The sequence below is a fragment of the Bombina bombina genome, chromosome 10 (genome assembly GCF_027579735.1).
Source record: "Bombina bombina isolate aBomBom1 chromosome 10, aBomBom1.pri, whole genome shotgun sequence".
In the NCBI taxonomy this organism is placed as follows: domain Eukaryota; kingdom Metazoa; phylum Chordata; class Amphibia; order Anura; family Bombinatoridae; genus Bombina; species Bombina bombina.
The window spans coordinates 173,881,316-174,025,494 of NC_069508.1; the positions used below are offsets into that span (position 1 = coordinate 173,881,316).

Consider the following 144,179-nt stretch of genomic DNA (forward strand, 5'->3'; position numbering starts at 1 on the left):
GTTAAAGGGACACTGAACCCACATTCTTTATTTTGTGATTCAGATAGAACAGGCAATTTTAAGCATCTTTCTAATTTACTCCTATTATCAATTATTCTTCATTCTCTTGCTATCTTTATTTGGAAAAAAAGGCATCTAAGCTAAGGAGCCAGCCAATTTTTGGTTCAGAACCACGGACAGCAATTGTTTATTGGTGGGTGAATTTATCCACCAATCAGCAAGAACAACCCAGGTTGTTCACCAAAAATGGGCCGGCATCTAAACTTACATTCTTGCTTTTCAAATAAAGCTACCAAGAGAATGAAGAAAATTTGATAATAGGAGTAAATTAGAAAGTTGCTTAAAATTGCATGCTCTATCTGAATCACGAATGAAAAAAAATTTGGGTTCAGTGTCCCTCTAAGGGATTTCTGTGTGTGCCTTCAGACTCGCCGGAAACAGGAGATAAGAAGCAGCGGTCTTAAGACCGCTGCTCCTTAACTCGTCCACCACCTCAGACAGGAATCAGCCCAATCGAATATGATTGGGTTAATTAACACCCCCTGCTAGCGGCCAACTGGCCACAATTTTTTGTTGGTGGCGGCATTGTACAAGCAGTTCACTAGAACTGCTTGTGCAATGTTAAATACCAACAGCGTATGCTGTCGGCATTTAGCGATGTCCGGCGGACATGATTCGCTACAGCGAATCATGTCTGCCCACCATTGGATAATTCAGCCCCTAGGGACGTATAAAAGATCACATTTTCTATTGGACCAACAACAAAATCATGCATTATATATATACAAGTACTTAGTTCCATACTGCTGTCTGGCTGTATATTCTCCATAGCTTACAATGGTTCTCATCAGCAAGTAGATGGAGAAGATTTGTAGCGAGATTACAAGCGTGTTTTTATTCTCACTAGCTTTTAGAATGTCCTCTTCATTTTGAATTTTTCAAGCAGGCTTGGCCACAAGTTGATGATCTCACTTGATTTTAAATAAGGATAATACTAAAGCAACTCCACAATTAAATGTTGCTATGGGAGATGCACTTTTATTTGAACCCTAGACATTACAAGTAGCGCACTATATTATTTTTTTTGCTCTCACACTAACTTCACTTAAAGTGAAAATTTATCATGGGCATATTAGCACTACAAGTTGAAAGTAAAAAGTTAGCGCGTGAGCGAAAGACCGAGGTGCACTAACTTCAGGATTTCAGATACCACAACAGCGTTAACTTTTTCTCCCCATAGACTTCTACGGGGGACGCTGTAAACAAAAACTATTAGTTATCATTTTACAATCTACCCCAACACCACATTAGACCAACTGGGCTAAACATGAACTGAGTTAGGAATACTTTACCTTGCATAGAAGAAAATATTCTTTCTATTTTAAATAGATATTTATATATATATATATATATATATATATATATATATATATATATAAAACAAAAATAATATATATATATTTATATACTATATATGTGTGTGTGTGTTTTTTGTAAAATATATATCTATACCTATATATCTATATCAAATTATTTTTTGGGCTATCATGTTCTGATATCTCATTTGGACTGAACTTGAGACCATTTGATAAAGATGCCAGTTAGGCATCGAAACGTCATGGACTTATTATTTTGATGTGATTTTTTATTTTTCAACCAAATACAGAGAGTGCTTTCATTTACGGAGACTGCATTTAACTACATTGACTAGCACCCTGCTAGTTGCTGTTCTTGAGGTGTTTACACACGGAGTGCGTATCCTGATTAAATACATAAAAATAGAAATATCAATTTAAAAATAAAAAATTGCATTTTTTTCTATGTAAAGAGCATAGGAATTTCAAGCAATACTATTAAAAACTCATTAAAAAGTAATAAAAAGGATATTTCATTTTTAAAGGTATTTGACTGAGAAGGACTCAAAAGTGTCTATTCATTATAGACTTTTATTTCCTGGTACACAAAATTAAACTACAGTAAGAAAAGTCATATACAATTGTACAATTCACTCTTTAATCCTCTTCAGGTAAACATGAATCCCGTTCACTGAGCGTAACACTAGCTGCGGGACTTTAAGGGGCTCATTGTTTGGGTCTGGGTGCAACTCAAATCGTTTTAAGGTCAATGCAACAGCTACTTTCATCTCATTCATTGCAAAGTTCTGTCCGATGCAGTTCCTGAAAATAAACAAAATATTTTATTAGTTACCTTTTATATCTGACTGACGTAACCATGGAAACCATGTTCTTAAAGATAAAGTAACATCCAAAAGGATCTCATAGTTAAATGCATTTGGAAGTAAAAATTAAACTTTCCTCATTTAGACGGTGAGTACAATTTTAAAGAATTTTATTTTAATTATCAAGTTTAACTCTTTCTCTGTGTTTCCTTAGTTGAAATTTAGCTCCTTTCCATAAGAGCATACTGAGGTTGGCTCTAGCATGTGTTTATGTATTGAGCACTATTTGGCAGCAGTGTTTGCTACAAAGGTTGTAATAATGTTGTTGTTTTAGTGCTCAAGACTCTAACCTTTTTGAGTATATCTCAGTATACTCTCATGGGAAGAAGCTAAAATTCAATTAAAAAGGATTAAATTAAAGAGGTAAAATTTGACAACACAAGTTAACTGGAAGATTTTTTCATGTCTCATTAAATATCATTGTATCGCTACTTATTGCTGTCTGGTCACTGACTGACTAACCTATAGTTTAGGCACTTGTGAGGCAACTGGAGACTTCGTATTGGCAAGTGCAGAAATAGCCAGAATAATACCTGCTACCTTTCTGAACAGCAGTGAGTAGTTGTAATATTATAGATATACTCTTCCATCATAGAGCTTGGTGGAGTCTTTTACAGATGTGTTTCTCAATCTCAGCCTTTTCAGTAGGAAGTTACTCTTAGACATTTAATATTATTCCTAAATACAGCAATCTGGAAGTGCTATTATTTTATATCTTACAATAATAATCTTTAGTCACATTTAAAATAAATTTCTTAATACACAGGATTCAAACAATGGTTTACATAAAGTTGAAAAAGAAATCATTAAAAACATTCCAAAATATAAAATCACACAAATTTCAGTTCAAAATGAATCATAGGAAATATACAGAATGTACACGAGATCCACAATACCACTCAAAGTTTAATTAAAATCCACACTGATACACTAATAATTGGATGATCCAGCCCCAGAGATATCCAGTGATGTTTTAGGAATAGCCCCATAGTAGGACTGAAACATATACTGTAGATGATTATCCTATTGTGTGAAGGTTCTATTCTGTTTGTGGATTATGCTTTATGATTGTACATAGCTCATATATTAGGGTTGCCATATAGTTGCTTTAAAGAAATCATCTTATGAAAAATATATATGTCAGGGTAACAAAAAAATATTTTTTAACATTTATTATTTTTAACCAACAAAATGGGTTAAAGAAACATTAAAGTACACAGCAGTTCCCTGCATCTCCTGAGTTGTCTTTTGACTATGTGTTTAACCCCTTTGCGGAGATGAAACACATCAACTTGCAGTGTTGCTAATGCTAAAATCAGAGCATGTCATCTTTACATTATAATGTCCATTTAAACATATACGGCTAGATTTAGAGTTCGGCGGTAAAAGGGCTGTTAACGCTCCGCGGGTTTTTTTCTGGCCGCACCATAAATTTAACTCTGGTATCGAGAGTTCAAACAAATGCTGCGTTAGGCTCCAAAAAAGGAGCGTAGAGCATTTTTACCGCAAATACAACTCTCGATACCAGAGTTGCTTACGGACGCGGCCGGCCTCAAAAACGTGCTCGTGCACGATTCTCCCATAGGAAACAATGGGGCTGTTTGAGCTGAAAAAAAACCTAACACCTGCAAAAAAGCAGCGTTCAGCTCCTAACGCAGCCCCATTGTTTCCTATGGGGAAACACTTCCTACGTCTGCACCTAACACTCTAACATGTACCCCGAGTCTAAACACCCCTAGCCTTACACTTATTAACCCCTAATCTGCCGCCCCCGCTATCGCTGACCCCTGCATTACACTTTTAACCCCTAATCTGCCGCTCCGTAAACCGCCGCCACCTACATTATCCCTATGTACCCCTAATCTGCTGCCCTAACATCGCCGACCCCTATGTTATATTTATTAACCCCTAATCTGCCCCCCACAACGTCGCCGACACCTACCTACACTTATTAACCCCTAATCTGCCGACCGGACCTGAGCGCTACTATAATAAAGTTATTAACCCCTAATCCGCCTCACTAACCCTATCATAAATAGTATTAACCCCTAATCTGCCCTCCCTAACATCGCCGACACCTACCTTCAATTATTAACCCCTAATCTGCCGACCGGAGCTCACCGCTATTCTAATAAATGTATTAACCCCTAAAGCTAAGTCTAACCCTAACACTAACACCCCCCTAAGTTAAATATAATTTTTATCTAACGAAATAAATTAACTATTATTAAATAAATGATTCCTATTTAAAGCTAAATACTTACCTGTAAAATAAATCCTAATATAGCTACAATAATATAAATTACATTTATATTATAGCTATTTTAGGATTAATATTTATTTTACAGGTAACTTTGTATTTATTTTAACCAGGTACAATAGCTATTAAATAGTTAAGAACTATTTAATAGTTACCTAGTTAAAATAATTACAAATTTACCTGTAAAATAAATCATAACCTAAGTTATAATTAAACCTAACACTACCCTATCAATAAAATAATTAAATAAACTACCTACAATTACCTACAATTAACCTAACACTACACTATCAATAAATTAATTAAACACAATTGCTACAAATAAATACAATTAAATAAACTATCTAAAGTACAAAAAATAAAAAAGAACTAAGTTACAGAAAATAAAAAAATATTTACAAACATAAGAAAAATATTACAACAATTTTAAACTAATTACACCTACTCTAAGCCCCCTAATAAAATAACAAAGACCCCCAAAATAAAAAATTCCCTACCCTATTCTAAATTTAAAAAGTTACAAGCTCTTTTACCTTACCAGCCCTGAACAGGGCCCTTTGCGGGGCATGCCCCAAGAAGTTCAGCTCTTTTGCCTGTAAAATAAAACATACAATACCCCCCCCCCAACATTACAACCCACCACCCACATACCCCTAATCTAACCCAAACCCCCCTTAAATAAACCTAACACTAAGCCCCTGATGATCTTCCTACCTTGTCTTCACCATGCCAGGTTCACCGATCCGTCCTGGCTCCAAGATCTTCATCCAACCCAAGCGGGGGCTAGACATCCACTGAAGAAGTCCAGAAGAGGGTCCAAAGTCTTCCTCCTATCCGGCAAGAAGAGGACATCCGGACCGGCAAACATCTTCTCCAAGCGGCATCTTCTATGTTCTTCCATCCGATGACGACCGGCTCCATCTTGAAGACCTCCAGCGCGGATCCATCCTCTTCTTCCGACGACTAGACGACGAATGACGGTTCCTTTAAGGGACGTCATCCAAGATGGCGTCCCTCGAATTCCGATTGGCTGATAGGATTCTATCAGCCAATCGGAATTAAGGTAGGAATTTTCTGATTGGCTGATGGAATCAGCCAATCAGAATCAAGTTCAATCCGATTGGCTGATCCAATCAGCCAATCAGATTGAGCTCGCATTCTATTGGCTGTTCCGATCAGCCAATAGAATGCGAGCTCAATCTGATTGGCTGATTGGATCGGCCAATCGGATTGAACTAGATTCTGATTGGCTGATTCCATCAGCCAATCAGAAAATTCCTACCTTAATTCCGATTGGCTGATAGAATCCTATCAGCCAATCGGAATTCGAGGGACGCCATCTTGGATGACGTCCCTTAAAGGAACCGTCATTCGTCGTCTAGTCGTCGGAAGAAGAGGATGGATCCGCGCTGGAGGTCTTCAAGATGGAGCTGGTCGTCATCGGATGGAAGAACATAGAAGATGCCGCTTGGAGAAGATGTTTGCCGGTCCGGATGTCCTCTTCTTGCCGGATAGGAGGAAGACTTTGGACCCTCTTCTGGACTTCTTCAGTGGATGTCTAGCCCCCGCTTGGGTTGGATGAAGATCTTGGAGCCAGGACGGATCGGTGAACCTGGCATGGTGAAGACAAGGTAGGAAGATCATCAGGGGCTTAGTGTTAGGTTTATTTAAGGGGGGTTTGGGTTAGATTAGGGGTATGTGGGTGGTGGGTTGTAATGTTGGGGGGGGGGGTATTGTATGTTTTATTTTACAGGCAAAAGAGCTGAACTTCTTGGGGCATGCCCCGCAAAGGGCCCTGTTCAGGGCTGGTAAGGTAAAAGAGCTTGTAACTTTTTAAATTTAGAATAGGGTAGGGAATTTTTTATTTTGGGGGTCTTTGTTATTTTATTAGGGGGCTTAGAGTAGGTGTAATTAGTTTAAAATTGTTGTAATATTTTTCTTATGTTTGTAAATATTTTTTTATTTTCTGTAACTTAGTTCTTTTTTATTTTTTGTACTTTAGATAGTTTATTTAATTGTATTTATTTGTAGCAATTGTGTTTAATTAATTTATTGATAGTGTAGTGTTAGGTTAATTGTAGGTAATTGTAGGTAGTTTATTTAATTATTTTATTGATAGGGTAGTGTTAGGTTTAATTATAACTTAGGTTATGATTTATTTTACAGGTAAATTTGTAATTATTTTAACTAGGTAACTATTAAATAGTTCTTAACTATTTAATAGCTATTGTACCTGGTTAAAATAAATACAAAGTTACCTGTAAAATAAATATTAATCCTAAAATAGCTATAATATAAATGTAATTTATATTATTGTAGCTATATTAGGATTTATTTTACAGGTAAGTATTTAGCTTTAAATAGGAATCATTTATTTAATAATAGTTAATTTATTTCGTTAGATAAAAATTATATTTAACTTAGGGGGGTGTTAGTGTTAGGGTTAGACTTAGCTTTAGGGGTTAATACATTTATTAGAATAGCGGTGAGCTCCGGTCGGCAGATTAGGGGTTAATAATTGAAGGTAGGTGTCGGCGATGTTAGGGAGGGCAGATTAGGGGTTAATACTATTTATGATAGGGTTAGTGAGGCGGATTAGGGGTTAATAACTTTATTATAGTAGCGCTCAGGTCCGCTCGGCAGATTAGGGGTTAATAAGTGTAGGTAGGTGTCGGCGACGTTGTGGGGGGCAGATTAGGGGTTAATAAATATAACATAGGGGTCGGCGATGTTAGGGGCAGAAGATTAGGGGTACATAGGGATAACGTAGGTGGCGGCGATTTGCGGTCGGAAGATTAGGGGTTAATTATTTTAAGTAGCTTGCGGCGACGTTGTGTGGGGCAAGTTAGGGGTTAATAAATATAATACAGGGGTCGGCGGTGTTAGGGGCAGCAGATTAGGGGTACATAAGTATAACGTAGGTGGCGGTCGGCAGATTAGGGGTTAAAATTTTTAATCGAGTGGCGGCGATGTGGGGGGACCTCGGTTTAGGGGTACATAGGTAGTTTATGGGTGTTAGTGTAGTTTAGGGTACAGTAGTTAAGAGCTTTATAAACCGGCGTTAGCCAGAAAGCTCTTAACTCCTGCTATTTTCAGGCGGCTGGAGTTTTGTCGTTAGAGCTCTAACGCTCACTTCAGAAACGACTCTAAATACCAGCGTTAGAAAGATCCCATTGAAAAGATAGGCTACGCAAATGGCGTAGGGGGATCTGCGGTATGGAAAAGTCGCGGCTGTAAAGTGAGCGTTAGACCCTTTAATCACTGACTCCAAATACCAGCGGGCGCCCAAAACCAGCGTTAGGAGCCTCTAACGCTGGTTTTGACGGCTACCGCCGAACTCTAAATCTAGCCGATAATACGGCTAGATTTAGAGTTCGGCGGTAAAAGGGCTGTTAACGCTCCGCGGGTTTTTTTCTGGCCGCACCATAAATTTAACTCTGGTATCGAGAGTTCAAACAAATGCTGCGTTAGGCTCCAAAAAAGGAGCGTAGAGCATTTTTACCGCAAATGCAACTCTCGATACCAGAGTTGCTTACGGACGCGGCCGGCATCAAAAACGTGCTCGTGCACGATTCTCCCATAGGAAACAATGGGGCTGTTTGAGCTGAAAAAAAACCTAACACCTGCAAAAAAGCAGCGTTCAGCTCCTAACGCAGCCCCATTGTTTCCTATGGGGAAACACCTCCTAAGTCTGCACCTAACACCCTAACATGTACCCCGAGTCTAAACACCCCTAACCTTACACTTATTAACTCCTAATCTGCCGCCCCCGCTATCGCTGACCCCTGCATTACACTTTTAACCCCTAATCTGCCGCTCCGTAAACCGCCGCCACCTACGTTATCCCTATGTACCCCTAATCTGCTGCCCTAACATCGCCGACCCCTATGTTATATTTATTAACCCCTAATCTGCCCCCCACAACGTCGCCGACACCTGCCTACACTTATTAACCCCTAATCTGCCGAGCGGACCTGAGCGCTACTATAATAAAGTTATTAACCCCTAATCCGCCTCACTAACCCTATCATAAATAGTATTAACCCCTAATCTGCCCTCCCTAACATCGCCGACACCTACCTTCAATTATTAACCCCTAATCTGCCGACCGGAGCTCACCGCTATTCTAATAAATGTATTAACCCCTAAAGCTAAGTCTAACCCTAACACTAACACCCCCCTAACTTAAATATAATTTTTATCTAACGAAATAAATTAACTATTATTAAATAAATAATTCCTATTTAAAGCTAAATACTTACCTGTAAAATACATCCTAATATAGCTACAATATAAATTATAATTATATTATAGCTATTTTAGGATTAATATTTATTTTACAGGCAACTTTGTAATTATTTTAACCAGGTACAATAGCTATTAAATAGTTAAGAACTATTTAATAGTTACCTAGTTAAAATAATAACAAATTTACCTGTAAAATAAATCCTAACCTAAGATATAATTAAACCTAACACTACCCTATCAATAAAATAATTAAATAAACTACCTACAATTACCTACAATTAACCTAACACTACACTATCAATAAATTAATTAAACACAATTGCTACAAATAAATAAAATTAAATAAACTATCTAAAGTACAAAAAATAAAAAAGAACTAAGTTACAGAAAATAATAAAATATTTACAAACATAAGAAAAATATTACAACAATTTTAAACTAATTACACCTACTCTAAGCCCCCTAATAAAATAACAAAGCCCCCCAAAATAAAAAATTCCCTACCCTATTCTAAAATACAAATATTACAAGCTCTTTTACCTTACCAGCCCTGAACAGGGCCCTTTGCGGGGCATGCCCCAAGAATTTCAGCTCTTTTGCCTGTAAAAAAAAACATACAATACCCCCCCCCCCAACATTACAACCCACCACCCACATACCCCTAATCTAACCCAAACCCCCCTTAAATAAACCTAACACTACCCCCCTGATGATCTTCCTACCTTGTCTTCACCATGCCAGGTTCACCGATCCGTCCTGGCTCCAAGATCTTCATCCAACCCAAGCGGGGGCTAGACATCCACTGAAGAAGTCCAGAAGAGGGTCCAAAGTCTTCCTCCTATCCGGCAAGAAGAGGACATCCGGACCGGCAAACATCTTCTCCAAGCGGCATCTTCTATGTTCTTCCATCCGATGACGACCGGCTCCATCTTGAAGACCTCCAGCGCGGATCCATCCTCTTCTTCCGACGACTAGACGACGAATGACGGTTCCTTTAAGGGACGTCATCCAAGATGGCGTCCCTCGAATTCCGATTGGCTGATAGGATTCTATCAGCCAATCGGAATTAAGGTAGGAATTTTCTGATTGGCTGATGGAATCAGCCAATCAGAATATAGTTCAATCCGATTGGCTGATCCAATCAGCCAATCAGATTGAGCTCGCATTCTATTGGCTGATCGGAACAGCCAATAGAATGCGAGCTCAATCTGATTGGCTGATTGGATCAGCCAATCGGATTGAACTATATTCTGATTGGCTGATTCCATCAGCCAATCAGAAAATTCCTACCTTAATTCCGATTGGCTGATAGAATCCTATCAGCCAATCGGAATTCGAGGGACGCCATCTTGGATGACGTCCCTTAAAGGAACCGTCATTCGTCGTCTAGTCGTCGGAAGAAGAGGATGGATCCGCGCTGGAGGTCTTCAAGATGGAGCCGGTCGTCATCGGATGGAAGAAGATAGAAGATGCCGCTTGGAGAAGATGTTTGCCGGTCCGGATGTCCTCTTCTTGCCGGATAGGAGGAAGACTTTGGACCCTCTTCTGGACTTCTTCAGTGGATGTCTAGCCCCCGCTTGGGTTGGATGAAGATCTTGGAGCCAGGACGGATCGGTGAACCTGGCATGGTGAAGACAAGGTAGGAAGATCATCAGGGGGGTAGTGTTAGGTTTATTTAAGGGGGGTTTGGGTTAGATTAGGGGTATGTGGGTGGTGGGTTGTAATGTTGGGGGGGGGGTATTGTATGTTTTTTTTTACAGGCAAAAGAGCTGAAATTCTTGGGGCATGCCCCGCAAAGGGCCCTGTTCAGGGCTGGTAAGGTAAAAGAGCTTGTAATATTTGTATTTTAGAATAGGGTAGGGAATTTTTTATTTTGGGGGGCTTTGTTATTTTATTAGGGGGCTTAGAGTAGGTGTAATTAGTTTAAAATTGTTGTAATATTTTTCTTATGTTTGTAAATATTTTATTATTTTCTGTAACTTAGTTCTTTTTTATTTTTTGTACTTTAGATAGTTTATTTAATTTTATTTATTTGTAGCAATTGTGTTTAATTAATTTATTGATAGTGTAGTGTTAGGTTAATTGTAGGTAATTGTAGGTAGTTTATTTAATTATTTTATTGATAGGGTAGTGTTAGGTTTAATTATATCTTAGGTTAGGATTTATTTTACAGGTAAATTTGTAATTATTTTAACTAGGTAACTATTAAATAGTTCTTAACTATTTAATAGCTATTGTACCTAGTTAAAATAATTACAAAGTTGCCTGTAAAATAAATATTAATCCTAAAATAGCTATAATATAATTATAATTTATATTGTAGCTATATTAGGGTTTATTTTACAGGTAAGTATTTAGCTTTAAATAGGAATTATTTATTTAATAAGAGTTAATTTATTTCGTTAGATAAAAATTATATTTAAGTTAGGGGGGTGTTAGTGTTAGGGTTAGACTTAGCTTTAGGGGTTAATACATTTATTAGAATAGCGGTGAGCTCCGGTCCGCAGATTAGGGGTTAATAATTGAAGGTAGGTGTCGGCGATGTTAGGGAGGGCAGATTAGGGGTTAATACTATTTATGATAGGGTTAGTGAGGCGGATTAGGGGTTAATAACTTTATTATAGTAGCGCTCAGGTCCGCTCGGCAGATTAGGGGTTAATAAGTGTAGGTAGGTGTCGGCGACGTTGTGGGGGGCAGATTAGGGGTTAATAAATATAACATAGGGGTCGGCGATGTTAGGGGTAGCAGATTAGGGGTACATAGGGATAACGTAGGTGGCGGCGATTTGCGGTCGGAAGATTAGGGGTTAATTATTTTAAGTAGCTTGCGGCGACGTTGTGGGGGGCAAGTTAGGGGTTAATAGATATAATACAGGGGTCGGCGGTGTTAGGGGCAGCAGATTAGGGGTACATAAGTATAACGTAGGTGGCGGTCGGCAGATTAGGGGTTAAAAATTTTAATCGAGTGGCGGCGATGTGGGGGGACCTCGGTTTAGGGGTACATAGGTAGTTTATGGGTGTTAGTGTACTTTAGGGTACAGTAGTTAAGAGCTTTATAAACCGGCGTTAGCCAGAAAGCTCTTAACTCCTGCTATTTTCAGGCGGCTGGAATCTTGTCGTTAGAGCTCTAACGCTCACTGCAGAAACGACTCTAAATACCGGCGTTAGGAAGATCCCATTGAAAAGATAGGCTACGCAAATGGCGTAGGGGGATCTGCGGTATGGAAAAGTCGCGGCTGTAAAGTGAGCGTTAGACCCTTTAATCACTGACTCCAAATACCAGCGGGCGCCCAAAACCAGCGTTAGGAGCCTCTAACGCTGGTTTTGACGGCTACCGCCGAACTCTAAATCTAGCCGATAGTTAGTTTTCTTAGGAGCCTCAATGGTTAGCCATTGAGACAATTATAGCCAATCATACACACATTTATTTTGTTTTTCTCATTAAGATAACAGGTATTCTGTGTGTCATTTAACAAAAAAAGGAAATGCCGTACCGTGCTCCAGCTGAGAATGGGATAAAGGCATGTGTGTGTCTTTTTGATGTATTCTCAGGTGTAAATCTCTGGGGATCAAAAACCTGAAAAACAAATATAAATTATAATTTTTGTTCATAAAATCTATTTAAAGTCACTAATTACAGTATGACTGAAAGAATTCATCACTAAAGTTGCTAAAAACTGCGCCCCTGAGAAGATTGTTGCTGTATTTAGGCATACACTTTTACATACATACACACACATACATATTTATTCACACACATACATGCACACACACATACATACACAAACACACACACATATGCACAAATACACCTATACACCCATCCATACATACACACACACACCCACACCCATATACACACACACACACACACACACACACATCCACACTCATGCACACACATATACACACATACACACATGCACACCCATACTCACAGACATGCACACATGCACAAACACACACATGCACCCCCATACTTACAGACATACACACACACACATATACACATACACACACACACACATACATAGAGGCATTCACACACACATACACACTCATATACACACACACAAACATACACACACATACACACCCATACTCACACACAAACATACACACATAAACACCCATACTCACAGACATACACACATACACACACATATACACACATACACATGTATGCACACATATACGTACCCAGATCCACACACATACATACACAGACACACACAAACACATACACTCACATACATACACACAGACACACATATACACACGCACACACACATATATACACACACGGATACACACACACACATACACACACTCACACACACAATCTATAGTATGTTTAATCCTTTGGTTGACGGAGCTTCCATGCAATTTTAATTGTTCTGTATTTATAACAAAGTCTCATTGTCCTTCACTTAATTTAAAATACAAATATTTATATGCACGGTTATTAAGTATGCTTATAAGTAATTTGCACTTGGGGATTTACACATATGTTAATTAAAATATAACCCTAACAATAAGGAATTTGTACACACAAGTAAAAACAATGTGCTCAAACCTTTTCTTTCATTAAAATAAACGAGCAGCATAAACATGTTTATTAGCAAGAAGTAGCTATTAACTCATCAACATTAGTAGGAAGTATCTATCAACCAATGATCATTGACTGGAAGTACTGATTAACCATTAAGTATTAGCAGGAAGTATTATGTGTATTAATAGGACATACCCAACTAATGTAGATGTATTAGTTTCAATTGACATTATTATTTACATCCATTCTTTTTTATTTATTTCCCCTGCAAGCTCAGCTCAATTTTTATGGGTATTGTGCTAAAGACAAAAATCGGCTACTTCATATACAAAAATGAGCCTAAAATAACAATTTATTATACATTTTATATACTGCTGCTGTTATAACAAGTCATTAGAAACACATTAAAGGGAAAACAATTTTACAGTACACAATCCCTTTAAATAGTTTGCTTTCCTGTGAATGATAAAACATTATTTGAGTACAATGTTCATTTAAGTAAAAGAATCTGCATTCAAATACATTAGCCAGACAACATCAATATAGTAACTTCCAACACTTCCAGGGGGTTGGGGGTGAGGGGTATTGTGTGCAGTGACCCCATGGTGTTGGATAGACAGAGTTGTGGGAATGGGCTGCATGTGTGCTGTGAGTGTGCTATGGGCAGGGTTTGGAGCGGTCACAATGTAAGTGAAATGAGTGCTACCCCTATCAATTTGCCCTGATAGGGGGAGGTGTATAAGGGACAGCGGGAAGACTTTCCAGCTGGTGACAATTCTGTTCTGCACCGCTCCCCATCAGGGCAAATGTCCTGGTTTCTATGGAATTATCTAGCAATAAACACTGCACATCTGACTCTGTGCACCCTGTCTATGATACACCCCTCCCATTGCCTTCATGTAACCCCTCCCAGTGACCACACTTTACCCATCCCAGTGCCCACATGTAACCCCTCCCAGTGCCTACATGTCAACCCTCCCAGTGCCCACACATTACCCATCCCAGTGCCCGCATATTACCCATCCTAGTGCCTGCATGTTACCCCTCCCAGTGACCACACATTACCCATCCCAGTGCCCACATGTAACCCCCCAGTGCCTACATGTCAACCCTCCCAGTGCCCACACATTACCCATCCCAGTGCCCACATATTACCCATCCTAGTGCCTGCATGTTACCCCTCCCAGTGACCACACATTACCTATCCCAGTGCCCACATGTAACCCCCCAGTGCCTACATGTCAACCCTCCCAGTGCCCACACATTACCCATCCCAGTGCCCGCATATTACCCATCCTAGTGCCCGCATGTTACCCCTCCCAGAGCCTGCATTTTACCCCTCCCACACATTACCCCACCCACTCCCACACATTACTCTTCCCACTGCCCACAAATTACCCCACCCACTGCCTACATGTAATCCCTCCCACTGTCCAAACATTACACCACCACTGCCCACTATGCCTCCCACTGCCCACACATTACCTCACCACCACCCACACATTAACCTCCACTGCCCACAAGACCCCTCACTTCTTTAACTTCTGTATCCTAGAAAAAACATCCAGAATTTTTTATGTCCCAAATGTATCAATCATATCAATTCATGACCAGCGCTACGGAATTTGGCAGCGCTATACAAATAAATGATAATAATAATGACATACAAGAAACAATTATTGTCAATCATAAATTAATATTGGTGTATCAGTAAGATAGTTGCACTTGTTTAATATATTTGTAATTTCTATATAAACATCATGAACTGAGAATGTACAAAAACTTTAAAACTGGAGAAAATCTGTGTAAGCAACGAAAAACTGTTGCTTGAAAAAAAAGTCAAGGAAAGGTTTCTAAAAAGCAAAGCTAATGAATTAGAAACATCCAAAAACCCTGTGAAAAGGAGATAGAAAAGTATTTTCTGATGGATTATATTGTCAAAAATGATAAATCTGAATTTAAAAACCCCAGGAAAAACATCTACAGAAATCAGGACCGTTCCTTTCATAAGGCAGATCAGACTTTTTTTTCCATAGGACATCCCTCAACTTGCTTATTTGCACTGCAGCAGAGTATAGAAAAAAATATATAAATATTTTTTTAATATCTCTTTTTATTGTGAAGAATAATTGCGTTACCACAAAATATATCATATTGATATCATAACAATACAAAATATACTTTCCAATGGTACATCACATTTCAGAGAAAAAGTTAATGTCAACATATAATCTATTTTGAATACCATGACAATACAAAATGTATTTTCTGATACAACCATTTCAATAAACAAAATATTCATTTAACATTTTATCTGTTTGGAATACCCTAACAAAAACTCAAGTTTTTCTCTTACCTTGAACTTTCACAATGATCTATTTCTCCTACAGTATAATAAAATAAATGAAACCTAACAGGGACAAAAAAGTGCAAAAAAAAAAAAAAAGGGGGGGGGGGAGGGCAGGGAGGGAATCCTGCCTCTTATCCAACACATGGATCTTTATCCTAGTATCAGGATGAGGGAAAAATATTTCTTATGGTTAAGGCTGCATAAGATTGAATTGGATATTTAGGGGGCATAGCAAGATGATTTCCAGCCATTTATCAAGGCTTGAATCTGTTAGGTAGAAGATGTAGGAGTGGTAAATTGTTCAAAAATAATTTGAGAGTAGATTTCTGTAGAATAAGAATACGGCCAATCATTAAAGCAGTATTGATTAGTTTACTTTTTGTATAATAGGCCATGAGCCAAGGGAAAAAATATGGAATGGCTCTAGAGAAATTCTAACATCAAGTGTCATATTAAGCCAGTACATTACCTTTAGCCAGAATTGGTTTATTTTTGGGCAGAACCACATACAATGGAGTAGGTCCGCTGAGGCTCCATTGCATTTAGGGCAATTACTTATTCCACTATCCGCCCATTTAGCTAGTGTTTTAGGCATGATATAAGCATCATTAATTAACTTAATGTGTGACTCTTTCCAGGAGCAGGAAATAGGGGTCTCTTTAACCCATTTAATGCTTGCTTTAATATTCTCTAATGTTATATCTTTAAAGTGCAACCTCCATTTTAATAACATTACATCTAGTGCTAGTTGTCCTTGTTTGGCAAGTAGTATTTTATACATTAATGAAATAGAATGTATACCAAGCCTGTGTACGTTAATATAATCTCCTAGTTTCCCAAATTGACTTATTTCTTGTATTATATATAGATATTCAGTGATGTAATGCCTAAGTTGTAAGTAGGCGTAAAAATTATTATTATTATTATTAAGATTCAAAGGTTCTTATCATATGAGTTCTCTCTAAAAGTTGTACTACATAGATCAGGCCTTTTTGTTCCAAGGACCTAAATATCCCAGTATCTATCCTGGGTAAGAAAAGGGGATTACCTTGAATAGGTAAAAGGGAGGAGAAATTGAAGTTTATATAAAGTGCTGAGCAAAGTTTTTGCCATGCAATGATAATATTACGAAATGCGAATAGATTTTGTACTTTTATTGGGAGTTGGGTTGCAGGACAATGAATAATAGCTTTAGGCGTAAATGGAGAGACTAGACTCTCCTCAATTTGGAGATTTGTAAAATAATTTATTCCGCCATACTCTGATGTTTGAATTAATTTACTTATAGCTAAACCATGTCTTTTCCCATTCCAAATCAATTTAGTGCAGTCCTTATTGAAGTGTTTTATATAAAAGTGGTAAGTTCTGCATAATATAAACTAGTTGGGGAAAAAGAATTGTTTTTATTATCATTATTTTAGCCAACAGTGATATAGGAAATGTGGACCACTTTTGCAATTTCCTGGAAGCATTTATAAAAAAAGGAACATAGTAAAGTTGGTACCATCTATTTGGATCTTTGTGCAAGTTAATCCCCAAGTATTTAATAGTATCTACCTCCTTAAAAGGATGAGATTTAAAGCTATGCTTATTCTGGTAGATCCAAAGAACTTCGTATTTATTTAAGTTAAGTTTATAACCTGAGAATTAACTGAAAAGATCAAAAATATTTAGAGCAATGGGTATATTTTCACTGGTATTTTTAAGGAAGAGAAGGAGATCCTCCACATACAAGTACAATACTATATTCTGGTTCCCTAAATCTATTCCTTTTAGTTCTTCTCTAAGGAAAATTGCTAGAGGTTCTATCACCAAATTAAATAGAAGAGGAGACAGTGGGAATCCTTGTCTCGTTCCTTTATATAAGGAGAACATCAAAGTTAGACTACCATTTACTAAAATAGATGATGTGGGAGAATTGTATATAGAGTTAACAAAGGTAATAAAATTCCCTGAGAATCCAAATTTATTGAGGGAGGTGTATAAGTGGTCCCAGATTACCGAATCATAGGCCTTCTCAGCATCTACTGTTAAGAGGGCAAAGTCTTGTTTTATGTGAGATTTATATTTATGGAACCTATTCCAAAGATCTTCTAGGAGGGTTGTCACCCTGTGGATATTTTTAATTGAGGATCTACCCTCCATAAAGCCTGTTTGGTCCTCATGTATGATTTGATTTAGTCCTACTTCTAGTCTATTTGCAAAATGGAAGCAAGTATTTTATAATCAACATTTAGTAGTGAGATAGGCCTATAAGAACCTGGATCCAAGCAATTCTTATCTTTTTGCAAAATAAGAGTGATAACAGGAGCAGAAAAGTATTTAGACATACTTTGTTTTTTGATAAAATAATAATTAAAAAATATTGGTAGTGGTATCTACAATATCAATTTTCAGAAATTTCTAAAATTCGGAAGAAAATTGATCAGGTCCTGGGGCTTTGTTTAGCTTGGCACAGTCAATTGCATCCAGAACTTCCTCTTTAGAAATAGGGGTATTTAGAGTGTCCATGAAACTGTTAGATAAGGAGGATTCATTTTATTCCAAAATTTATTTTTATTTTCTATACTAACATTTTTTGCCGCATAGATATTTTGATGGTAATCTAGAAAAACCTTCTTAATATTTTTTAGATCCGTAAATCTATCATGCCCATTTATTATAGCTTGTGTTATTTTTCTTCCTAGCTTTGTCAAGCCTAGATAAAAATTGGGCTGATTTACCGAAATGTCCTTTGAATTTTTCGCATTTATTTTAAGTTCTTCCCTGGCAGTTTTTTGTTTAATTAAGAGATCTCTCTCCTGTTTAGCAGTTTGATATCTATCACAGCATATTTGGCTAGGATTGTTTATATATTTTTTGTACATATTACTAACCTGATTTGCCAGCTGAAATTTGCGACCTTTGAACTTTTTTGTGTGTGATCATATAGGACTTAGTCTCCCCTCTAAGGTATGCTTTAGCAGCTTCCCAAAATATTTCTGATTTATCTGTATAGTCTTTATTAAAGAATTGGTAGTGTCTCCATTTATGTAAAAGCAAATTAGTAAACTCACTATTTTTAAATAAAAGTTTGGGGAAGAAAAAATGATGGCAAGTTTCTATGGTGCATGACTTACGTGGAATATCCAGAGAGATAATAGCGTGATCAGAGATAATAATACTCAAGATTTCAGTTTTAATTTCTAGGGTAAGCATTGAACTTGATATTAAAAAAAAAATCAATCCAAGATAAGGCGTTTTAGATTTGCACATATATGCTTTAACGTCTGGGAATTGGATACGCCATAAACCATGCACTTTTAAATACCTGCATATTTGTGAAAATATTTTAGATTTTTGGATTGAGAAGGAGGTATTTTTAGACGAGAGCTTATCCAATACTATTGATGGAGTCAAATTAAAATCACCCCCTATAATTAAATTTTGTCCTATGTATTGAGACAAGCGAGTGATGAGTTTATTCCAAAACTCTATGAGGCCTATTTATCATATGTCTGTCGGACCTGATACGACAGTGCGGGTCAGGTCCGACAGGCATCGCTGAATGCGGAGAGCAATACGCTCTCCGTATTCAGCATTGCACCAGCAGCTCACAAGAGCTGCTGGTGCAACGCCGCCTCCTGCAGACTCGCAGCCAATGGGCAGCCAGCAAGGAGGTGTCAATCAACCCAATTGTACTCGATCGGGTTGTATTGTGACGATTCCTGTCCGCCTCATCAGAGCAGGCGGACAGGGTTATGGGGCAGCGGTCTTTAGACCGCTGCTCCATATCTTGTGTTTCTGGCGAGTCTGAAGACTCGCCAGAAACACTTGCCCACAAGCTCCTTACGGAGCTTGATAAATGGGCCTCTATATCTGTTTGGTTTGGACCATATATATTACAAAAAATATGTTTAAGCCCGTCTATCTTGATTTCTAAAATTAACCATCTATCTTCAACATCCACTTTCTGCTTCAAAATGTTATAAGTAATATTTGTATTAATTATAAAGGCCGCGTCTCTTTTCCTTTTAGAGCATGAAGATGCGATCACTTCTCCTACCCATTTAGTTTTAAGTTTGTCAGTCTCTTCCAGTTTTAAATGAGTTTCTTGTATAATGGCTATGTCTGGATTATATTTACCTAACTGTCTTACTATAAGTTTCCTTTTAATCGGAGATGTAATGCCCCCTACAGTCCAAGAAAAGAAAGACATTTGTTATATTCCCTCATCTTGGCGCCATATCATTATAGTGTATGCATTTGCATAAGAGACAGGAGAGGAAGGGGAGAGGGGGAAAAAAAGGGGGGGAGAGGGAGCAAAACTAAACTAGTAAAATAGTCAGCAGTGCCATTAGGCCCATCTACCTTATCTGGGGTATATACTTAATTTAAACTTTTTTAGGGTAGTGGGATATTTTTATTTTTTAAATATTCTTTTGCATCTCTCTCACTAGTCAAGGTATAATTAACCTCATTATCCTCTATCACAATTTTAGCTGGGTATAGAAGTCTGGCCCTATAGCCTGCTTTTATGAGTTTTGTGCAGAAGGGTGTCATCTCCTTCCTCTTTTGCGCTGTCACTAGAATAATCTTGGAAAAGTAGAATTTTAGCCTCCCCTACTAACACACTGTCTATTTTCCTATACAACCTTAAAACAGTCATTTTGTCTTGGAAGTTAAGGAATCAGATCATTATTGGTCTATTTAAGTTCCTCTCTGAGATGTTTGTTTTTGGGGGCCTATTCTATGAGCCCTTTCAATACCAAAAGCAATATTTTGCTGCTGAACATCCAGAATTTGCGGGAGAGTTTAAGAAGAAGAAAAATGTAATAGATCAGCAAAATCGCTGGTTTCAGGGAGGCCGATAATTTTCAAATTATTTCGTCTAGATCGGTCTTCTAGATCAGAAAGTCTAGTCTGTAGTATTCTAATAATATTGGTCTGTTCAGTGGAGGTCTGTGTATAATTATTAAGGGTATCCTCTACCTCAGATATTAATTGCCTTATCTCTGTAGTGAGATTGGACATTTGTGTTTTCAATAACTCAAATCGCGATAGGAATATTCCTGAAAGCTGTTTAATTAATGGCTGCATTTCTACTCTGGATGATGTGTGTTCGCTAGAAACTTCAGAAGTAGCATCTGATAGGGGATTTTATTTATCCTTTTGTTTGGCAGGCATAGTAGGTGAATTAAATAAAATAGAAGCGATACATCTTTCCATGTGCTCTAATACAGTATTCAATTATTAAATCATTTAGGGGTACATACATAGAGGTGCCGTTAGACATACATTTAGTGTAGTGAAGATTAACCAAAAACGTAGTGAAAAACAATCTCGCAGCAGTGGAGTGGGCTGCATTCAAGTGAATAAACCCTACTCCCTTTCCCCTTCTCCTATTGAGCCCTCTTCAAGGCTTGAGGGAAAGTATAGAATAGACAACTCAAGAAAAACAAAAAGGAAAATAGAAGAGAGAAAAACAACAACAACAAAAACCAGTGTCACAAAAAATAAACCAAGCTGCAAACTGGGATTAAAGAAAATATTCCAGGGACCAATAACTCTGTTTCAAAAGCTCAAGAACTAAATATAAAGTGAGCTTAGAGTAGTAGCCTTCTCTGTAAGCCTCCTCTCATATGGCATCAGATAAAAAAAGCAAAAAACAAACCAAAACAGCAATTTACAACAAACTATAGAGAGTTCTTGATCCTATCTCTTGAGATCAATTAGGAAGAAATAATATAAATGACAAATAGTAGCTTGGAGGAGCTATTGTCACTTATTTAGACTTATATGATGATACTTGTAAGTTTATTCAGGCTTGATATCCCAGAAAGCGTGTATGTATCAAGTTTCTCTTCAGCTTCTTTTAGTAGCTCAATATAGAGCAAACCGTTCTCTTTTAGTAGACGGCTGTTTATAGAGCAGACCGACCTCTTTAATGGACAAATTTAGGACAGATATGTGGCAAGCTAACAGGTAGGAAGTTCTTCCAACAATATTCTTCACAGCTAGTATTAATGCTGCTTACACATCATCATAATAGCGGATTGGAAACGATGAACAACACAGCTTATAGTTCCTTGCTTCCCATGACATCTGCAAATTGCTTGCATTTTCAGCTTGTACACCCCGAGGGGGTTGAAGTCCCACCAGCTCTATTTGGATCACACACTATGGTTGCTGGGCCACCAAGCCCTCTCTGATTTTGCATTTAGCAGGGGCTATGGGCTGGAAGTAGTTTAGCCTTTCTCCTCGAGTTATACTGCTCCACGTCCGTTCCTCCTTGACTTCACTGGGTCAACGGCACTAGCTACAGGTGCCTCTGTGCCGCCAGTGTGGTACTGCAGTGAAGGGAAATCTTAGTATGTCCTTGGACTCTTGTCTGCCGCAATGTAGATTTGCAGCTCTAGCAAAGTAGCCTCTCCTGGCTCAAGCAGGTTTTCTCAGACAGATTTCCAGGTTGGGCAGAGCAATACCCTAGGGAACGTTACCACACCAACAGCGTGTATTGTCCTGCATGAATGGCTGCCCGTGGCAATGCTGGGTTACAACTTGTGACTCTAGCGATGTGAGCCTAACGTGGTTCTTGCAGACTTCATAGTCAGGCCTCAGGTTGAAGCAGGCCGTTATCCTAGGGCGCGTTCCCCTGCCAACAACGGATAGTGACCAGGGAGTTAGATTTTGTAGAGCTCTCTCGGGCACCACGCTTAGCTCAGCCTGTTCTGCTTAGCTCCTCCCACCAGAAGTCCCAATCCCGAAAAAAAATATTTGTAGATTTCTACACTATACACCCAAGAGACTTAGTGACCTTACAACTAAATCCAAATCTTTATTTGTTATTAGGCAGTTTAGGTTGCTGTCTATGGTAATCTGCAATCAAATGGCACCCACATAGCTTAACAAGTCATTGAGTCTGTTTGCAATCATCATACATTACTTTTTTACACACTCATCAATGTTGTTGACATGCTTTTCTACAATATATATATGATTTATGCTGGGGTTCTGTTCCTTTAGTAGCTGTTGCAAAAATAATCTGTGTAAAATGAATCTATTATAAAATGTTAGTCAATGGGAACTCAATGAGTTACGTTCCAGGCCCTTCTCAATATCAACTTAATTAATATTATAATCATAATATTTAAAGCATCAGTGCTTTTAACAATATTATATATAGTGTGCAAACACTGCTGCCATCTAGTTTATAACATTGTAACAAGAATAGATGTAGAACTTCTGCCATATAATGCTTCCGACACGTGGACACTCCTGAGTCATGTCCCTTTAAGTAATATATATGTGGCTCAAGCACACAAATCCCTTGAATTAAACAGCTGATGTATTGTGAGCTACACTAATCCTATTTTTATACGAAATAAAACATTATAACCCACCTCTGGGTCCTCCCATATACTGGAACTTCTGTTCATAGCATAAATGCTCAGGAGAACAACCGCGTCTGTCAGAAATAAACAACAGGGTTATAGCTATTTACTATATAGATCTAACACAATACGAGTTGTTTGGTTAGTAGAAAATATGAAACTCAGGATTAGTGCTTTGTACATGTAATAGAATCTCTCGTTTGCACAACGCTGGAATGTTGTCACACTGGTTGTCAAAGCCCAGTCACTTTTTGTTTGTTTATTGGTCTAAACTGTAAGAACATAACATAGTTATTCATGTTATCAAACTCATTTTATATTTTACTAATGGGGATTGGATAATAGCTCATTTTTATCTTTTCACTCACTATCAAATCAGTCTCTTAAAAGTATTCTATGCAACAAGTAGATTGTGCTAGAATATCTGAAAAAACAGACTTTAGAGGGCGCCAAATCTATTGCTACAACATGTATTTTAACCCCAAACACTAAACCTAATTTTTTTCTTTCATGATTCAGATAGAGCAGCAATTTTAAGTAACTTTCTAATTTTATCCTATTAACAATTTTTCTTCGTTCTCTTGCTATCTTTATTTAAAAATCAGGATTGTAAAGCTTAGGAGCTGGCCCATTTTAGGTTCAGCTCCCTGGATAGCACTTGCTTATTGATGACTACATTTAGCCACCAATAAGAAAGCGTAACGTAGGTTCTGAACCAAAAATGGGCCAGCTCCTAAGCTTTACATTCCTGTTTTTTAAATAAAGATAGCAAGAGAACGTAGAAAATTTGTTAATAGGAGTAAATTAGAAAGTTGCTTAACATTGCTGCTCCGCCTGAAGCATGAAAGAAAATAATTTGAGTTTAGTGTCCCTTTAATGTCCCCAAGTCTATAAAGGAGACAAGAAATGTCACCTTACAACAAAGACCCAGTTCACCAGGGAAACAATTTTAAAATCTTTCTAGTTTATATATCGTCTCCTCTGGATTCCTGATGGATCAGTGTTCAGGACAAATGTACAGTCAACCAGACTGCTCCTTCTATAATATACCGATCATTCAATCACTGCAAACGTATATAAGAAAAAATAAGGGACGCCATAATGTGCAGTTATTGGTAAAATCAGAGGGTAACATCATCAGAGGAGAGAACGGAGCTCAGTGAGCTGAGACACTGTGAGATCTCAACAGGCGATTACTGGCACAATCTGTGCTATTTCACTTGCGCCCATATTTTTTCTTATATGTGTGCAGTATATTGTGCTAGAGGTATTGTCTCATAGAGATACATTTTTCCTAAAAAAAAATTAACACCCCTGTAGTTTTTGTGCAGAAACTTCTCTACAAATGTTTTTTACTTTGTAGCAAGATATTGTTTTGCTAAGATAATATCATGTTAATGAGTACCATTGACTAGTTAATGTATTATCCATAATTAATATATCTTCTATTTAAACATATTTAATTTTGAATTAAAGATGTCACCTTTTGGTAGACTCCTCCCATCACAGAATGTAATTGGTTTGCTAAGCTGACGAGCGACACCTGGTACAGGAGGGTATAACCGTAAACTCTCCTTAATACACATGGTTGTGTAAGGTAACTTCCCCAGGTCTTCCCTAGAGACATAGAAAGGACAAAAAAGATTAAAAGAGTTACCCATATTTGTTAGAGTAGTAGTATGCAGCTTACAGTATATTGGGCAGACTCCAACATTCCATAATAACTCGTTCTTGCAGAACTGTGCTGAAGAATTTTCAAATAAGGACTCTGTATTACATATCATATGGACCCCTGCATTATCTGTAATGCATCAAACCATTGTTTGCTGAATATTTACGTGGAAATGCTGGTGTTATTTCCATTTAAATGAGACAAGAAGATTTTTTAATTTGATTGGTTCAGGCTGAGAGGAGTAATGAATATAGTTTTTAAAGTCATATCCAGTTTTCTCATTTGTCCTGTGAAAACAAAGACTTTGGGCAATTTTGTGAGATTTGGAATGATGCTCTGCTCCTTGTGACAAAAATTATACTTTATAATCTTACCATTCAACTGAATTCCGCTCTCCCATGACCTCCTGGATCTCTTCCCGACATTTCTGTTGATGCTCAGGATATTTAGCCATGCTGTATAGGATCCACGAGATCCCGCTGGCTGTGGTATCATGTCCTTCAAACATAAAAGTGTCCACCTCTGCCCTCAGGTCCTCATCAGACAAACCCTCACCATTTTCATCCTATAAAATGGAATTTATTTATCAGACCCTCATAGCACATTAACTGTATTTTGTATAATGAGAACAATGATACAGAAAATCCTATCAATTGCATAATATGCAATGTTTACTCTGTTGCTTTACTTGAAGAATCCAACAATTAAGTCATATGTACAGATGAGTGAATCATGTTTAAGAGGAATAAATCCTGCCCTTTTAACTGCCCTCCAGGGGTGAAGCTGGCTACCACAAATGTAGGTAGGAATATCTGATGGGTAATCTCTGTCTATCTATCTATCTACCTATATATGTCTGTATTTATCTGTCTGTCTATTTATCTGTCTGCCTATCTATATCCTATCTATCTATCTATCTATCTATCTATCTATCACCTATGTTCATGTAATACTAAACCTTAGGGACTGATTGCTCACTGGTTGAACAGAACCACCATTGTTTATTTGGTGGACAGTGACATCTCCTGTTTATTCCGAGTACAGTACAGGAACACATTTTAATTTTCTTTGTTTCTTTCTTTTCTTGCAATAAATGTACATACTAGGTGAGTGTTGAAAGTTGTATAAATGCATTAACATATTGTTTACTACAATTTATTTAAATTGTCAAACTCTACCCAACACTTATGTGGCCTTATATATAGAAGCCAATCGGAACTTATTAATGAAGGACAAACAGCCACTATCATTTTTTTTAAACAAATTTTGCTTTGTTTTGCAGGATCATCTTTTGCTGAGGCCATTTAGGGCAGGGTTAGGCTTGTGAAGTCTGCAGTGTGGTCTCAGAATTCAATAACTCATCATTTTCAGACAAATTATGGGAAAAGAGAATAAAATTATGAAAGCATTTTGCAAAGATGTTTTTAATATTACAATATCAAAGTATGTAATGATCCTTTTATGTATGCAGTTCTTTTTGGTGCAGCTCCCCTCTCTTGCATGTTACAAATTGCTATGGATAATTTTATGAGTGATTGGTGCTTTTATGTGCAAAAAATCAGCATTGTGCAAACATCTCAAAAGAGCATATGAGTCAGCTCACAACAGCATATGAGACATCTCACAGCAGCATGAGACAGCTGACAGCAGCATATGAGACAAGCAGCATATGAGACAGCTCACAACAGCATATGAGACATCTGACAGCAGCATATGAGACAGCTCACAGCAGCATATAAGACAGCTCACAGCAGCATATGAGACAAGCAGCATATGAGACAGCTCACAACAGCATATGAGACAGCTGACAGCAGCATATGAGACATCTCACAGCAGCATGAGACAGCTGACAGCAGCATATGAGACAAGCAGCATATGAGACAGCTCACAACAGCATATGAGACAGCTGACAGCAGCATATGAGACATCTCACAGCAGCCTGAGACAGCTGACAGCAGCATATGAGACAAGCAGCATATGAGACAGCTCACAACAGCATATGAGACAGCTGACAGCAGCATATGAGACATCTCACAGCAGCATGAGACAGCTGACAGCAGCATATGAGACATCTCACAGCAGCATGAGACAGCTGACAGCAACATATGAGACAGTTCACAACAGCATATGAGACAGCTCACAGCAGCATATGAGACAGCTGACAGCAGCATATGAGACAGCTGACAGCAGTATATGAGACATCTCACAGCAGCATGAGACAGCTGACAGCAGCATATGAGACAGCTGACAGCAGCATATGAGACAGTTCACAACAGCATATGAGACAGCTCACAACAGCATATGAGACAGCTGACAGCAGCATATGAGACAGCTCACAGCAGCATTTGAGACATCTCACAGCAGCATGAGACAGCTGACAGCAGCATATGAGACAGCTGACAGTAGCATATGAGACAGTTCACAACAGCATATGAGACAGCTGACAGCAGCATATGAGACATCTCACAGCAGCATGAGACATCTCACAGCAGCATGAGACAGCGGACAGCAGCATATGAGACAGCTGACAGCAGCATATGAGACAGTTCACAACAGCAAATGAGTCAGCTCACAACAACATATGAGACAGTTCACAGCAGCATTTGAGACATCTCACAACAGTATATGAAACATCTCACAGCATCATATGAGACAGCTGACAGCAGCATATGAGACAGCTAACAGCAGCATATTAGACAGCTCACAACAGCATATGAAACAGCTGAAAGCAGCAAATGAGACAGCTGAAAGCAGCAAATGAGACACCTTACAACAGCATATGAGACAGTTGACAGCAGCATATGAAAAAGCTTGCAACAGCATATGAGACAGCTAACAGCAGCATATGAGACAGCTTACAACAGCATATGAGACAGCTGACTACAGCATATGAGAAGCTGACTACAGCATATGAGACAGCTGACAGCAGCATGAGACAGCTGACAGCAGCATTTGAGACAGCTGACAGCAGCATATGAGACAGCTAACAGCAGCATATGAGACTGCTGACAGCAGCATATGAGACAGCTCACAGCAGCATGAGACAGCTGACAGCAGCATATGAGACATCTCACAACAGCATATGAGAAAGCTGACAGCAGCATATGAGACAGCTCACAGTAGCATATGAGACAGCTGACAGCAGCATATGAGACAGCTCACAGGAGCATGAGACAGCTGACAGCAGCATATGAGACATCTCACAACAGCATATGAGACAGCTGATAGCAGCATATGAGACAGCTAACAGTAGCATATGAGACAGCTCATAGTAGCATATGAGACAGCTGACAACAGCATATGAGACATCTCACAACAGCATATGAGACAGCTGATAGCAGCATATGAGACAGCTGATAGCAGCATATGAGACAGCTCACAGTAGCATATGAGACAGCTCATAGTAGCATATAAAACAGCTCACAGCAGCATATGCGTATGAGACAGCTTACAACAGCACATGAGGCAGTCTATTACATCTCTCCATTCTTTCGGCTAGATTTGGGGTTTTGTCGGTAACGACCCGAAAAACTAACGCCGGCTTTTTTCTGGCCGCACCATAAAAATAACTCTGGTATTGAGAGTCCACATAAAGGCTGCGCTAGGCTCCAAAAAAGGAGCGTAGAGCATTTTTAACGCAGCTTCAACTCTCAATACCAGAGTTGCTTACGCAAGCGGCCAGCCTCAAAAACGTGCTCGTGCACGATTCTCCCATAGGAAACAATGGGGCTATTTGAGCTGAAAAAAAACCTAACACCTGCAAAAAAGCCGCGTTCAGCTCTTAACGCAGCCCCATTGTTTGCTATGGGGAAACACTTCCTACGTCTGCACCTAACACTCTAACATGTACCCCGAGTCTAAACACCCCTAACCTTACACTTATTAACCCCTAATCTGCCGCCCCCGCTATCGCTGACACCTGCATTTTATTTTTAACCCCTAATCTGCCGCTCCGTAAACCGCCGCTACTTACATTATCCCTATGTACCCCTAATCTGCTGCCCCTAACACCGCCGACCCCTATATTATATTTATTAACCCCTAATCTGCCCCCCTCAACGTCGCCTCCACCTGCCTACACTTATTAACCCCTAATCTGCCGAGCAGACCGCACCGCTATTATAATAAAGTTATTAACCCCTAATCCGCCTCACTAACCCTATAATAAATAGTATTAACCCCTAATCTGCCCTCCCTAACATCGCCGACACCTAACTTCAATTATTAACCCCTAATCTGCCGACCGGAGCTCACCGCTATTCTAATAAATGGATTAACCCCTAAAGCTAAGTCTAACCCTAACACTAACACCCCCCTAAATTAAATATAATTTTAATCTAACGAAATTAATTAACTCTTATTAAATAAATTATTCCTATTTAAAGCTAAATACTTACCTGTAAAATAAACCCTAATATAGCTACAATATAAATAATAATTATATTGTAGCTATTTTAGGATTTATATTTATTTTACAGGCAACTTTGTAATTATTTTAACCAGGTACAATAGCTATTAAATAGTTAAGAACTATTTAATAGTTACCTAGTTAAAATAATTACAAAATTACCTGTAAAATAAATCCTAACCTAAGTTACAATTAAACCTAACACTATACTATCATTAAATTAATTAAATAAAATACCTACAATTACCTACAATTAAACCTAACACTACACTATCAATACATTAATTAAACACAATATCTACAAATAACTACAATGAAATAAACTAACTAAAGTACAAAAAATAAAAAATAACTAAGTTACAAAAAATAAAAAAATATCTACAAACATAAGAAAAATATTACAACAATTTTAAACTAATTACACCTACTCTAAGCCCCCTAATAAAACAACAAAGCCCCCCAAAATAAAAAATGCCCTATCCTATTCTAAATTACTAAAGTTAAAAGCTCTTTTACCTTACCAGCCCTGAACAGGGCCCTTTGCGGGGCATGCCCCAAGAAGTTCAGCTCTTTTGCCTGTAAAAAAAAACATACAATACCCCCCCCAACGTTACAACCCACCACCCACATACCCCTAATCTAACCCAAACCCCCCTTAAATAAACCTAACACTAAGCCCCTGAAGATCATCCTACCTTGTCTTCACCTCACCAGGTATCACCGATCCGTCCTGGCTCCAAAATCTTCATCCAACCCAAGCGGGGGTTGGCGATCCATCATCCGGTGGCTGAAGAGGTCCAGAAGAGGCTCCAAAGTCTTCATCCTATCCGGGAAGAAGAGGCGATCCGGACCGGCAACCATCTTGATCCAAGCGGCATCTTCTATCTTCATCCGATGACGACCGGCTCCATCCTGAAGACCTCCACCGCGGACCCATCTTCTTCCGGCGACGTCCAACTGAAGAATGACGGTTCCTTTAAGGGACGTCATCCAAGATGGCGTCCCTCGAATTCTGATTGGCTGATAGGATTCTATCAGCCAATCGGAATTAAGGTAGGAATATTCTGATTGGCTGATGGAATCAGCCAATCAGAATCAAGTTCAATCCGATTGGCTGATCCAATCAGCCAATCAGATTGAGCTTGCATTCAATTGGCTGTTCCGATCAGCCAATAGAATGCGAGCTCAATCTGATTGGCTGATTGGATCAGCCAATCGGATTGAACTTGATTCTGATTGGCTGATTCCATCAGCCAATCAGAATATTCCTACCTTAATTCCGATTGGCTGATAGAATCCTATCAGCCAATCAGAATTCGAGGGACGCCATCTTGGATGACGTCCCTTAAAGGAACCGTCATTCTTCAGTTGGACGTCGCCGGAAGAAGATGGGTCCGCGGTGGAGGTCTTCAGGATGGAGCCGGTCGTCATCGGATGAAAATAGAAGATGCCGCTTGGATCAAGATGGTTGCCGGTCCGGATCGCCTCTTCTTCCCGGATAGGATGAAGACTTTGGAGCCTCTTCTGGACCTCTTCAGCCACCGGATGATGGATCGCCAACCCCCGCTTGGGTTGGATGAAGATTTTGGAGCCAGGACGGATCGGTGATACCTGGTGAGGTGAAGACAAGGTAGGATGATCTTCAGGGGCTTAGTGTTAGGTTTATTTAAGGGGGGTTTGGGTTAGATTAGGGGTATGTGGGTGGTGGGTTGTAATGTTGGGGGGGGTATTGTATGTTTTATTTTTACAGGCAAAAGAGCTGAACTTCTTGGGGCATGCCCCGCAAAGGGCCCTGTTCAGGGCTGGTAAGGTAAAAGAGCTTTTAACTTTAGTAATTTAGAATAGGGTAGGGCATTTTTTATTTTGGGGGGCTTTGTTGTTTTATTAGGGGGCTTAGAGTAGGCGTAATTAGTTTAAAATTGTTGTAATATTTTTCTTATGTTTGTAAATATTTTTTTATTTTTTGTAACTTAGCTAGTTTATTTAATTGTATTTATTTGTAGGAATTTTATTTAATTAATTTATTGATAGTGTAGTGTTAGGTTAATTGTAGGTAATTGTAGGTAGCTTATTTAATTAATTTATTGATAGTGTAGTGTTAGGTTTAATTATAACTTAGGTTAGTATTTATTTTACAGGTAATTTTGTAATTATTTTAACTATTTTAGCTATTAAATAGTTCTTAACTATTTAATAGCTATTGTACCTGGTTAAAATAATTACAAAGTTACATGTAAAATAAATATTAATCCTAAAATAGCTATAATATAATTATAATTTATATTGTAGCTATATTAGGATTTATTTTACAGGTAAGTATTTATCTTTAAATAGGAATAATTTATTTAATAAGAGTTAATTAATTTCGTTAGATGTAAATTATATTTAACTTAGGGGGGTGTTAGGGTTAGGGTTAGACTTAGCTTTAGGGGTTAATACATTTATTAGAGTAGCGGTGAGCTCCAGTCGGCAGATTAGGGGTCAATAATTGAAGTTAGGTGTCGGCGATGTTAGGGAGGGCAGATTAGGGGTTAATACTATTTATTATAGGGTTAGTGATGCGGATTAGGGGTTAATAACTTTATTATAGTAGCGCTCAGGTCCGCTTGGCAGATTAGGGGTTAATAAGTGTAGGCAGGTGGAGGCGAAGTTGTGGGGGGGCAGATTAGGGGTTAATAAATATAATACAGGGGTCGGCGGTGTTAGGGGGAGCAGATTAGGGGTACATAAGGATAACGTAGGTGGCGGTCGGCAGATTAGGGGTTAAAAAAATGTATTCGAGTGTCGGCGATGTGGGGGGACCTCGGTTTAGGGGTACATAGGTAGTTTATGGGTGTTAGTGTACTTTAGAGTACAGTAGTTAAGAGCTTTAGAAACCGGCGTTAGCCCAGAAAGCTCTTAACTACTGACTTTTTTCCTGCGGCTGGAGTTTTGTCGTTAGATGTCTAACGCTCACTTCAGAAACGACTCGAAATACCGGAGTTAGAAAGATCCCATTGAAAAGATAGGATACGCAATTGACGTAAGGGGATCTGCGGTATGGAAAAGTCGCGGCTGAAAAGTGAGCGTTAGACCCTATTTTGAGTGACTCCAAATACCGGAGGTAGCCTAAAACCAGCGTTAGGAGCCTCTAACGCTGGTTTTCACGGCTAACGCCAAACTCCAAATCTAGGTCTTTATGTTTTAGCAGAATAAAATAACATAGGAACTGGTGAAGCTGGAGAGATTTGTTAATGCATTTAGCCCGCTGACTAGTGAATCTATTACCTTTGCACACAACAGAATGTCAAGGAAGTCTAAATGTCTTTTCTGTTGAATTTTTTCCAGCTCTTTCTCATGTTTTAGGGATTCCTTTCTCTGTTTTATTACTTCATCTGTTAAAAACACAATCTGGTTATTTGCATTGACTAAAAACAAATCAATATTTTCCCTTGTAACACAAAGGTTATACAATACCAGGTAACCTCTAAACGCATTCTTACATTTCCATGTGGAATATTTATATTTAATGCACAAACTATGAATTTCCATCCTTTTCAGCAAATAATAAAGACATTTTTACCCTTGTACAAAGTGATGTGTAAGTTGTGTCGGCTGAGCTTACGTCATCTATGGGTGAAATTTCTTTTTTATTTATATTAAGAGTGTGAGCTGGGCAAAGTGCTCTAAGGCAGTGGTTCTCAACCAAAGTGACCTCAAGGCCCGGTAAATTTTAGCTGGACATGTCCAGGGCCCAGTAGTTATTTATATATATATATATATATATATATATATATATATATATATATATATATATATAGATATATATATATATATAATATAGTAGGCAGCAGGGATTTGCCCCATCAGTAACTAAGCAGTTCAGTGTGGGTTTAGTGGGGGCCCTGGAGTGTGGGGGTCCTGCCGAGGGTCTGTCGCTGTGAGGGCCATGGAGTGTCTGGTCTGGTCCTGAAGGTTGGGGGCCCTTTCTTTGGCCCTTAATGTTGGGAGTCCTGGCTCTGGAGGTTGATGGGCCTGTTGTGGTTACATGCAGTTATATAAAAATGAGTGTATACTGTCCCTTTAAGGCAGGGAGGCTACCATGTTCATTTGCATAAATTTGAATACATTTGGGTCAGTGTGAGACGGTTTTCCTGGGGCCTTGATTGGTCTCAGTCTGCCCCTTGTGTGCAGTGGGGTAAGAGTGTGCAGTGGGGGCATGACAGGTCAGGGCCCACCAGCAGGGCTATCAAGGCCCGGTACTGGGCCACAGCCCGGCTGTTGAGAAACCAGGCTCTAAGGGGTATCTTCCGCCTCTTCAGCTTCACAAGTTCCTATGTTATTCTGTGCATTAGCTACACTGATTAATAAAGAAACTGATGACACCGGAGAAGCTATAGAAAATGCTTGGTGAATTGTCCCCAGCTAATATAATGCTGTTTTGTGTGGATAAGTAATTAAAGGGACTAAATAATATGTTGCAATGTGTTAGAGAATTTAATTACTGCACTACTGCTTCTGTATAACGGTGTTTATCTCCTGTGAAGTTGTTAAACACATAGTTAAAGTCAGATCCTGATTAACAAAACACTACTGGAAGCTAGCTGAGCACACCTGGGGAGCCAATTACAAGAGGTATGAGGGTGTAAACACCATTCACCAGCTATCTCCCAGTAGTGCATCACTGCTCCTGAGGATACCTAAGTATGCTTTTCAGTAAACCATACCAATAAAACAAATTGGAATTCCTCTTAAAACTGTATGCTCTGTCTGAACTGCTAACGTTTAATTTTGACTTTTATGTCTCTTTAACTTGATGTTTATTTTTTTTTTACATGAGGTTTGTTTACAGCTCCCTATACTCCTGTCATACTGAAGATAAAGGATGCCTGTGTGGTTATCCACCACTACTGCTACCCTGGATTAGGATGAAGAAAAAGAAGATGATGGCATCTTTTATTAAAGTTAGTTTTTTCTTGATATAAAAAAGTGAAAGTATATTTTCATTGTATACCAGCTTGCAGACATTATGTAACTGATATAACTTCCTGTGATGCTCTCAAATCATGTGACAATCATGTGACTGCTCTTATATCGTTCTTGTCCCTATCCTTTTTTCTGCTCTAAAATCTTTAAATACAACCTCTAGTTGAGTCAACAAGTTAGTCGCCCCCAAAAGAAGATTTAGAAGCTGTTTGGTATTTTCTATATCTGTCACCTGGTGATGCCACAATTTATGTGACAATGTTCAGATAACAAACTCTCGCAGCTTTCACAAATACAAAGGTGAATGCAGTTTACAACATATATAATAGAACAGAGCACACTCATATTAAGAACAGAGTCCATGCATCTCGTACATCTATCACAAAGTCATATAATCATTTACAGAATGTAATGACAGAGAGATTATTTGCACTAAAACTGTTTTCTGTATAAGAGCAATATGCTTACCGGTGTGCTTGTGCGCAACTTTAAGTGCTCTCCGAAAGCGAAACCCATGAGGACTCAGGTAATAGATTAGATCATTATGGTAGGGGAAACAGCGGAACCTGTGATCCACCAGGTATGAGAGTTCGAACACCGCCTTGATGTAGGCATTTTCTCTGTAGAAAGAGAATTATTAGCTATGTGTAAAGTTATAACTTGTATAGTTATGGTCACAGAATTTGTAATATCATATGATATAAAGTGAAAAAATGACGGTAAACTCTCCCCTTTATAAAAACAGACCTGGAATGTTAGTCATATTTTAGATGGAGTTTAATTAATCATTTGTAATGAAGTTGCGCTATAACTTGCTTTTTAATAATTGATATGAAATTAAAAATACGCCGAGCTCCGCCGCCCACTTCAAAAGTCAATTTTTTTTGTGAGATAAAGGTTTGAACTGTTCTCCAATCAGTGATCTCCCCTTAAGGACCCTTTTGTTGTAGCTAGAGCGTTGATTGGACAACAATTCAAACCTTTTACTCACAGAAAAATTGACTTTCAAAGTTGGCGGAGGAGCAAACGGTATTAGAATTGCATACCTATATTAAAAAGTAAGTTATATCGCATCTTCATTACAACTGATGAATTAAACTCTATTTAAAATATCACTTACATTCCAGATCTGATTTTATAAATGGGAGAGTTTTCCATCACTTTAAACGGGTAGAATTACAAGACTTCACAATATAGAAAGAATCAGTTGTTCATTAGAATATTTAATTTACTCCGCCGCCCACTTCAAATGTCAATTTTTTTTGTGAGATAAAGGTTTGAACTGTTCTCCAATCAGTGATCTCCCCTTAAGGACCCTTTTGTTGTAGCTAGAGCATTGATTGGACAACAATTCAAACCTTTTACTCACAGAAAAATTGACTTTCAAAGTTGGCGGAGGAGCAAACGGTATTAGAATTGCATACCTATATTAAAAAGTAAGTTATATCGCATCTTCATTACAACTGATGAATTAAACTCTATTTAAAATATCACTTACATTCCAGATCTGATTTTATAAATGGGAGAGTTTTCCATCACTTTAAACGGGTAGAATTACAAGACTTCACAATATAGAAACAAATATTTAATTTACTGGACTGAAGTTTAATTCTGCTTTCATAAAATCTATAAACTAAAGTTGGCTTTATATCACATTTTCTGAATATTGATATCTGCTTTAGATACCCAATACTCACAGCACCTGTGTAATATCGATACTGAGGGATCATTTATCACCGTCAGATTGAAATTCCTATTTTATTTTCTGGCTACTGACTTGCTATTCTGGCAGTTGCTTTGGTAACTGAAGGCGCATTTCATGATGGTATCGAGAGTCATCAGGCTGACGTGTTCGAAAAGCTCCAATGGCTTCTTATCTTGGATCAAGTTGTCCCACTTATCCTGAAATAGATCAGCCAAAAACAAGATAATTAGCCATATAACTTACTCTTCACCGTCTGACACATCACACTATTTACAGACAGTCCCAAAGCTAAGGATCCCCAATAAGGAAGCCAATAGCATGAGCTGAACATCTCACTAACTAATGTTCAAACCACAACTTCTAGTTTTCTAATGACTCCCTAAGGCCAGTGTAGCACTGTACATGACAGCTTAAAGTGTCATCTCTTGATGGTTATGGAAGACAACATGACTCAGATAGAGAGTACAATTCAATAGAAAGTTCCCATTTACTTCTAATATCAGATTTACCTCTTTCACTTGGTATCCTTTGTTGAAACATAGCTCCTTTACATGAAAGCATACTGAGGTAGCTTCAGGAGTGTGCACATGTTTTGTACACTATATAGCACACAGTAGCCTAAGAAGCATGCATGTGCACTATATAGCATACTGAGGTAGGCTCAGGAGTGTGCAAATATGTTTTACCATAACAGAAAAACACAAGCATACGAAAATAGAGGCAGTTGCAATATACTATACACAAAAAGCAAAGTAACCTGACCAGTATTGGCTGCAGGATTTAATTTGTAAAGTGCAACCACTACTTCCTGCTTACTTCACTCTACCCAGTGAAATTTTCCTTTCCAGCAAGCTCCTTTACTTTCTAAGTAGACAGCTTACAACTTGCAGGGACAGATCTTTGGAGAACCATGCCTGACCCAGCAAAGCTTTTAGAATCAGACTCTTATGCACAAACCTACATAGACATAAGTAAATATATACACACACAAACATGCTTACCAGCATGACATTGGCACAATTTGTCATCAGTTTCACATACGGCTTCAGCACATCGTAATGGAAGCCAGGAGTCAGCAGACGGCGATGCTGGAACCACTTCTGTCCAGATAAAACCAATAACCCTTTACCTAAGGGATATAAATTATATATCTCTCAGAGCAGATCATTGGTAACAATGATATAAATATATAGAGTTTTGTAGGGATCTGTCATATACAGTGGGACATGAGCATGGGGGAAATCATGAGCTTTTTTACAGTGCTAGTTCACGTTGAGGTCCAAATTGGGCAAATACAGTGGGTGTTACAGCTTGTACCCAACCCCTGTACCTTATACACCTTCCCATAGTACATTGTCCTGGAAAAGGACATAGAAGTCAGAACTAAACTTTCATGACTTGGAGAAGACAACTGTAAAAAGCATTAGAATTTACCTGTAGATTACAAGCAATGCAGAATTTAGTTGATAAGCCTACAATGTATTACCAAGGTCAGTCATCAGTATTTATATACAACCAAGTGCCAAGCTGGGTTTTTTTTTTTTTTTTAACAATTAAATGGACACATAAGCAACAATTAAACTTTCATGATTCAGGTAGAGCTTACAATGAAAAAAAACTTTATCTTACTTCATTTATCAAATGTAATTGATTATCTTTGCATCTTTTGTTGAATCTTAGCTCATTTCTATAAGGTTGGTTCAGGAGTGTGCACGTATCTTGCACTATTGCTAAAATATTTATAATAATGTTATATCTACATGTGTCATTAGGGATATAGTAAATATTTGATCAGATGTGGACCCAAAGGCTAATCCCTACTCACTGGATGTAACCCAGGAGGTGACATACTGAGATATTACTTGCAGCTAAAGCATAAAGGCTTGGACGTGTGGGCAGGGACAATATATAACAGCAGCACGGTCAAATCATAATTTATTAAACGTGTCAGGGGTGAACAAAAGGTCATGTAACACTCAAGTTAAACAGAAATAGACATAAACAAACCTAGGATTCGAGATCAATAAAAGGAGAGTAATAAGCAGAGAAAGTGACACTAGACAGACATGAAGATGCTAAACAATATTTGCCAAATGGCCCCCAATCAACCCACATAGCACAGAGAATTACGCTTTCCATGATCCAGAGCTGAGAATGGTTTGGCACTAATGTAACAGTGGGATGAAGTAATGTTGTCATGGTGAAATCCTACTAGAAAAATGCTGGTATGGCCGTTATCTGAATAGTAACCTCTAGCAAACTCAATACGCATGTATGCCAGACTATTTTATATAACCACCTGTTTTTACCTGAGAAGTTTCTCTAATTATCTTAAATTTAAAGGGACACTGAACCCAATTTTTTTTCTTTCGTGATTCAGATAGAGCATGAAACTTTAAGCAACTTTCTAATTTACTCCTATTATCAAATTTTATTTATTCTCTTGGTATCTTTATTTTAAATGCAAGAATGTAAGTTTAGATGCTGGCCCATTTTTGGTGAACAACCTGGGTTGTCCTTGCTGATTGGTGGATACATTTATCCACCAATAAAAAAGTGCTGTCCAGAGTTCTGACCCACTAAAAAGCTTCTTTTTAAAATAAAGATAGCAAGAGAACGAAGAAAAATTGATAATAGGTATAAATTAGAAAGTTGCTTAAAATTGCAGGCTCTATCTGAATCATGCAAGAAAAAATATGGGTTCAGTGTCCCTTTAAACACACATTGTGTACTCCTCTGCATTTTTCTTTCTTTTCTCTAATCTCTGAATTACATGGATTCAGTAACTGTCCTGTTTTGTCACTGGGCAGACAAACTTCCCAAGGGATGCTGCATTTAAGGAACCATCTGTCTGACAGATTAAACATTATTTTAACTTCTGTGAAGATATATGACCTTATATCTGGAAAAAATAAAGTGTATAATATTTTTTTTATTAGCTCAGAGCATCGTTATGTTACTTACCAATCCAAGGAGTTATAAAATAATAGGCAAAATTATCCTTTGGGTCTGAAAGAAATTACAAATAACTGTCAGTTAGTGGGAAATAGCAGTTAATGTAATACACAGAGTAATACTGACTTAGTGGACCTCTGTTTTGTATGAATTTGATAAGGTATGATAGATAACAATTTTGACAAAGAGAACATGCATGCTGGGATATATATCAATATTAGTAAAGATTTATTTTAAAGTTACCGTCTACTTAATGTTTTTATTGTTTAAAAAGATACATAGCACCTTTACTACCCATTGTTATATTAACTTTATAACCTTTAAACCTTTAAATTTTTGTAGCCCTTGAAGGCTGCTTCTTATCTCAGTGCATTTTGACATTTCACAGTTATACAGTGCTAGTTCATGTATGTCATATAGATAATATTGTGCTCACTCCTGTGGAGTTGTTTATGAGTCAGTACTGACTGGCTAACATTAATGTCTGTAAATAGCACTGGTAATCACAGTGGTAAAAAGTATATTAATATAACTGTGTTGGTTATGCAAAACTGGTAAATGGGTAATAAAGGGATTATCTATTTTTTAAAACAATAAAAATATTCTGGTAGACTGTCCCTTTAAACTTTTAAAAATGATTAAAAGGGCACTAAACTGCTGCACACAAGCACATTAACATGGTTACTGTGCCAAGCTGTTGTTGCCCCCCCCCGTTCCTGCATCTGTTATATTGTAACCCCTTACAGCAGCCGGTTAGTGAAGCTCTGTACCTTTATACAGGGAGCCGCCATCTTTGAGCTTAGCTATTCGTGCACCTTGTGAAAGAAGCAGTGTGCATTTCCATAGCGCCGAAGTTCCATTTAATATATATAGTTTTATCATAGTTTAGCGTCCACAATTCAGAGTGACAAAAAAATTTTTATACACAGTTTAAAAGTTAAATAAAATATACTTTAAAAAAAAACCTCAGGAATAATATCGAGCAATATAGCTGGTTCAAAAATGTCCCTGCTCGATATTGTACATATTTGAAGTATTTCTTAACGCACCTTTAGCTTTAGCGCAGTTGGCCTAGCGGACCTTCGGGTTAGTAATCAAGTGAAAGCCAGAAGAGGTTTATGTAGAGCACCCCATAGAAGTCTATAGGGAACGTGAGTTAGCGCTGTCGTGTTATCTGACCTCCAGAAGTTGGCGCACCTGAGACTTTTGCTGGCACGCTAACCTTTTACTTTTGAACTTGTTAATAGAAAGATCAAACATTTATATGTGTATAGATGCATTTCAATTTGAAATAGGTGCATTTTTCTTATATACTTCCATTAGCAAAAATGCTTCTATTAAAAGTTATGAATGTTTTTCTGCAGCATACTCACATATGCTGCGAGGGCCTGTGCACCAGTATTCAAGCTCAGAGAGCTAAAGATGGTGTGTATTGTTTCTGTGAAGGCTTTATTTGTGTCATACAAGCCTGACACTCTGACAAGATGTAGTGTTTAAATACCGGTGCACGTCCCTCACAGGATATGTGTGTATGCCCTGCCCAACAGTAATAACTTTTATTAGAAGCATTTTTGCCAGTGAAGTATACTGCAAAAATGTTTCTATTTCACATTGAAATCCACCTATGCACATTTTAATTTTGACTTTTCTATCCCTTGAAATACAGCTTTTTCTGTAATTTTCTGTCCCTTTAAATGTAAAGTCAAATCTGAACTTAAAGGGACTGTATGGAGCATTATATTTTAAACACTTTTTCAGTGTACTTCTGTTATCAATTTTGCTTAGTTCTCTTGGCATCCTTTGTTAAAGAGCAATGCTAGGTGAGCGGAGGAGCGTGCACGTGTCTTTAACCATCTGGCAGCAGTGTTTGCAACAATGTTTATACATAGAAACTTTTATACATAGTTTCAAACACTGCTGCCATAGACTGCTTAAAGGTACACTGAACCCAATTTTTTTTATTTTGTGATTCAGATAGAGCATGCAATTTTAAGCAACTTTCTAATTTACTCCTATTATCAAATTTTCTTCGTTCTCTTGCTATCTTTATTTGAAAAAGAAGGCATCTAAGCTTTTTTTTTAATCAGAACTGTAAAGGACTTTTTTATTGGTGGATAAATTTATCCACCAATCAGCAAGGACAACCCAGGTTGTTCACCAAAAATCTAAACTTACATTCTTGCATTTTAAATAAAGATACCAAGAGAATGAAGAAAATGTGCTAATAGGAGTAAATTAGAAAGTTGCTTAAAATGTCATGCTCTATCTGAATCACGAAAGAAAAAATTTGGGTTCAGTGTCCCTTTAAAGTGAATGTAAAGTTAACCCTATTTGTTCAGGGCATTGTGTAGAGTTTTAAAAATTAGGCAGAGTTTGTTATCAATTTTTTTATATCTATTTATTTACTCACATTTTAACCTTTTTAAACCTCTGATGATTAGCGCAGCTCTCCCGCGCGCCATATTGTCAAATTGATTGACAGATGACAATACTTAAAACAACTAATCCTTGTTCCCCCCCCCCCCCCTTTGCACAAACGTCACGGCCCAGGGGGAACAATAATTAGTTGTTTTAAGTATCGTCATCTGTCAATCAATTTGACAATATGGCGCGCGGGAGAGCTGCGCTTTGTAAGTAAATAAACAAATATAAAAAAAATGATAACTTAAACTCTGCCTAATTTTTAAAACTCTACCCAATGCCCTGAACAAATAGGGTTAACTTTACATTCACTTTAAGACACGTGCACTCTCCTGAGCTCCTATCAGCCTACCTAGGTTTAGTCTTGAACAAAGGATACCAAAAGAACAAAGCAAATTTAATAATAGACGTACATTGGAAAGATGTTAAATATTGGATGATCTAATTGAATAATGAAAGATTCATTTTGAATTTACTCAAGCAAATACTTTTGCACTAGTACTAGTAGGTAACATGAATATGCTCATTCCTCTTTTATTACTAGATATTGTGTTGATGACTCATAAATATACAAGTCCTGCCCAGACATTTCTAGAGAACTCGTATCTACCTCTCACCCTCCTAGATATGATATGATTAGCTGAAACGTTTATAGCTGTTTTATTCCCTCCCAGCAATAGGAAAATACATAAAGTGCCTCCTTATTTGTAAACAATTCCTCCTAGACTGCTGCTTCAGAGCTATGTAGGCTTCTGATGTTACCACGTCTCACAGCCCTTAAAGGGACACTAAACCCAATTTTTTTCCTTTAATAATTCAGATAGGAAATGTAATTTTAAGCAACTTTCTAATTTACTCTTATTACCAATTTTTCTTCATTTTCTTGGTATCTTTATTTGAAAAAGCAGGAATTTAACGCTCAGGAGCCAGACCATTTTAGGTCCAGCACCCTGGATAGCACTTGTTTATTGGTGGCTACAATAAGCAATCATAACCCAGGTTCTCAACCAAAAATGGTCCGGCTCTTAAGCTTTACATTCCTGCTTTTTAAATAAAGATACCAAGAGAATGAAGAAAATTTGATAATAGGAGTAAATTAGAAAGTTGCTTAAAATTGCCTGCTCTATCTGAATCATGAAAGAAAAACATTTGGGTTTAGTGTCCCTTTAACTCACTAACTAGACCAACTAGGCACAGCACTAGGGTGGGAAATCAAAAGAACAACAGAAATTCAGCTTGGATGACATTTTGTCACTGAATTTATTAAAATATTCAAACCGGTTGCACCTCGGCCATGTTTTCCTGGACACTTATGAGTTATACATGTTGCAGGGTGTGCGGGGAGGAACATGCATAGTGCTGTTCAGTGTCACTATTTGCTTGCTGTCTAAGGTTGACACTCCTGTTCCGTCCTGCACACCCTGCAGCATGTGTAACTTATAAGTGTCCAGGAAAACAAGATGGGGTGGCAACCCTAGTTGCACCCTTGATATTTAGTTTTGTTACCGCCCTAAACTTGACTGGTCTGGAAATAACCTGCTGTAGACTCTTTGGGGCCAAAGTATCAAGCTCCGAATGGCGCTTGATGCCCCTTGTTTAAAGACCGCTGCTCCATAATTTGTCCGCCTGCTCTGTGGTCTCCTTTCTGTGGGCTAGATTACAAGTGTTGCTGTATATATATATTTTTTTGCGTTAGCGAAAACTCTGCTTGTTTTTAATTTTTGAGCTTGCGGGCTTGTGTTCGTATTACAAGTTCCCAAAAAACATAGTTTGCTCTAGCGTTAACCCGAATGGCGCGAAAAAACAAACTCAATGTTCCATGTACGAGTGCATGTATTACCCCATAGAGATCAATAGAGAAAAAAAAGTGGGGAAAAAAACACTTTTTTGTTTCGGAAACCCAGTTAACCACAGCTCTGATATTGCAGAAAGGATTGAAGCATAAAAGGCAATTGCACTAGCACAATCGCGATTTCTCCCCACTTGTAATATCAGCGGTTGAAAAATGCTAGGGGAAACATGATATCTCTAGCGCAAAACCATTTGCACCTCACTTGTACTCTAGTCCTTTGTGTTTATATATGTTTCATTCTCTCGGATCTATGATAATGACAGAATAATTTAAACATGGAATTTAGAAGTAAGCACCTTAAAATTCTGTATCTCCTTTGAAAATATGCATTTTATTTGTTAATAGGTTTTTTCATTATCTTTTCACCCTATATAAATGCAAATTATTTCTTATGTTACCTCTGAGATAATAATTGAAAACAAACATTTTGATGCCCCTTTAGAAATTAAGTAGTACAATTTTTAGTATAGTTGGGGATACAACAAGCAAAATAAGCTATTTAAAATGACAATATAAAGGTAAATTAGCTACTTGTAAACAGTTTAATACACTCCAGCAGGTAAAATAGATTATTGTGAACACATTAAGGGGGTGGGGAATTTTACAGAGCACTGTCCCTTTAAGCTGACTCTCTATGAAATATAAAAGTACAGCAGATAATGTCTGGAGAATAGTATATGACATCACTTACCTTGCCGTGCTATAATAGCTTTGGCATAGTCTGGGTGACATACAATGAGAGAAGCAAAAAAATTTCCCAACCACATGGGGTAGCCGTACTTAAATTTCTCCCCATATCCAGCGACAATATCTAGATCTCTCCCATCTTGTCGGAACTGGGGAGAGGATACAAAATAATTAGCACACAAATGTCCCAGTACCAGCATCATTATAGCATCAGGTATAAGCTACATTTATATTACATTGATTGTACAACATAATTAAACTGATCTTGAGAAAGTTTTACATCTAAACATCTAAAACATAAACTCTAGTTATTGTCACTGAACAATTTGCTTATGCAAATAAAAGGTGAATGGGACAGAAAGGTCTGAGAACTAGAACAGTCAGACAGTGCTGCTCTCACACCTATGGATGTAACATGCACACATATGTATGATGTCATAAGGTCAGAAAACAAATAAACAGTTAAAGTGACAGAAAACCCCAGCATTTTCTTTCATGATCTGTATAGAACATAACAATTTAAACAACTTTCAAATTTTCTTCTACTATCAAATTTGCTTCATTCTCTTGTCATCCTTTGCTGAGGGAACAGCATTGTACTACTGGCAGGTAGCTGAACACATCTAGTTAGCCAATCACAAGAGGCAAATGTATACAGGCACCAATCAGCAGCTAGCTCCCACTAGTGTAGGATATGTGTGTATTCTTTTTCAACAATAGATACCAAGAGAACAAAACACATTTGAAAATAGAAGTTAATTTAAAAGTGTCTTATTCAGATAGAGCATGCAATTTTAAACAACTTTCCAATTTACTTCAATTATCTAATTAGCTTCATTCTTGTGATGTCCTTTGTTGAAAAACATAAAAAAATAGGTTAAATAGCTGCTAGTTTGTGGGTGCACATAGATGCCTTGTGTGATTAACTCACCCATGTGCATTGCTATTTATTCAACAAAGGATACCTAAAGAATGAAGCTAATTAGATAATAGAAGTAAACTGAAATGTTGTTTAAAATTGTATTTTCTATCTAAATCATGAAAGAAAAAATGTGGGTTTTGTGTCCCTTTAAAGGAACAGTCTAGTTAAAATAAAACTTTCATGATTCAGATAGAGCAGCAATTTTAAGGAACTTTCTAATTTACTCCTATTATCAATTTTTCTTCGTTCTCTTGGTATCTTTTTTTGAATGTAAACTTAGGAGACGGCCCATTTTTGGTTTAGCACCTGGGTAGCGCTTGCTGATTGGTGGCTACAATTAGACACCAATCAGAAAGTGCTACCTAGGTTCTGAAGCAAAAATGAGCCGGCTCTTATGCTACATTCTTGCCTTTTCAAATAAAGATACCAAGAGAACGAAGAAAAAATTATAATAGGAGTAAATTAGAAAGTTGCTTAAAATTGCATGCTTTATCTGAATCATGAAAGTTTTATTTTGAGCAGACTGTTCCTTTAATCTTAGATCTATTACATATATGATTATTGTGCATTATATAATGAATTGATAGAAAATCCAGAGCATTGTGATACATCTAATACAACTCACTGTGATCCTGTAACTTTAATATTGAGTTGATTTACAGCTCTGCTCTTTCAAGCAGTGATGTTTATTTTGTTAGAAAATCATTGCTGCCTTATCACAGGACATATAAGATAAGAGCACTGTACTTTAGTGCATTTAGTGCTACAAGAATTTAGGTCAAATTCCAGTTCACATAAACCGCTTCTGCTGTCATGTAGAGAAGAGGAGACCTTATATACCAGGCCCTGGAAGCAAATGTCTGACTCTCCTTGGTATGCCAGACAGTTACCTGTCTGTATGCAACTGTGACCTCCCTTATATGTCAGGCTGTGTACCCCTGTATGTCAGGATGTGACCTCTCCTATAAGTCAGGCTGTGTACCCCTGTATGCCAGGCTGTGTCCTCTGCTATAAGTCAGGTTGTGCACCCCTGTATGCCAGACTGTGGCCTCTAATATTAGTCAGGCTGTGTACCCCTGTATGCCAGGATGTGACCTCTCCTATAAGTCAGGTTGTGCACCCCTGTATGCCAGGCTGTGACCTCTAATATTAGTCAGGTTGTGCACCCCTGTATGTCAGGCTGTGACCTCTGCTATAAGTCAGGTTGTGCACCCCTGTATGCCAGGCTGTGACCTCTAATATTAGTCAGGTTGTGTACCCCTGTATGTCAGGCTGTGACCTCTGCTATAAGTCAGGTTGTGCACCCCTGTATGCCAGGCTGTGACCTCTAATATTAGTCAGGTTGTGCACCCCTGTATGTCAGGCTGTGACCTCTCCTATAAGTCAGGTTGTGCACCCCTGTATGCCAGGCTGTGACCTCTGCTATAAGTCAGGTTGTGCACCCCTGTATGCCAGGCTGTGACCTCTGCTATAAGTTAGGTTGTGCACCCCTGTATGCCAGGCTGTGACCTCTCCTATTAGTCAGGCTGTGTACCCCTGTATGCCAGGCTGTGACCTCTAATATTAGTCAGGCTGTGTACCCCGTATGCCAGGCTGTGACCTCTAATATTAGTCAGGCTGTGTACCCCTGTATGCCAGGCTGTGACCTCTAATATTAGTCAGGCTGTGTACCCCTGTATGCCAGGCTGTGACCTCTAATATTAGTCAGGCTGTGTACCCCTGTATGCCAGGCTGTGAACTCTCCTAATAGTCAGGCTGTGTACCCCTGTATGCCAGGCTGTGAACTCTCCTAATAGTCAGGCTGTGTACCCCTGTATGCCAGGCTGTGACCTCTCCTATTAGTCAAACTGTGTACCCCTCTGAGCCAGGCTGTGACCTCTCATATGTGAGGCTGTGTACCCCTGTATGCCAGGCTGTAAACTCTCCATATGTCAGACTGTGTACCTAAGTGAGCCAGGCTGTGACCTCTTATATTGAGCCAGTCTGTGACCTCTCATATGACAGACTAGTCAGTGTGGGCAGCATGTACCTTATCTGAGGCAAATTGCTGTTGCTATCACAGTATGCTGCAGGTGTTTCTCTATCACAGTATGCTGCAGGTGTTTCTCTATCACAGTATGCTGCAGGTGTTTCTCTATCACAGTATGCTGCAGGTGTTTCTCTATCACAGTATGCTGCAGGTGTTTCTCTATCACAGTATGCTGCAGGTGTTTCTCTATCACAGTATGCTGCAGGTGTTTCTCTATCACAGTATGCTGCAGGTGTTTCTCTATCACTATCTCGCTGCTTCAGGTTTATAATGAGTGTATTGTTTTTATCTACCTAGTATGGTATAATTTCTGGTGTTCTGCCAACAAACTGCAGACACCGACATAAACCTCTGTAATATTACATCACTGAAGCCGAAATGGGTCTTATCCCCAGAACTGGCACCACACAAGAATATAACTCAGAGACATATGGGCATCACATGATGAGGGTAATTTATAGAGATTAATGATGCGCTGAGGGCATAGGGTGGACATTTTGCCCATCAGCTTTGGAACCAAGAGTGATAATCACAAAGCAAATTGGTAACGACAAAGAGCCAGGAACATGTACTGTAGGTAATAGAAGAGACGATAAGAACATTATCAAATAGCCATCAGTTATTCTCTAACGGCTAGATTTGGAGTTTTGTCGGTAACGACCCGAAAAACTAACGCCGGCTTTTTTCTGGCCGCACCATAAAAATAACTCTGGTATTGAGAGTCCACATAAAGGCTGCGTTAGGCTCCAAAAAAGGAGCGTAGAGCATTTTTAACGCAGCTTCAACTCTCAATACCAGAGTTGCTTACGCAAGCGGCCAGCCTAAAAACGTGCTCGTGCACGATTCCCCCATAGGAAACAATGGGGCTGTTTGAGCTGAAAAAAAACCTAACACCTGCAAAAAAGCCGCGTTCAGCTCCTAACGCAGCCCCATTGTTTGCTATGGGGAAACACTTCCTACGTCTGCACCTAACACTCTAACATGTACCCCGAGTCTAAAAAACCCTAACCTTACACTTATTAACCCCTAATCTGCCGCCCCCGCTATCGCTGACACCTGCATTTTATTTTTAACCCCTAATCTGCCGCTCCGTAAACCGCCGCTACTTACATTATCCCTATGTACCCCTAATTTGCTGCCCATAACACCGCCGACCCCTATATTATATTTATTAACCCCTAATCTGCCCCCCTCAACGTCGCCTCCACCTGCCTACACTTATTAACCCCTAATCTGCCGAGCGGACCGCACCGCTATTATAATAAAGTTATTAACCCCTAATCTGCCTCACTAACCCTATAATAAATAGTATTAACCCCTAATCTGCCCTCCCTAACATCGCCGACACCTAACTTCAATTATTAACCCCTAATCTGCCGACCGGAGCTCACCGCTATTCTAATAAATGGATTAACCCCTAAAGCTAAGTCTAACCCTAACACTAACACCCCCCTAAATTAAATATAATTTTAATCTAACGAAATTAATTAACTCTTATTAAATAAATTATAAATATTTAAAGCTAAATACTTACCTGTAAAATAAACCCTAATATAGCTACAATATAAATTATAATTACATTGTAGCTATTTTAGGATTAATATTTATTTTACAGGCAACTTTGTAATTATTTTAACCAGGTACAATAGCTATTAAATAGTTAAGAACTATTTAATAGCTAAAATAGTTAAAATAATTACAAAATTACCTGTAAAATAAATCCTAACCTAAGTTACAATTAAACCTAACACTACACTATCAATAAATTAATTAAATAAACTACCTACAATTACCTACAATTAACCTAACACTACACTATCAATAAATTAATTAAATACAATTCCTACAAATAAATACAATTAAATAAACTAGCTAAAGTACAAAAAATAAAAAAGAACTAAGTTACAAAAAATAAAAAAATATTTACAAACATAAGAAAAATATTACAACAATTTTAAACTAATTACACCTACTCTAAGCCCCCTAATAAAACAACAAAGCCCCCCAAAATAAAAAATGCCCTACCCTATTCTAAATTACTAAAGTTAAAAGCTCTTTTACCTTACCAGCCCTGAACAGGGCCCTTTGCGGGGCATGCCCCAAGAAGTTCAGCTCTTTTGCCTGTAAAAAAACATACAATACCCCCCCAACATTACAACCCACCACCCACATACCCCTAATCTAACCCAAACCCCCCTTAAATAAACCTAACACTAAGCCCCTGAAGATCATCCTACCTTGTCTTCACCATACCAGGTTCACCGATCCGTCCTGGTTCCAAAATCTTCATCCAACCCAAGCGGGGGTTGGCGATCCATCATCCGGTGGCTGAAGAGGTCCAGAAGAGGCTCCAAAGTCTTCATCCTATCCGGGAAGAAGAGGCGATCCGGACCGGCAACCATCTTGATCCAAGCGGCATATTCTATCTTCATCCGATGACGACCGGCTCCATCCTGAAGACCTCCACCGCGGACCCATCTTCTTCCGGCGACGTCCAACTGAAGAATGACGGTTCCTTTAAGGGACGTCATCCAAGATGGCGTCCCTCGAATTCCGATTGGCTGATAGGATTCTATCAGCCAATCGGAATTAAGGTAGGAATATTCTGATTGGCTGATGGAATCAGCCAATCAGAATCAAGTTCAATCCGATTGGCTGATCCAATCAGCCAATCAGATTGAGCTTGCATATTAGGGGTTAATACTATTTATTATAGGGTTAGTGATGCGGATTAGGGGTTAATAACTTTATTATAGTAGCGCTCAGGTCCGCTCGGCAGATTAGGGGTTAATAAGTGTAGGCAGGTGGAGGCGACGTTGAGGGGGGCAGATTAGGGGTTAATAAATATAATATAGGGGTCGGCGGTGTTAGGGGCAGCAGATTAGGGGTACATAAGGATAATGTAGGTGGCGGCGCTTTGCGGTCGGCAGATTAGGGGTTAATAAGTGTAGGCAGATGGAGGCGACGTTGAGGGGGCAGATTAGGGGTTAATAAATATAATACAGGGGTCGACGGTGTTAGGGGGAGCAGATTAGGGGTACATAAGGATAACGTAGGTGGCGGTCGGCAGATTAGGGGTTAATAGAGTGTCGGCGATGTGGGGGGACCTCGGTTTAGGGGTACATAGGTAGTTTATGGGTGTTAGTGTACTTTAGAGTACAGTAGTTAAGAGCTTTATAAACCGGCGTTAGCCCAGAAAGCTCTTAACTACTGACTTTTTTCTGCGGCTGGAGTTTTGTCGTTAGATGTCTAACGCTCACTTCAGAAACGACTCTAAATACCGGAGTTAGAAAGATCCCATTGAAAAGATAGGATACGCAATTTACGTAAGGGGATCTGCGGTATGGAAAAGTCGCGGCTGAAAAGTGAGCGTTAGACCCTATTTTGAGTGACTCCAAATACCGGCGGTAGCCTAAAACCAGCGTTAGGAGCCTCTAACGCTGGTTTTCACGGCTACCGCCAAACTCCAAATCTAGGCCTAAGATTATTGCTTTTATTATAGAACATTGCTGGCAAGTATTTTAAAATAATTTTCAAAAATAAGCAAAATTAATTACATAGCTAAACTGGCTGGAGCAGCAAACTACACCCCCCCCCCCCCCCTTATCAGTGTTTAGACACAGGCATTGTATTTCAACTGAGTTCACAGCTTCTAGGCAGGCTCCAGTAGATAATCACTGTGTACTTCTGAATTCTACAAAAACAACAATAGATATAGATACAGCCATAGAAGGAAATGTGTGGGGGGAGTTAGAGCTTTACAATTCAGAAACTAAAAAGAAAGAGTTAATGGTGGGGCACTGCAGTATACATTTGCAGGTAAAGTAATTAAAGTACCTATTATTTATTATATTTTGTCTCTATCCCAACTTGCTTTACCACATGAAATCTTTGTATGGCTCCTCTGCTTGGTGGGGATGATGGAGCACACTGATTCACTGTTACTGTGTTTACTCCTCTGTGTATTTATATATGTTCAGAAAATGGCTCCAGTCTGGATGATGCTGCTGGTGCCATTTACTGCAAATAACAAAGGCACCAGAGGTTCTGTATGCGCAAATAGGCAGACATGGTGGTTCTCTATATGATGTATTCAGATATTGGGGCATATTTATCAAGCTCCGTATGGAGCTTGATGCCCCATGTTTCTGGCGAGCCTGCAGTACGATTGGGTTGATTGACACCCCCCTGCTGGCGGCCCATTGGCTGTGAGTCTGCAGGCTGCGTTGTTGCACCAGCAGCTCTTGTGAGCTGCTGGTGCAATGCAGAATACGATGAGCGTATTGCTCGCCGTATTCAGCGAGGTCTGGCGGACCTGATCCGCACTGTCGGATCAGGTCCGCCAGACCTTGATAAATAGGGGCCTATAGGTATTGTTGGTATTGTTGTTGACACCCATAAGGGGGGACCCATAAAAATGTTTGCACTGTGATAGACAATAATTATATAATGAATTTCAATGTAGAGAAATTGTGAAGACATAAAACACCTTTTTAGTACAAGAAATGTTATACTCTTGCAATGCATTGCACCTTGTTAGCTGCAGTTATTTATCTATAACCAAACTCTCTCCCCCGCTCGCCTTATTTGTAGGAGCATATCCAGACTTGTTAGTAGCGTAGACTCAGCGAGTCACTGTTATTTTATTAGTAACACACCTTGTTTTTTGCATCTTATCATTTCAGCTGGGGCCAACTGAGGACAGCCATGTAACTAAGGTAGCCACCTTTTCCGGAAAAAAATACTGTTCAAGCTCATTACAGGGAGTGCAGAATTATTAGGCAAATGAGTATTTTGACCACATCATCCTCTTTATGCATGTTGTCTTACTCCAAGCTGTATAGGCTCGAAAGCCTACTACCAATTAAGCATATTAGGTGATGTGCATCTCTGTAATGAGAAGGGGTGTGGTCTAATGACATCAACACCCTATATCAGGTGTGCATAATTATTAGGCAACTTCCTTTCCTTTGGCAAAATGGGTCAAAAGAAGGACTTGACAGGCTCAGAAAAGTCAAAAATAGTGAGATATCTTGCAGAGGGATGCAGCACTCTTAAAATTGCAAAGCTTCTGAAGCGTAATCATCGAACAATCAAGCGTTTCATTCAAAATAGTCAACAGGGTCGCAAGAAGCGTGTGGAAAAACCAAGGCGCAAAATAACTGCCCATGAACTGAGAAAAATCAAGCGTGCAGCTGCCAAGATGCCACTTGCCACCAGTTTGGCCATATTTCAGAGCTGCAACATCACTGGAGTGCCCAAAAGCACAAGGTGTGCAATACTCAGAGACATGGCCAAGGTAAGAAAGGCTGAAAGACGACCACCACTGAACAAGACACACAAGCTGAAACGTCAAGACTGGGCCAAGAAATATCTCAAGACTGATTTTTCTAAGGTTTTATGGACTGATGAAATGAGAGTGAGTCTTGATGGGCCAGATGGATGGGCCCGTGGCTGGATTGGTAAAGGGCAGAGAGCTCCAGTCCGACTCAGACGCCAGCAAGGTGGAGGTGGAGTACTGGTTTGGGCTGGTATCATCAAAGATGAGCTTGTGGGGCCTTTTCGGGTTGAGGATGGAGTCAAGCTCAACTCCCAGTCCTACTGCCAGTTTCTGGAAGACACCTTCTTCAAGCAGTGGTACAGGAAGAAGTCTGCATCCTTCAAGAAAAACATGATTTTCATGCAGGACAATGCTCCATCACACGCGTCCAAGTACTCCACAGCGTGGCTGGCAAGAAAGGGTATAAAAGAAGAAAATCTAATGACATGGCCTCCTTGTTCACCTGATCTGAACCCCATTGAGAACCTGTGGTCCATCATCAAATGTGAGATTTACAAGGAGGGAAAACAGTACACCTCTCTGAGCAGTGTCTAGGAGGCTGTGGTTGCTGCTGCACGCAATGTTGATGGTGAACAGATCAAAACACTGACAGAATCCATGGATGGCAGGCTTTTGAGTGTCCTTGCAAAGAATGGTGGCTATATTGGTCACTGATTTGTTTTTGTTTTGTTTTTGAATGTCAGAAATGTATATTTGTGAATGTTGAGATGTTATATTGGTTTCACTGGTAAAAATAAATAATTGAAATGGGTATATATTTGTTTTTTGTTAAGTTGCCTAATAATTATGCACAGTAATAGTCACCTGCACACACAGATATCCCCCTAAAATAGCTATAACTAAAAACAAACTAAAAACTACTTCCAAAACTATTCTGCTTTGATATTGAGTTTTTTGGGTTCATTGAGAACATGGTTGTTGTTCAATAATAAAATTAATCCTCAAAAATACAACTTGCCTAATAATTCTGCACTCCCTGTAGTATAAATTTGCATAAATAATTATACAGCACGTACTGCCCAGTGTCAGAATTCTGTGTTTCAGTCACAGGTCATGGGTCATCCAGCAGGATAATGACCGGAAAAAACCTCACCTCATATAGCACCAAAGAATGGAGGAAAAGAAAACATTAGACCATTCTGAAGTGTCCGTTTATGAGTCCAGATATGAATCCCATTAAACTGTGGAAAATGCTGAAACTCGCAGTTGGGGAAAGGCACCCATTAAACCAGAGATAACTGCAGCAGTTTGCTCAAGAAGAGTGGCCCAAAATCCCAGTGAAAAGGTTTAGAAATCTTATTCAGAGCTACAGGAAGCGCTTGTTTGCAGTTATTGGAGTCGATTTATCAACCCGTCAGTGCATCTGTTTCACCTGTTTCCGCACAAGGCTTCGGGCTCGCCGGAAACAAGAGTTAAGAAGCAGCGGTCTTAAAACACCTGCTCCTTAACTCATCCGCCACTTCTGAGGTGGCAGACAGCAATCAGCCCAATCGGATACGATCAGCTGGATTGACACCGCCCTGCTAGTGGCCAATTGGTCGCGAATGTGCAGGGGGCGGTATTGCACAAGCATTTTACGAGAAATGCTTGTGCAATGATAAATGCGACAGCGTATGCAGTTCGGCATTTATCGATGTCCGCCCGCACATTGTTAAATCGGCCCCATTATCTCCAAGGGCTGTGCTATATTTGTTTTACTGTTTAAAGTAATAAGTGAAGTCATAAATCAAAAGTGAAATTTTGTTCTATCACATTTTAAATAAAAAAAATGGTGGATACTAAAATTATCGATTTTTACTTAGTTCAGAGAAAATTGTGAGTTTTCCTATTAAAGTAGAAAGGAATTAATGCTACTGGGAGTGATTTAAAATGATCAATTGGTTGTACTTCCTATACACGTTTAATAAGCTTGACCATGATAGCATCTTTATTTCTATATTTAATTTTTATTTTCAACTTAGAAATACCGGCCATGGCCTAGTCTCTATTGAGGTGGTAAAGTTTGGAAACTGATGGTAACATAAAAAATCCTAATAGACTTTAATGGAGATAAATGATTTTAATCACCAGTTTTCAAGCTTTACAACCTTAAAGGGACAGTATACTATAAAATTGTTTTTCCCTCAATGTGTTTCCAATTACTTTTTTTACCAGCTGCAGAGTATAAAATGTATGAGATTTGCTTTTCTAAGGTTTATTAGTGTATATGAATTAGTTGATTTTGTGTTTTGAAGCCACAACCTAATAAAATGGGTTGAGCTTGTAGGTATAATCAGATCTCACTACTTTATCACATTGCGTACATATACATGTGTCTTTATCTTATATCTGTAGGTATAATTAGATCTCATTACTTTATCACATTGTGTATATATACATGTGTCTTTATCTTATATCTGTAGGTATAATCAGATCTCACTACTTTATCACATTGTGTACATATACCTGCTTCGTTATCTTATATCTGTAGGTATAATCAGATCTCATTACTTTATCACATTGTGTACATATACATGTGTCTTTATCTTATATCTGTAGGTATAATCAGATCCCATTACTTTATCACATTGTGTACATATACATGTGTCTTTATCTTATATCTGTAGGTATAATCAGATCTCATTACTTTATTACATTGTGTACATATACCTGCTTCTTTATCTTATATCTGTAGGTATAATCAGATCCCATTACTTTATCACATTGTGTACATATACATGTGTCTTTATCTTATATCTGTAGGTATAATCAGATCTCACTACTTTATCACATTGTGTACATATGCCTGCTTATTTATCTTATATCTGTAGGTATAATCAGATCTCACTACTTTATCACATTGTGTACATATACCTGCTTCTTTATCTTATATCTGTAGGTATAATCAGATCTCATTACTTTATCACATTGTGTACATATACCTGCCTTATCTCTTCATACCCCACTGGGAGGCCAAAAACTTTCAGGATGAGTGGGGATACCACAGGCTAAATAAACCATTTCAAATTACAATATAAGAGTAATGGAAATACTTGTAAACCATTTAATACACTCCAGCAGGTAAAGTGGATCATTGGGAACAAATTAAAGGGGAGAACATTTTTGAGTAAACTGTCCCTTTAATGGAAACTAGGCCCATATCTGAAGTCGCTGTAATCATTCTAGCGATCACGATTACTTTCAACTCATATTACCAGCGGTAAGCCCGACAAGGGTATGTTGAGGAAACTAGGTTGGAACTTATTTAGAAAAAATATTTTATGTTCTGCAAGTGTTTTTGTTTGTTTATTTTTTGAAGGGGAAGACAATAAACCATGAATTGGAGGTAAGTATGAGTAATGGTGAACACTGGGCAAAAAATAATGTGTGTCTATCTATAACTGTAAGCAACAGACAGTTGTATAACTGATACGCAGGTATCACTGTCTGATTGGGACAACTGCATTTAAATATTCTCTTATAGCTGAAACAAAGGAACATTTTGAGGTGAATCTCCCTCTGATGAAATATGTCATTTAAAAAAACTTTGCAATTTCTTTTTTCAGATTTACATCTTTCTCTCTGTATTCTCTGTTGAAACGTGTTCTATTTCTATGAGAGCATACTGAGGTATGTTTAGGAGTGTGCATATGTCTTCAGCTCTATATAGCAGCTGCATATTCAACAACGTTTGTAACAATGTTATACAAATAGCGATCGAACACGTGCACGTTCTTGAGCCTACCTTGGTATGCTCTCAAGGACAGGAACCAAGTTTCAACAAAAGATACTGAGAGAAAGAGGTAAGTGATAAGAAAAGTAAATTGGATTTCATTTTAATGATGCACTCTATTTGAATCATGCAAATTCCACATCCCTTTAAAGGAACATGAAACCCACATTTTTTTCTTTCATGATTTAGAAAGAGAATGCAATTTTAAACTTCTTTCTAATTTACTTCTATTATATAATTTGTTTTATTTTCTTGATATTCTTTGCTGAAAAGCATATCTAGATATGCTCAGTAGCTTCTGATTGGTTGCTGCACATAGAAACCTTGTGTGATTGGCTCACCCATGTGCATTGCTTTTTCTTCAACTAAGGATACCTAAAAAATGAAGCAAAATAAATAATAGAAGTAAATTGTAATGTTGTTTAAATTTGTATTCACTATCTGAATCATGAAAGAAAGATTTGGGGTTTAGTGGCCCTTTAAGTGTGAAGCCATTGAAAGCTGCCTCTTATCTCAGGGCATTCTGACCCTTGTTCCCAGCTCGACTGCACTAGTTTATGTGTGCCATATACATAACATTGTGCTCTAGCCCATGAAGTTATTTAAGAGTCAGCACTATTAGGCTAAAATGCAAGTCTGTCAAAAGAACTGAGATAAGGAGGCAGTCTACAGAGGCTTAGATACAAGGTAATCACAGAGGCATAAAGTATATTAAAGGGACACTGAACCCAAATTCTTTCTTTCATGATTCAGATAGAGCATGCAATTTTTACGAAACTTTCTAATTTACTCCTATTATCAAATTTCCTTCATTCTCTTGGTATCTTTATTTGAAATGCAAGAATATAAGTTTAGATGCCGGCCCATTTTTGGTGAACAACCTGGGTTGTTCTTGCTGATTGGTGGATGAATTCATCCACCAATAAACAAGTGTTGTCCAGGGCCCTGAACTTTCTTTTTCAAATAAAGATAGCAAGAGAATGAAAAAAAAATTGATAATAGGAGTAAATTAGAAAGTTGCTTAAAATTCCATGCACTATCTGAACCACGAAAGAAAACATTTGGGTTCAGTGTCCCTTTAATGGTATTATGGTTAATCTTTTATACAATGTGATTTTCTGTCTATACTGATGGCGAACTAGATGTAACTAATCTTACACTGCTGTTATCTTGAAAAATAAATGAACATTAAAAAATGCTTAAAGGGATATGAGACCCAATGGATAAATTCACCCACCAATAAACAAGTGCTTTCCATGGTTCTGAACCAAAAAATAGCTTAGATGCCTTCTTTTTTAAATAAAGTAAGCAATAGAACGAAGAAAAATTGATAATAGGAGTAAATTAGAAAGTTGCTTAAATTTGCATGCTCTATCTGAATCACGAAAGAAATAAATTGGGTTCAGTGCTCCTTTAATATAACAGTGTTGGTTCTGCAAAACTGGGGAATGGGTAATAAAGGGATTATCTAAATTTGTAAACAATAAAAAATCAAGAGTAGATTGTTCCTTTACATTGTGATTTTGCTGTCCCTTTAATTTCATCCAATTTTGACAACATTATTTGTTAGTTAACAGAAATTTGTTAACCCCTTATGTCCTGTGGGGAACAAAAGTGAAGCTTACATATTAATTTGCTGGCGCAGGAATCAATTAATGACAATGAAATTGCTGGATGCTCTACACCTGTAAATTTGAAGCTTTTATAGCTTTAGAATGGCGCTTCACCTATATATAGATATAGGATAGCTAGGGATGTTTATCAATGGGTCAATAAATGAAATGAAATAAATATAAATACATATGAGTAAAATATCTTAATATTTAATTTCTCAAAACAATACATACATATGCATACTATTAGTATATATAAAAACAATCAAAATAAAATCAGAATAAAAAACATTCATAGATGAATCATTCGTAGGGAGAAAAATTATAAATAACTTTCTAGGTAGACACACAGAGGAGAGGACGTCTCCACCTCCTCAGACAATAAAAAATCTTCAAAGAGCAATGTGTTATACTTGAGAATAGTAGCGTTCCACCTTTATTTAATTGCAAGTCACTTCTTTGCAGTATACTTTACAATGTTGCAAAAAACCTTCAGAGAGCAGTGTGCTATGCTTAAGATTAATGGCACTCCACCTTTACTAAGTTGCAAGTCTCTTTTTTGTTGCAGTGTACTTTGCAATGTTGCAATGTGTATTGCTCGCTCCTTGGTGTTTTTGCCCACCTTTTATCTTAATATAGCTTAGCATTCAAGGAGGTCAAATTTGTTTATCTAAAAATTTCTGCATTCATATGCGTAAGAGTGGTTCATGTGCTTGAAATAAAAGTTAGTAGTTGTTTTAAACAGTTTCTGGTGGCAAGCAAGTAGAAGGGTAGCTTCAAGAAACACTTTAATCGTGGTTCTGTGTACAAAATAGTTGCATTTGGAATATATACACTCTCAGTGCTGTAAAGTTCAGTGCAGGATAGGTAATTACAGGCAGGTATACTTTACCGGTCACCCTTTGTTTGTGATCTCCGGCGTGGATATTGTGGCGTCCTTTTGGCCCTGTATCGACCTGTCGGATAACGCTCTCACCTCTGACCTTGATATAGTAATGTCAGCAATTTTCATCCGCAACGGGTATTGCCACTACGGTCTCTCCAGGTGTCCACTTCGCTGTAGGTGTGCCGGTAACCTGCTTGTATGCTTCTTTCTTTAGATGCCAATAGTGATCATCCAGATTCTGTGTCTCAGAACTCTGCGCAGAGTGTCAGATAAAGTGTAGCCTGCTCGGCTGGTAGCTAATCCGGGTTCTTTCTTTTAGTCGCTCCTTCGAGGATACGTCTACGCGTTTCACCGTAGTGTAGGCTTTATCAAGACTGATCTTTCGAGGAGCTGTTTGTCAGATTTAAATACCCCGCCTTTCATTTTCATTGGTTGGCGGTTTTCTTCGTTGCATGAGTGTGTATAGGGAGTCGTGATTATTCACAGTGTCTCTTATTTTGTTTTGTTGCTACATATCGTCATTCCTTCTTCTGTTTTTGCAGGTGGAGTGTATATTTAAGTTGTACTTAAGCATACAGATATTTAGTAGATTCATAGATGGAGTATATACCCTGGTTGTTACTGTGTATACTTTCTGTATGTCATGCTGTGTCAGACTGTATATACCCTGGTTGTTACTGTGTATACTTTCTGTATGTCATGCTGTGTTTCAGACTGTATATACCTTGTTGTTACTGTGTATACTTTCTGTATGTCATGCTGTGTTTCAGACTGTATATACCTTGTTGTTACTGTGTATACTTTCTGTATGTCATGCTGTGTCAGACTGTATATACCCTGGTTGTTACTGTGTATACTTTCTGTATGCCATGCTGTGTCAGGCTGTATATACCCTAGTTGTTACTGTTTATACTTTCTGTATGTTATGCTGTGTTTCAGACTGTATATACCCTGGTTGTTACAGTGTATACTTTCTGTATGTCATGGTGTGTTTCAGACTGTATATACCCTGGTTGTTACTGTGAATACTTTCTGTATGTCATGCTGTGTCAGGCTGTATATACCCTGGTTGTTACTGTGTATACTTTCTGTATGTCATGCTGTGTCAGACTGTATATACCATGGTTGTTACTGTGTAAACTGTTGGTATACCATGCTGTTTCAGACTGTATGTACCCTGGTTGTTATTGTGTATACTTTCTGTATATCATGCTGTTTCAGACTGTATATACCCTGGCTGTTACTGTGTATACTTTCTGTATATCATGTTGTGTTTCAGACTGTATATACCCTGGTTGTTACTGTGTATTCTTTCTATATGTCATGCTGTGTCAGACTGTATATACCCTGGTTGTTACTGTGTATACTTTCTGTATGTCATGCTGTTTAATACTGCATATACCCTGGTTGTTACTGTACATACTTTCTGTATGTCATGCTGTGTTTAAGACTGTATATACCCTGGTTGTTACTGTGTATACTTTCTGTATGTCATGTTGTGTTTCAGACTGCATATACCCTGATTGTTACTGTGTATACTTTCTGTATGTCATGCTGTGTTTCAGACTGTATTTACCCTGGTTGTTACTGTGTATACTTTCTGTATGTCAAGCTGTGTCAGACTGTATATACCCTGCTTGTTACTGTGTATACTTTCTGTATGTCATGCTGTGTTTCAGACTGTATATACCCTGGTTGCTACTGTGTATACTTTCTGTAAGTCATGCTGTGTTTCAGACTGTATATACCCTGGTTGTTACTGTGTATACTTTCTGTATGTCATGCTGTTTCAGACTGTATATACCCTGGTTGTTACTGTGTATGCTTTTTGTATGTCATGCTGTGTCAGACTGTGTATACACTGGTTCTTACTGTGTATACTTTCTGTATGTTATGATGTGTTTCAGACTGTATATACCCTGGTTGTTACTGTGTATACTTTCTGTATGTCATGCTGTGTTTCAGACTGTATATACCCTGGTTGTTACTGTGTATACTTTCTGTATGGCATGCTGTGTTTCAAACTGTATATACCCTGGTTGTTACTGTGTATACTTTCTGTATATCATGTTGTGTTTCAGACTGTATATACCCTAGTTGTTACTGTGTATACTTTCTGTACGTCATGCTGTTTCAGACTGTATATACCCTGGTTGTTACTGAGTATACTTTCTGTAAGTCATGCTGTGTTTCAGACTGTAAATACCCTGGTTGTTACTGTGTATACTTTCTGTATGTCATGCTGTGTTTCAGATTGTATATACCCTGGTTGTTCCTGTGTATACTTTCTGTATGTCATGCTGTGTTTCAAACTGTATATACCCTGGTTGTTACTGTGTATACTTTCTGTATGTCATGCTGTGTCAGACTGTATATACCCTGGTTGTTACTGTGTATACTTTCTGTATGTCATGCTGTGTTTCAGACTGTATATACCTTGTTGTTACTGTGTATACTTTCTGTATGTCATGCTGTGTTTCAGACTGTATATACCTTGTTGTTACTGTGTATACTTTCTGTATGTCATGCTGTGTCAGACTGTATATACCCTGGTTGTTACTGTGTATGCTTTTTGTATGTCATGCTGTGTCAGACTGTGTATACACTGGTTCTCACTGTGTATACTTTCTGTATGTTATGATGTGTTTCAGACTGTATATACCCTGGTTGTTACTGTGTATACTTTCTGTATGTTATGCTGTGTTTCAGACTGTATATACCCTGGTTGTTACTGTGTATACTTTCTGTATGGCATGCTGTTTCAGACTGTATATACCCTGGTTGTTACTGTGTATACTTTCTGTATATCATGTTGTGTTTCAGACTGTATATACCCCGGTTGTTACTGTGTATACTTTCTGTACGTCATGCTGTTTCAGACTGTATATACCCTGGTTGTTACTGAGTATACTTTCTGTAAGTCATGCTGTGTTTCAGACTGTAAATACCCTGGTTGTTACTGTGTATACTTTCTGTATGTCATGCTGTGTTTCAGATTGTATATACCCTGGTTGTTCCTGTGTATACTTTCTGTATGTCATGCAGTGTTTCAAACTGTATATACCCTGGTTGTTACTGTGTATACTTTCTGTATGTCATGCTGTGTCAGACTGTATATACCCTGGTTGTTACTGTGTATACTTTCTGTATGTCATGCTGTGTTTCAGACTGTATATACCTTGTTGTTACTGTGTATACTTTCTGTATGTCATGCTGTGTTTCAGACTGTATATACCTTGTTGTTACTGTGTATACTTTCTGTATGTCATGCTGTGTCAGACTGTATATACCCTGGTTGTTACTGTGTATACTTTCTGTATGCCATGCTGTGTCAGGCTGTATATACCCTAGTTGTTACTGTTTATACTTTCTGTATGTTATGCTGTGTTTCAGACTGTATATACCCTGGTTGTTACAGTGTATACTTTCTGTATGTCATGGTGTGTTTCAGACTGTATATACCCTGGTTGTTACTGTGAATACTTTCTGTATGTCATGCTGTGTCAGGCTGTATATACCCTGGTTGTTACTGTGTATACTTTCTGTATGTCATGCTGTGTCAGACTGTATATACCATGGTTGTTACTGTGTATACTGTCGGTATACCATGCTGTTTCAGACTGTATGTACCCTGGTTGTTATTGTGTATACTTTCTTTCATGTAATTAGCAAGAGTCCATGAGCTAGTGACGTATGGGATATACATTCCTACCAGGAGGGGCAAAGTTTCCCAAACCTCAAAATGCCTATAAATACACCCCTCACCACACCCACAATTCAGTTTTACAAACTTTGCCTCCGATGGAGGTGGTGAAGTAAGTTTGTGCTAGATTCTACGTTGATATGCGCTCCGCAGCAAGTTGGAGCCCGGTTTTCCTCTCAGCGTGCAGTGAATGTCAGAGGGATGTGAGAAGAGTATTGCCTATTTGAATGCAGTGATCTCCTTCTACGGGGTCTATTTCATAGGTTCTCTGTTATCGGTCGTAGAGATTCATCTCTTACCTCCCTTTTCAGATCGACGATATACTCTTATATATACCATTACCTCTGCTGATTCTCGTTTCAGTACTGGTTTGGCTATCTGCTATATGTAGATGAGTGTCCTGGGGTAAGTAAGTCTTATTTTCTGTGACACTCCAAGCTATGGTTGGGCACTTTGTTTATAAAGTTCTAAATATATGTATTCAAACATTTATTTGCCTTGACTCAGAATGTTCAACTTTCCTTATTTTCAGACAGTCAGTTTCATATTTGGGATAATGCATTTTTTGATTTATTCATTTTTTCTTACCTTCAAAAATTTGACTCTTCCCGGTGGGCTATTAGGCTCGCGGGGGCTGAAAATGCCTCATTTTATTACGTCATTTTTGGCGCAGACTTTTTTGGCGCAAAATTCTATTTCCGTTTCCGGCGTCATACGTGTCGCCGGAAGTTACGTCATTTTTTGACGTTATTTCGCGCCAAAAATGTCGGCGTTCCGGATATGGCGTCATTTTGGCGCCAAAAGCATTTAGGCGCCAAATAATATGGGCGTCGCTTTAGTCTCCTCAATTATTTAAGTCTCATTTTTTATTGCTTCTGGTTGCTAGAGGCTTGTTCTTGGCATTTTTTCCCATTCCTGAAACTGTCATTTAAGGAATTTGATCAATTTTGCTTTATATATATGTTGTTTTTTCTCTTACATATTGCAAGATGTCTCACGTTGCATCTGAGTCAGAAGATACTACAGGAAAATCGCTGTCAAGTGCTGAATCTACCAAAGCTAAGTGCATATGCTGTAAACTTTTGGTAGCCATTTCTCCAGCTGTTGTTTGTATTGATTGTCATGACAAACTTGCTAAAGCAGATAATATTTCCTTTAGTAAAGTACCATTGCCTGTTGCAGTTCCTTCAACATCTAAGGTGCAGAATGTTCCTGATAATATAAGAGATTTTGTTTCTGAATCCATAAAGAAGGCTATGTCTGTTATTTCTCCTTCTAGTAAACGTAAAAAATCTTTTAAAACTTCTCTCCCTACAGATGAATTTTTAAATGAACATCATCATTCTGATTCTGATGACTCCTCTGGTTCAGAGGATTCTGTCTCTGAGGTTGATGCTGATAAATCTTCATATTTATTTAAAATGGAATTTATTCGTTCTTTACTTAAAGAAGTACTAATTGCTTTAGAAATAGAGGATTCTGGTCCTCCTGATACTAATTCTAAACGTTTGGATAAGGTATTTAAAGCTCCTGTGGTTATTCCAGAAGTTTTTCCTGTTCCTAATGCTATTTCTGCAGTAATTTCCAAAGAATGGGATAAATTGGGTAATTCATTTACTCCTTCTAAACGTTTTAAGCATTTATATCCTGTGCCGTCTGACAGATTGGAATTTTGGGACAAAATCCCTAAAGTTGATGGGGCTATTTCTACCCTTGCTAAACGTACTACTATTCCTACGTCAGATGGTACTTCGTTTAAGGATCCTCTAGATAGGAAAATTGAGTCCTTTCTAAGAAAAGCTTATCTGTGTTCAGGTAATCTTCTTAGACCTGCTATATCTTTGGCTGATGTTGCTGCAGCTTCAACTTTTTGGTTGGAAACTTTAGCGCAACAAGTAACACATCGTGATTCTCATGATATTATTATTCTTCTACAGCATGCTAATAATTTTATCTGTGATGCCATTTTTGATATTATCAGAGTTGATGTCAGGTTTATGTCTCTAGCTATTTTAGCTAGAAGAGCTTTATGGCTTAAAACTTGGAATGCTGATATGGCTTCTAAATCAACTTTACTTTCTATTTCTTTCCAGGGTAACAAATTATTTGGTTCTCAGTTGGATTCCATCATTTCAACTGTTACTGGTGGGAAAGGAACTTTTTTACCACAGGATAAAAAATCTAAAGGTAAAAGTAGGGCTAATAATCGTTTTCGTTCCTTTCGTTTCAACAAAGAACAAAAGCCTGATCCTTCATCCTCAGGAGCAGTTTCAGTTTGGAAACCATCTCCAGTCTGGAATAAATCCAAGCCAGCTAGAAAGGCAAAGCCTGCTTCTAAGTCCACATGAAGGTGCGGCCCTCATTCCAGCTCAGCTGGTAGGGGGCAGGTTACGTTTTTTCAAAGAAATTTGGATCAATTCTGTTCACAATCTTTGGATTCAGAACATTGTTTCGGAAGGGTACAGGATTGGTTTCAAGATGAGACCTCCTGCAAAGAGATTTTTTCTTTCCCGTGTCCCAGTAGATCCAGTAAAAGCTCAAGCATTTCTGAAATGTGTTTCAGATCTAGAGTTGACTGGGGTAATTATGCCAGTTCCAGTTCTGGAACAGGGGATGGGGTTTTATTCAAATCTCTTCATTGTACCAAAGAAGGAGAACTCCTTCAGACCAGTTCTGGATCTAAAAATATTGAATCGTTATGTACGAATACCAACGTTCAAAATGGTAACTGTAAGGACTATCTTGCCTTTTGTTCAGCAAGGGAATTATATGTCCACAATAGATTTGCAGGATGCATATCTGCATATTCCGATTCATCCAGATCATTATCAGTTCCTGAGATTCTCTTTTCTGGACAAGCATTACCAGTTTGTGGCTCTGCCGTTTGGCCTAGCTACAGCTCCAAGAATTTTTACAAAGGTTCTCGGTGCCCTTCTGTCTGTAATCAGAGAACAGGGTATTGTGGTATTTCCTTATTTGGACGATATCTTGGTACTTGCTCAGTCTTTACATTTAGCAGAATCTCATACGAATCGACTTGTGTTGTTTCTTCAAGATCATGGTTGGAGGATCAATTTACCAAAAAGTTCTTTGATTCCTCAGACAAGGGTAACCTTTCTGGGTTTCCAGATGGATTCTGTGTCCATGACTCTGTCTTTAACAGACAAGAGACGTCTAAAATTGATTGCAGCTTGTCGAAACCTTCAGTCACAATCATTCCCTTCGGTAGCCTTATGCATGGAAATTCTAGGTCTTATGACTGCTGCATCGGACGCGATCCCCTTTGCTCGTTTTCACATGCGACCTCTTCAGCTCTGTATGCTGAAGCAATGGTGCAAGGATTACACGAAGATATCTCAAACAATATCTTTAAAACCGATTGTTCGACACTCTCTAACATGGTGGACAGATCACCATCGTTTAATTCAGGGGGCTTCTTTTGTGCTTCCGACCTGGACTGTAATTTCAACAGATGCAAGTCTCTCGGGTTGGGGAGCTGTGTGGGGATCTCTGACAGCACAAGGAGTTTGGGAATCTCAGGAGGTGAGATTTCCGATCAATATTTTGGAACTCCGTGCAATTTTCAGAGCTCTTCAGTTTTGGCCTCTTCTGAAGAGAGAATCGTTCATTTGTTTTCAGACAGACAATGTCACAACTGTGGCATACATCAATCATCAAGGAGGGACTCACAGTCCTCTGGCTATGAAAGAAGTATCTCGAATTTTGGTTTGGGCGGAATCCAGCTCCTGTCTAATCTCTGCGGTTCATATCCCAGGTATAGACAATTGGGAAGCGGATTATCTCAGTCGCCAAACGTTGCATCCGGGCGAATGGTCTCTTCACCCAGAGGTATTTCTTCAGATTGTTCAAATGTGGGAACTTCCAGAAATAGATCTGATGGCGTCCCATCTAAACAAGAAATTTCCCAGGTATCTGTCCAGATCCCGGGATCCTCAGGCGGAGGCAGTGGATGCATTATCACTTCCTTGGAAGTATCATCCTGCCTATATCTTTCCGCCTCTAGTTCTTCTTCCAAGAGTAATCTCCAAGATTCTGAAGGAATGCTCGTTTGTTCTGCTGGTAGCTCCGGCATGGCCTCACAGGTTTTGGTATGCGGATCTTGTCCGGATGGCCTCTTGCCAACCGTGGACTCTTCCGTTAAGACCAGACCTTCTGTCACAAGGTCCCTTTTTCCATCAGGATCTGAAATCCTTAAATTTAAAGGTATGGAGATTGAACGCTTGATTCTTGGTCAAAGAGGTTTCTCTGACTCTGTCATTAATACTATGTTACAGGCTCGTAAATCTGTATCTCGAGAGATATATTATAGAGTCTGGAAGACTTATATTTCTTGGTGTCTTTCTCATAATTTTTCTTAGCATTCTTTTAGAATACCGAGAATTTTACAGTTTCTTCAGGATGGTTTAGATAAGGGTTTGTCCGCAAGTTCTTTGAAAGGACAAATCTCTGCTCTTTCAGTTCTTTTTCATAGAAAGATTGCTATTCTTCCTGATATTCATTGTTTTGTACAAGCTTTGGTACGTATAAAACCTGTCATTAAGTCAATTTCTCCTCCTTGGAGTTTGAATTTGGTTCTGGGAGCTCTTCAAGCTTCTCCGTTTGAACCTATGCATTCATTGGACATTAAATTACTTTCTTGGAAAGTTTTGTTCCTTTTGGCCATCTCTTCTGCCAGAAGAGTTTCTGAATTATCTGCTCTTTCTTGTGAGTCTCCTTTTCTGATTTTTCATCAGGATAAGGCGGTGTTGCGAACTTCTTTTGAATTTTTACCTAAAGTTGTGAATTCCAACAACATTAGTAGGGAAATTGTGGTTCCTTCATTATGTCCTAATCCTAAGAATTCTAAGGAGAAATCGTTGCATTCTTTGGATGTTGTTAGAGCTTTGAAATATTATGTTGAAGCTACGAAATCTTTCCGTAAGACTTCTAGTCTATTTGTTATCTTTTCCGGTTCTAGAAAAGGTCAGAAAGCTTCTGCCATTTCTTTGGCATCTTGGTTGAAATCTTTAATTCATCTTGCCTATGTTGAGTCGGGTAAAACTCCGCCTCATAGGATTACAGCTCATTCTACTAGGTCAGTTTCTACTTCCTGGGCGTTTAGGAATGAAGCTTCGGTTGACCAGATCTGCAAAGCAGCAACTTGGTCCTCTTTGCATACTTTTACTAAATTCTACCATTTTGATGTATTTTCTTCTTCTGAAGCAGTTTTTGGTAGAAAAGTACTTCAGGCAGCGGTTTCAGTTTGAATCTTCTGCTTATGTTTTTCGTTAAACTTTATTTTGGGTGTGGATTATTTTCAGCAGGAATTGGCTGTCTTTATTTTATCCCTCCCTCTCTAGTGACTCTTGTGTGGAAAGATCCACATCTTGGGTAGTCATTATCCCATACGTCACTAGCTCATGGACTCTTGCTAATTACATGAAAGAAAACATAATTTATGTAAGAACTTACCTGATAAATTCATTTCTTTCATATTAGCAAGAGTCCATGAGGCCCGCCCTTTTTTTGTGGTGGTTATGATTTTGTATAAAGCACAATTATTCCAATTCCTTATTTTATATGCTTTCGCACTTTTTTTATTACCCCACTTCTTGGCTATTCGTTAAACTGAATTGTGGGTGTGGTGAGGGGTGTATTTATAGGCATTTTGAGGTTTGGGAAACTTTGCCCCTCCTGGTAGGAATGTATATCCCATACGTCACTAGCTCATGGACTCTTGCTAATATGAAAGAAATGAATTTATCAGGTAAGTTCTTACATAAATTATGTTTTCTGTATATCATGCTGTTTCAGACTGTATATACCCTGGCTGTTACTGTGTATACTTTCTGTATATCATGTTGTGTTTCAGACTGTATATACCCTGGTTGTTACTGTGTATTCTTTCTATATGTCATGCTGTGTCAGACTGTATATACCCTGGTTGTTACTGTGTATACTTTCTGTATGTCATGCTGTTTAATACTGCATATACCCTGGTTGTTACTGTACATACTTTCTGTATGTCATGCTGTGTTTAAGACTGTATATACCCTGGTTGTTACTGTGTATACTTTCTGTATGTCATGTTGTGTTTCAGACTGCATATACCCTGATTGTTACTGTGTATACTTTCTGTATGTCATGCTGTGTTTCAGACTGTATTTACCCTGGTTGTTACTGTGTATACTTTCTGTATGTCAAGCTGTGTCAGACTGTATATACCCTGCTTGTTACTGTGTATACTTTCTGTATGTCATGCTGTGTTTCAGACTGTATATACCCTGGTTGCTACTGTGTATACTTTCTGTAAGTCATGCTGTGTTTCAGACTGTATATACCCTGGTTGTTACTGTGTATACTTTCTGTATGTCATGCTGTTTCAGACTGTATATACCCTGGTTGTTACTGTGTATGCTTTTTGTATGTCATGCTGTGTCAGACTGTGTATACACTGGTTCTTACTGTGTATACTTTCTGTATGTTATGATGTGTTTCAGACTGTATATACCCTGGTTGTTAATGTGTATACTTTCTGTATGTCATGCTGTGTTTCAGACTGTATATACCCTGGTTGTTACTGTGTATACTTTCTGTATGGCATGCTGTTTCAGACTGTATATACCCTGGTTGTTACTGTGTATACTTTCTGTATATCATGTTGTGTTTCAGACTGTATATACCCTGGTTGTTACTGTGTATACTTTCTGTACGTCATGCTGTTTCAGACTGTATATACCCTGGTTGTTACTGAGTATACTTTCTGTAAGTCATGCTGTGTTTCAGACTGTAAATACCCTGGTTGTTACTGTGTATACTTTCTGTATGTCATGCTGTGTTTCAGATTGTATATACCCTGGTTGTTCCTGTGTATACTTTCTATATGTCATGCTGTGTTTCAAACTGTATATACCCTGGTTGTTACTGTGTATACTTTCTGTATGTCATGCTGTGTCAGACTGTATATACCCTGGTTGTTACTGTGTATACTTTCTGTATGCCATGCTGTGTCAGGCTGTATATACCCAAGTTGTTACTGTTTATACTTTCTGTATGTTATGCTGTATTTCAGACTGTATATACCCTGGTTGTTACAGTGTATACTTTCTGTATGTCATGGTGTGTTTCAGACTGTATATACCCTGGTTGTTACTGTGAATACTTTCTGTATGTCATGCTGTGTCAGGCTGTATATACCCTGGTTGTTACTGTGTATACTTTCTGTATGTCATGCTGTGTCAGACTGTATATACCATGGTTGTTACTGTGTATACTGTCGGTATACCATGCTGTTTCAGACTGTATGTACCCTGGTTGTTATTGTGTATACTTTCTGTATATCATGCTGTTTCAGACTGTATATACCCTGGCTGTTACTGTGTATACTTTCTGTATATCATGTTGTGTTTCAGACTGTATATACCCTGGTTGTTACTGTGTATTCTTTCTATATGTCATGCTGTGTCAGACTGAATATACCCTGGTTGTTACTGTGTATACTTTCTGTATGTCATGCTGTTTAATACTGTATATACCCTGGTTGTTACTGTACATACTTTCTGTATGTCATGCTGTGTTTAAGACTGTATATACCCTGGTTGTTACTGTGTATACTTTCTGTATGTCATGTTGTGTTTCAGACTGCATATACCCTGATTGTTACTGTGTATACTTTCTGTATGTCATGCTGTGTTTCAGACTGTATTTACCCTGGTTGTTACTGTGTATACTTTCTGTATGTCAAGCTGTGTCAGACTGTATATACCCTGCTTGTTACTGTGTATACTTTCTGTATGTCATGCTGTGTTTCAGACTGTATATACCCTGGTTGCTACTGTATATACTTTCTGTAAGTCATGCTGTGTTTCAGACTGTATATACCCTGGTTGTTACTGTGTATACTTTCTGTATGTCATGCTGTTTCAGACTGTATATACCCTGGTTGTTACTGTGTATGCTTTTTGTATGTCATGCTGTGTCAGACTGTGTATACACTGGTTCTTACTGTGTATACTTTCTGTATGTTATGATGTGTTTCAGACTGTATATACCCTGGTTGTTACTGTGTATACTTTCTGTATGTCATGCTGTGTTTCAGACTGTATATACCCTGGTTGTTACTGTGTATACTTTCTGTATGTCATGCTGTTTCAGACTGTATATACCCTGGTTGTTACTGTGTATACTTTCTGTATATCATGTTGTGTTTCAGACTGTATATACCCTGGTTGTTACTGTGTATACTTTCTGTACGTCATGCTGTTTCAGACTGTATATACCCTGGTTGTTACTGAGTATACTTTCTGTAAGTCATGCTGTGTTTCAGACTGTAAATACCCTGGTTGTTACTGTGTATACTTTCTGTATGTCATGCTGTGTTTCAGATTGTATATACCCTGGTTGTTCCTGTGTATACTTTCTGTATGTCATGCTGTGTTTCAAACTGTATATACCCTGGTTGTTACTGTGTATACTTTCTGTATGTCATGCTGTTTCAGACTGTATATACGCTGGCTGTTACTGTGCATACTTTCTGTATGTCATGCTGTTTCAGACTGTATATACCCTGGTTGTTACTGTGTATGCTTTCTGTATGTCATGCTGTGTTTCAGACTGTATATACCCTAGTTGTTACTGTGTATACTTTCTGTATGTCATGCTGTGTTTCAGACTGTATATACCCTGGTTGTTACTGTTTAAACTTTCTGTATGGTATGCTGTGTTTCAGACTGTATATACCCTGGTTGTTACAGTGTATACTTTCTGTATGTCATAGTGTGTTTCAGACTGTATATACCCTGGTTATTACTGTGAATACTTTCTGTATGTCATGCTGTGTCAGGCTGTATATACCCTGGTTGTTACTGTGTATACTTTCTGTATGTCATGCTGTGTCAGACTGTATATACCATGGTTAATACTGTGTATACTGTCTGTATACCATGCTGTTTCAGACTGTATGTACCCTGGTTGTTATTGTGTATACTTTCTGTATATCATGCTGTTTCAGACTGTATATACCCTGGCTGTTACTGTGTATACTTTCTGTATGTCATGCTGTGTTTCAGACTGTATATACCTTGGTTGCTACTGTATATACTTTCTGTAAGTCATGCTGTGTTTCAGACTGTATATACCCTGGTTGTTACTGTGTATACTTTCTGTATGTCATGCTGTTTCAGACTGTATATACCCTGGTTGTTACTGTGTATGCTTTTTGTATGTCATGCTGTGTCAGACTGTGTATACACTGGTTCTTACTGTGTATACTTTCTGTATGTTATGATGTGTTTCAGACTGTATATACCCTGGTTGTTACTGTGTATACTTTCTGTATGTCATGCTGTGTTTCAGACTGTATATACCCTGGTTGTTACTGTGTATACTTTCTGTATGGCATGCTGTTTCAGACTGTATATACCCTGGTTGTTACTGTGTATACTTTCTGTATATCATGTTGTGTTTCAGACTGTATATACCCTGGTTGTTACTGTGTATACTTTCTGTACGTCATGCTGTTTCAGACTGTATATACCCTGGTTGTTACTGAGTATACTTTCTGTAACTCATGCTGTGTTTCAGACTGTAAATACCCTGGTTGTTACTGTGTATACTTTCTGTATGTCATGCTGTGTTTCAGATTGTATATACCCTGGTTGTTCCTGTGTATACTTTCTGTATGTCATGCTGTGTTTCAAACTGTATATACCCTGGTTGTTACTGTGTATACTTTCTGTATGTCATGCTGTTTCAGACTGTATATACGCTGGCTGTTACTGTGCATACTTTCTGTATGTCATGCTGTTTCAGACTGTATATACCCTGGTTGTTACTGTGTATGCTTTCTGTATGTCATGCTGTGTTTCAGACTGTATATACCCTAGTTGTTACTGTGTATACTTTCTGTATGTCATGCTGTGTTTCAGACTGTATATACCCTGGTTGTTACTGTTTATACTTTCTGTATGTTATGCTGTGTTTCAGACTGTATATACCCTGGTTGTTACAGTGTATACTTTCTGTATGTCATAGTGTGTTTCAGACTGTATATACCCTGGTTATTACTGTGAATACTTTCTGTATGTCATGCTGTGTCAGGCTGTATATACCCTGGTTGTTACTGTGTATACTTTCTGTATGTCATGCTGTGTCAGACTGTATATACCATGGTTAATACTGTGTATACTGTCTGTATACCATGCTGTTTCAGACTGTATGTACCCTGGTTGTTATTGTGTATACTTTCTGTATATCATGCTGTTTCAGACTGTATATACCCTGGCTGTTACTGTGTATACTTTCTGTATATCATGTTGTGTTTCAGACTGTATATACCCTGGTTGTTACTGTGTATTCTTTCTATATGTCATGCTGTGTCAGACTGTATATACCCTGGTTGTTACTGTGTATACTTTCTGTATGTCATGCTGTTTAATACTGTATATACCCTGGTTGTTACTGTACATACTTTCTGTATGTCATTCTGTGTTTAAGACTGTATATACCCTGGTTGTTACTGTGTATACTTTCTGTATGTCATGTTGTGTTTCAGACTGCATATAACCTGGTTGTTACTGTGTATACTTTCTGTATGTCATGCTGTGTTTCAGACTGTATATACCCTGGTTGTTACTGTGTATACTTTCTATATGTCATGCTGTGTTTCAGACTGTATATACCCTGGTTGCTACTGTGTATACTTTCTGTAAGTCATGCTGTGTTTCAGACTTTATATACACTGGTTGTTACTGTGTATACTTTCTGTATGTCATGCTGTTTCAGACTGTATATACCCTGGTTGTTACTGTGTATACTTTCTGTATGCCATGCTGTGTTTCAGACTGTATATACCCTGGTTGTTACTGTGTATACTTTCTGTATGTCATGCTGTGTTCCAAACTGTATATACCCTGGTTGTTACTGTGTATACTTTCTGTATGTCATGCTGTTTCAGACTGTATATACCCTGGTTGTTACTGTGTATGCTTTTTGTATGTCATGCTGTGTCAGACTGTGTATACACTGGTTCTTACTGTGTATACTTTCTGTATGTTATGATGTGTTTCAGACTGTATATACCCTGGTTGTTACTGTGTATACTTTCTGTATGTCATGCTGCGTTTCAGACTGTATATACCCTGGTTGTTACTGTGTATACTTTCTGTATGTCATGCTGTTTCAGACTGTATATACCCTGGTTTTTACTGTGTATACTTTCTGTATGTCATGCTGTTTCAGACTATATATACGCTGGTTGTTACTGTGTATACTTTCTGTATATCATGTTGTGTTTCAGACTGTATATACCCTGGTTGTTACTGTGTATACTTTCTGTACGTCATGCTGTTTCAGACTGTATATACCCTGGTTGTTACTGAGTATACTTTCTGTATGTCATGCTGTTTCAGACTGTATATACCCTGGTTGTTACTGTGTATACTTTCTGTATGTCATGCTGTGTTTCAGACTGTATTTACCCTGGTTGTTACTGTGTATACTTTCTGTATGTCAAGCTGTGTCAGACTGTATATACCCTGGTTGTTACTGTGTATACTTTCTGTATGTCATGCTGTGTTTCAGACTGTATATACCCTGGTTGCTACTGTGTATACTTTCTGTAAGTCATGCTGTGTTTCAGACTTTATATACACTGGTTGTTACTGTGTATACTTTCTGTATGCCATGCTGTTTCAGACTGTATATACCCTGGTTGTTACTGTGTATACTTTCTGTATGCCATGCTGTGTTTCAGACTGTATATACCCTGGTTGTTACTGTGTATACTTTCTGTATGTCATGCTGTGTTCCAAACTTTATATACCCTGGTTGTTACTGTGTATACTTTCTGTATGTCATGCTGTTTCAGACTGTATATACCCTGGTTGTTACTGTGTATGCTTTTTGTATGTCATGCTGTGTCAGACTGTGTATACACTGGTTCTTACTGTGTATACGTTCTGTATGTTATGATGTGTTTCAGACTGTATATACCCTGGTTGTTACTGTGTATACTTTCTGTATGTCATGCTGTGTTTCAGACTGTATATACCCTGGTTGTTACTGTGTATACTTTCTGTATGTCATGCTGTTTCAGACTGTATATACCCTGGTTTTTACTGTGTATACTTTCTGTATGTCATGCTGTTTCAGACTGTATATACGCTGGTTGTTACTTTGTATACTTTCTGTATATCATGTTGTGTTTCAGACTGTATAGACCCTGGTTGTTACTGTGTATACTTTCTGTACGTCATGCTGTTTCAGACTGTATATACCCTGGTTGTTACTGAGTATACTTTCTGTAAGTCATGCTGTGTTTCAGACTGTATATACCCTGGTTGTTACTGTGTATACTTTCTGTATGTCATGCTGTTTTTCAGATTGTATATACCCTGGTTGTTCCTGTGTATACTTTCTGTATGTCATGCTGTGTTTCAAACTGTATATACCCTGGTTGTTACTGTGTATACTTTCTGTATGTCATGCTGTTTCAGACTGTATATACCCTGGCTGTTACTGTGCATACTTTCTGTATGTCATGCTGTTTCAGACTGTATATACCCTGGTTGTTACTGTGTATGCTTTCTGTATGTCATGCTTTGTTTCAGACTGTATATACCCTAGTTGTTACTGTGTATACTTTCTGTATGTCATGCTGTGTTTCAGACTGTATATACCCTGGTTGTTACTGTGTATACTTTCTGTATGTCATGCTGTGTTTCAGATTGTATATACCCTGGTTGCTGCTGTGTATACTTTATGTATATCATGCTGTTTCAGACTGTATATACCCTGGTTGTTACTGTGCATATTTTCTGTATATCATGTTGTGTTTAAGACTGTATATACCCTGGTTGTTACTGTTTATACTTTCTGTATGTAATGCTGTTTCAGATTTTATATACCCTGGTTGTTACTGTGTATACTTTCTGTATGTCATGCTGTTTCAGACTGTATATACCCTGGTTGTTACTGTGTATACTTTCTGTATGTCATGCTGTTTCAGACTGTATATACCCTGGTTGTTACTGTGTATACTTTCTGTATGTCATGCTGTGTTTCAGACTGTATATACCCTGGTTGTTACTGTGTATACTTTCTGTATGTCATGATGTGTTTCAGACTGTATATATCCTGGTTGTTACAGTATATACTTTCTGTATTTCATGCTGTGTTTCAGACTGTATATACCCTGGTTGTTACTGTTTATGTTTTCTGTATGTAATGCTCTTTAATACTGTATATATCCTGGTTGTTACTGTGTATACTTTCTGTATGTCATGTTGTTTCAGACTGTATATATCCTGGTTGTTATTGTGTAAGTTTTCTGTATATCATGCTGTGTTTCAGACTGTATATACCCTGGTTGTTACTGTGTATGTTTTCTGTATGTAATGCTCTTTAACACTGTATATACCCTGGTTGTTACTGTGTATACTTTCTGTATGCCATGCTGTGTTTCAGACTGTATATACCCTGGTTGTTACTGTGTATACTTTCTGTATGCCATGCTGTGTTTAAGACTGTATATACCCTGGTTGTTACTGTGTATACTTTCTGTATGTCATGCTTTGTTTCAAACTGTATATACCCTGGTTGTTACTGTGTATACTTTCTGTATGTCATGCTGTTTCAGACTGTATATACCCTGGTTGTTACTGTGTATACTTTCTGTATGTCATGCTGTTTCAGGCTGTATATACCCTGGTTGTTACTGTGTATGCTTTCTGTATGTCATGCTTTGTTAGACTGTATATACCCTGGTTGTTACTGTGTATACTTTCTGTATGTCATGCTGTTTTTCAGACTGCATATACCCTGGTTGTTACTGTGTATACTTTCTGTATGTCATGATGTGTCTCAGACTGTATGTAACCTGGTTGTTACTGTGTATACTTTCTGTATGTCTTGATGTGTTTCAGACTGTATATACCCTGGTTGTTACTGTGTATACTTTCTGTATGTCATGCTGTTTCAGACTATATATACCTCATTGTTACTTGCTGTATGTCTTGATGTGTTTCAGACTGTATATACCCTGGTTGTTACTGTGTATACTTTCTGTATGTCATGCTGTTTTTAAGACTGCATATACCCTGGTTGTTACTGTGTATACTTTCTGTATGTCATGATGTGTCTCAGACTGTATGTACCCTGGTTGTTACTGTGTATTCTTTCTGTATGTCATGATGTGTCTCAGACTGTATGTACCCTGGTTGTTACTGTGTATACTTTCTGTATGCCATGCTGTGTTTAAGACTGTATATACCCTGGTTGTTACTGTGTATACTTTCTGTATGTCATGCTTTGTTTCAAACTGTATATACCCTGGTTGTTACTGTGTATACTTTCTGTATGTCATGCTGTTTCAGACTGTATATACCCTGGTTGTTATTGTGTATACTTTCTGTATGTCATGCTGTTTCAGGCTGTATATACCCTGGTTGTTACTGTGTATGCTTTCTGTATGTCATGCTTTGTTAGACTGTATATACCCTGGTTGTTACTGTGTATACTTTCTGTATGTCATGCTGTGTTTCAGACTGTGTATACCCTGGTTGTTTATGTGTATACTTTCTGTATGTCATGCTGTGTTTCAGACTGTGTATACCCTGGTTGTTACTGTGTATACTTTCTGTATGTCATGCTGTGTTTCAGACTGTATATACCCTGGTTGTTACTGTGTATACTTTCTGTATGTCATGCTGTGTCAAACTGTATATACACTGGTTGTTACTGTGTATACTTTCTGTATGTCCTGCTGTTTCAGACTGTATATACCCTGGTTGTTACTGTGTATACTTCCTCTATGTCATGCTGTGTTCCAAACTGTATATACCCTGGTTGTTACTGTGTATACTTTCTGTATGTCATGCTGTGTTTCAGACTGTGTATACCCTGGTTGTTACTGTGTATACTTTCTGTATGTCTTGATGTGTTTCAGACTGTATATACCCTGGTTGTTACTGTGTATACTTTCTGTATGTCATGCTGTTTCAGACTATATATACCTCATTGTTACTTGCTGTATGTCTTGATGTGTTTCAGACTGTATATACTTGCTGTTTTTCAGACTGTATATACCCTGGTTGTTACTGTGTATACTTTCTGTATGTCTTGATGTTTTTCAGACTGCATACTTTCTGTATGTCATGATGTGTCTCAGACTGTATGTGCCCTGGTTGTTACTGTGTATTCTTTCTGTATGTCATGATGTGTCTCAGACTGTATGTACCCTGGTTGTTACTGTGTATACTTTCTGTATGCCATGCTGTGTTTAAGACTGTATATACCCCGGTTGTTACTGTGTATACTTTCTGTATGTCATGCTTTGTTTCAAACTGTATATACCCTGGTTGTTACTGTGTATACTTTCTGTATGTCATGCTGTTTCAGACTGTATATACCCTGGTTGTTATTGTGTATACTTTCTGTATGTCATGCTGTTTCAGGCTGTATATACCCTGGTTGTTACTGTGTATGCTTTCTGTATGTCATGCTTTGTTAGACTGTATATACCCTGGTTGTTACTGTGTATACTTTCTGTATGTCATGCTGTGTTTCAGACTGTGTATACCCTGGTTGTTTATGTGTATACTTTCTGTATGTCATGCTGTGTTTCAGACTGTGTGTACCCTGGTTGTTACTGTGTATACTTTCTGTATGTCATGCTGTGTTTCAGACTGTATATACCCTGGTTGTTACTGTGTATACTTTCTGTATGTCATGCTGTGTCAAACTGTATATACACTGGTTGTTACTGTGTATACTTTCTGTATGTCCTGCTGTTTCAGACTGTATATACCCTGGTTGTTACTGTGTATACTTCCTCTATGTCATGCTGTGTTCCAAACTGTATATACCCTGGTTGTTACTGTGTATACTTTCTGTATGTCATGCTGTGTCAGACTGTGTATACCCTGGTTCTTACTGTGTATACTTTCTGTATGTTATGCTGTGTTTCAGACTTTATATACCCTGGTTGTTACTGTGTATACTTTCTGTATGTCATGCTGTGTTTCAGACTGTATATACCCAGGTTGTTACTGTGTATACTTTCTGTATGTCATGCTGTTTCAGACTGTATATACCCTGGTTGTTACTGTGTATACTTTCTGTATGTCATGCTGTTTCAGACTGTATATACCCTGGTTGTTACTGTGTATACTTTCTGTATATCATGTTGTGTTTCAGACTGTATATACCCTGGTTGTTACTGTGTATACTTTCCGTATGTCATGCTGTGTCAGACTGTATATACCTTGGTTGTTGCTGTGTATACTTTCTGTATGCCATGCTGTGTTTCAGACTGTATATTCCCTGGTTGTTACTGTGTATTCTTTCTGTATGTCATGCTGTGTTTCAAACTGTATATACCCTGGTTGTTACTGTGTATACTTTCTGTATGTCATGCTGTTTCAGACTGTATATACCCTGGTTGTTACTGAGTATAGTTTCTGTATATCATGTTGTGTTTCAGACTGTATATACCCTGGTTGTTACTGTGTATACTTTCCGTATGTCATGCTGTGTCAGACTGTATATACCTTGGTTGTTACTGTGTATACTTTCTGTATGCCATGCTGTGTTTCAGACTGTATATTCCCTGGTTGTTACTGTGTATACTTTCTGTATGTCATGCTGTGTTTCAAACTGTATATACCCTGGTTGTTACTGTGTATACTTTCTGTATGTCATGCTGTTGCAGACTGTATATACCCTGGTTGTTACTGTGTATACTTTCTGAATGTCATGCTGTGTTTCAGACTGTATATACCCTGGTTGTTACTGTGTGTACTTTCTGTATGTCATGCTGTGTTTCAGATTGCATATACCCTGGTTGTTACTGTGTATACTTTCTGTATTTCATGCTGTGTTTCAGACTGTACATACCCTGGTTGTTACTGTGTATACTTTCTGTATGTCATGCTGTGTTTCAAACTGTATATACCCTGGTTGTTACTGTGTATACTTTCTGTATGTCATGCTGTTGCAGACTGTATATACCCTGGTTGTTACTGTGTATACTTTCTGAATGTCATGCTGTGTTTCAGACTGTATATACCCTGGTTGTTACTGTGTGTACTTTCTGTATGTCATGCTGTGTTTCAGATTGCATATACCCTGGTTGTTACTGTGTATACTTTCTGTATTTCATGCTGTGTTTCAGACTGTATATACCCTGGTTGTTACTGTGTATACTTTCTGTATGTCATGCTGTTTCAGACTGTATATACCCTGGTTGTAACTGTGTATATTTTCTGTATATCATGTTGTGTTTCAGACTGTATATACCCTGGTTGTTACTGTGTATACTTTCTGTATGTCATGCTGTTTAAGACTGTATATACCCTGGTTGTTACTGTGTATACTTTCTGTATGTCATGCTGTGTTTCAGACTGTATATACCCTGGTTGTTACTGTGTATACTTTCTGTATGTCATGCTGTGTTTCAGACTGTATATACCCTGGTTGTTACTGTGTATACTTTCCGTATGTCATGCTGTGTTTCAGACTGTATATACCCTGGTTGTTACTGTGTATACTTTCTGTATGTGCTGTTTCAGACTTTATATACCCTTTGTTGTTATTGTGTATACTTTCTGTATGTCATGCTGTGTTTCAGACTATATATACCCTGGTTGTTACTGTGTATACTTTCTGTATGTCATGCTGTTTCAGACAGACAGTGGAGGGCAGCATAGCCCAGAACGAACATAAGAATTAAGGCCCTTAGGAGTGAGCTGCTGGAAGTGGCAACAATGTTGCATTTGTGTGGGTGGGGATAGGGCTCACCTTTAAGAAGCCAAGCTACAGGCCCCAAATCCTCTTTCCAGCTTGTCTTCACAGCTTGCAGGATCACAGCATCTTCATTCTCTGGTTAAGCAGTCTGCTGCAGCATGGGCTGTTTTTTTTTTTTTTTTTTTTTTTTTCAAAGTCTTCCAGAGCACCTGTGAAGAGTGATGTGTTGGAGGAGTTACTGATCGGAGTCCCACCATCTCCGGTGAGTCGTACCCCGATCTTTCCCCCCTTTTCTCTGTAATTTAATGGGGAAGTCAGGGAGGGATCTGGGTGCCCTATTGGTGTTTGACCTGGCACTCTCCAGTTAATAGATTATTTCCCAGGTAGGCCCATCTTCCCCCTCTCTCCCTCCCGGTCAGTTAGTGGTTGGGCCTGGGGGCCGGGTAACCTCTTCCCCCCCCTTAATCATTTCCACATACCCCTGATGCGTGTCTCTAGGGTGGATCGTTGGCTGGAGTGAGTGTGAGCATTCATACTTACCTCCGCCATCGGTTACGGTGTCCACGAAGCCCAGGCCTGCAGCGGTCGCGCTCTTGCAGGGCTTGTGGCGGCGGTCCCCCTTTAGCGGTCGCGACTTCCGGCGGTTCTTCCCCTCCTCCTGGTCGTCGGATGGCTTCGGGCGAGTCTTCGGCCATGCGGGCGGCGGCATCCATCATTGACGGCGTCTCTTCCGGTCTCGGCGCTTCCGGTGACGTCACTTCCGGTGACGTCACTTCCGGAACCGCCATTTGAGATCCGGTAGCCAAGCGGGTGGGATCGTCTCCTCCTCCGGGGTCCCAGGTAAGAGAGGAGTGCCTGGGGGGGGGGACGAGGCCCGCTGGGGGGGGCGCGCAGCGAGGCTCAGTGGCTCTGCGCTCGCTGGCAGATAAATTGCTTGCAATGTCTGGGGAGTATGATGTGGAAAGCATGGGAGAATTTGCAGGCCAGAGGCTGTGGTTTCAGGCGCTGAGAAAGGGTATTTATGAGCAGGCCGCAGGCCTGACTGGGGGTTTCTTTTGTTTATCAACAGATTGTTTAGATAGTCAGCCTTTTCTTTGCAGTCAGTCAGTGGCGCAAGGCCTGACTGTTAGCGGCCAATTGAGGCCTAGCAGGAATTACGCTGTGTTATGTTGCGGTGCATGAGAGGCCCATCACATAGGGCACGCAGGAGTTCACCTGGGGTACCCCCTCCCCTGTGGGATGCATTTGGGATAACAATAACGTTTCGGCCAGGAAGGGCCCAGATGTTTTTCTCTTAGTTTCTGCTCAGCATGGAGATAGCACAGAACAGGGCTTCTCTAGTCAGGTGTAGTGGCGAATGCAGTGTCTGCATCACAAGAGAGTGGCATGTCTGAGTGTATGGAACAGTGTGTGGCGCATTGCGCAATGTTCTGGGCGAGGGGGACTAGATTCTACTGTGGCTGGGGGGGTCCTTGTCCTCTCCCCGTGGTACTCCTCTCTTGCATTTCTCATTTCAGGCCAAGGAGGAGCACAGCCGGGAGTAACCTTCAATCTCCTTGGATCCTTTGCCGTGCAGCGCCCCTGGGAGCTGGAGAGCATGGAATCGCAAGAAGTGGTGTATCTCATGGAGCCACAGAATGCTTGGGTGCCGATGCAGTACAGTCCAGGTGTTCGTGGCAAGGAAGAGTACAGCGCCCCTCTTGGAACTGGTGAGACCATTTTATCTTTCGGGCATAGGGGCTTTAGTTCATCTTCGGATGATTTTGGGTCTGAGTGAGTGATAGGTCCCTGGGGTCGGAGGCTAAAGAGCAGAAGGGAATGTATAAAATTGATGACGTGGGTAGTCAAGGCCATGGGTCCTCCCCCTCTCCCCTTGTTTCTCTCGCTAGAACCCTGTGTTCATTGCAGACACCTCCTGCGCAGCGGGGGGTGGCTGTCCCTGGGGCGACAGATGGGCTTACAACGGCCATGTATGGGGACGAGCACAAGCAGCCCTCATTAAGCCTTCTCGAGCATCTGAAGTCCAAATTTGTTAGACGCATTCAAGAGGGTAAATATGGCATAGGTTTGAACTTCCGGCCAAGGTCTATCACCGGGAAGAAATGGCGGTGTTACATCGCTAAACTTCCCGATCGGGCTCTGAATATCCTCAAATATCAAGATGCCATCTAAACCGTTTGCGAGCGGTTTCGGGAACGGGCATAGCGGGATTATGGCGTCGCGTTCAGCGATAGATGGTTGGTAATCCCCTCCTGAATTTGGCGACGTAGATTTGTGGTTAGGGGCATAGTTCTGGAAAAAGCCTTTTTTGCCCGGGCAGGTCTCTGCTGGGTCCCCTGGCAATTGCGCACCTTAGCGCTCTCAGCGGCGTTCCACAGGTATTTCCTGCGCAGTTCCAGAATAAGCTCTGCCCCAAAGGGCCGGCGTGTGTTTTGCCACGTGAGTAAGCACCGCGGGGTGGCCACTCCAGTTGGAGTGTAACAGATCCCACGATGCAGGCCGGTCGCGAGAGCAGCCTAGTTCCAGTTTCAAACCTTTCACTGCCGGAAAGGGTGGCCACCCCACTGAGGGTAGCCGCAATTGGTAGCCGTAATTCGGATAGGAGGGTGGCTGCCTTGCTAGGCGGCGGCCTCCTTCAGGGATTCATTATCCCCTTCAGCTTCGCGGTATAGGGTTTACGAAATCGGCATACTAATTTCCTAGCGTTGCGAGGAAAAGAGGGACAAGGAGATTGCTGTGGGCCGCAGGGCTGGCTCATTTGTGGAGATTACGATTCGAGGATTGGTTCCTCTCTCCTCTTGGCGTTGTTCCTAAGAAGGAGCCGGGTAAGTCCCGGCTCATCCAGCACCTTACCTTCCCTAGAGGGAGGTCGGGCAGCAACGCTATTTCCCCTGAGCCAGTTCGGTTTACTACCAGTCCTTTGATGACGCGTTATCACTGGTATGGAGGGCAAACCTGGTTGTGGTATCAGCATTTCGGATGCTTCCCATTCATCCCTCCTCCTTACACTCTGGGATGTTGGCGTGAGGGCAAGTATTTCGTGGACAAAAGCTTGCCTATGAGCTGTTCTATATCATGTGCTCATTTTGAAGCCTTCAGAGCTTCTTGCACTGGGCCATCTCAGTGATTGCTGTTTTTGATGGCCGGCACATTGCCTGGACGATGTCCAGCTGTTTGGATATGCTGGATACGCTGTGTGTGCTTTCCTGATGAAAGTGATTCGATTTTTGCTGGCCAGAATGGGTGTCCCTCTGGCGGAGGGTTAGACCCAGTGCCTTTGCACGTGCCTTACCTTTTTGGGTATCAAGATTGACTCTTCGTTAATGCAGTGTCCTTTGCTACAAGATATGATTGCCCGTATGGTTGGTAAGGTTCGGGAAATCGGGTCCTTTGTTGGTTCCATGAAGGATCTCCAGACCATGTTGGTTCTTCTGAATTTCGCCGGTAGGATTATTCCTATAAGCAGAAATTTTATTCGGCGGCTCAGAGGGCGTCGTGCGGCGAGCGGTCACAAGCGAGTGAGTTTTGTGTAATGGCAGAAATGTCGATGACTTGGCAGTATGGGGACAATTCTGGAACCATTTTTTAATGAGATCTGCTCATGGTCGAAGTTTGTTCCTTCCAACATGGTAATTCAGTTGTTACTGATGCGGCAGGGTCTCACGGGTGGGGGGCCTTCTTGTCCGGTCACTGGAGTGCCGTCCCATGGCCTCGGTCATGGGTTCTGAGGGGCTTGTTAAGAAGTTTAGCCTGTTAGAGCTCCCCCCCCATTATTATTGCCTTTGAGGTTTTGCGTGAGCAGCTAAGGGATCAGGAGGTTGTGTTCTGGATGGATAACAAGAGCGTCATGTTGCTGTTAACATGCTCTCGTGGGGATCTCCCGCGGTAGTGCGGTACCCTCGCATGCTGGTGCTGAAGTGTCTGCACCCGGTGTACAGAATAGAATTGCTGATGCGCTCTTTCGTTTCAATGGAAAGCATTCTATGCGTTGGCTCCTCAGGCGGACATTAACAGAGTAGTTTGTTCCTATTATTTATGGCAGGTAGCGCCGGTGGGTGATCTTTGATTGCCATGATCTGTTCTTCGCTGGCCCTCTCTACTTGGACCGCTTAGGTGAAGCATTGGTCTAAATAGATCACCTTCTGTGATAGGACGAGTCGGCCATCTTGAGGTGTTGTCCAATGGGGTCTTTAGGGACGGATCAACGAGCTTAAAGGTAATGGGGTTTTTCTAGAGGGTAAGTCGGATCTCGGCTGACTGCCGTGTCCTTCTTCTGTAAATTTATGGCCTCTCGGCTCTTCAAGAACCTTCCTGGTCGGGCAGGTGTTGAGGGACTGGGGGGCATATGGTGCCCAGAGCAAGGGATGTTAGGGAGCCCGTTACCATCAAGAGATTGGTTCCTGTGTTGAACCGTGCCTGTGGTGGGTTCTCATGATGACAAGGGTACCCGTTCTCCGCTGCCTTTGGGCTGGTTTTTTCACGGGGCACTTAGGGTGGTTCAAGCCCGGGGGTCTGTAGGCCTCCTCATGTCAAGAACGACGAGTCATCTGATCTAATTTTCCTCTCCAGATCAAAGACAGACCAAGAAGGGAAAGGAGGTGGACGTCTTAACCCTCCACGTGGGCTCATTTTGTTGCCCAGCCAGGTTGCTTAGGACCTATATGGACGCGATCCGGAGGGTCCATTACAATTTCTGGTTCACGAGGCCGGTTCCCTGTTGACCAGATTTCAATGCAGGAGAGGCCTGAGCTGGGCAGCATGGAAAGCGGGCCTTGACCCTAGGGTCATTGCCCCCACTCCTTCAGGGTTGGAGCGTCTACCCCTGCCGCGGGTTTGTGTTGGTCTGCCGACCACATTAGGGCGTTGGGGAGATGGAGGTCTAAGAGATCCATGTTGTATGTAAGGCCATTAACAATATGAATGTTTGTTTTCTCATGTTGCGATGTTCCCAGTTAACTGTTGTTTCTTTACAGGGCCAAGAGATGGTCCACTGAGACTGCTGATCGCGGGTCACTCCTACATTCACTGGGCGGAGCTGAGAGCGGTCGCGAGCCCTGACGGGCAACAACTGGGCCCCCCCCCATTGGGTCACTGTTAGGTGGCTAGGTCGTAGGGGTTTGAGTTGGAAGGATCTGCCTGGGTTGCTGCACGGGGCATTGCACAGGTGGGACAAACCCCAAGTTATGATCATTCACGCACGTGGTAGTGATATGGGGCTCCTGCCGTGCAAACTGCTCAGTGGGGTGATTCAGTCTGATTTGTACACTTTCCAGACATGGGTTCCAATGTTAAGGGGTGGTCCAATAGCATCCCCAGTATTGAGTGGCGCCATGTGCAGCCCACAGGGTGGCCTTTCAGGTCAGAAAGAAACTGAACAGGGAGGTTAGGATTTTGTCCTAGCGCAGTCAGTAGGGTTTGTTGTGGAACATGGGAACATCACAACGGCTGGGAGAAGCCTCTACAGGAGGGATGGGGTGCACCTCCCTCAGAGGGGCATCGACCTGTTCCTGGTTAATTTGAGGCGTGCTATATTATTATACCTATGTGGGTGGCGGCAAGAGCTGTGCCTGTGGGCTATCTCTTGTGGCGGTTTGTACCACGCCCCGGTTTGCCATTAGAGGTAGAGTGACGGCTGGCCCAGGGGGAGGGTAGTCTCTGCAGGCGCGCGCCTGGGGCACCTCCCCCCATTTGATGTTGCCGAGAACTCCCTAAGTCTGTGCGTGCAGCTAAGCTCCGCTTGTGTAGGCATTCACGGGCGTGGTCCAATTTCCTAGCGGGGGGGTACTTACTCTCCTAGCTAGATTGCCGCCACCTGGTTTAAGGTTTGCTGAGTTGCTTCCAGCCGGTTCCTATGTTCTATAATAAATGCGGACCCTACGGGTCTTTATACCCACACCCTGTGTTTGTGTCATTATTCAAGTTATGTATTACCAAAGTCATTTATGGTAAAGTTAAGTTATAAGTTAAGTTATGTGTCAGTCAGTTTTATGACTGGTAAGTTATTACAGCAAGCCAGGAGGATAGGGCATTTAATTACTTAAGACAGTGGAGGGCAGCATAGCCCAGAACGAACATAAGAATTAAGGCCCTTAGGAGTGAGCTGCTGGAAGTGGCAACAATGTTGCATTTGTGTGGGTGGGGATAGGGCTCACCTTTAAGAAGCCAAGCTACAGGCCCCAAATCCTCTTTCCAGCTTGTCTTCACAGCTTCCCTCCCGCCCTCCCTTTCATTGGTAAGGCGGCAATCACTTAGGCTGGACATCACTAGGGTGTTTTTATCAGCAGGGTGTCTGAGGCAGGACGAGGGCTACGCGGCTCGCTTCCTTAAGCCCAAGGACGTTAATTTTTTGACTCCCCAGGTAGTGGCATGTACATGCGCCTAGTCACACCTGGTCCTACTGGTCTGGAGCTTTATAATATCACACCCTGGCTAGGCGGTTTGTACCACGCCCCGGTTTGCCATTAGAGGTAGAGTGACGGCTGGCCCAGGGGGAGGGTAGTCTCTGCAGGCGCGCGCCTGGGGCACCTCCCCCCATTTGATGTTGCCGAGAACTCCCTAAGTCTGTGCGTGCAGCTAAGCTCCGCTTGTGTAGGCATTCACGGGCGTGGTCCAATTTCCTAGCGGGGGGTACTTACTCTCCTAGCTAGATTGCCGCCACCTGGTTTAAGGTTTGCTGAGTTGCTTCCAGCCGGTTCCTATGTTCTATAATAAATGCGGACCCTACGGGTCTTTATACCCACACCCTGTGTTTGTGTCATTATTCAAGTTATGTATTACCAAAGTCATTTATGGTAAAGTTAAGTTATAAGTTAAGTTATGTGTCAGTCAGTTTTATGACTGGTAAGTTATTACAGCAAGCCAGGAGGATAGGGCATTTAATTACTTATGTATATACCCTGGTTGTTACTGTGTATACTTTGTGTATTTCATGCTGTGTTTCAGACTGTATATACCCTGGTTGTTTCTGTGTATACTTTCTGTTTGTTATGCTGTGTCAGACTGTATATACCCTGGTTGTTACTGTGTATACTTTCTGTATGTCATGTTGTTTCAGACTGTATATTCCCTGGTTGTTACTGTGTATACTTTCTGTATGTCATGCTGTGTTTCAGACTGTATATACCCTGGTTGTTACTGTGTATACTTTCCGTATGTCATGCTGTGTTTCAGACTGTATATACCCTGGTTGTTACTGTGTATACTTTCTGTATGTGCGGTTTCAGACTTTATATACCCTTTGTTGTTACTGTGTATACTTTCTGTATAGAAACTATGATTACGGGTTTATCCTGAAACGCGTCAGTGACGTAAGCAGGGCCGAAGTTGTAGCTCAATGTGTTTTACTTGGCAAGTTCACTTGCGAGTGGTTTGTTTGTTTGTTTCATTTTAAGATTGCTGAAATAAAGTATCCTTTTACCCACTAGACTGGAGCCGGACTGGGTGCTTTTACTATATTCATTTCCAATACATTGAGGATATCCATAGGGCTTGTGACAGGGATTTTGCTAGGTTACAGCACTTTAGTGGTTAACAGCCATTGCTTGGAGCAACGATTCATTTGCAGGACGCAGCAAGACGCCGGAGCGTGTAACGGTCAGTGGACAGGATGTCAAACTGTGAGTTCCCTTCTGTTATGCAAATGCTGACTTTGATTATGTATACAGTTGCGTAAGGATATTAAAGAATATGCAACAAATGTATTTGAACAGTGGGATACCCAGAGAGTGGATCGTTTAACCTGCGAGCGGCACATTGTGCACTGTGTATATATACTAGTTGATGGTTTTACCCCTTCTTTGCTTTGTTATACTTTCTGTATGTCATGCTGTGTTTCAGACTATATATACCCTGATTGTTACTGTGTATATTATCTGTGTATCATGTTGTGTTTCAGACTGTATATACCCTGGTTGTTACTGTGTATATTTTTTGTATGTCATGCTGTTTCAGACTGTATATACCCTGGTTGTTACTGTGTATACTTTCTGTATGTCATGCTGTGTTTCAGACTGTATATACCCTGGTTGTTACTGTGTATACTTTCTGTATGTCATGATGTGTTTCAGACTGTATATACCCTGGTTGTTACTGTGTATACTTTCTGTATGTCATGCTGTGTTTCAGACTGTATATACCCTGGTTGTTTCTGTGTTTACTTTCTGTATGTCATGTTGTTTCAGACTGTATATACCCTGGTTGTTACTGTGTATACTTTCTGTATGTCATGTTGTTTCAGACTGTATATACCCTGGTTGTTATTGTGTATGTTTTCTGTATGTCATGCTGTGTTTCAGAATGTATATACCCTGGTTGTTCCTGTGTATGTTTTCTGTATGTAATGTTCTTTAACACTGTATATACCCTGGTTGTTACTGTGTATACTTTCTGTATGCCATGCTGTGTTTCAGACTGTATGTACCCTGGTTGTTACTGTGTATACTTTCTGTATGTCATTCTGTTTCAGACTGTATATACCCTGGTTGTTACTGTGTATACTTTCTGTATGTCATGCTGTTTCAGGCTGTATATACCCTGGTTGTTACTGTGTATGCTTTCTGTATGTCATGCTGTGTCAACCTGTATATACCTTGGTTGTTACTGTGTATACTTTCTGTATGTCATGCTGTTTTTCAGACTGTATATACCTTGGTTGTTACTGTGTATACTTTCTACATGTCATGATGTGTCTCAGACTGTATGTACCCTGGTTGTTACTGTGTATACTTTCTGTATGTCTTGATGTGTTTCAGACTGTATATACCCTGGTTGTTACTGTGTATACTTTCTGTATGTCATGCTGTGTTTCAGACTGTGTATACCCTGGTTGTTAATGTGTATACTTTCTGTATGTCATGCTGTGTTTCAGACTGTGTATACCCTGGTTGTTACTGTGTATACTTTCTGTATGTCATGCTGTGTTTCAAACTGTATATACACTGGTTGTTACTGTGTATACTTTCTGTATGTAATGCTGTGTTTCAGACTGTATATACCCTGGTTGTTACTGTGTATACTTTCTGTATGTCATGCTGTGTTTCAGACTGTGTATACCCTGGTTATTAATGTGTATACTTTCTGTATGTCATGCTGTGTTTCAGACTGTGTATACCCTGGTTGTTACTGTGTATACTTTCTGTATGTCATGCTGTGTTTCAAACTGTATATACACTGGTTGTTACTGTGTATACTTTCTGTATGTAATGCTGTGTTTCAGACTGTATATACCCTGGTTGTTACTGTGTATACTTTCTGTATGTCATGCTGTGTTTCAGACTGTGTATACCCTGGTTGTTAATGTGTATACTTTCTGTATGTCATGCTGTGTTTCAGACTGTGTATACCCTGGTTGTTACTGTGTATATTTTTTGTATGTCCTGCTGTTTCAGACTGTATATACCCTGGTTGTTACTGTGTATACTTTATGTATGTCATGCTGTGTTTCAGACTGTATATACCCTGGTTGTTACTGTGTAAACTTTCTGTATGTCATGATGTGTTTCAGACTGTATATACCCTGGTTGTTACTGTGTATACTTTCTGTATGTCATGCTGTGTTTCAGACTGTATATACCCTGGTTGTTTCTGTGTATACTTTCTGTATGTTATGCTGTGTCAGACTGTATATACCCTGGTTGTTACTGTGTATACTTTCTGTATGTCATGTTGTTTCAGACTGTATATACCCTGGTTGTTATTGTGTATGTTTTCTGTATGTCATGCTGTGTTTCAGAATGTATATACACTGGTTGTTACTGTGTTTGTTTTCTGTATGTAATGTTCTTTAACACTGTATATACCCTGGTTGTTACTGTGTATACTTTCTGTATGCCATGCTGTGTTTCAGACTGTATGTACCCTGGTTGTTACTGTGTATACTTTCTGTATGTCATGCTGTTTCAGACTGTATATACCCTGGTTGTTACCGTTTATACTTTCTGTATGTCATGCTGTTTCAGACTGTATATACCCTGGTTGTTACTGTGTATGCTTTCTGTATGTCATGCTGTGTCAACCTTTATATAACCTGGTTGTTACTGTGTATACTTTCTGAATGTCATGCTGTTTTTCAGACTGTATATACCTTGGTTGTTACTGTGTATACTTTCTGTATGTCATGATGTGTCTCAGACTGTATGTACCCTGGTTGTTACTGTGTATACTTTCTGTATGTCTTGATGTGTTTCAGACTGTATATACCCTGGTTGTTACTGTGTATACTTTCTGTATGTCATGCTGTGTTTCAGACTGTGTAAACCCTGGTTGTTAATGTGTATACTTTCTGTATGTCATGCTGTATTTCAGACTGTGTATACCCTGGTTGTTACTGTGTATACTTTCTGTATGTCATGCTGTGTTTCAGACTGTATATACACTGGTTGTTACTGTGTATACTTTCTGTATGTAATGCTGTGTTTCAGACTGTATATACCCTGGTTGTTACTGTGTATACTTTCTGTATGTCATGCTGTGTTTCAAACTGTATATACCCTGGTTGTTACTGTGTATACTTTCTGTATGTCATGCTGTTTCAGACTGTATATACCCTGGTTGTTACTGACTATAGTTTCTGTATATCATGTTGTGTTTCAGACTTTATATACCCTTTGTTGTAAATGTGTATACTTTCTGTATGTCATGCTGTGTTTCAGACTGTGTATACCCTGGTTGTTACTGTGTATACTTTCTGTATGTCATGCTGTGTTTCAGACTGTATATACCCTGGTTGTTACTGTGTATACTTTCTGTATGTCATGCTGTGTCAAACTGTATATACACTGGTTGTTACTGTGTATACTTTCTGTATGTCCTGCTGTTTCAGACTGTATATACCCTGGTTGTTACTGTGTATACTTCCTCTATGTCATGCTGTGTTCCAAACTGTATATACCCTGGTTGTTACTGTGTATACTTTCTGTATGTCATGCTGTGTTTCAGACTGTGTATACCCTGGTTGTTACTGTGTATACTTTCTGTATGTCTTGATGTGTTTCAGACTGTATATACCCTGGTTGTTACTGTGTATACTTTCTGTATGTCATGCTGTTTCAGACTATATATACCTCATTGTTACTTGCTGTATGTCTTGATGTGTTTCAGACTGTATATACCCTGGTTGTTACTGTGTATACTTTCTGTATGTCATGCTGTTTTTCAGACTGCATATACCCTGGTTGTTACTGTGTATACTTTCTGTATGTCATGATGTGTCTCAGACTGTATGTACCCTGGTTGTTACTGTGTATTCTTTCTGTATGTCATGATGTGTCTCAGACTGTATGTACCCTGGTTGTTACTGTGTATACTTTCTGTATGCCATGCTGTGTTTAAGACTGTATATACCCTGGTTGTTACTGTGTATACTTTCTGTATGTCATGCTTTGTTTCAAACTGTATATACCCTGGTTGTTACTGTGTATACTTTCTGTATGTCATGCTGTTTCAGACTGTATATACCCTGGTTGTTATTGTGTATACTTTCTGTATGTCATGCTGTTTCAGGCTGTATATACCCTGGTTGTTACTGTGTATGCTTTCTGTATGTCATGCTTTGTTAGACTGTATATACCCTGGTTGTTACTGTGTACACTTTCTGTATGTCATGCTGTGTTTCAGACTGTGTATACCCTGGTTGTTTATGTGTATACTTTCTGTATGTCATGCTGTGTTTCAGACTGTGTGTACCCTGGTTGTTACTGTGTATACTTTCTGTATGTCATGCTGTGTTTCAGACTGTATATACCCTGGTTGTTACTGTGTATACTTTCTGTATGTCATGCTGTGTCAAACTGTATATACACTGGTTGTTACTGTGTATACTTTCTGTATGTCCTGCTGTTTCAGACTGTATATACCCTGGTTGTTACTGTGTATACTTCCTCTATGTCATGCTGTGTTCCAAACTGTATATACCCTGGTTGTTACTGTGTATACTTTCTGTATGTCATGCTGTGTCAGACTGTGTATACCCTGGTTCTTACTGTGTATACTTTCTGTATGTTATGCTGTGTTTCAGACTTTATATACCCTGGTTGTTACTGTGTATACTTTCTGTATGTCATGCTGTGTTTCAGACTGCATATACCCAGGTTGTTACTGTGTATACTTTCTGTATGTCATGCTGTTTCAGACTGTATATACCCTGGTTGTTACTGTGTATACTTTCTGTATGTCATGCTGTTTCAGACTGTATATACCCTGGTTGTTACTGTGTATACTTTCTGTATATCATGTTGTGTTTCAGACTGTATATACCCTGGTTGTTACTGTGTATACTTTCCGTATGTCATGCTGTGTCAGACTGTATATACCTTGGTTGTTGCTGTGTATACTTTCTGTATGCCATGCTGTGTTTCAGACTGTATATTCCCTGGTTGTTACTGTGTATACTTTCTGTATGTCTTGATGTGTTTCAGACTGTATATACCCTGGTTGTTACTGTGTATACTTTCTGTATGTCATGCTGTGTTTCAGACTGTGTATACCCTGGTTGTTAATGTGTATACTTTCTGTATGTCATGCTGTGTTTCAGACTGTGTATACCCTGGTTGTTACTGTGTATACTTTCTGTATGTCATGCTGTGTTTCAAACTGTATATACACTGGTTGTTACTGTGTATACTTTCTGTATGTAATGCTGTGTTTCAGACTGTATATACCCTGGTTGTTACTGTGTATACTTTCTGTATGTCATGCTGTGTTTCAGACTGTGTATACCCTGGTTATTAATGTGTATACTTTCTGTATGTCATGCTGTGTTTCAGACTGTGTATACCCTGGTTGTTACTGTGTATACTTTCTGTATGTCATGCTGTGTTTCAAACTGTATATACACTGGTTGTTACTGTGTATACTTTCTGTATGTAATGCTGTGTTTCAGACTGTATATACCCTGGTTGTTACTGTGTATACTTTCTGTATGTCATGCTGTGTTTCAGACTGTGTATACCCTGGTTGTTAATGTGTATACTTTCTGTATGTCATGCTGTGTTTCAGACTGTGTATACCCTGGTTGTTACTGTGTATATTTTTTGTATGTCCTGCTGTTTCAGACTGTATATACCCTGGTTGTTACTGTGTATACTTTATGTATGTCATGCTGTGTTTCAGACTGTATATACCCTGGTTGTTACTGTGTAAACTTTCTGTATGTCATGATGTGTTTCAGACTGTATATACCCTGGTTGTTACTGTGTATACTTTCTGTATGTCATGCTGTGTTTCAGACTGTATATACCCTGGTTGTTTCTGTGTATACTTTCTGTATGTTATGCTGTGTCAGACTGTATATACCCTGGTTGTTACTGTGTATACTTTCTGTATGTCATGTTGTTTCAGACTGTATATACCCTTGTTGTTATTGTGTATGTTTTCTGTATGTCATGCTGTGTTTCAGAATGTATATACACTGGTTGTTACTGTGTTTGTTTTCTGTATGTAATGTTCTTTAACACTGTATATACCCTGGTTGTTACTGTGTATACTTTCTGTATGCCATGCTGTGTTTCAGACTGTATGTACCCTGGTTGTTACAGTGTATACTTTCTGTATGTCATGCTGTTTCAGACTGTATATACCCTGGTTGTTACCGTTTATACTTTCTGTATGTCATGCTGTTTCAGACTGTATATACCCTGGTTGTTACTGTGTATGCTTTCTGTATGTCATGCTGTGTCAACCTTTATATAACCTGGTTGTTACTGTGTATACTTTCTGAATGTCATGCTGTTTTTCAGACTGTATATACCTTGGTTGTTACTGTGTATACTTTCTGTATGTCATGATGTGTCTCAGACTGTATGTACCCTGGTTGTTACTGTGTATACTTTCTGTATGTCTTGATGTGTTTCAGACTATATATACCCTGGTTGTTACTGTGTATACTTTCTGTATGTCATGCTGTGTTTCAGACTGTGTAAACCCTGGTTGTTAAAGTGTATACTTTCTGTATGTCATGCTGTGTTTCAGACTGTGTATACCCTGGTTGTTACTGTGTATACTTTCTGTATGTCATGCTGTGTTTCAGACTGTATATACACTGGTTGTTACTGTGTATACTTTCTGTATGTAATGCTGTGTTTCAGACTGTATATACCCTGGTTGTTACTGTGTATACTTTCTGTATGTCATGCTGTGTTTCAAACTGTATATACCCTGGTTGTTACTGTGTATACTTTCTGTATGTCATGCTGTTTCAGACTGTATATACCCTGGTTGTTACTGACTATAGTTTCTGTATATCATGTTGTGTTTCAGACTTTATATACCCTTTGTTGTAAATGTGTATACTTTCTGTATGTCATGCTGTGTTTCAGACTGTGTATACCCTGGTTGTTACTGTGTATACTTTCTGTATGTCATGCTGTGTTTCAGACTGTATATACCCTGGTTGTTACTGTGTATACTTTCTGTATGTCATGCTGTGTCAAACTGTATATACACTGGTTGTTACTGTGTATACTTTCTGTATGTCCTGCTGTTTCAGACTGTATATACCCTGGTTGTTACTGTGTATACTTCCTCTATGTCATGCTGTGTTCCAAACTGTATATACCCTGGTTGTTACTGTGTATACTTTCTGTATGTCATGCTGTGTTTCAGACTGTGTATACCCTGGTTGTTACTGTGTATACTTTCTGTATGTCTTGATGTGTTTCAGACTGTATATACCCTGGTTGTTACTGTGTATACTTTCTGTATGTCATGCTGTTTCAGACTATATATACCTCATTGTTACTTGCTGTATGTCTTGATGTGTTTCAGACTGTATATACCCTGGTTGTTACTGTGTATACTTTCTGTATGTCATGCTGTTTTTCAGACTGCATATACCCTGGTTGTTACTGTGTATACTTTCTGTATGTCATGATGTGTCTCAGACTGTATGTACCCTGGTTGTTACTGTGTATTCTTTCTGTATGTCATGATGTGTCTCAGACTGTATGTACCCTGGTTGTTACTGTGTATACTTTCTGTATGCCATGCTGTGTTTAAGACTGTATATACCCTGGTTGTTACTGTGTATACTTTCTGTATGTCATGCTTTGTTTCAAACTGTATATACCCTGGTTGTTACTGTGTATACTTTCTGTATGTCATGCTGTTTCAGACTGTATATACCCTGGTTGTTATTGTGTATACTTTCTGTATGTCATGCTGTTTCAGGCTGTATATACCCTGGTTGTTACTGTGTATGCTTTCTGTATGTCATGCTTTGTTAGACTGTATATACCCTGGTTGTTACTGTGTACACTTTCTGTATGTCATGCTGTGTTTCAGACTGTGTATACCCTGGTTGTTTATGTGTATACTTTCTGTATGTCATGCTGTGTTTCAGACTGTGTGTACCCTGGTTGTTACTGTGTATACTTTCTGTATGTCATGCTGTGTTTCAGACTGTATATACCCTGGTTGTTACTGTGTATACTTTCTGTATGTCATGCTGTGTCAAACTGTATATACACTGGTTGTTACTGTGTATACTTTCTGTATGTCCTGCTGTTTCAGACTGTATATACCCTGGTTGTTACTGTGTATACTTCCTCTATGTCATGCTGTGTTCCAAACTGTATATACCCTGGTTGTTACTGTGTATACTTTCTGTATGTCATGCTGTGTCAGACTGTGTATACCCTGGTTCTTACTGTGTATACTTTCTGTATGTTATGCTGTGTTTCAGACTTTATATACCCTGGTTGTTACTGTGTATACTTTCTGTATGTCATGCTGTGTTTCAGACTGCATATACCCAGGTTGTTACTGTGTATACTTTCTGTATGTCATGCTGTTTCAGACTGTATATACCCTGGTTGTTACTGTGTATACTTTCTGTATGTCATGCTGTTTCAGACTGTATATACCCTGGTTGTTACTGTGTATACTTTCTGTATATCATGTTGTGTTTCAGACTGTATATACCCTGGTTGTTACTGTGTATACTTTCCGTATGTCATGCTGTGTCAGACTGTATATACCTTGGTTGTTGCTGTGTATACTTTCTGTATGCCATGCTGTGTTTCAGACTGTATATTCCCTGGTTGTTACTGTGTATACTTTCTGTATGTCATGCTGTGTTTCAAACTGTATATACCCTGGTTGTTACTGTGTATACTTTCTGTATGTCATGCTGTTTCAGACTGTATATACCCTGGTTGTTACTGAGTATAGTTTCTGTATATCATGTTGTGTTTCAGACTGTATATACCCTGGTTGTTACTGTGTATACTTTCCGTATGTCATGCTGTGTCAGACTGTATATACCTTGGTTGTTACTGTGTATACTTTCTGTATGCCATGCTGTGTTTCAGACTGTATATTCCCTGGTTGTTACTGTGTATACTTTCTGTATGTCATGCTGTGTTTCAAACTGTATATACCCTGGTTGTTACTGTGTATACTTTCTGTATGTCATGCTGTTGCAGACTGTATATACCCTGGTTGTTACTGTGTATACTTTCTGAATGTCATGCTGTGTTTCAGACTGTATATACCCTGGTTGTTACTGTGTGTACTTTCTGTATGTCATGCTGTGTTTCAGATTGCATATACCCTGGTTGTTACTGTGTATACTTTCTGTATTTCATGCTGTGTTTCAGACTGTATATACCCTGGTTGTTACTGTGTATACTTTCTGTATGTCATGCTGTGTTTCAAACTGTATATACCCTGGTTGTTACTGTGTATACTTTCTGTATGTCATGCTGTTGCAGACTGTATATACCCTGGTTGTTACTGTGTATACTTTCTGAATGTCATGCTGTGTTTCAGACTGTATATACCCTGGTTGTTACTGTGTGTACTTTCTGTATGTCATGCTGTGTTTCAGATTGCATATACCCTGGTTGTTACTGTGTATACTTTCTGTATTTCATGCTGTGTTTCAGACTGTATATACCCTGGTTGTTACTGTGTATACTTTCTGTATGTCATGCTGTTTCAGACTGTATATACCCTGGTTGTAACTGTGTATATTTTCTGTATATCATGTTGTGTTTTAGACTGTATATACCCTGGTTGTTACTGTGTATACTTTCTGTATGTCATGCTGTTTAAGACTGTATATACCCTGGTTGTTACTGTGTATACTTTCTGTATGTCATGCTGTGTTTCAGACTGTATATACCCTGGTTGTTACTGTGTATACTTTCTGTATGTCATGCTGTGTTTCAGACTGTATATACCCTGGTTGTTACTGTGTATACTTTCCGTATGTCATGCTGTGTTTCAGACTGTATATACCCTGGTTGTTACTGTGTATACTTTCTGTATGTGCTGTTTCAGACTTTATATACCCTTTGTTGTTATTGTGTATACTTTCTGTATGTCATGCTGTGTTTCAGACTATATATACCCTGGTTGTTACTGTGTATACTTTCTGTATGTCATGCTGTTTCAGACTGTATATACCCTGGTTGTTACTGTGTATACTTTGTGTATTTCATGCTGTGTTTCAGACTGTATATACCCTGGTTGTTTCTGTGTATACTTTCTGTTTGTTATGCTGTGTCAGACTGTATATACCCTGGTTGTTACTGTGTATACTTTCTGTATGTCATGTTGTTTCAGACTGTATATTCCCTGGTTGTTACTGTGTATACTTTCTGTATGTCATGCTGTGTTTCAGACTGTATATACCCTGGTTGTTACTGTGTATACTTTCCGTATGTCATGCTGTGTTTCAGACTGTATATACCCTGGTTGTTACTGTGTATACTTTCTGTATGTGCGGTTTCAGACTTTATATACCCTTTGTTGTTACTGTGTATACTTTCTGTATAGAAACTATGATTACGGGTTTATCCTGAAACGCGTCAGTGACGTAAGCAGGGCCGAAGTTGTAGCTCAATGTGTTTTACTTGGCAAGTTCACTTGCGAGTGGTTTGTTTGTTTGTTTCATTTTAAGATTGCTGAAATAAAGTATCCTTTTACCCACTAGACTGGAGCCGGACTGGGTGCTTTTACTATATTAATTTCCAATACATTGAGGATATCCATAGGGCTCGTGACGGGGATTTTGCTAGGTTACAGCACTTTAGTGGTTAACAGCCATTGCTTGGAGCAACGATTCATTTGCAGGAGGCAGCAAGACGCCGGAGCGTGTAACGGTCAGTGGACAGGATGTCAAACTGTGAGTTCCCTTCTGTTATGCAAATGCTGACTTTGATTATGTATACAGTTGCGTAAGGATATTAAAGAATATGCAACAAATGTATTTGAACAGTGGGATACCCAGAGAGTGGATCGTTTAACCTGCGAGCTGCACATTGTGCACTGTGTATATATACTAGTTGATGGTTTTACCCCTTCTTTGCTTTGTTATACTTTCTGTATGTCATGCTGTGTTTCAGACTATATATACCCTGATTGTTACTGTGTATATTATCTGTGTATCATGTTGTGTTTCAGACTGTATATACCCTGGTTGTTACTGTGTATATTTTTTGTATGTCATGCTGTTTCAGACTGTATATACCCTGGTTGTTACTGTGTATTCTTTCTGTATGTCATGCTGTGTTTCAGACTGTATATACCCTGGTTGTTACTGTGTATACTTTCTGTATGTCATGATGTGTTTCAGACTGTATATACCCTGGTTGTTACTGTGTATACTTTCTGTATGTCATGCTGTGTTTCAGACTGTATATACCCTGGTTGTTTCTGTGTTTACTTTCTGTATGTCATGTTGTTTCAGACTGTATATACCCTGGTTGTTACTGTGTATACTTTCTGTATGTCATGTTGTTTCAGACTGTATATACCCTGGTTGTTATTGTGTATGTTTTCTGTATGTCATGCTGTGTTTCAGAATGTATATACCCTGGTTGTTCCTGTGTATGTTTTCTGTATGTAATGTTCTTTAACACTGTATATACCCTGGTTGTTACTGTGTATACTTTCTGTATGCCATGCTGTGTTTCAGACTGTATGTACCCTGGTTGTTACTGTGTATACTTTCTGTATGTCATTCTGTTTCAGACTGTATATACCCTGGTTGTTACTGTGTATACTTTCTGTATGTCATGCTGTTTCAGGCTGTATATACCCTGGTTGTTACTGTGTATGCTTTCTGTATGTCATGCTGTGTCAACCTGTATATACCTTGGTTGTTACTGTGTATACTTTCTGTATGTCATGCTGTTTTTCAGACTGTATATACCTTGGTTGTTACTGTGTATACTTTCTACATGTCATGATGTGTCTCAGACTGTATGTACCCTGGTTGTTACTGTGTATACTTTCTGTATGTCTTGATGTGTTTCAGACTGTATATACCCTGGTTGTTACTGTGTATACTTTCTGTATGTCATGCTGTGTTTCAGACTGTGTATACCCTGGTTGTTAATGTGTATACTTTCTGTATGTCATGCTGTGTTTCAGACTGTGTATACCCTGGTTGTTACTGTGTATACTTTATGTATGTCATGCTGTGTTTCAAACTGTATATACACTGGTTGTTACTGTGTATACTTTCTGTATGTAATGCTGTGTTTCAGACTGTATATACCCTGGTTGTTACTGTGTATACTTTCTGTATGTCATGCTGTGTTTCAGACTGTGTATACCCTGGTTATTAATGTGTATACTTTCTGTATGTCATGCTGTGTTTCAGACTGTGTATACCCTGGTTGTTACTGTGTATACTTTCTGTATGTCATGCTGTGTTTCAAACTGTATATACACTGGTTGTTACTGTGTATACTTTCTGTATGTAATGCTGTGTTTCAGACTGTATATACCCTGGTTGTTACTGTGTATACTTTCTGTATGTCATGCTGTGTTTCAGACTGTGTATACCCTGGTTGTTAATGTGTATACTTTCTGTATGTCATGCTGTGTTTCAGACTGTGTATACCCTGGTTGTTACTGTGTATATTTTTTGTATGTCCTGCTGTTTCAGACTGTATATACCCTGGTTGTTACTGTGTATACTTTCTGTATGTCATGCTGTGTTTCAGACTGTATATACCCTGGTTGTTACTGTGTAAACTTTCTGCATGTCATGATGTGTTTCAGACTGTATATACCCTGGTTGTTACTGTGTATACTTTCTGTATGTCATGCTGTGTTTCAGACTGTATATACCCTGGTTGTTTCTGTGTATACTTTCTGTATGTTATGCTGTGTCAGACTGTATATACCCTGGTTTTTACTGTGTATACTTTCTGTATGTCATGTTGTTTCAGACTGTATATACCCTGGTTGTTATTGTGTATGTTTTCTGTATGTCATGCTGTGTTTCAGAATGTATATACACTGGTTGTTACTGTGTTTGTTTTCTGTATGTAATGTTCTTTAACACTGTATATACCCTGGTTGTTACTGTGTATACTTTCTGTATGCCATGCTGTGTTTCAGACTGTATGTACCCTGGTTGTTACTGTGTATACTTTCTGTATGTCATGCTGTTTCAGACTGTATATACCCTGGTTGTTACCGTTTATACTTTCTGTATGTCATGCTGTTTCAGACTGTATATACCCTGGTTGTTACTGTGTATGCTTTCTGTATGTCATGCTGTGTCAACCTTTATATAACCTGGTTGTTACTGTGTATACTTTCTGAATGTCATGCTGTTTTTCAGACTGTATATACCTTGGTTGTTACTGTGTATACTTTCTGTATGTCATGCTGTGTTTCAGACTGTGTATACCCTGGTTATTAATGTGTATACTTTCTGTATGTCATGCTGTGTTTCAGACTGTGTATACCCTGGTTGTTACTGTGTATACTTTCTGTATGTCATGCTGTGTTTCAAACTGTATATACACTGGTTGTTACTGTGTATACTTTCTGTATGTCATGCTGTTTAAGACTGTATATACCCTGGTTGTTACTGTGTATACTTTCTGTATGTCATGCTGTGTTTCAGACTGTATATACCCTGGTTGTTACTGTGTATACTTTCTGTATGTCATGCTGTGTTTCAGACTGTATATACCCTGGTTGTTACTGTGTATACTTTCCGTATGTCATGCTGTGTTTCAGACTGTATATACCCTGGTTGTTACTGTGTATACTTTCTGTATGTGCTGTTTCAGACTTTATATACCCTTTGTTGTTATTGTGTATACTTTCTGTATGTCATGCTGTGTTTCAGACTATATATACCCTGGTTGTTACTGTGTATACTTTCTGTATGTCATGCTGTTTCAGACTGTATATACCCTGGTTGTTACTGTGTATACTTTGTGTATTTCATGCTGTGTTTCAGACTGTATATACCCTGGTTGTTTCTGTGTATACTTTCTGTTTGTTATGCTGTGTCAGACTGTATATACCCTGGTTGTTACTGTGTATACTTTCTGTATGTCATGTTGTTTCAGACTGTATATTCCCTGGTTGTTACTGTGTATACTTTCTGTATGTCATGCTGTGTTTCAGACTGTATATACCCTGGTTGTTACTGTGTATACTTTCCGTATGTCATGCTGTGTTTCAGACTGTATATACCCTGGTTGTTACTGTGTATACTTTCTGTATGTGCGGTTTCAGACTTTATATACCCTTTGTTGTTACTGTGTATACTTTCTGTATAGAAACTATGATTACGGGTTTATCCTGAAACGCGTCAGTGACGTAAGCAGGGCCGAAGTTGTAGCTCAATGTGTTTTACTTGGCAAGTTCACTTGCGAGTGGTTTGTTTGTTTGTTTCATTTTAAGATTGCTGAAATAAAGTATCCTTTTACCCACTAGACTGGAGCCGGACTGGGTGCTTTTACTATATTCATTTCCAATACATTGAGGATATCCATAGGGCTCGTGACGGGGATTTTGCTAGGTTACAGCACTTTAGTGGTTAACAGCCATTGCTTGGAGCAACGATTCATTTGCAGGAGGCAGCAAGACGCCGGAGCGTGTAACGGTCAGTGGACAGGATGTCAAACTGTGAGTTCCCTTCTGTTATGCAAATGCTGACTTTGATTATGTATACAGTTGCGTAAGGATATTAAAGAATATGCAACAAATGTATTTGAACAGTGGGATACCCAGAGAGTGGATCGTTTAACCTGCGAGCTGCACATTGTGCACTGTGTATATATACTAGTTGATGGTTTTACCCCTTCTTTGCTTTGTTATACTTTCTGTATGTCATGCTGTGTTTCAGACTATATATACCCTGATTGTTACTGTGTATATTATCTGTGTATCATGTTGTGTTTCAGACTGTATATACCCTGGTTGTTACTGTGTATATTTTTTGTATGTCATGCTGTTTCAGACTGTATATACCCTGGTTGTTACTGTGTATACTTTCTGTATGTCATGCTGTGTTTCAGACTGTATATACCCTGGTTGTTACTGTGTATACTTTCTGTATGTCATGATGTGTTTCAGACTGTATATACCCTGGTTGTTACTGTGTATACTTTCTGTATGTCATGCTGTGTTTCAGACTGTATATACCCTGGTTGTTTCTGTGTTTACTTTCTGTATGTCATGTTGTTTCAGACTGTATATACCCTGGTTGTTACTGTGTATACTTTCTGTATGTCATGTTGTTTCAGACTGTATATACCCTGGTTGTTATTGTGTATGTTTTCTGTATGTCATGCTGTGTTTCAGAATGTATATACCCTGGTTGTTCCTGTGTATGTTTTCTGTATGTAATGTTCTTTAACACTGTATATACCCTGGTTGTTACTGTGTATACTTTCTGTATGCCATGCTGTGTTTCAGACTGTATGTACCCTGGTTGTTACTGTGTATACTTTCTGTATGTCATTCTGTTTCAGACTGTATATACCCTGGTTGTTACTGTGTATACTTTCTGTATGTCATGCTGTTTCAGGCTGTATATACCCTGGTTGTTACTGTGTATGCTTTCTGTATGTCATGCTGTGTCAACCTGTATATACCTTGGTTGTTACTGTGTATACTTTCTGTATGTCATGCTGTTTTTCCGACTGTATATACCTTGGTTGTTACTGTGTATACTTTTTACATGTCATGATGTGTCTCAGACTGTATGTACCCTGGTTGTTACTGTGTATACTTTCTGTATGTCTTGATGTGTTTCAGACTGTATATACCCTGGTTGTTACTGTGTATACTTTCTGTATGTCATGCTGTGTTTCAGACTGTGTATACCCTGGTTGTTAATGTGTATACTTTCTGTATGTCATGCTGTGTTTCAGACTGTGTATACCCTGGTTGTTACTGTGTATACTTTCTGTATGTCATGCTGTGTTTCAAACTGTATATACACTGGTTGTTACTGTGTATACTTTCTGTATGTAATGCTGTGTTTCAGACTGTATATACCCTGGTTGTTACTGTGTATACTTTCTGTATGTCATGCTGTGTTTCAGACTGTGTATACCCTGGTTATTAATGTGTATACTTTCTGTATGTCATGCTGTGTTTCAGACTGTGTATACCCTGGTTGTTACTGTGTATACTTTCTGTATGTCATGCTGTGTTTCAAACTGTATATACACTGGTTGTTACTGTGTATACTTTCTGTATGTCATGCTGTGTTTCAGACTGTATATACCCTGGTTGTTACTGTGTATACTTTCTGTATGTCATGCTGTGTTTCAGACTGTGTATACCCTGGTTGTTAATGTGTATACTTTCTGTATGTCATGCTGTGTTTCAGACTGTGTATACCCTGGTTGTTACTGTGTATATTTTTTGTATGTCCTGCTGTTTCAGACTGTATATACCCTGGTTGTTACTGTGTATACTTTCTGTATGTCATGCTGTGTTTCAGACTGTATATACCCTGGTTGTTACTGTGTAAACTTTCTGTATGTCATGATGTGTTTCAGACTGTATATACCCTGGTTGTTACTGTGTATACTTTCTGTATGTCATGCTGTGTTTCAGACTGTATATACCCTGGTTGTTTCTGTGTATACTTTCTGTATGTTATGCTGTGTCAGACTGTATATACCCTGGTTGTTACTGTGTATACTTTCTGTATGTCATGTTGTTTCAGACTGTATATACCCTGGTTGTTATTGTGTATGTTTTCTGTATGTCATGCTGTGTTTCAGAATGTATATACACTGGTTGTTACTGTGTTTGTTTTCTGTATGTAATGTTCTTTAACACTGTATATACCCTGGTTGTTACTGTGTATACTTTCTGTATGCCATGCTGTGTTTCAGACTGTATGTACCCTGGTTGTTACTGTGTATACTTTCTGTATGTCATGCTGTTTCAGACTGTATATACCCTGGTTGTTACCGTTTATACTTTCTGTATGTCATGCTGTTTCAGACTGTATATACCCTGGTTGTTACTGTGTATGCTTTCTGTATGTCATGCTGTGTCAACCTTTATATAACCTGGTTGTTACTGTGTATACTTTCTGAATGTCATGCTGTTTTTCAGACTGTATATACCTTGGTTGTTACTGTGTATACTTTCTGTATGTCATGATGTGTCTCAGACTGTATGTACCCTGGTTGTTACTGTGTATACTTTCTGTATGTCTTGATGTGTTTCAGACTGTATATACCCTGGTTGTTACTGTGTATACTTTCTGTATGTCATGCTGTGTTTCAGACTGTGTAAACCCTGGTTGATAATGTGTATACTTTCTGTATGTCATGCTGTGTTTCAGACTGTGTATACCCTGGTTGTTACTGTGTATACTTTCTGTATGTCATGCTGTGTTTCAGACTGTATATACACTGGTTGTTACTGTGTATACTTTCTGTATGTAATGCTGTGTTTCAGACTGTATATACCCTGGTTGTTACTGTGTATACTTTCTGTATGTCATGCTGTGTTTCAAACTGTATATACCCTGGTTGTTACTGTGTATACTTTCTGTATGTCATGCTGTTTCAGACTGTATATACCCTGGTTGTTACTGAGTATAGTTTCTGTATATCATGTTGTGTTTCAGACTTTATATACCCTTTGTTGTAAATGTGTATACTTTCTGTATGTCATGCTGTGTTTCAGACTGTATATACCCTGGTTGTTACTGTGTATATTTTCTGTATATCATGTTGTGTTTCAGACTGTATATACCCTGGTTGTTACTGTGTATACTTTCTGTATGTCATGCTGTTTAAGACTGTATATACCCTGGTTGTTACTGTGTATACTTTCTGTATGTCATGCTGTGTTTCAGACTGTATATACCCTGGTTGTTACTGTGTATACTTTCTGTATGTCATGCTGTGTTTCAGACTGTATATACCCTGGTTGTTACTGTGTATACTTTCCGTATGTCATGCTGTGTTTCAGACTATATATACCCTGGTTGTTACTGTGTATACTTTCTGTATGTCATGCTGTTTCAGACTGTATATACCCTGGTTGTTTCTGTGTATACTTTCTGTATGTTATGCTGTGTCAGACTGTATATACCCTGGTTGTTACTGTGTATACTTTCTGTATGTCATGTTGTTTCAGACTGTATATACCCTGGTTGTTACTGTGTATACTTTCTGTATGTCATGCTGTGTTTCAGACTGTATATACCCTGGTTGTTACTGTGTATACTTTCCGTATGTCATGCTGTGTTTCAGACTGTATATACCCTGGTTGTTACTGTGTATACTTTCTGTATGTGCTGTTTCAGACTTTATATACCCTTTGTTGTTACTGTGTATACTTTCTGTATAGAAACAATGATTACGGGTTTATCCTGAAACGCGTCAGTGACGTAAGCAGGGCCGAAGTTGTAGCTCAATGTATTTTACTTGGCAAGTTCACTTGCGAGTGGTTTGTTTGTTTGTTTGATTTTAAGATTGCTGAAATAAAGTATCCTTTTACCCACTAGACTGGAGCCGGACTGGGTGCTTTTACTATATTCATTTCCAATACATCGAGGATATCCATAGGGCTCGTGACGGGGATTTTGCTAGGTTACAGCACTTTAGTGGTTAACAGCCATTGCTTGGAGCAACGATTCATTTGAAGGACGCAGCAAGATGCCGGAGCGTGTAACGGTCAGTGGACAGGATGTCAAACTGTGAGTTCCCTTCTGTTATGCAAATGCTGACTTTGATTATGTATACAGTTGCGTAAGGATATTAAAGAATATGCAACAAATGTATTTGAACAGTGGGATACCCAGAGAGTGGATCGTTTAACCTGCGAGCTGCACATTGTGCACTGTGTAAATATACTAGTTGATGGTTTTACCCCTTCTTTGCTTTGTTATACTTTCTGTATGTCATGCTGTGTTTCAGACTATATATACCCTGGTTGTTACTGTGTATATTATCTGTGTATCATGTTGTGTTTCAGACTGTATATACCCTGGTTGTTACTGTGTATATTTTTTGTATGTCATGCTGTTTCAGACTGTATATACCCTGGTTGTTACTGTGTATACTTTCTGTATGTCATGCTGTGTTTCAGACTGTATATACCCTGGTTGTTACTGTGTATACTTTCTGTATGTCATGATGTGTTTCAGACTGTATATACCCTGGTTGTTACTGTGTATACTTTCTGTATGTCATGCTGTGTTTCAGACTGTATATACCCTGGTTGTTTCTGTGTATACTTTCTGTATGTTATGCTGTGTCAGACTGTATATACCCTGGTTGTTACTGTGTATACTTTCTGTATGTCATGTTGTTTCAGACTGTATATACCCTGGTTGTTATTGTGTATACTTTCTGTATGCCATGCTGTGTTTCAGACTGTATGTACCCTGGTTGAAACTGTGTATACTTTCTGTATGTCATGCTGTTTCAGACTGTATATACCCTGGTTGTTACTGTGTATACTTTCTGTATGTCATGCTGTTTCAGACTGTATATACCCTGGTTGTTACTGTGTATACTTTCTGTATGTCATGCTGTTTCAGGCTGTATATACCCTGGTTGTTACTGTGTATGCTTTCTGTATGTCATGCTGTGTCAACCTGTATATACCTTGGTTGTTACTGTGTATACTTTCTGTATGTCATGCTGTTTTTCAGACTGTATATACCTTGGTTGTTACTGTGTATACTTTTTACATGTCATGATGTGTCTCAGACTGTATGTACCCTGGTTGTTACTGTGTATACTTTCTGTATGTCTTGATGTGTTTCAGACTGTATATACCCTGGTTGTAACTGTGTATACTTTCTGTATGTCATGTTGTGTTTCAGACTGTGTATACCCTGGTTGTTAATGTGTATACTTTCTGTATGTCATGCTGTGTTTCAGACTGTGTATACCCTGGTTGTTACTGTGTATACTTTCTGTATGTCATGCTGTGTTTCAAACTGTATATACACTGGTTGTTACTGTGTATACTTTCTGTATGTAATGCTGTGTTTCAGACTGTATATACCCTGGTTGTTACTGTGTATACTTTCTGTATGTCATGCTGTGTTTCAGACTGTATATAACCTGGTTGTTACTGTGCATACTTTCTGTATGTCATGCTGTGTTTCAGACTGTGTATACCCTGGTTGTTAATGTGTATACTTTCTGTATGTCATGCTGTGTTTCAGACTGTGTATACCCTGGTTGTTACTGTGTATATTTTTTGTATGTCATGCTGTTTCAGACTGTATATACCCTGGTTGTTACTGTGTATACTTTCTGTATGTCATGCTGTGTTTCAGACTGTATATACCCTGGTTGCTACTGTGTATACTTTCTGTATGTCATGATGTGTTTCAGACTGTATATACCCTGGTTGTTACTGTGTATGCTTTCTGTATATCTGTATACCCACTTTATGGCATACAATGTACCCCTTAAGTATTACTCAGAGTACCCATTGAAAGTCATATGTACCCTATGTATATCATGCTCTGTTTCAGACTGTATGTACTCTGATTGTTACTGTGTATACTTTCTGTATGCCATGCTGTGTTTAAGACTGTATATACCCTGGTTGTTACTGTGTATACTTTCTGTATGTCATGCTGTGTTTAAGACTGTATATACCCTGGTTGTTACTGTGTATACTTTCTGTATGTTATGCTGTGTTTCAGACTGTATGTACCCTGGTTGTTACTGTGTATACTTTCTGTATGTCATGCTGTTTCAGACTGTATATACCCTGGTTGTTACCGTTTATACTTTCTGTATGTCATGCTGTTTCAGACTGTATATACCCTGGTTGTTACTGTGTATGCTTTCTGTATGTCATGCTGTGTCAACCTTTATATAACCTGGTTGTTACTGTGTATACTTTCTGAATGTCATGCTGTTTTTCAGACTGTATATACCTTGGTTGTTACTGTGTATACTTTCTGTATGTCATGATGTGTCTCAGACTGTATGTACCCTGGTTGTTACTGTGTATACTTTCTGTATGTCTTGATGTGTTTCAGACTGTATATACCCTGGTTGTTACTGTGTATACTTTCTGTATGTCATGCTGTGTTTCAGACTGTGTAAACCCTGGTTGTTAATGTGTATACTTTCTGTATGTCATGCTGTGTTTCAGACTGTGTATACCCTGGTTGTTACTGTGTATACTTTCTGTATGTCATGCTGTGTTTCAGACTGTATATACACTGGTTGTTACTGTGTATACTTTCTGTATGTAATGCTGTGTTTCAGACTGTATATACCCTGGTTGTTGCTGTGTATACTTTCTGTATGTCATGCTGTTTCAGACTGTATATACCCTGGTTGTTACTGAGTATAGTTTCTGTATATCATGTTGTGTTTCAGACTTTATATACCCTTTGTTGTAAATGTGTATACTTTCTGTATGTCATGCTGTGTTTCAGACTGTATATACCCTGGTTGTTACTGTGTATATTTTCTGTATATCATGTTGTGTTTCAGACTGTATATACCCTGGTTGTTACTGTGTATACTTTCTGTATGTCATGCTGTTTAAGACTGTATATACCCTGGTTGTTACTGTGTATACTTTCTGTATGTCATGCTGTGTTTCAGACTGTATATACCCTGGTTGTTACTGTGTATACTTTCTGTATGTCATGCTGTGTTTCAGACTGTATATACCCTGGTTGTTACTGTGTATACTTTCCGTATGTCATGCTGTGTTTCAGACTGTATATACCCTGGTTGTTACTGTGTATACTTTCTGTATGTGCTGTTTCAGACTTTATATACCCTTTGTTGTTACTGTGTATACTTTCTGTATGTCATGCTGTGTTTCAGACTATATATACCCTGGTTGTTACTGTGTATACTTTCTGTATGTCATGCTGTTTCAGACTGTATATACCCTGGTTGTTTCTGTGTATACTTTCTGTATGTTATGCTGTGTCAGACTGTATATACCCTGGTTGTTACTGTGTATACTTTCTGTATGTCATGTTGTTTCAGACTGTATATACCCTGGTTGTTACTGTGTATACTTTCTGTATGGCATGCTGTGTTTCAGACTGTATATACCCTGGTTGTTACTGTGTATACTTTCCGTATGTCATGCTGTGTTTCAGACTGTATATACCCTGGTTGTTACTGTGTATACTTTCTGTATGTGCTGTTTCAGACTTTATATACCCTTTGTTGTTACTGTGTATACTTTCTGTATAGAAACAATGATTACGGGTTTATCCTGAAACGCGTCAGTGACGTAAGCAGGGCCGAAGTTGTAGCTCAATGTATTTTACTTGGCAAGTTCACTTGCGAGTGGTTTGTTTGTTTGTTTGATTTTAAGATTGCTGAAATAAAGTATCCTTTTACCCACTAGACTGGAGCCGGACTGGGTGCTTTTACTATATTCATTTCCAATACATCGAGGATATCCATAGGGCTCGTGACGGGGATTTTGCTAGGTTACAGCACTTTAGTGGTTAACAGCCATTGCTTGGAGCAACGATTCATTTGAAGGACGCAGCAAGATGCCGGAGCGTGTAACGGTCAGTGGACAGGATGTCAAACTGTGAGTTCCCTTCTGTTATGCAAATGCTGACTTTGATTATGTATACAGTTGCGTAAGGATATTAAAGAATATGCAACAAATGTATTTGAACAGTGGGATACCCAGAGAGTGGATCGTTTAACCTGCGAGCTGCACATTGTGCACTGTGTAAATATACTAGTTGATGGTTTTACCCCTTCTTTGCTTTGTTATACTTTCTGTATGTCATGCTGTGTTTCAGACTATATATACCCTGGTTGTTACTGTGTATATTATCTGTGTATCATGTTGTGTTTCAGACTGTATATACCCTGGTTGTTACTGTGTATATTTTTTGTATGTCATGCTGTTTCAGACTGTATATACCCTGGTTGTTACTGTGTATACTTTCTGTATGTCATGCTGTGTTTCAGACTGTATATACCCTGGTTGTTACTGTGTATACTTTATGTATGTCATGATGTGTTTCAGACTGTATATACCCTGGTTGTTACTGTGTATACTTTCTGTATGTCATGCTGTGTTTCAGACTGTATATACCCTGGTTGTTTCTGTGTATACTTTCTGTATGTTATGCTGTGTCAGACTGTATATACCCTGGTTGTTACTGTGTATACTTTCTGTATGTCATGTTGTTTCAGACTGTATATACCCTGGTTGTTATTGTGTATACTTTCTGTATGCCATGCTGTGTTTCAGACTGTATGTACCCTGGTTGAAACTGTGTATACTTTCTGTATGTCATGCTGTTTCAGACTGTATATACCCTGGTTGTTACTGTGTATACTTTCTGTATGTCATGCTGTTTCAGACTGTATATACCCTGGTTGTTACTGTGTATACTTTCTGTATGTCATGCTGTTTCAGGCTGTATATACCCTGGTTGTTACTGTGTATGCTTTCTGTATGTCATGCTGTGTCAACCTGTATATACCTTGGTTGTTACTGTGTATACTTTCTGTATGTCATGCTGTTTTTCAGACTGTATATACCTTGGTTGTTACTGTGTATACTTTCTACATGTCATGATGTGTCTCAGACTGTATGTACCCTGGTTGTTACTGTGTATACTTTCTGTATGTCTTGATGTGTTTCAGACTGTATATACCCTGGTTGTTACTGTGTATATTTTCTGTATATCATGTTGTGTTTCAGACTGTATATACCCTGGTTGTTACTGTGTATACTTTCTGTATGTCATGCTGTTTAAGACTGTATATACCCTGGTTGTTACTGTGTATACTTTCTGTATGTCATGCTGTGTTTCAGACTGTATATACCCTGGTTGTTACTGTGTATACTTTCTGTATGTCATGCTGTGTTTCAGACTGTATATACCCTGGTTGTTACTGTGTATACTTTCCGTATGTCATGCTGTGTTTCAGACTATATATACCCTGGTTGTTACTGTGTATACTTTCTGTATGTCATGCTGTTTCAGACTGTATATACCCTGGTTGTTTCTGTGTATACTTTCTGTATGTTATGCTGTGTCAGACTGTATATACCCTGGTTGTTACTGTGTATACTTTCTGTATGTCATGTTGTTTCAGACTGTATATACCCTGGTTGTTACTGTGTATACTTTCTGTATGGCATGCTGTGTTTCAGACTGTATATACCCTGGTTGTTACTGTGTATACTTTCCGTATGTCATGCTGTGTTTCAGACTGTATATACCCTGGTTGTTACTGTGTATACTTTCTGTATGTGCTGTTTCAGACTTTATATACCCTTTGTTGTTACTGTGTATACTTTCTGTATAGAAACAATGATTACGGGTTTATCCTGAAACGCGTCAGTGACGTAAGCAGGGCCGAAGTTGTAGCTCAATGTATTTTACTTGGCAAGTTCACTTGCGAGTGGTTTGTTTGTTTGTTTGATTTTAAGATTGCTGAAATAAAGTATCCTTTTACCCACTAGACTGGAGCCGGACTGGGTGCTTTTACTATATTCATTTCCAATACATCGAGGATATCCATAGGGCTCGTGACGGGGATTTTGCTAGGTTACAGCACTTTAGTGGTTAACAGCCATTGCTTGGAGCAACGATTCATTTGAAGGACGCAGCAAGATGCCGGAGCGTGTAACGGTCAGTGGACAGGATGTCAAACTGTGAGTTCCCTTCTGTTATGCAAATGCTGACTTTGATTATGTATACAGTTGCGTAAGGATATTAAAGAATATGCAACAAATGTATTTGAACAGTGGGATACCCAGAGAGTGGATCGTTTAACCTGCGAGCTGCACATTGTGCACTGTGTAAATATACTAGTTGATGGTTTTACCCCTTCTTTGCTTTGTTATACTTTCTGTATGTCATGCTGTGTTTCAGACTATATATACCCTGGTTGTTACTGTGTATATTATCTGTGTATCATGTTGTGTTTCAGACTGTATATACCCTGGTTGTTACTGTGTATATTTTTTGTATGTCATGCTGTTTCAGACTGTATATACCCTGGTTGTTACTGTGTATACTTTCTGTATGTCATGCTGTGTTTCAGACTGTATATACCCTGGTTGTTACTGTGTATACTTTCTGTATGTCATGATGTGTTTCAGACTGTATATACCCTGGTTGTTACTGTGTATACTTTCTGTATGTCATGCTGTGTTTCAGACTGTATATACCCTGGTTGTTTCTGTGTATACTTTCTGTATGTTATGCTGTGTCAGACTGTATATACCCTGGTTGTTACTGTGTATACTTTCTGTATGTCATGTTGTTTCAGACTGTATATACCCTGGTTGTTATTGTGTATACTTTCTGTATGCCATGCTGTGTTTCAGACTGTATGTACCCTGGTTGAAACTGTGTATACTTTCTGTATGTCATGCTGTTTCAGACTGTATATACCCTGGTTGTTACTGTGTATACTTTCTGTATGTCATGCTGTTTCAGACTGTATATACCCTGGTTGTTACTGTGTATACTTTCTGTATGTCATGCTGTTTCAGGCTGTATATACCCTGGTTGTTACTGTGTATGCTTTCTGTATGTCATGCTGTGTCAACCTGTATATACCTTGGTTGTTACTGTGTATACTTTCTGTATGTCATGCTGTTTTTCAGACTGTATATACCTTGGTTGTTACTGTGTATACTTTTTACATGTCATGATGTGTCTCAGACTGTATGTACCCTGGTTGTTACTGTGTATACTTTCTGTATGTCTTGATGTGTTTCAGACTGTATATACCCTGGTTGTAACTGTGTATACTTTCTGTATGTCATGTTGTGTTTCAGACTGTGTATACCCTGGTTGTTAATGTGTATACTTTCTGTATGTCATGCTGTGTTTCAGACTGTGTATACCCTGGTTGTTACTGTGTATACTTTCTGTATGTCATGCTGTGTTTCAAACTGTATATACACTGGTTGTTACTGTGTATACTTTCTGTATGTAATGCTGTGTTTCAGACTGTATATACCCTGGTTGTTACTGTGTATACTTTCTGTATGTCATGCTGTGTTTCAGACTGTATATAACCTGGTTGTTACTGTGCATACTTTCTGTATGTCATGCTGTGTTTCAGACTGTGTATACCCTGGTTGTTAATGTGTATACTTTCTGTATGTCATGCTGTGTTTCAGACTGTGTATACCCTGGTTGTTACTGTGTATATTTTTTGTATGTCATGCTGTTTCAGACTGTATATACCCTGGTTGTTACTGTGTATACTTTCTGTATGTCATGCTGTGTTTCAGACTGTATATACCCTGGTTGCTACTGTGTATACTTTCTGTATGTCATGATGTGTTTCAGACTGTATATACCCTGGTTGTTACTGTGTATGCTTTCTGTATATCTGTATACCCACTTTATGGCATACAATGTACCCCTTAAGTATTACTCAGAGTACCCATTGAAAGTCATATGTACCCTATGTATATCATGCTCTGTTTCAGACTGTATGTACTCTGATTGTTACTGTGTATACTTTCTGTATGCCATGCTGTGTTTAAGACTGTATATACCCTGGTTGTTACTGTGTATACTTTCTGTATGTCATGCTGTGTTTAAGACTGTATATACCCTGGTTGTTACTGTGTATACTTTCTGTATGCCATGCTGTGTTTCAGACTGTATGTACCCTGGTTGTTACTGTGTATACTTTCTGTATGTCATGCTGTTTCAGACTGTATATACCCTGGTTGTTACCGTTTATACTTTCTGTATGTCATGCTGTTTCAGACTGTATATACCCTGGTTGTTACTGTGTATGCTTTCTGTATGTCATGCTGTGTCAACCTTTATATAACCTGGTTGTTACTGTGTATACTTTCTGAATGTCATGCTGTTTTTCAGACTGTATATACCTTGGTTGTTACTGTGTATACTTTCTGTATGTCATGATGTGTCTCAGACTGTATGTACCCTGGTTGTTACTGTGTATACTTTCTGTATGTCTTGATGTGTTTCAGACTGTATATACCCTGGTTGTTACTGTGTATACTTTCTGTATGTCATGCTGTGTTTCAGACTGTGTAAACCCTGGTTGTTAATGTGTATACTTTCTGTATGTCATGCTGTGTTTCAGACTGTGTATACCCTGGTTGTTACTGTGTATACTTTCTGTATGTCATGCTGTGTTTCAGACTGTATATACACTGGTTGTTACTGTGTATACTTTCTGTATGTAATGCTGTGTTTCAGACTGTATATACCCTGGTTGTTGCTGTGTATACTTTCTGTATGTCATGCTGTTTCAGACTGTATATACCCTGGTTGTTACTGAGTATAGTTTCTGTATATCATGTTGTGTTTCAGACTTTATATACCCTTTGTTGTAAATGTGTATACTTTCTGTATGTCATGCTGTGTTTCAGACTGTATATACCCTGGTTGTTACTGTGTATATTTTCTGTATATCATGTTGTGTTTCAGACTGTATATACCCTGGTTGTTACTGTGTATACTTTCTGTATGTCATGCTGTTTAAGACTGTATATACCCTGGTTGTTACTGTGTATACTTTCTGTATGTCATGCTGTGTTTCAGACTGTATATACCCTGGTTGTTACTGTGTATACTTTCTGTATGTCATGCTGTGTTTCAGACTGTATATACCCTGGTTGTTACTGTGTATACTTTCCGTATGTCATGCTGTGTTTCAGACTGTATATACCCTGGTTGTTACTGTGTATACTTTCTGTATGTGCTGTTTCAGACTTTATATACCCTTTGTTGTTACTGTGTATACTTTCTGTATGTCATGCTGTGTTTCAGACTATATATACCCTGGTTGTTACTGTGTATACTTTCTGTATGTCATGCTGTTTCAGACTGTATATACCCTGGTTGTTTCTGTGTATACTTTCTGTATGTTATGCTGTGTCAGACTGTATATACCCTGGTTGTTACTGTGTATACTTTCTGTATGTCATGTTGTTTCAGACTGTATATACCCTGGTTGTTACTGTGTATACTTTCTGTATGGCATGCTGTGTTTCAGACTGTATATACCCTGGTTGTTACTGTGTATACTTTCCGTATGTCATGCTGTGTTTCAGACTGTATATACCCTGGTTGTTACTGTGTATACTTTCTGTATGTGCTGTTTCAGACTTTATATACCCTTTGTTGTTACTGTGTATACTTTCTGTATAGAAACAATGATTACGGGTTTATCCTGAAACGCGTCAGTGACGTAAGCAGGGCCGAAGTTGTAGCTCAATGTATTTTACTTGGCAAGTTCACTTGCGAGTGGTTTGTTTGTTTGTTTGATTTTAAGATTGCTGAAATAAAGTATCCTTTTACCCACTAGACTGGAGCCGGACTGGGTGCTTTTACTATATTCATTTCCAATACATCGAGGATATCCATAGGGCTCGTGACGGGGATTTTGCTAGGTTACAGCACTTTAGTGGTTAACAGCCATTGCTTGGAGCAACGATTCATTTGAAGGACGCAGCAAGATGCCGGAGCGTGTAACGGTCAGTGGACAGGATGTCAAACTGTGAGTTCCCTTCTGTTATGCAAATGCTGACTTTGATTATGTATACAGTTGCGTAAGGATATTAAAGAATATGCAACAAATGTATTTGAACAGTGGGATACCCAGAGAGTGGATCGTTTAACCTGCGAGCTGCACATTGTGCACTGTGTAAATATACTAGTTGATGGTTTTACCCCTTCTTTGCTTTGTTATACTTTCTGTATGTCATGCTGTGTTTCAGACTATATATACCCTGGTTGTTACTGTGTATATTATCTGTGTATCATGTTGTGTTTCAGACTGTATATACCCTGGTTGTTACTGTGTATATTTTTTGTATGTCATGCTGTTTCAGACTGTATATACCCTGGTTGTTACTGTGTATACTTTCTGTATGTCATGCTGTGTTTCAGACTGTATATACCCTGGTTGTTACTGTGTATACTTTATGTATGTCATGATGTGTTTCAGACTGTATATACCCTGGTTGTTACTGTGTATACTTTCTGTATGTCATGCTGTGTTTCAGACTGTATATACCCTGGTTGTTTCTGTGTATACTTTCTGTATGTTATGCTGTGTCAGACTGTATATACCCTGGTTGTTACTGTGTATACTTTCTGTATGTCATGTTGTTTCAGACTGTATATACCCTGGTTGTTATTGTGTATACTTTCTGTATGCCATGCTGTGTTTCAGACTGTATGTACCCTGGTTGAAACTGTGTATACTTTCTGTATGTCATGCTGTTTCAGACTGTATATACCCTGGTTGTTACTGTGTATACTTTCTGTATGTCATGCTGTTTCAGACTGTATATACCCTGGTTGTTACTGTGTATACTTTCTGTATGTCATGCTGTTTCAGGCTGTATATACCCTGGTTGTTACTGTGTATGCTTTCTGTATGTCATGCTGTGTCAACCTGTATATACCTTGGTTGTTACTGTGTATACTTTCTGTATGTCATGCTGTTTTTCAGACTGTATATACCTTGGTTGTTACTGTGTATACTTTCTACATGTCATGATGTGTCTCAGACTGTATGTACCCTGGTTGTTACTGTGTATACTTTCTGTATGTCTTGATGTGTTTCAGACTGTATATACCCTGGTTGTAACTGTGTATACTTTCTGTATGTCATGTTGTGTTTCAGACTGTGTATACCCTGGTTGTTAATGTGTATACTTTCTGTATGTCATGCTGTGTTTCAGACTGTGTATACCCTGGTTGTTACTGTGTATACTTTCTGTATGTCATGCTGTGTTTCAAACTGTATATACACTGGTTGTTACTGTGTATACTTTCTGTATGTAATGCTGTGTTTCAGACTGTATATACCCTGGTTGTTACTGTTTATACTTTCTGTATGTCATGCTGTGTTTTAGACTGTATATACACTGGTTGTTACTGTTTTTACTTTCTGTATGTCATGCTGTGTTTTAGACTGTATATACCTATATATGTTTTTTTTTACTGTGTTTGTTTTCTGTATGTCATGCTGTGTTTCAGACTGTATATACCCTGGTTGTTACTGTGTATACTTTCTGTATGTCATGTTGTTTCAGACTGTGTATACCCTGGTTGTTACTGTGTATGTTTTCTGTATGTTATGCTGTTTCAGACTGTTTATACCCTGGTTGTTACTGTGTATGCTTTCTGTATATCTGTATACCCACTTTATGGCATACAATGTACCCCTTAAGTATTACTCAGAGTACCCATTGAAAGTCATATGTACCCTATGTATATCATGCTCTGTTTCAGACTGTATGTACTCTGATTGTTACTGTGTATACTTTCTGTATGCCATGCTGTGTTTAAGACTGTATATACCCTGGTTGTTACTGTGTATACTTTCTGTATGTCATGCTTTGTTTCAGACTGTATATACCCTGGTTGTTACTGTGTATACTTTCTGTATGTCATGTTGTTTCAGACTGTATATACCCTGGTTGTTACTGTGTATGTTTTCTTTATGTCATGTTGTGTATTACCACTGGTTAGGGTGTGTATCACTGGAGTGCAATGCTTCTGCATGTCGTGTATTTCATGCTTGTCAGGTTGTGCACAGTGTGAATACCCTGTCAGTTATACTATTTGTCCTTTATATGACATTATGTACCCCCTGTTAACCATGGTTTTAACCCTTACTTACCTCATGGGCATTGCCATACAGCCAGTGGCGCTGAGGTCCTGGGAAATCACTGAATGTTTTGCCAATCTCCTTCCACTTCAGGTAGAGTTTAGTGACTGTGAAGATAACAAACAGAAGACCCAGCCAGGCCACCCATTGTGACAAGTGAGAGACACTGATGGGAAGCAAAGCAAGGGAGGACATGGTGCATGCAGCACAAACTGAGCGTGAGAGCCAGTGAAATACAGAATGCAGCACACGTACAGTCAGACTGACATAAATAAGAAGCCCCAGGATAGGCAGGTGCTAGAGGAGGGGCAGGGGAGGAGAGAGAAGAGAGAGGAGGAGAGAAGAGAGAGGAGGAGAAAAAAAAAACATACCAGTCATGGAGCTATGTAAATGATACTGAGGGAGAGAGTAACACAGATTATGAATGAGATATACAAGGAAACTATAGCAATGAGAAAATTGAGACATACAGCAGAGAAGGAAAATATACAAAAAGTAAAATGTTAGAATAGAGAAGTGAACATTAAAAAGAAGATATGAAGGTGAAGGGGGGATACAGGTGAAGAGGGGAGATATAGTACATGAGGGGGGATAAAGGGGAATAAATGCAGGGGGGATACAGGTGAAGAGAGGGAGATATAGTGCATGAGGGGGATAAAGGGGAATAAATGCAGGGGGGATACAGGTGAAGAGAGGGAGATATAGTGCATGAGGGGGGTAAAGAGGAATATATGCAGGGGAGCAGGGGGGATACAGGTGAAGAAAGGGAGATATTGTATATGAGGGGGGATAAAGGAGAATAGATGCAGGGGAGACGGGGGGATACAGGTAAAGAGAGGGAGATATAGTATATGAGGGGGGATAAAGGAGAGAATAGATGTAGGGGGAAAGGGGGATACAGGTGAAGAGAGGGAGATATACTATATCAGGGGGGATAAAGGAGAATAGATGCAGGTTAGAAGGGGGGATACATGTAAAGAAGGGAGATATTGTAAATGAAGGGGGATAAAGAGGAATAGATGCAGGGGAGCAGGAAGGGATATAGGTGAAGAGTGGAGATATATTGCATGAGGGGGATAAAGAGGAATAGATGCAGGGGAGCAGGGGGGATATAGGTGAAGAGTGGAGATATAGTGCATGAGGGGGATAAAGAGGAATAGATGCAGGGGAGCAGGGGGGATACAGGTGAAGAGTGGAGATACAGTGCATGAGGGGGATAAAGAGGAATAGATGCAGGGGAGAAGGGGGATACAGGTGAAGAGGGGAGATATTGTACATGAGGGGGATAAAGAGGAATAGATGCAGGGGAGCAGGGGGGATACAGGTGAAGAGTGGAGATATAGTGCATGAGGGGGATAAAGAGGAATAGATGCAGGGGAGAAGGGGGATACAGGGGAAGAGAGGGAGATATAGTGCATGAGGGGGATAAAGAGGAATAGATGCAGGGGAGAAGGGGGATACAGGTGAAGAGGGGGAGATATAGTGCATGAGGAGGATAAAGTGGAATAGATGCAGGGGAGAAGGGGGGATACAGGTGAAGAGGGGGAGATATAGTGCATGAGGGGGATAAAGAGGAATATAAGCACGGGAGCAGGGGGATACAGGTGAAGAGTGGAGATATAGTGCATGAGGACGAAAAAGAGGAATAGATGCAGGGGAGCAGGGGGGATACAGGTGAAGAGTGGAGATATAGTGCATGAGGACGATAAAGAGGAATAGATGCAGGGGAGCAGGGGGATACAGGTGAAGAGAGGGAGATATAGTGCATGAGGGGGATAAAGAGGAATAGATGCAGGGGAGAAGGGGGGATACAGGTGAAGAGTAGAGATATAGTGCATGAGGGGGATAAAGAGAAATAGATGCAGGGGAGCAGGGGGGGATAAAGGTGAAGAGTGGACATATAGTGCATGAGGGGGATAAAGAGGAATAGATGCAGGGGAGAAGGGGGGATACAGGTGAAGAGAGGGAGATATAGTGCATGAGGGGGATCAAGAGGAATAGATGCAGGGGAGAAGGGGGGATACAGGTGAAGAGAGGGAGATATAGTGCATGAGGGGGATAACGAGGAATAGATGCAGGGGAGAAGGGGGGATACAGGTGAAGAGGGGGAGATATAGTGCATGAGGGGGATAAAGAGGAATAGATGCAGGGGAGAAGGAGGGATACAGGTGAAGAGTGGAGATATAGTGCATGAGGGGGATAAAGAGGAATAGATGCAGGGGAGAAGGGGGGATACAGGTGAAGAGTGGAGATATAGTGCATGAGGGGGATAAAGTGGAATAGATGCAGGAGAGAAGGGGATACAGGTGAAGAGTGGAGATATAGTGCATGAGGGGGATAAAGAGGAATAGATGCAGGGGAGATACAGGTGAAGAGAGGGAGATATAGTGCCTGAGGGGGATAAAGAGGAATAGATGCAGGGGAGCAGGGGGATACAGGTGAAGAAAGGGAGATATAGTGCATGAGGGGGATAAAGAAGAATAGATGCAGGGGAGCAGGGGGGATACAGGTGAAGAGAGGGATATATAGTGCATGAGGCGGATAAAGAGGAATAGATGCAGGGGAGAAGGGGGGATACATGTGAAGAGTGAAGATATAGTGCATGAGGGGGATAAAGAGGAATAGATACAGGGGATAAGGGGGGATACTGGTGAAGAGTGGAGCTATAGTGCATTAGGGGGATAAAGAGGAATAGATGCAGGGGAGAAGGGGGGGATACAGGTGAAGAGAGGGAGATATAGTGCATGAGGGGGATAAAGAGGAATAGATGCAGGGGATCTGGGGGGGGGATACAGGTGAAGAGAGGGAGATTTAGTGCATGAGGGGGATAAAGAGGAATAGATGCAGGGGAGCAGGGGGGATACAGGTGAAGAGAGGGAGATATAGTGCATGAGGGGGATAAAGAGGAATAGATGCAGGGGAGAAGGGGGGATACAGGTGAAGAGTGGAGATATAGTGCATGAGGGGGATAAAGAGGAATAAATGCAGGGGAGAAGGGGGGATACAGGTGAAGAGAGGGAGATATAGTGCCTGATGGGGAGAAAGAGGAATAGATGCAGGGGAGCAGGGGGGATACAGATGAAGAGAGGGAGATATAGTGCATGAGGGGGATAAAGAGGAATAGATGCAGGGGAGCAGGGGGGATACAGGTGAAGAGAGGGAGATATAGTGCATGAGGGGGATAAAAAGGAATAGATGCAGGGGAGCAGGGGGGGATACAGGTGAAGAGAGGGAGATATAGTGCATGAGGGGGATAAAGAGAAATAGATGCAGGGGAGCAGGGGGGGATACAGGTAAAGAGAGGGAGATATAGTGCATGAGGGGGATAAAGAGGAATAGATACAGGGAGAAGGGGGGATACTGGTGAAGAGTGGAGCTATAGTGCATTAGGGGGATAAAGAGGAATAGATGCAGGGGAGAAGGGGGGATACAGGTGAAGAGAGGGAGATATAGTGCATGAGGGGGATAAAGAGGAATAGATGCAGGGGAGAAGGGGGGATACAGGTGAAGAGAGGGAGATATAGTGCATGTGGGGGATAACGAGGAATAGATGCAGGGGAGAAGGGGGGATACAGGTGAAGAGGGGGAGATATAGTGCATGAGGGGGATAAAGAGGAATAGATGCAGGGGAGAAGGAGGGATACAGGTGAAGAGTGGAGATATAGTGCATGAGGGGGATAAAGAGGAATAGATGCAGGGGAGAAGGGGGGATACAGGTGAAGAGTGGAGATATAGTGCATGAGGGGGATAAAGAGGAATAGATGCAGGAGAGAAGGGGGTACAGGTGAAGAGTGGAGATATAGTGCATGAGGGGGATAAAGAGGAATAAATGCAGGGGGGATACAGGTGAAGAGAGGGAGGTATAGTGCATGAGGGGGATAAAAAGGAATAGATGCAGGGGAGCAGGGGGGGATACAGGTGAAGAGAGGGAGATATAGTGCATGAGGGGGATAAAGAGGAATAGATACAGGGAGAAGGGGGGATACTGGTGAAGAGTGGAGCTATAGTGCATTAGGGGGATAAAGAGGAATAGATGCAGGGGAGAAGGGGGGGATACAGGTGAAGAGAGGGAGATATAGTGCATGAGGGGGATAAAGAGGAATAGATGCAGGGGAGAAGGGGGGATACAGGTGAAGAGAGGGAGATATAGTGCATGAGGGGGATAACGAGCAATAGATGCGGGGGAGAAGGGGGGATACAGGTGAAGAGGGGGAGATATAGTGCATGAGGGGGATAAAGAGGAATAGATGCAGGGGAGAAGGGGGGATACAGGTGAAGAGTGGAGATATAGTGCATGAGGGGGATAAAGAGGAATAGATGCAGGAGAGAAGGGGGATACAGGTGAAGAGTGGAGATATAGTGCATGAGGGGGATAAAGAGGAATAGATGCAGGGGGGATACAGGTGAAGAGAGGGAGATATAGTGCCTGAGGGGGATAAAGAGGAATAGATGCAGGGGAGCAGGGGGGATACAGGTGAAGAAAGGGAGATATAGTGCATGAGGGGGATAAAGAAGAATAGATGCAGGGGAGCAGGGGGGATACAGGTGAAGAGAGGGAGATATAGTGCATGAGGCGGATAAAGAGGAATAGATGCAGGGGAGAAGGGGGGATACATGTGAAGAGTGAAGATATAGTGCATGAGGGGGATAAAGAGGAATAGATACAGGGGAGAAGGGGGGATACTGGTGAAGAGTGGAGCTATAGTGCATTAGGGGGATAAAGAGGAATAGATGCAGGGGAGAAGGGGGGATACAGGTGAAGAGAGGGAGATATAGTGCATGAGGGGGATAAAGAGGAATAGATGCAGGGGAGCTGGGGGGGGGATACAGGTGAAGAGAGGGAGATTTAGTGCATGAGGGGGATAAAGAAGAATAGATGCAGGGGAGCAGGGGGGATACAGATGAAGAGAGGGAGATATAGTGCATGAGGGGGATAAAGAGGAATAGATGCAGGGGAGCAGGGGGGGGTACAGGTGAAGAGAGGGAGATATAGTGCATGAGGGGGATAAAAAGGAATAGATGCAGGGGAGCAGGGGGGGATACAGGTGAAGAGAGGGAGATATAGTGCATGAGGGGGATAAAGAGAAATAGATGCAGGTGAGCAGGGGGGGATACAGGTAAAGAGAGGGAGATATAGTGCATGAGGGGGGTAAAGAGGAATAGATGCAGGGGAGCAGGTGGGGATACAGGTGAAGAGAGGGAGATATAGTGCATGAGGGGGATAAAGAGGAATAGATGCAGGGGAGAAGGGGGGATACAGGTGATGAGAGGGATATATAATGCATGAGGGGGATAAAGAGGAATAGATGCAGGGGTGCAGGGGGATACAGGTGAAGAGATGGAGATATAGTGCATGAGGGGGATAAAGAGGAATAGATGCAGGGGAGAAGGGGGGATACAGGTGAAGAGAGAGAGATATAGTGCATGAGGGGGATAAAAAGGACTAGATGCAGGGGAGAAGGGGGGATACAGGTGAAGAGAGGGAGATATAGTGCATGAGGGGGATAAAGAGGAATAGATGCAGGGGATAAGGGGGGATACAGGTGTAGAGAGGGGATATAGTGCATGAGGGGGATAAAGAGGAATAGATGCAGGGGAGAAGCGGGGATACAGGTGAAGAGAGAGATATATAGTGCATGAGGGGGATAAAGAGGACTAGATGCAGGGGAGAAGGGGGGATACAGGTGAAGAGAGGGAGATATAGTGCATGAGGGGGATAAAGAGGAATAGATGCAGGGGAGCAGGGGGGATACAGGTGAAGAGAGGGAGATATAGTGCATGAGGGGGTAAAGAGGAATAGATGCAGGGGAGCAGGGTGGATACAGGTGAAGAGAGGGAGATATAGTGCATGAGGGGGATAAATAGGAATAGATGCAGGGGAGCAGGGGGATACAGGTGAAGAGATGGAGATATAGTGCATGAGGGGGATAAAGAGGAATAGATGCAGGGGAGAAGGGGGGATACAGGTGAAGAGAGGGAGATATAGTGCATGAGGGGAATAAAAAGGAATAGATGCAGGGGAGCAGGGGGGGATACAGGTGAAGAGAGGGAGATATAGTGCATGAGGGGGGTAAAGAGGAATAGATGCGGGGGAGCAGGGGGATACAGGTGAAGAGATGGAGATATAGTGCATGAGGGGGATAAAGAGGAATAGATGCAGGGGAGCAGGGGGGATACAGGTGAAGAGAGGGAGATATAGTGCATGAGGGGGATTAAAAGGAATAGATGCAGGGGAGCAGGGGGGGATACAGGTGAAGAGAGGGAGATATAGTGCATGAGGGGGATAAAGAGAAATAGATGTAGGGGAGCAGGGGGGGATACAGGTAAAGAGAGGGAGATATAGTGCATGAGGGGGATAAAGAGGAATAGATGCAGGGGAGAAGGGGGGATACAGGTGAAGAGAGGGAGATATAGTGCATGAGGGGAATAAAGTGGAATAGATGCAGGGGAGCAGGGGGATACAGATGAAGAGAGGGAGATATAGTGCATGAGGGGGATAAATAGGAATAGATGCATAGGAGCAGGGGGGATACAGGTGAAGAGAGGGAGATATAGTGCATGAGGGGGATAAAGAGGAATAGATGCAGGGGAGCAGGGGGATACAGGTGAAGAGAGGGAGATATAGTGCATGAGGGGGATAAAGAGGAATAGATGCAGGGGAGAAGGGGGGTATAGGTGAAGAGAGGGAGATATAGTGCATGAGGGGGATAAAGAGGAATAGATGCAGGAGAGCAGGGGGGATACAGGTGAAGAGAGGGAGATATAGTGCATGAGGGGGATAAAGAGGAATAGATGCAGGGGAGAAGAGGGGATACAGGTGAAGAGAGGGAGATATAGTGCATGAGGGGGATAAAGAGGAATAGATGCAGGGGAGCAGGGGGGATACACGTGAAGAGATGGAGATATAGTGCATGAGGGGGATAAAGGAGAATACAAATGAAATCCTGCGACCAATACAGATCACATTACTTTACTTTCAGTGTAATCTTAAAATACTAATTTCACAGCATTTTTTTTAGTGGTTTAGTTTTTATACGATTTCTGCGGTGCGCCTTACATAGTTTTTTTCCTGTGTAATTTCAATGCAAATTAAATTTTTCCCATAAATACAATTTTTGCAGAACATTTTTAACATTTTTTTACTGCATATTTTTTTTTTTCAATATTTCGTTAATTTATTTTATATGACTTTTACAAAATGAGAGCTCTTTGCTATGTAAAAGTTTGCAACAGAGGACAAAGAATACTGGGGGAACCCATCGTATCTTTAAACTTTAATATAATGCGTATTTTGCGTAATACAAATTAAATTACATTGTTTTCAGTGCACTGTACCTTACCATTGCTGTTATTTTCATATGCATAGGTTTTCCTTTCAGTAATTAGTGTTTTGAGTATTTTGATAAAAGTTTGCCACCTTTTAAATTGTGAGAAAAAAAAGTGAGAACTGTAGGGTAGAAATATTTAGATAATTATACTGAGATTTGAGATACAATTCCATATACTCCCATGGAAAGTTAAAAAAAAAATTCCTTTTATGGCTGTAGCTATATCTATTGTTGTCTTGGTAAAACATAAAAATGCATAGGGATTATCTGCTTGAGCACACCTAGAAGCTGTGAACTCAGTTGAAATACAATGCCTGTGTCTAAACACTGATAAGGGGGGTGGAGTTGGCTGCTCCAGGCAGCATAGCTATGTAATTCATTTTGCTTATTTTTGAAAATTATTTTAACCTACTTGCCAGCAATTTTGAAACAATGTTTTTAGCAAATTATTTTTTAATTAATTAGCCCTTTTAGGATATGCACAAATCTCAACCTGTTTTATGTCCCTTTAAATAATCTCACCAGCCCAGAGACCTTTAGATCATCGGGCCCTAAGTGTCTTCTGACTGGAGAGAGCTAAAAAACTATAAGGGCCCGATTCTCAAAAACTCACCAACATAGAGATAAATAATCAGCTTATGTTACTGAGCATTAAGTAAATGTCTCTCCATAATATAAAGAATATTAGTGATCTCCCTTAGTGCCTGATATTCAAAACTTCGCTGCTCAGGTGAGATATTCTAAGACATCTCATCGGTACGGCGAGACCCTTAAAAAAAAATTAGAAATACAAATTTTATCTTGAGAAATGTTTACTATGTAGTAATCTTTATGTGAAACATTACAATAAAAGGTCTAAAGAAAATCCCAAAGATTGTACCTGATTTCTCTCCGGAGGTTTTGAATATCTGGACTTTACTGAAAGACCCAGTTCAAAATGTAAAAAATTGTCCCTAAAACAATCCCTGAGGGGGTCTCATAATACTAATAAGGCAGCGTATAGAATCTCACCAGACCAGAGAGCTTTACTGTATTAGGCCCTAAGGCTTAAAGGGACATAAAACCCAATAGTTTTCCTTTCATGATTTATTGATAAAGCATACCATTTGAAACAATTTTCTATTTATTGTCTAATTTGCTTTATTCTGTTGGTATCCTTTTTCAAAAGGAGCAGCTGCCCCACTGGGTGCTACATAAACACAACGATTAAGCCAATGACAAGAGGCATATATGTGTAGCTATCAATCAGATGTTGTATCTGAACCATGAAAGTTTAATGCTGTCTTTACTGTCCCTTTAAGTAATCGCTATGTTTTTGTGTTTGTGATCCATTGGAATAAATTGTATCTCTTTGAGGAATCATTTTGGCAAGTTTGATACACTAGGTGGCGCCCTCTGGCATGTTTTTGTTTCTGGATTTCTGTGAGAAGCCTTAACGGGACATGAAACCCCAATATTTTTTTTCATAATTCAGATAGAACATATAATTTTAAACAACATTCCAAATTAAATCTATCAATTTTATTTCATTCTCTAGGTATTTTTTATTGAAGGAGAGCAAAGCATTACTGGGAGCTAAATGAGCACTATCGTTGAACCAATGACTAATGACCAGTGGCATATATGGTTTATATAGCAATTAGTAGCTAGCTCCCAAGCCTACCTAGATATGCCTTTTAACAAAGGATACCAAGAGAACAAAGCAAATGAGATACTAGAGGTAAATTGGAAACTTGTTTAAAATTACATGTTCTATCTGAATCATGAATTATTTTTTGGGGGGTTTCACATTAGGCAACGTTACCAAAAAGGAGTGGAGCCAGGCTACGAGTTTAGGTCTCTTACACGGTAACGGCTATACACTGACTAAATGCATAACCACGCTGTTTCAGATTGCATTACAGGATAAACTGGTTTTTCGTATTATTATGGGTTTGATATACGCTCAGGTGACTAGTGTTTAGTATACATATGGCTACTTTATTTTGTATGTTTTTAATCTTGTAATAAATTGTTAAATTTTCTATACTTCACTGCATCTATGCTTGGAGGTGGCAGCATATGAGCCGATAATCATACGGCAAACGTATACAGTTGCGCACAGCATATGCTCAAGAAAACGTGAGTAGCTCCTTTTTTGGATTTACAAGTTAACTAAAGTTGATACATACTACACAATGAGAAGTTTTTGTATCTTTCAGGAGCATTAAAAACATATACTGAACGCTAATTGGGAGTGATATCCTGTATTTAAAGGGATACTGAACCCAAAATGAAGAATAAGAATAGTAGTGTAGTGTGCAAAGCACCTAAAACAAAGGCCGAGGTTGCTAAGGTCCCTTAACTGGATGAAGTGAATCTCTGAAGGAGCTAATGAGGTCTAGCTAAAAATGATGTTTAATACAGTAAAAGATCACAATAAAAATACAATAAAAACACAATAAAAAACAATAAAACATATGATAAACATGGGAAAATCACAATTAGTTACAATTATGGATCCATAATATCTATGTTCAAAGGTTTAACAAAAAAAGTAATGGGTGATACAGTAGGATATCCTTTTTACGTGTGTAAGTAAAAATTATGATAGTGGTGACAGTCCAACAATAGTATCCAGGTAAAAGGTGATTTAAGTTAGTGTCCAAATAAATCAATTAATAAACCAATCTTGTGTGGAGCAAAAGTGAAAAATGAAAAAATAAAAAATATATATTTTTTTTTAAACATAAGCACTACAGAAGGTAAGCACATCTCCTATATTATACAGCTGGTAAGCACATCTCCTATATTATAATATTATCCACTTTGTTTGTACAATCTACACTATTATTTTTAACTTTTATAGGACATTCAGAATCGTATAGGAGGATATAAAGTATCACTAGGATCCTATTGGAGGACCATTCCCATCAATTCGCCACTAAGAAATTGTTACTTCCCAACACTTTTTCATCACATTTTTATTTCATTTTTATCACTGTGTACACACATTGGAGTGCTTATTTTTTATCACTATGTACACACACCGGAGTGCTTATTTTTTATCACTGTGTACACACACTGGAGTGCTTATTTTTTATCACTATGTACACACACTGGAGTGCTTATTTTTTATCACTGTGTACACACACTGGAGTGCTTATTTTTTATCACTGTGTACACACACTGGAGTACTTATTTTTTATCACTATGTACACACACTGGAGTGCTTATTTTTTATCACTGTGTACACACAATGGAGTACTTATTTTTTATCACTATGTACACACACTGGAGTGCTTATTTTTAATCACTGTGTACACACACTGGAGTGCTTATTTCTTATCACTGTGTACACACACTGGAGTGCTTATTTTTTTGTAAAAATTATTTTTCATTTTTCACACAAGATTGTTTTTTTGATTGATTGATTGATTGATCGATTTACTTGGACACTAACTTAAATCACCTTTTACCTGGATACTATTGTTGGACTTTGTCACCGCTATCATCATTTTTACTTACAGACGTAAAAAGTATATCCTACTGTATCACCCATTACTTATTTTTGTCAAACCTTTGAACATAGATATTATGGATCCATAATTGTAACTAATTGTGATTTTCCCATGTTTATCATATGTTTTATTGTTTTTTATTGTGTTTTAATACAGTGATCTTTTACTGTATTAAACATCATTTTTAGCTAGACCTCATTAGCTCCTTCAGAGATTCACTTAATCCAGTTTAGGGACCTTAGCAACCTCAGCCTTTGTTTTAGGCACTTTGCACACTACACTACTATTTTTTTTTTTTAAATAAATATTTTTATTGAGGATATACTTTTAACATACAGCCTTTCTCAAACATGAATATAAGCAAAGTCAACGTTTAACAAAGTACGAAAGGAATATTCTTATGTACAGGTTTCAGATATTGCTGTCAGGTAACAAGAATAGGGGCGTCTTCCTGTGTAGGAATCCTCGTTTTTACAGAGGTCACCTTATGTATATATAATGAGCATTTTAAAGGTATACAGGTATATAGCATATGTTTACAAAGGTGTAATCCTTAAAACCAACAATCCAGTCAAAAAGAGGCATTCAATCAGCAAAGTATTACTCGGTATGTTATGACTCAGGTTCCAAATGTGATAGGGGGTTCTCCGACCCCTCTCCGCTTGCTATCTGGTAAGTAGAGCTTTGGGTTACTATCACAGGTCTCAGATACGGGAGGGAGCAAAAAGTCAATATATGGGCCACAGACGGAAGTGTTTGGAGAGGGTGTGTTCTCATCTCTCTACCCTCCCCTTAGTGTCTAGGTTCCAGAACTAGGGGTCGCGTGAGACAGCATAGAGTCCCAGGGTTCCCAAATAACGCAATAATTACTCAGTTGCCTTCTCTCCCTAGCAACATAATTTTCCATATTTTTGAGGTAGTTCACGTTTTCAATTACACTTTGTAGTCTGGGGGGCTGGCTCTTTTTCCAGTTTCTGGCTATGAGTAGTTTAGCAGACATGAGGATATAGATCAAGAGGTTTTGTTTAGCTTTAGGGAGCCTGTCTATGTCTAAGTGTAAAATGGCTAGGGCTGGGTTCAGGGCCTGAGTCAATTCCAGCTCTGTACACATCTTACCGACTTTCTGCCAATAAGTCGCTAGCTTGGGGCAGGTCCACCAGACATGGATGGGGGATCCCAGCCCCCCGCACTCCCTCCAGCACAGCTGTGAATGTTCTGGGAAAAGTCTCCTTAATTTTGTGGGCACCAGGTGCCATCTGGTTATCACTTTAAAATATAACTCGTAAAGAGTGATACAGTGGGTCTTGAAAAAGCCCTGCAGAGGGAGAAACGCGTTGATGTACTGCAACTATACTTAAGCTAACACTTGCCATTTAAAAGTGAGCCATATTGCTAACACTGTTAGCCATTTCCGATTCTACCACTAGACCGTAACGGGTCATTTCTGGACATTACCCCTACTACGTTCTTGGATTTAGGTTGTACCGCAACTAAACCAAAGCTACTCTCTATCACTTAAAAGTGAGCAAGACTGCTAACACTGTTAGCCATTTCCAACTTGCCATTAGACCTGTAACGGGTCAACTCTGGACACTACTTTATACTACACTCTTGGATTGGGTGTCCTGCGTGCTATTTGGCACTAAGTGCAGGATTATTCCCTTCGTTTGAACGCTACATTGGAGCAAAAGAGGCCAAGAAACAGTGTAACTTACTCATCGCATTTACACCAATCAGAAAGTGTTTTCAGGACAGCGCCCTCAATAGTGACGTCATTACGGCCGTACAACGAGTCACGGAGCAGACTGATTGTGCACTCGTCTGGGTAAGCCCCTGTCTTGCTAGCAAACCAACTCCCGATTGAAAAGTTAAGTGCGGATTGGGACTATCTTTGCTGTATTATGAACTTTATATTGCGAGTCTAGTCTTATATCAAGTGATGGCAACTTAATTGTAGAAATTGTTTTTATTTACGGAGACGTCCGTTTTTACATTTTTATATCACCTAATGTGAATAAATCTATGTTTCTTTAGACATTCATCTACTTTGTTTGTTTATTTTCTCTCTCTAATAAGTATCACATTAATACACTTAGCACCTTTAGCTTTTAGCGCTCCTATCTATTTTTCACTCATGTGATACAGTGGGTCGCCTTTTTCGTCAGTTCAATGGCTTTGTCCCAGTTTTCTGCCGGGAATGTAGCTTGTAGCTCCTCTTCCCATGCATTCATGTGTACTGTTTTTGGGGCAGTCCCTTCCTCTAAAAGACAGTGATAGTGTACCGAAAGTGGTTTGTGTAGCTGCATATTAGTAGCCCACCGTGTCTCCCATACAGTCAGGTCTCTTAGTGTGTCATCTAGAAAGCCCCACGATCTCATTAGAGTACGGAGTCTTAGTAAGTCAAATTGATGTCTAGAGGACAATGTGGGTAGGTCTACCATGTCTTTGTGGGTCAGTAGCTGTCCGTTCCTGTAGAAGTCTCTCACAGAATTTAGTCCCGTAGTAACCCATGAGCTGAGATTTGAGTTAAGTAGCCCTATCAAGAGACCTCTTATTGGGTGTATTGGTGAGGGGTGTGGAGCCACTAGTTTATTGTGTCTCAGCTTAGTCCAAGCATCTCGGCACCCTCTCACGATATCATTCACGACATGGATCTTGGTTTGCCAGTGTTGGGGTAACCAAAGGAGATCCTCCAAGAGGATGTATGCTGGGAGCGACGCCCGCTCCAGTTCCCTCCATCTCGTTGGAGGGAGGGTCTGAGCCCATGCTGTAGCATGGGTTAGCATAGCCGCTTCGTAGTATGTTTTGATACTGGGAAGGCCAAGGCCTCCTCTCTCTATTGGCTGTTGCAAGATATGTGCCGCCACTCGGGGTCTCTTGTCGTGCCAGGTATATGAGTTAAAGAGGGTCTGGAACCTCCTCAACAGCGCCCCCGGGACTGGTATCGGAATACATCGAAATAGGTAGGTGAGCTTTGGTAGAATCATCATTTTAAGGGCTGCTACCCTGCCCATCCAGGAAACATCGCAATATCTCTTGGAATTAATTTCTGAGGTGACCTTTGCTAGCAGTGTTTCAAAATTCTCTTTGATTACCACAGTCTTTTTGTGTGAGAGAAAGACTCCCAGGTGGCGGATCCCCTGGCAGGACCACTTGAATGAATAGAGGCGCTGGATTTCATCTCTCTCATTCTGCGGAATATTGATGGAGTAAGCCTCCGTTTTGGACACATTTAATTTATAATAGGAGATGTCCCCAAATTGTTTAAAAAGGGCCATCAAGGAAGGGAGAGAATCTACTGGGTCCGAGAGGAAGACCGTAAGGTCGTCGGCAAAGAGTGCAAGCTTTTGGGGGGTGTCATGCATCTGCACCCCGTGAATCAGTGTCGATTCTCTAATTGCAATTGCCAGGGGTTCGATAGCTAGAACGAACAGTAAAGGGGAGAGAGGGCACCCCTGTCTGGTTCCATTGCTGATTGTAAGTTTAGGGGAGCAGAATCCCACTCCCCTAATAACTGCCGTTGGGGTTGAATACAGTGCTTTAGTCGCGGTGATAAACGGATCTGGCACGCCAAACGCTGAAAGTGTCTGGAATAGGTAGGCCCATCTAACCCTGTCAAAGGCCTTCTCGGCGTCAAGTGACAGGGTAAGTATAGGGAGTCCCATGTCCATTGCCTCTGAATATATATTTAAAAGGCGCCGGGTATTGTCAGTGCCCTGTCTCCACTGCACAAAGCCTACTTGGTCGAGGTGTATAACTGTGTGCAGGTGCTTCCCTAATCGGTTTGCCAATATTTTGGCATATATTTTGGCGTCCACATTAATAAGCGATATGGGTCTGTAACTGGAGCACAATTGTGGGTCTTTACCCTCTTTGTGAATAGTGGTGATATTCGCTTCTAGAAATTCTGCCGGGAAGGCGCCTCTAGTCGCTACACTCTGGAACAGTCGAAGTAGTACCGGAGATATGATTGGACAGAGCTCTCGGTAAAACGTGACCGTGAACCCATCTGGTCCGGGTGCCCTATGGGGAGCTAGGTCTTTTATAGCTCCTTTGACTTCCGCTAAGGTGAACTGTCGTTCCAGTTCGGCCCTGGAGTCTTCAGATAGGGTGGGCACAGGCAAATTCTCCAAGAACCTGGAGATACTAACATGTGTAGGGTCGCTAGCTGTTTTCGAGTCCCCAATGTTGTATAGGGAGGAGTAGTAATCAGCGAAAGCTGATCCTATTTCTTTAGGGGAATATACTACACCGTTACTCGTTGAGATGCCGGGTATCCGTTTCTGGAGCGTGCGCTTACGAAGCTTATTGGCTAGGAGTTTATCTGCTCTATTGCCCTTATGGTAGTATAGCTGTTTGAGCCTGTGTAGGTTTTCCTGGACCCGCGACAAGTCTCTTTTGGAGATTTCGTCTCTGATAAGTCCTATTTGAAGGGCTATCTGGGCGTTTGGGCTTGTTTTATTCTCCTGCTCTAGGGTTCGGAGGTCTCCATATAATTTCGCTAAGGGTTGGCCAGCCTCTTTACGTAATCTGGCCGCTTTTTTATAAAGTGTCCCCGCAGATATGCTTTGAGGGCGGCCCATACCATAGTGATATCGGTGAGTCCTGAGTCATTATGTGACAGAAACTCCTGTACTGTCTTTTGGAGTGCAGGCAGTTCTGTTTCAGACAGCCATTGCTCCGAGAGTTTCCATGGGGGTCTAGTAGTGAAAGCTTGCAGCTTAGTGAAGTCTAGGTAGACCATGTCATGGTCTGACCACGTGCATGGTCTAATGTTGGGGTTGACGAATTGGTCTAAGGACCATGAGTCACAGAATATATAGTCCAGTCTGGAGTACGAGTTATGGGCCTTTGAATGATGCGTGAAGTCTTTCACTGAGGGTGCTAAGCACCTCCAGGTGTCGTAGAGGTTATATTGGTATATAAGTTTTCGAAAGGCATTGGAGGTAGAGGAAGTGTTTCTCTCAGAATGTATTGCGACAGAGGACTGTTTGTCAATGGTTGGGTTCCAGACCATGTTGAAGTCTCCCCCTATTACTAGGTGTCCCCTCTTAATCTGATCTATGTGTGTTAAAAGTTTACGAAGGAATGGGATCTGCTTGGAGTTGGGTGCGTACAATGATACTAACGTAAATATTGAGTTATTGAGTGAACAGATGAGGATCAAAAATCTGCCCTCACTGTCTCTTTCGACATACTCCAAGTTAAATGACAGTTCCCTGCTGATCAAGATGGCAACTCCTTTATTTTTACTTTCTAGGTTAGAAGCAGTTTCACAGACTGGGTAGTGCTGGGAGAGCCCGGAGACACGGGGCTCCCCCATCCAATGAGTCTCCTGCAGGAACAGGATGTGAACCTTGTGTGTCAGGACATATTGCTGTAATAGATTTCTCTTAGTGGGAGAGTTAAGGCCTTGCGCGTTTAGTGTGGCTATGCGTATAGGGATCATTTTGGGGGTGTGGGCGAGACTCCTTGAGTTAATTAGAGTGCAAATGTGTTCTTAGTTAGGGATTATAGAAGTCTGGGCGTTGGTAATGGGGTCTGGGGCCCGTGGGGCGTTCTGGACCGAGAGAAGTAGTATGTAATAATTAAAGAGCCTCAGTAACTGGCTGAAAGTGGTGATCTTACACTTTCCCAATGAGTGCACCTACTGGTCTATGCCAGTGGGGCACAACTAATAAATTGGGGGGGAGCTAAGCGGAGAGGGGTTCATGGCCCCGCCGGTTTGGAGCCAAATGTAAGAAGGAGTAAAGAGGAGAAAAGAAAAAGGAGAGAGAGATAGAAATAGTCAAGATGAAAGAAAGAAAGTAAAGCTTAAGATACATATGTGAGACATGCATGTCATATATAAGATAACAATTAACTCTGTAAACCTCTTAATAAAACATTAATTACAATTTCAATTTCAACAGGAGGAGCTGTGGATTATGTTTGGTAGTCTAACATCAAATGATTAAAAACTTCACAGTCACCACTCCCCTGCTAGTTATCACTAAACTTTTCCCGTCTAACAATATACTCTGTGTGTCATATGGTTAAGTTCTCCCTAATGGTGGTATGGACATTCGGGACTAAGATTATGGTATGATTCACTAGATCATGGGTCGCTAGCTAAAAGTCAGTGAACCGCATTAGCCAAGATCTGCTAGTAGAGGTCTCAGCAGGGTTGGGGCAACCTTCTAATGTTGGGCCCATAAGAGAGTGAAACAAAACGTCTCAGTAGTCACTATAGAGGGTAAGGTGTTACAGGGAGAGTTCAACCATGGTCTGGTCGTAGGGCAAAGTCAGCCAATGGTAGATCCTCTCGGGAGAGATGGTCATATCATTTAGGGGTAGGTTTGGCCTAAGCTCAATTTCCGTCATGTTCGGGTATCTGGGATGGTCAGGTAGGTGAGTTTAGGGGTATTCAATGTTTTTAAGTGTATAATTCGGCTCTGTAATATTTGAGATAAGTATGTGATTCAATACCAAGAGACAAACCTAGTCAATTCCCATAGCTTATATAACGGATAACAGTATATGTATGGACAATAAAAGAAAAGAGCAACCATGTTTAAAGTCTCTAATAAGTGTCCATTGTATAGAGAAGCAGTGGCAAAACACACATGAGGGTTTATGGTAGGCGTCCATTGAAGTAATAAACCATAATAGTGTACATGTGAACAGTAATATGAGAACCAGAAAAAACGAACATATCTAAAGTCTATTATAAATGCTCATGTAGACAAAAAGAAAAACAAAGGGAAACAGATAAATTACACTATACAATAGCTTAGATCTCACCCATCTTCATTCCTTTCAGTCCATAAGATAGACCATCAGGGGTTGGGGAATGTTTCCTCTTGTGATGAGTTGGTGGTTTCTCTCAGGAGGTTCAACAGAGGTAGTAAAAATTAGAAAACGTAGAACATAGCACATAAAACATAAAAGCAGGCTCTCTATGGGTCTGAGTCTTGGTGTGGGCCAGTAGGGTTTCTGTGCTTCTTGAAGATCTCATTAGAATGTCCAGTAGTGCTAGGGGGTCTCTGTGGTAAAGGTTTCCATGGTGGAGCCGATGCTCTTAGTCCAGAAGTCGGTCCCGGGGCAGAAGAGTGATCCTCCCCGTCAGCAGGGAGTAAGTTCCATTTTTGGAGTAATTCACGGGCTTGTTGTGGAGTGGAAGCCATATATTGCTGGCCATCTTTGGTAATAAAGAGGCTTACTGGGAAACCCCATCTGTATTTTAATTCTTTCTCCCTCAGTATTTTTGTATAGGGCTGGTAGTGTCTGCGAATCTGCAGTGTGTGGGTGGAGAGGTCAGGATAGACTTGCAGACCGGCATATTCTTCAGGTAGGCGTTTATCCCTGGCTAGAGCTCTGAATATTTTTTCTCTGTAAGTGTAGTAGTGGAGCTTCGCTATGACGTCCCTTGGCTGGCCTCCATCTGCAGAGCGAGCTCTAAGGGCCCGGTGGGCTCTATCTATAAGGGTTTCAGAGCCTGTTGCAGGTCCCAGTACTGCTTCAAACAGTCCCTGGAGGTATTTTTCTAGGTCCTGTGGTAGTACTGATTCCGGGATGCCTTTGATGCGAATATTGTTCCGGCGAGATCTATCTTCTAGATCTGCCAGTTTTAACTCTAGATCTGTGATTTGAATGGCTAGAGACTGGGAATAGCCGAGTAGGTTGGTGTGATCTATTGCTAGGTCTTCCTGTTTGCGCTCGAGCGCGTCTGTTCGCTCCCCTATTAGGCCAATATCTCTCTTTAAATCCGCATGAGACCTGTCAAATCTCTTGGTCAGGGAGTCGTGGTGTGAGGATAATAGGGACTGGATGGCTTCTATCATATTATTATTGGGACTATCGGACGCTCCCAGGACTTGTGTCGCTTTCTGTTTCAGTAATGATCTAGTTTGAGTGTCTGAAGCACTCCCGGCATCTGAGTATTCATCCTCTGAGCCCGGTTGGAGGGCGCTAGCACGGTGCTGAAAGTGATCAGCAACAGTTCTCTTCGGTGTGGCTTGGGGCTTCTGTTTCCTTTTATAGGCTTGCGACATTCTGTTGCTATGAGATACAAGATTTTTTATTGGCACGTATATATCACTGTGGAGGGCCTGCTTGCTTCACATATGTTAATAAAGATACATTGACCGGCGGGGCCACAAACACTTGAGGTTTAGTTACATGCTGTTAAAAGATTTGCTTTTTAAGTGAAAATATATGTCCTCCTGAGAGCTACGTGACATAGGGGTCTTGCTAGCAGAAAACTTTGTCCTGCACTGCTGGTTACACTAGCGGTAGAAATGAAATGATGGCTGGACCCCGTGGAGGTCAGATAGAGGGTAGAAAGGCCAACTAAACTTCTCAGGTTGCTCAAACTTTTCCCAAGTATAAATTATATCTGCAGTATCTTGTGCGGTAACAGGAGGGTAGTCTCTAGTTTTAGTACTGTAATAGTGATAGGTAGGGGATTAAGTTGGGGCCTGGGGTATCAAATCCTTTGCAGGGTCACAGTTGGTTTGTTTATTTGCAGCGTCTCTAGGTGGTGGAAGTTAGGTGGTTTTTGGTGTAATAACACTGGCGTGCAAGATAATCCCTGGTGGAGCCTTAATAATCCACTGACTGTTTATGGTATCACTATCTTTCTGTGTGTGCTGCACAATAGGAAACCCTTAACTGCTGTTTACAAAGGCTGTAGGTAAGAGGCTGTACACTGGGAGAGAAAGGAGGCTGCTCACAGTCTTATGTTTCTAGGAAAGAGCCTTTACCTATGTAGTCCGAAATACTGTAGATAGCTTTGCAGGTCGGGCTCAAAGTGCTGTCACAGGGAAAAGAAATGCTGGAATTAGCGTTCCCTGGAGTGTCAGTGGGGTTACGCTATTTAGATGTATCCTAATGAGCTCAGTAGTGCAGAAAGGGTTAACGGAGTGTTTCAATCTTACCCCAAGAGTCGAGTCAGTCCCCGAGTGTCACTTTGGGTCTACAGGCTAGGCGTGCAGCAGTTGCGGCCTGAAGGTGGAGGTAAAATGGCCGCCGTTCGCGCCACTTTCCCTGCAGCTGTTATCGGTAAGTTCCCTCTGCTTGGAGGATGGCCCGGGAGATGTAAGTGGGATTGCGGGCCAATTTCTGGTCCTCTAGAGGTTTCAGGTACCCGGAGGGGTAAATAGCAGTGTTGAAGTCCCAGATGGTGTCCGGTGTATAGCGAGGAAGAGGGCGTCTATCCAGCGCCAGTCGGAGGGTACACTGGGAGCACTTCTTGTGTTACTCACTCTCCGGAGCGGAGCCCCGACCCTCCAGAGATGATGGTCAGCGGTACCCGGTCTGTCCGTTTCTTGATCGCCGGCTGATCAGCTCCTGCCTCAGTTGCTACCTGTATCAGCGCTGCAGGAAGGAGAGGTCGGTCCGGTTGGTGTTTGGCACGGTTGATCGATTAAAAGTGATCAACCAGTCTGGGTATAGAAAAGCTGACCCTCAGAATACAACAGGTCAGAGGTTTTGTCTGAGTATAAGTTAGTTGATTAACTTTTAGTGGCCTTTTGTGCGGAGCTCTCTGTGAATGCGTCCTCACAGTTAGGCTGCTAGCTCCGCCCCCCCACACTACACTACTATTTATGAGAATAAACTTATATTTTGGGTTGTGGATTAATTTTCTTCAGCGAAAAATGGCTGTTTTTATTTGTATCCCTCCCTCTCTAGTGACTCTTGCGTGGAGTTCCACATCTTGGGTATTGCTATCCCATACGTCACTAGCTCATGGACTCTTGCCAATTACATGAAAGAAAACATAATTTATGTAAGAACTTACCTGATAACTTAATTTATTTCATATTGGCAAGAGTCCATGAGGCCCACCCTTTTTATGGTGGTTATGATTTTTTTGTATAAAGCACAATTATTTCCAAATTCCTTTGTTGATGCTTTTTACTCCTTTCTTTATCACCCCACTGCTTGGCTATTCGTTAAACTGAATTGTGGGTGTGGTGAGGGGTGTATTTATAGGCATTTTGAGGTTTGGGAAACTTTGCCCCTCCTGGTAGGATTGTATATCCCATATGTCACTAGCTCATGGACTTTTGCCAATATGAAAGAAATTAATTTATCAGGTAAGTTCTTACATAAATTATGTTTTCCTGTTCCTGCCTACGGACATGGACTTTTTTGCTTTTGTATGCAGATGGGGTTGCTACCTCAGCCATGTTTTCCTGGACACTTATGAGTTACACGTGCAGCAGAGTGTGCAGGAAGTAACATGTATTGTGCTTCTGGACAGCGCTATTCCTATGCACTATGCATATTCCTCCCTGCACACCCTGCAGAATGTGTTCGTTTCAAAAGCAAGGGGTCAGAATCAGGCAAGCAGATCAACGGATATTCCCTTAGAATAACCAAGCACCCACTTATGTTAATAGGAGCCTTTTCGCACGTCCTCCGTGTGCCGTGGCACCAATTCTGCAGCATGGGCACTTCCTATACAAAGGTCACACAACCCGAAGAATTAACAAACGTAGCCTAAAGACCCTGTGCACTAAGATCCAACATCAGACAAAGCACACCCCGCACTGACAGCTCCAGTAGAACTCTAAGCTCCCCTCTTAGTGTAACCTGTATCTTCCCCCTGGTTTGGTTAGTACATCCCCCAAACCACACTCATGTAAGACCCAAGGAGGCTGACAATTATTCACAATTTTTAGAATAAAACATAACACCTGATAAATAAAAGGGTCATTTAAGTCAGTTTAATAAGACATAAAGGTGCAAAAAGAAAATGAAGTAATGTGTTAGAGCATTTTATGAGCACACTATTACTGTGTATTTAATTCCTGAAAAAAGGCCAATTACAGAACAGCAAATCACTACTGGTAGCTAGCTGAACACATCTGGTGAGCCAATGACAAGAGGCATATGTGTTTAGCCACCATTCACCAGCTAACTTCCACAGTGCACTGCTGCTCCTGAGCCTACCTAGGTATGCTTTTTTGACAAAGGATAACAAGAGAATGAAGTAAATTTGATTACAGAAGTAAACTGAAAAATGTTCTTAACCCCTTAAGGACCAGCGACGTACCCTGTATGTCACTGGCCTTTTTTTGGGACTTGATTGTTTTATAGTGCGGTCTTGCCACCAGCGTTGAGACTGCTCTATTCCACAAAGCCTGCTGGAGGGAGGGCATTAATAGCGTGTCCTGCTAGACTTGTGCTATTATGCCCGGAAAAAACCCTTAACGACCAGTGACATACAGGGTACATTGTGGTCATTAAGGGGTTAAAATCTCTTGCTCTGTCTGAACCATGAAAGTCTAATTTCATATGTATTGTAGTGTTAAGTAAAAAAAAAGTCAATACAGGTATTAAGTTTTTATCCCAGCTGTGTAAAGATAAAACATGCAATTTCTTTTGGTTTCAAAAGCAAAATAAAAAGTTTTACTCTCTCTTTACAAATAAAAAAATAATCTAACAATAACCAAAATATTGTTTTATAAAGAGTGCACATTACACCAAATAATGGTTCAGCACAGAAAGTTTCCTAGGGAATATAACAATATAAATGAAACAATAAATATATCCAAAATCACTATAAATAACAAATAAAAGAGAATAAGAATACTGAATAACAAACAAAATTAAAGATATGTGTGATATAAATATGTGAAAAGTCCCTTTAAAAGGGACACTAAACCCAAATTATTTTCTTTCATGTTTCGGATAGAGCATGCAATTTTAAACAACTTTCTAATTAACTCCTATTATAAATTTTTCTTCATTCACTTTATTCGAAAAAGAAAGAAGGTAAAGCTTAGGAGCCGGCCCGTCTTTGGTTCAGCACCTGGGTAGCGCTTGCTGATTGGTGGCTACATTTAGCTACCAATCAGCAAGCACTACCCATTTTATTGTGATCTTTTACTGTATTAAACATAATTTTTTAGCTAGATCTCATTAGCTCTTTCAGAGATTCACTTCATCCAGTTTAGGGACCTTAGCAACCTCTGCCTTTGTTTTAGGCGCTTTGCACACTACACTACTTTTCTTATTCTTCATTTGGCCAGCTAGGAGGCCTTTGTACAAAGCTAGAGGTTACATCCGGGGCGCTTAGTCTAATTCTTATTAATTTATTCTCATAAATGAAAGGAAAAAACTTAAAACATAAGCAGAAGAATCAAACTGAAACAGCTGCCTGAATAACTTCTACCAAAAACTGCTTCAGAAGAAGCAAATACATCAAAACAGTAGAATTTAGTAAATGTATGCAAAGAAGACTAAGTTGCTGCTTTGCAAATCTGATCAACTGAAGCTTCATTCTTAAAAGCCCACAAAGTGGAGAGTGATCTAGTAGAATGAGTTGTAATTCTCTGAGGCGGGACTTGACCCGACTCCAAATAAGCTTGAAGAATCAAAAGCTTTAACCATGATGCTAAGGAAACGGCAGAAGCCTTCTGACCTTTCCTAGAACCAGAAAAGATAACAAATAGACTAGAAGTCTTCCTGAAATCTTTAGTAGCTTCAACATAATATTTCAGAGCTCTCACCACATCCAAAGAATGTAAAGATCTCTCCAAAGAATTCTTAGGATTAGGACACAAGGAAGGGACAACAATTTCTCTATTAATGTTGTTAGAATTCACAACCTTAGGTAAGAATTTAAATGAAGTCCGCAAAACTGCCTTATCATGATGAAAAATCAGAAAAGGAGATTCACAAGAGAGAGCAGATAATTCAGAAACTTTTCTAGCAGAAGAGATGGTCAAAAGAAACAACACTTTCCAAGAAAGTATTTTAATGTCCAAAGAATGCATAGGTTCAAATGGAGGAGCCTGTAAAGCCTTCAAAACCAAATTAAGACTCCAAGGAGGAGAGATTGATTTAATGACAGGCTTGATATGAACCAAAGCCTGAACAAAACAGTGAATATCAGGAAGATTAGCAATCCTTCTGTGAAATAAAACTGAAAGAGCAGAGATTTGTCCCTTGAAGGAACTTGCAGACAAACCCGTATCCAAACCATCCTGAAGAAACTGTAAAATTCTAGGAATTCTGGGGGGGCGGGTCCGAACACCGACCAAGATGGCTGCTTTTCACTTAGGCTGAATTCTGGAGCTGATGGTTCCATTGCCTATTGCTTCTCAAGCATCTAGCTCAAGTCCTAAATTACAGCTGATCTGGAGATTAATAGCTAAAGAACGGACTCATATGTTTTTTTGTCTTTTCTTTTACTTTGAATTCAGCCAAGCAGACCGGAATAAGTGAGGTACGCAGCGGAGGCCTAGCAATAGACCTGACTCCTCATTTACCCTCCCTGATTTGTCAGGAGTAACAGCCTTATGAGCTGTCTTGATTCATTGAAGCGTAGCTTTTGAAACTTTATGGACATAACTTCTACCCTATTATTATCCCAAGGAGAGCAACAAAACTGAACCTAGCTATGGAAGAGACCTACACTCATACAATAGTAATAAAAATATTACTATAATAACCCTTGGCGCTAAAATGTAGCTTAAATTGGTAGTGCAAAAAACTCTATTAGTATATGCTATAAACAATAAATTCACTTATTGAGGTTGTTCTAACTAGATACGAATATGTTAAGTATACCCTTAAATATATGAGTAAATAGATATTTCAAATGGGTTAAATAAATATAAGTGGCAGATCCGTTTAGGGATGCGCTTGAAGATGAATTAGATCGATAGAAGAGAGTAGTAGTGCAAGTAAAAAATGAACAAATTTTATTACAATCTCAATCGTACATCCAAATAAAAATACTTTCTAAAACCAAAATTTATCTAAAAACACACTGATCAGGCTTTAGCAATGTAGTATCAATAAACTAAAAAATCCCTATGTACCAAAAAATAAAAATAAAATTAAATAAAATTACATTAAATAAAATACATAAGCAATACAATAACAGTGAATTAAACAACCACTATTGCAAATGGTTATTACAAGACAAAGAACAAAGATCCCAATGGGAACCAAGGAAGATCCACATCAGCTGGAAGTTTGAGATGTTTATCCGGAGCTGTAATGAGATTGAAGATCCAAATGAACAGACAGGAAGAGAGCCAAATTTAAGGTGTTCACTTATTACTTACACCGAAAATGTTCTCTGAAATCCCAGCTGCCTCTCTATAGCGGTACTGGATTAGATCACTGCTGGATAAATCACCGCAAAGAAATCTCTTGTCTTTAAGGTCCGTAGCAGCACTCGCACCAAACAGACCTGCTTGTGCTCTGGGTCTCCGTGCGGTCTCGACGCTGGCAATTAGTTCCAGTCACCTGTGTAATAGAAGAGTGGGCGGAGCAACGCGTTTCAGCCCGGTCTGGGCCTTTGTCAAGCTCCTGATAGGTTAGGAGATCAGGTCTTTTAAACCGTCACTCATGCGTATGATTGGTTAAGCTCTAATTAAAAAAAAAAGGAAGTCTTAATACAGATACAAGATTGATACATTTTTACCGATTTCAACTATTGTTACTTTTGGCTCTTGTGTATAATACATTTATTCACAGATGCACAATTTGCCTTTTAAGTTTCATGTTCAACTTATAAAATTAAAATTAAAATTAAAATTAGAAAATAATAAAGAAGAAATAAACATCCATTATTTTGTTGTTGTGTTTAAACTAATAATGTTTCAACCATTTCTTGACATTATATACATTAATAAAAACATTTATACAATTCACAAATGTGATTAATTTTGGTATGTCTAGAACTTTGATAATATAGCGATTATTTTTACTTATAATGATTTTAGGACTAAATATAAAAAAGGAGAATTCATTTTTCACTTGCACCCCCTTTCTCATCATCCAACCTAAGCACATCCCCCAGGAAAAAAAGTATTAAAAGTAAGGATTATGCCAGTTAAAAGGATGACAGCCAGTAGTATACATATTAGAAAAACTCATACAACTCTCTGCACCAGTTATATTATACCCAGTGTTAACTCTTGTTACTCCTTAAGTATATCCGCTAGATAACCATACAGTAGTCAAATAAGATACCCTTAACAAATATAGGTTTGTAATAGTAGTAGTAATAGTTATAAAGATTAAAGGGAAAGACGGGAGGGGAGAGAGGCGGGGGAATAATAAAATTAGGAGAGCATAATTATTCTCTGAGAAAACACCCTATATCAAAATCTAAGTTTAAACCATTCGGTTTGAGTGATTTTAAGTCAAAAATCCATTTGGTCTCCTTTTTTAATAGTTCTGACTGTGTATTTCCCCCTCTCCAATTCCTCTTCAACTTATCTATACCCATATACGAAAAACACCTCAGATCTCTCCCATTACAAGTAATGAAGTGTTTTGGTAAAATTAATTAAAATTTTCCGCGTCTATGGCCTGTGTGAAGCGCGGAGAAGGTCACAATCCCTTCAGCCTGCAGTTTGTTTTATTCACAATGTACACTTCAGCCACTTTTTAACATACAGTGTGGTGGGTTTATCATTACTATTGTTTTTTATTGAACTTTGACATAGAGAGTACCGTTTCACTGTACAATTGAAGTTTTCTACACCATTTGAAGCTGAAACACTTTTGTCATCAACATTATTCTGGTCTTCACATCATTCAGGTGTATTTATGTGTTAATGCTTAATGAGGTAATTTCCGGTAAGGAGACACCCTTTCACTAACCTCATCAAGTTGTTTGCTATTTAATTTCATTAAGAAATTCCAACAAGGACTTTCTAATATAATCACTCAGAGACTGGTTTATACGTTGATATTACTGTATTGTATTTAGTTGCGCTGAATTACCTCCTCTTGCTTTGTTATATTTCTTACAGTGTTAAGGGTACACTGAATCATTTGTTCATGCTGCACAATACTGAGTTCTAATATTTGAATATATTATTCTACTGATATATACTTCTTACAACATAGTATATC

At 39.5% G+C, this 144,179-nt stretch overlaps 1 protein-coding gene across 1 annotated transcript; it reads right to left on the bottom strand.

Annotated features, from left to right (window-relative positions):
• Window positions 1-1,928: 1,928 nt before the first annotated feature.
• Window positions 1,929-117,725, bottom strand: LOC128641003 (cytochrome P450 4B1). Its single transcript, XM_053693510.1, has 12 exons — window positions 117,494-117,725; window positions 43,691-43,835; window positions 38,736-38,780; window positions 36,773-36,900; window positions 35,844-35,968; window positions 34,535-34,686; window positions 32,369-32,475; window positions 25,068-25,258; window positions 24,505-24,638; window positions 23,031-23,095; window positions 12,241-12,323; window positions 1,929-2,177 (listed from the first exon to the last, which is right to left on the bottom strand). Exons 1-12 carry the CDS (start codon window positions 117,674-117,676, stop codon window positions 2,006-2,008), a joined length of 1,530 nt encoding a protein of 509 aa, XP_053549485.1. The 5' UTR covers window positions 117,677-117,725; the 3' UTR covers window positions 1,929-2,005.
• Between the last annotated feature and the right edge of the window lie 26,454 nt (window positions 117,726-144,179).

Coding starts and splice junctions, on each gene's coding strand:
- LOC128641003 (XM_053693510.1), bottom strand. CDS start 117,676: ATGTCCTCCCTTGCTTTGCTTCCCATCAGTGTCTCTCACTTGTCACAA. Junction 38,781..43,690: donor AGCTATTATAGCACGGCAAG/GTAAGTGATGTC, acceptor AATTTCTTTCAG/ACCCAAAGGATAATTTTGCC. Junction 23,096..24,504: donor TGGGAGGAGTCTACCAAAAG/GTGACATCTTTA, acceptor TATTTCTGACAG/ACGCGGTTGTTCTCCTGAGC.